Genomic DNA, 133237 nt, shown 5'->3' with positions numbered 1-133237 from the left:
ATGAAGATTCCCAGGCTAGGGGTCTAATCCAAGCTGTAGCCACTGGGCTACACCAGAGCCACAGCAATGCCAGATCCGAGCCACATCTGAGACCTACACCACAGCTCATGGCAACGCCAGATCCTTAACCCACTGAGCAGCACCAGGGATCGAACCCACAACCTCAAGGTTCCTAGTCGGATTCGTTAACCACTGAGCCACAACGGGAACTCCAAATCTCTTTTAAGGCCAATTGACCATCGCAGTCAATTCAAAACATTTGACCCAGGATACAAACATATTTGCACCAAATACAAAATACATATACACCCATGGAAGCTACTTACATGTTCATCAGTAGGAGCCTAGCTAAATAAATTATGGAATATCCACACAGTGGAATAGTACAGCTATTTTTAAAAGGGAGAGAGAGAATAAAAGAGGTCTATTGTGTACCACTCAGAACAGTACAAGAATGTATTGTAAAAAACGAGAGAGAAATGGGAAGAAAGAAAAGAAACAAGCAATTTGAAGAACATTATGTATAGTGTCATCCCATTCATGGGAAATATTTTTAAGGGCAAAATGCATATAAATGCTGGAAACTTCTAGAAGGATACAAAAGACCAAGAGCTTATGAGGAGCAGTTAAAAGAAGCATAGGGAAGAGTTAGTTTTTTACTTTTCACTTTATAACCTTGTATCTCTTTTAAAAATCATGAACCTGTGTTGTTTTGTAATTTAAAGAAGAGCTATTTTAATGATAAAAACAAAAATGCACTGATGCTGAAAGTAAAATTCCAGTTCAGAGATAATTAATTTCCAAGAAAACTGTCATTCTCCAACAACGTCAGAAAAATTAAGAGTAGCTATTCAACAGTGACGGCAGGTCAGGTTGTCATAACTCACTCTGATTTCACACATGGAAATAAAACTACCTCCCTCACTGGATTTGACATATTCGATAAAATCTATAAAAAGCACCCAACAGTTGCCAGCACTCAGTAAGTGTTCAATAAAAAACTGCTGTTATCACACAGCCCTCCCACGCCACCCAAACCTGACTTGTGTCAATAAGGTAAGAGGCAATGACCAACGTGGAATGGCTACTGCAAAACACAAGACTTCATCCCAGGTGAATTTCCTTCCAGACTGCAATCAGCCCTTGAGAAAGATGGGTGTGTCCTCCTCAGTCGTGGCGGCCTTTCCTTAGGATCTGCAGCTGGTCCACCTTCATGCAAGAACAACCCCATTGCCTGTTAAAGTTCCCACTTCAAAGGGACTCCTACTCGCCCATGTATTTCCCTCAAAGGTTTCCTACCCCCAACTCCAACAGTCCAGCTTGATTCAGAGTAGGAACTGGAGACACCTACACTCTTGCCTCTCCACTACCCTTTTCTGTTCACAGATCCCCTCCCTAATGTCCCCTGTATTCTTCCAAAAGAAATGGTGCTGTAGGAGTTCCCACTGTGGCTCAGCTGGTTAAGAACCTGCATTGTTTCTGTGAGGATGTGAATTCAATCCCTGGCCTTGCTCAGTGAGTTAAGGATCTGGCATCGCTGCAAGCTTCAGCATGGGTTGAAGATGTGGCTCGGAATTGGTCTTGCCGTGGCTGTGGCATAGGCCTTAGCTGCAGCCCTGACTCAACCCCTAGATCCCTAGCCCAGGAACTTCCATATGCCATAGGTGCAGCCATAAAAAAGAAAAGAAATGGTGCTAGAGGCCAAATAAAGACGTTGCCCAGACAGGGAGCAGCCATGTGATATTCCCAGGCCAGAATGCTCTTTCCCCAAAACCCTTTCCTCTTTGGAAAGCCCCCACCTCAGCCCCCGGACCTGGCTGCCCACTTCTTCACTCTGGAGGTGAAGAGATCAAATGGGCCATGACAGCCCGTCCCTTTGAACCAAAAGCTCTGAGAGGCTGGCTCCAGCCTCCTACATCCCCTCCCCCAGGCTTGCCCGTAGGTGGAGAGCGCTGGGAAGGGTTCCCACAGTGCATTAGCTCTGAACAGGGCAGGAGGAAGAGGAGCGTCATGCTATCCAGCCTCAGTTGTCAATAATTCATGAGGTTCAGACTGAGGGGCACCAGTCAGAGAGTCAGTTTTCCTCGGACATGGGGGAAATTAGACTCAAGCTCTCTTATCTCATAGGGATGTGCTGAGTACCGCAGCTGTAACGTCTCCGCAGAGGAATAAATGACAAAGCCAGCGCATGCTTGTTGTGTCATTCACTACGCAGACACCCCCTTCGAATGCTGAAATCCTTTTCAGCTCTTCAGCTGACCTACACATACACTAAATGAATCTTTCACAAGTATTACTTCTATTCAACAGTGATTCCCGGAACTGCATTTCACAGACCAGGATTGTTTCTCCTCTAATTGTAAGGACCGACATCGAGTTGTCAGACTGGTTTTTTCACCAACAATGCTTTTCTCAACTACCCATCTGCCTTCATCATCTTCTCTTAACCAAAAGACAAACTTCAAAAAAAAAAAGAGCAAAAGCCTTTCCCAGAAAAAAAGGACTATCGGTTAAGTTAAATGAGCTTAGCTTTATGAAACTCACTATATGTTCTTTATTTTTCCTTTTTTGCCTTGAATTAGTGAAAACACTGCCATGGATCAGCCCAACTTCTCAGCCTGGCATTTGGAGGCCATGGGGTTAAACCAATTCAGCTGCTGACACGGGGTCTGTCAGGGCCTTTCTACAATGTACCATAAGCCATCCAGATTTATTAATTCTCCCAGAAACCCAGGAGGGAGATCATTTCAGCTCAGTTGGCAGAAGTGGAGGCTGAAGTCTTGGACACAGAATTTATAGGCAGAGAGGACCTTATCCATCATCTACTCTAGCATCTTCAGCTTACAGACAAAGAGCCTGGCCTGTGGCGGCAATAATAATTACTCTATGGTGGCAATAATTACTATGTGTTTAGTAGTTTACAGTTTATGAAGTGCTTACACACTAAACAAATATTTATTGAGCTAGGATGGAGGCTAGGACCTGGGGACATAACGATTAAAGAGAACCTGAGTGCTCTCGACTTCCCTGGATTTCCACCACTGTTTAGGGGACCTTCTAGCCTCCTTGCTACTGCTTAGTCCTGAAAATGGAGAAGTCCTCTTACGGTGTAGGGTATAAGAGCTCCTATCCTGTCAGGATCTTTCATTGCACACACTGGTCACTACTGGTGATGAGAGTCCGCCCTCCAGGCCTATGGGGATGGAGGAAAACTTGAGCTAGGGTGAAGGGCAGTGCCTAGCTCAGCTGCTCCCCATCATGTGTCTCTCCTGGGCTCCTCCACCCTCACCTGGGACCCTCACGTGGTGCTCTGTGGGGACCTCAGGCCTCACTGCCATGGGCAATCTCAAAACATTTGTCCTCCCGTGGGCCATTGCAATTGCAGAAGTGGACTTCCTTGGAAAACGAAGTCCATCTTGGGGTTCTGGGAAGCAAAAGCAAGCGACTCATAGTCCCCTCTCCCCCAAGAAAAGACGTAGAAGGAGGGGTGAGAAGCAGAAGTAGAAGGAGGGGTGGGAAGACAGATGAGTCTTCTGGCTCCCGGAGGTGCGGGCTGCCCTACAGGAAACCAGAACCGACAGCACGGTCCACACCCACCCGCCACGTGGACTGGGAGACTGCAAGACATCACGGCCGTGGCCGGCAGGGGGCGGCCGAGGCCACAGCGGGCCCTCAGCGCAAAGCGGGCGGGGAGCGGGAAAAGCCGTCCAAATCTAGGGCTGGTGGGGACAGTGGAGGCGGGGATAGAGGGGCGGGGAGCAGGGGGAGGGGAGAGGACAACTGGGAGCGGAATGCGCAGCTGCGCGGGGACGCGGCTCGCCCCACCCCCGCCGCTGGTTCTATTTTGTCAACTTCCCTGGGCGGGACAGAACTCAGAACCTGGTCTGCAACATGCGGGCGGCGGGGCAGTTACTGAGGGCCTGTTCCCAGACGTGGAAGTCGGTGCGGATGGCCAGCACCGGGGTGGAGCGCCGAAAACCGCTCGAGAATAAGGTGGCACTAGTAACAGCCTCCACTGACGGGTGAGTGCCCGGGGGCCCAAGTCTCAAAGGCACCCCGCTGTCTGCAAACAGGTACTAATTCCTTGTCCTTTGCCTCCTGTGCCCCCGTCCTCAGGCCTCACACATAGCCAGAGTTCCTCCCAGGCAGGAAGGAACCACGTGGTTGGCCTGCGGCCCCTCGGAATGCCCAGGGCCTGATCACCACCCCACACTCATTGCCAGCCCTCTTGTCACTGTTGCCTCTGGCTCTACTGCTCCACCTTGGTGCTGACCCTACCTCACCCCCATCAGTCCAACCTCCCAGGGTCCTGGACTGAAATCCAAAACAGTCCAGATGCCAAAAATCCATCCAGTGCCTCCACCCACTGTGGAAATGTTCCAGGCACCCCATTTTGACACCCAGGAGTCTCACAGAGCTGCACCCCTTACCTAGAACAGACACAAGACCCATATGCTGTCCAGATTTAATTTTTTTTCTCTTTTTAGGTTCCCAGGCTAGGGGTCTAATGGTAGCTACAGCTGCTGGCCTACACCACAGCCACAGCAAAGCTGGATCCTCAACCCACTGAGCAAGACTGAACCTGTGTCCTCATAGATACCAGTCGGATTTGTTAACCGCTGAGCCATGAAAGGAACTCCCAGATGTGTGTTTAGTTCTGTACATTTTGGCCTCCCTCACCTAGCCTGTTTCTCACTAACCACTTTTGTCTACGCTGTTTCTTATCCCCACAGAATCTTGCTAGATGCCAGCTCTTCACAAATCTCAAATACAAATGGGAAATGCTAATGGCTAACAAGGGCAATATATGTAACCTTTTCTCCAGAGGGGGTATGTAAAAAATTTACGTTTGTGGAGTTCCCATTGTGGCTCAGCTGCAACCCAACTTCTATCCATGAGGACTCAGGTTCAATCCCTGGCCTCCCTCAGCGGTTTAAGGATCTGGCATTGCCGTGAGCTGTGGTATAGTTTGCAGACAAAGCTTGGATCTGGTGTTGCTGTGGCTGTGGTGTGGGCTAGCAGCTGCAGCTCCGATTTATTTGACAAAAGATAACTCTTAAAAGATAACTAAGGAGAGAATATTGAGATGATGTAGACTAGTAGATATTTGGGCGAAGGGGCTTTTCTGAGTGAGACTGTCCAATCAGAGTCTCACTGCTATACCCCTACCTCATTTCTCTCCCCTTAATCCCTGAGGGATGGGGGGCCTGTGACCATGGGAACCTCACCTCAGGGTCCTGAGAAAAATAAGTAAACCAATGCCGAACATATGCTAAGCTTGTCCATCTTTATGGTAATGGCTATGCCATCAACCTTGCCTAACACAGGAGGTCATACAGAGGGAGAGCTGGAATTCAGAACGGAGGCAGTCTGACTCAAGAGCCCATGCTCTTACTCGTTTCCTGTGCTAGGCTTGACTTATCCTTATCTCTCTCTGGCCCACAGGATCGGCCTCGCCATCGCCCGGCGTCTGGCCCAGGATGGGGCCCACGTGGTGGTCAGCAGCCGGAAGCAGGAGAATGTGGACCGGACAGTGGCAACACTGCAGGGGGAGGGGCTGAGCGTGACGGGCACCGTGTGCCACGTGGGGAAGGCCGAGGACCGGGAGCGACTGGTGGCCATGGTGAGCAATAGGATATGAGCACAGAGCCTGGACAACATGGGTGTGATCCATGCTGGCACTGTTAACTAAAAGATAACAGTGTGTTCCGCATACTCACACAAGTCCACCAGCACATTTTTATTGTGTAACTTTCAGTTCTGTCTCCAAAAATCATCCCATCTCAGTCAAAAAATCAAAAACCACTCTAAGGCTGCAACCCTGCACTGTCCCTTGGGGCACCCAAAAAAAGCCAGCTGGTCCTGGCTTTTCAGTAGCTTCCAATCTCATTGGGCAGATGAGAAGGGTAATTACAATCACAAAGTGGGTATTCCCACTATGAGCTAATAAACTGTTTATTCATCTTTTAAAGTTGAGTCCCTAGGAGCCTGCAGGAGGCAGCCCACCATGTTTCAACCACCTACTGTGTGCCATTCACTTTGTTCAGAGCCTTATGTGGGTTATCTTTTTGTTTGTTTGTTTGTTGTGTTTTGTTTTTTAGGGCCGCACCCACAGCCTATGGAGATTCCCTGGCTAGGGGTGGAATCAGAGCTATAGCTGCCAGTCTATACCACAGCCACAGCAACACCAGATCCAAGCTTTGTCTGCAACCTACACCGCAGCCCATGGCAATGCCAGATCCTTAACCCACTGAGCGAGGCCAGGAACCAAAGCCACGTCCTCATGGATACTAGACCGGTTTGTTACTGATGAGCCACAATAGGAACTCTGTGGATTATCTTTAAACAGCAACGCAAACAAAGCCAGGACTAGTCTCCCTGTTTAAAGGCTGGTTTAGAAAGCTAGAGCAACATCCCCAGTCCTACAGCTGATAAGAGAAGAGCTGTGAGCCAACCCAGACTTGCCAAGCTGCTTACAGACTACCAGGCATTTCCCCATCAGCTCAGGGCTTAGGTGCCCACTTTGACTTTAGTTTCAAAGACAGTGTCTAGGCCACCATCTGAGTTAGTACTTGGTACCAGCCTTCCAGCTGCACAAGAAAATATGACCATCTGGCAAAGGAGGCTGCTCTTTGCTAGGCTTGGGGCACATACTTTATCTTTTTTTTTTTTTTTTTTTGGTCTTTCTGCCTTTTCTAGGGCCGCTCCTGCACCATATGGAGGTTCCCAGGCTAGGGGTCCATTCGGAGCTGTAGCCACCGGCCTACGCCAGAGCCACAGCAACGCGGGATCTGAGCCACATCTGCAACCTACACCACAGCTCATGGCAACGCTGGATCCTTAACCCACTGAGCAAGGCCAGGGATCGAATCTGCAACCTCATGGTTCCTAGTCGGATTCATGAACCACTGCGCCACGACGGGAACACCCATACCTTTATCTTTTAGAACAGAAGGGAGGCTACCAAAGAATGGTAAGTAAAGGATATTGTGCTAACGGAATGGAAGGTGATGGTAATAATTTGGGTGATCATAGACAAGGAGGACATGAAATGATGGTAGTATAATAGACAGCATAAGGTTGTTCCATGTGTAAGGACTCATTTGGCAAATGCTCACATGTACATTGGAGAGGAGTTTCCTGGTTGCCTAGGGGTTTGGGACTCAGCATTGTCACCACTGTGGCTCAGGTCACTGCTGCGGTGCAGGTTTGATCCCTGGCCTAGGAACTTCCACGGGCCATGAGCATAGCACACACACACACACACACACACACACACACACACACACAAATGCATTAGAGAGAGCCACATGGGGGTCCAAGAATGTCACCTTGCCTGGTAAAGGCTGCTGGACAGAGCCTGAGATTGAGACCTTGCTCCTCAGAGTGAAGGGAGCCACCCCGGATTTGGGGCCCAACTAGTAATGACCTGGATGAAATGTACATAGCCACTTAATGTCAGATTCGTGCCAGGAAAAATGACCTCTGGCCCTTCACCAGGCCACTTTTCCCATCCTGCAGCTCTGGCCCAGAAGTGGGGTTTGAACTAGACCTTGAGGAGTGGCTGGATCTGGGCAGACGGTATAGGGCCTGGATTCCAGATGACCCTGCAAAATGAGCAGATAGCCAAGGAGGGACAGAAGGGGAGGGGGGAGCACTGTGAACCCATAGTGAAGAGCAGAGGCTCAGGTGTGCTGGTAGGAAATGGTCCAGGAGGGAAGGATGGGGGACAAGGGCCTTTGTGGGCTCCCAAATGCATCTAGACGTTCATGGAGAAAGTAAGCCACATGAGGTTTTGAGCAAGGTGGAAATGGTTGTTAAAGAAAGATAACCTGGGAGTTCCCGTCGTGGCTCAGTGATTAACGAATCCGACTAGGAACCATGAGGTTGCGGGTTCGATCCCTGGCCTCGCTCAGTGGGTTAAGGATCCAGCGTTGCCGTGAGCTGTGGTGTAGGTTGCAGACGTGGCTCAGATCCTGCGTTGCTGTGGCTTTGGTGTAGGCCGGTGGCTACAGCTCCGATTAGACTCCTAGCCTGGGAATCTCCATATGCTGCACGGGAGCGGCCCTAGAAAAAGACAAAAAAAAAAGAAAGATAACCTGGCACTGGAAGGAAGGATATATTGTAGAAAAGAAGACTCTGAGCCAAGGACATCAGTGAGGAAGCTAATGCTGTCATTTAGGTCCAGAGCAATGGTGGTGGGACCAAATGTGCCCAAGAGACATTTAGTGGGAAACAACCAAGATTTCCTTTTTTTTTTTTTTTTTTTTTAAGCCGCACTTGCAACATGTGCAAGTTCCCAGGCCAGAGATTGAACCGTTGCTGCAACAGCAACCAGAGCCACTGCAGTGACAACACTGGATCCTTAACCGTTGTGCCACAAGAGAACTCCAAGACTTTCTTTTTTCGTAACTGATGTCAAGAAATGGGAAATAGGAAGGATGAATCAAAAATGACCAACATGGAGTTGTTGTTGCCAGGTTGTGACTTAGCAAGTTAAGAACCCAATGTTGTCTTAGTGAGGATATAGGTTCAATCCCTAGCCTCTCTCAGTGGGTTAAGGATTCAGCATTGCTGCAAGCTGTGGTGCAGGTCACAGGTGCAGCTTGGATCAGGCGTGGCTGTGGCTGTGGCATAGGCTGGCAGCTGCAGTTCCCATTCGACCCCTGGCCTGGGCACTTCCATATGCCACAGGTATGGCCCTAAAAAGAAAACAAAAAACAAAAATGACCAATGTTGGGTGGAGAATGATAGGACATTTGTTAACAATTTGAGATGTGTCCTGCCTACTGGCCACCGTTACCCTGAGATGAGGAAAGCTGCTTCCTTGAGGATAGTTACTCCCTAGTGGCTTCCTAATCTGCACCTCGAAGCTTTTCAAAGACATCGTGAGCTGAAACCAGATTAGCTGCTTCTCCACTCCACTCTACGTTTTCTTGAAAATAGACCTGTCAGAACACAGAGCCAGCAACTCTTGACCACCTTAGTGTAGCAAGCACCCAATTTAGAACAAGACTTCCAAGATACCTGGGTGGTCATAGTAGACTTGCCATTAATCTTCCACGGTTCTTGGTCTCTGTTCAGTCAGAAGCCAGCTTCCTCTCCTCTCCATGCTCATAGGCCTAGAGAGAGAAGGGCACAGTGCCCAGCAGAGGTGGAAAAATGCTCCAAGTGATTTCGGCTGCAGTCCACTGTCTTCTCACCCCCAAACACACACTCCCAGAGCCCAGCACACACCACATTCTGACACATCCTGCACTTTCCGCATCGCTGGTCCATGAGACTTACACAGAGCCACGGCAGGTGAGAGGGACTTTGTGCTCGGACACCAAAATTGAGAGAGTGCCAGAGAGTATCGATACAGGTTTTCAAAGATTGTGTGATTTTAAATTTTGTTAAATTTATATGTTGATAGCCCAGGCATTCCCTCAGCAGTGTGGAAGCAACCGAGCTTAGCACCTAGTTAGCAAGAATAATTAGTTAAAAAATGGGAGCTAGCAGATGGTACATATTGTTAATAACACCCCTCTGTGTGCCAAATCATAAAGCACAAAGTTGATGGAGGGCCCATTTAGTGCGGCTTGCCCAAGGCATCAAAATTGCCAGTTCTGGGCAAACGCAAAGTCTGGTTTCAGGGTGCTGGGCTGTTGGCAGATTCTGTTTGGCTGCCCATTGCTCCAGCACATGCCTCACCACCGACTGACAATTTATTACGGAGGTGAGATGTCGCCTCTCTTGATTTTCCCAGTTTAAATCTCAGTTTCTGCCTTGAATCTTCCCTGCCTCCAGGCCCCCCACCCCCCCGAAAAAAAACTGAGGTGGGGGTGGGGTATGTGTAGCAAATGCCATCATAACTGACTGTGAAACTGTGGCTCTTAGTAGTGAGTTTCATACTGATCTCAGCTCACGTGTGGAGGACTCTAGGAGTTAGTTATGGGTTAAAAGTAAGTTCTGCCACCACTCACTAGCCTTGTGCTCTGAGCAATTCGCTTCACCTCTCTCAAAGACCGGGTGAGCCGGCCTCCTGTTCTTAGCCAGCACTACTGTTGTCATTACTGAGTTATATGACCTTAAAAAATTGACTTCCCTGGACCTCAGTTTCATCCCCTTCACCATGAGGACATGGGCGAGGTGATTTCAAAGACCCCTCCTGGTGACAGTTGTCTGTGTGTCCCTTTAAACCCATTTCTCCATTCAGTACATGTGGAAAGGCTGCGTTGGAGATCACGGTAACTCATTCAAGGAGGAATGGACAGTAAGCCCTTGGAAAAATGGGGCTGGGACGCAGTTTGACAAGAAGAAGGGTCTAGAAATGGGTCTTGAGGTGAGAGCCGACGCCAGGAGAATCAAGGAGCTCCCCAAAGGGAAAGTCTACAGAGCAAGGGGGAGCTCCTGTTGTGGCTCAGCAGTAATGAATCCAGCTAGTATCCATGAGGATGGGGATTCAATCACTGGCCCTGGCTCTGTGGGCTAAGGATCTGGCATTGCCGTGAGCTGTGGTGTGGGTCGCAGATGTGGCTTGGATCCTGCATTGCTGTGGCTGGGGCACAGGCCAGCAGCTGCAGCTCCATTTTGACCCCTAGCCTGGGAACCTCCATATGCCTCCGTGGGGCCCTAAAAAAAAAAAAAAATTTAAAGCATAAATAAATAAAGTGCAAAGGGTCAGTGACAGCCTGTGACGAAGGGGAAGAGGAAGAAAAGACTGCAAAAGAAATCCAATAAAATTAAATGTTTTAGCAGCAGAACCTGGGATACCTTTGGAGAAAAAAGGTTTCAAGGAAAAAAGGTCATTTTGACAACCGTTCCTAAGAAGGAATTCTTTCTCCACATTGATGAACGCACCCCCCTGACTGTCCTGCCGCCCTAATTCAGACCTTCCTCCTCGCTAGGCTGTGAACCTTCACGGGGGCGTGGACATCCTGGTCTCCAATGCAGCCGTCAACCCATTCTTTGGAAACATCATAGATGCCACTGAGGAGGTGTGGGACAAGGTGAGAGGGGATGCACGCATCAGGGGCCGGCCTCCGAAGACAGCACACACTCAGTCTGCTTTTAGAATGCATTTGTCAAGTACAGTATAAATGTGAGGAATCTTAGCAATTTGCCGCACACCTGGAGTGCACCTGGTAAAGGACGAATGGGGGGTGGCTTCCTCTGTCCCTGCCCTTCTCTTTCATTTCTGCTTCTCCCCAGTTTTATCTTCTTTATTTGCTCCTCGCTAGCCATCTCCTGCTCCCCGCCCCCAGCTCTCTCCCCACCGCAGCCTTAGCCGGGCTCCTCTCCCTGGTTCATTTCCAGCAGACCTGGCAGCTAATATGCCAATAACTAATACACTCAAACTTACACACCACCCCCTTCCTCTTTTCAGCTGCCAAAAAAGAATGATTTTTCATTAGTCGGAAAACTTTAATAGCTGCTGGTTAAGTAAAATATCAATTCCGGTGAAATGAACAAAGTTGCTGCTTTGTAACATACAGCCTTTGAAAAAGACCTGGGCTCTTTTTTTTTTAATTCAAATGTCAAGATAACCTGAGTTCCAGATGTCTGAATTCAAGGGCCAGAATGTTGGTTTTTATGTGCACATGTATAACTATATTATATTTATATTTCACATACCTATATCCTTTAATTATAAAGCCTTAACTAAAATATTTGTCTTTGTCTACTAAGGTTAATATTTCAATATGATTTGGAAATGCTAAATTTTTTATGATCTCCCATGGATTTTCTTTTTGCCCCAATGTCATCAATTTTTTCTCAACACTGAAGTTTAAGGGTACTAAAATATTCTAGTTTGTTTATCAGTGTTTCACAGACATAGAGTCCAAAGTGCCAAAACACTCTTCAGTGAGTCAGTTCTTGATTGATATTCTTTAAAGCAGAGAGACATCTTTCATGAGCAGTCTGAATAGAGACCACATGAAAATCAGTTATAAACCAAGTAATTTTTCTTTTAAGTTGGCTTTTTTTTTAATATCACAGTATCTCACATCTAAATGCAGTCCTTGATGGAACCCTGGACTTTTCAAACAAGGACATTTGGGCAACAATGGGGGAAGTTTTATTATGGACAGTCTACTAGGTAAAATCATGATTACCAACGTTAAATTTCTTGGATGTGATAATGGATGGTGGTGTGTAAGAACATCCTTATTCTTTTGTTTTTTGGGGTCTTTTTTTTTTTTTTTTTTTTTTTTTTTGCTATTTCTTGGGTCGCTCCTGCGGCATGTGGAGGTTCCCAGGCTAGGGGTCTAATCGGAGCTGTAGCTGCCGGCCTACACCAAAGCCACAGCAACGCAGGATCTGAGCCGCATCTGCGACCTACACCACAGCTCATGGCAATGCCGGATCCTTAACCCACTGAGCAAGGCCAGGGATCGAACCTGCAACCTCTTGGTTCCTAGTCAGATTCGTTAACCACTGCGCCACGATGGGAACTCCAGAACATCCTTATTCTTTTGGAAATAACGCTAAAGTTATTTTAAGGCTAGAGCATTGTGATGTCTGCACCTTACCTTCCAAGAGTAAGGGAAGAACTACATAGATGCACAGATAGGGTGAATGGTACAAAATGTGAACCACGGCAAATGTAGGTAAAGGATATCTAGATAGTCATTGTCCTCCTTCAACTTTCTGTAAGAGTGACATTTTTCAAACTAAGAAGTCACTTGGGGGGGAGGATGTTATGGGAGGGGACCATCCCAGCAGCACCTACGACAATGTAAACAAGGGTCATGCCTTTGTTCCAAATTAGGGATGTGGGGTTTTGATTGTAGACTATGTCCCAGCTCCCTCAAAAGTGCCTCCTCGTGATCCCACTTGCCAACAAATGTCCAGCCAGACAATTCATCCTGGGGGGCCGAGAGCATCTCACTCCCTAAGCTCAGAAGCCAGAAAAGTGCTGGAACAACCCCAAGTGTCTAAGGTGGGGCCACATTTCCCCTGAGAAGCACAGCCCATGCTGGGGCAGGTCCAGGAAGCCAGCATGGGCTCTGTCTAGTTGGAAGACACAGAAAATCCAGCTCAAATCCAAAGCAGCCCTGAGAGTTCAGGTTTGTTCTGGGCCAAATCACACTTAGCCGGTGAGGAAACAAGATAAACCAGGCTCTGTTCTTTCTTGCCTGAACCTAATGTGTCATTCATCTCTAGCTGAATAAGCCAGAGAAAGCTACTTCTGCCTGGGCCTCAGTTTCTCCACTTGTAAGGGCAGGATAAATCGTCTCTAAGATCTCCGCCAACCCTAACAGACAGATCTAGGGAACGCACCCTAACTCCCCATCACCCTGCCTTCTCCAGCCCTATTCCCTCATGCTGTTCCCCCTCTTCTCTCCACTGCAGATTCTGCACGTTAACGTGAAGGCCACAGTCCTGATGACAAAGGCAGTGGTGCCGGAGATGGAGAAACGAGGGTACAGAGAGTGAGAGGGAGCCTAGATGCAATAGACCCCACATGGACTGAGGGTGGGGGGTATCCACCGGGAAGCGGATCATTCTGTTCTTGTTTTTGTTTTAGGGCCACACACACAGCATATGGGGGTTCCCAGACTAGGGGTCAAATTGGAGCTGTAGCTGCTGGCCTACACCACAGCCGCAGCAACGCCAGATCCAAGCCATGTCTGCAATCTACCCCACAGCTCACAGCAACACCGGATCCTTAACCCACTGAGCGAGGGCAGGGATTGAACCTGCATCCTCACGGATGCTAGTCAGATTTGTTTCCACTGAGCCACGACGGGAACTCTGATCATTCTGTACTTTTTCCAGAGGCGGCTCAGTGTTGATCGTATCCTCCGTTGGAGCCTACCACCCATTTCCCGTAAGAACCCCCTTCTCTGCTACTTTCACCCCTTCCTCCGTCCTGTACCTCCCACCCCTCCAATCACCTGAAGAAGTTTGTGTCCCCTTTTGGAGTCACACCACCAAGTTCCTTTGCACAAAACAGAGGCCTTATGTCCACAAACCCTAAACACAAGACAGTTCTCTAACTGGCACCTTCCCTTAACAGAGATGCGCTGTTATCTATTGCCCTTTATATCTTATGTTAAGAACCAAGAATGAAGAGACTAACCCATTCTCTCCTCTTTCAAGAATCTGGGCCCTTACAATGTTAGTAAAACAGCCTTGCTGGGCCTCACCAAGAACCTGGCCGTAGAGCTGGCCCCAAGGAACATTAGGGTGAACTGCCTGGCGCCTGGACTCATCAAGACTAACTTCAGCCAGGTGGTAAGGAACGGGGGTCCTACATCCTGCTGGGACCCTAAGGGGCATTTGCTCAGATGGGGAAGCCAGTGCCTGGGTCTTGGGCCCCCAACCACGTCCCCCCTCTCCTGGGCTCTTCCACATCCTTCCTCCCTAGCAGCCGTGGATCCAGACCAGACCCCCACACGATTGTTTCCTGAGGTGCACTGTGAGGCTGAGGAATTCAGACTCCACTCAGGCCACTTCACTTCCCCTTACATGGGGGAGACCTGGGGCAACCCAGGAAAATCCCTCTCTAGAACCTGAAGAGAATGAAGCACAAGAGGATGGTGGGTGAAGATCGGGAACTGGGAAGGACTAGCAAGTGTAGGGGCTACCTCTCCACCCTTCCTCTCAGTTAATGTGAGGGTGGGCAGGTCCCCCCTCGCTGTCCCTCACAGGACAAGCATTCCCTTTTTCCTGCAGTTGTGGATGGATAAGGCAAGAAAGGAGTACATGAAAGAAAGCTTGCGAATCAGAAGGTAAGACTCTCCCCGGGGAGGGGTAGGAGGGATAAAGATGGCAAGGTCTGGTCCTCACAGCACACAGCTCACTGACTCCGTCCCAGAAACAGCACGGGCATGCTTTCCTTTTGGGGGTTTTATTTGTTTGTTTGAGGGGGGAGTTGCTTTTTTTGGCTGCATCTGCTGTATGTAAAAGTTCCGGGTCAAGGATCAAACCTGCACCACAGCAGTGTCAACACCAGATCCTTAACCTGCTGCTCCCCCAGAGAGCTCCCAGGCATGCTCTCCTTTGCTTCAAACACAGACTTCACAGGTTTGTGAACACTGCTTCACTACAGTGGCATGTGCAAGGAGTCTGCCACCACTGCAAAAACCAAACTCAGAGGTGTCCGAGTTTAGCAGAGCAGAACCCTGGGGGAGACCCTGACACTTCTCTCTCCACCTGGGGGTTTGCCTAACTCCCAGGCTTCCCTAACAATGAGAGGCCAAGCATGCTTTTTTAGTTCTCATTGAATAGAAAGAGTCATATTTGTCATATTTTTCTTTTTTTTTTTTTTTTTGCTTTTTAGGGCCACACCCTCAGCATATGGAAGTTCCTAGGCTAGGGGTCCAATCAGAGCCTACACCACAGCCAGATCCAAGCCGCATCTCACGGCAACACCAGATCCCAACCCACCGAGCGAGGCCAGGGATCGAACCCACATCCTCATGGATCCTAGTCGGGTTTGTTTACCACTGAGCCACAAAGGGAATTCCAAGAGTCGTCATTTCCCAAGTTCAGACTGATGATCGTACAATCCACATAAAAGGAATTGAAGAGCTTTCCTACGTCCCCAAACTCCCAAACTCCCGTTGCCTAAGAAAACTAGCCTCTTCCCCAAAGGATTAGCTGAATTTTGGGCACCTTTCTCTGGCTCCCTGACTCTCTCCAGCTTCTGGCTTCTGAGAACTCTCTTGTCTTTAGCTCCTCTACCTTGTCCCCTCAAGGACACATACCAGCAATGCCTACTTGAGGAGGGAGACCCCCTCAAGTGCCCCCAAAGCCGTTCTGCTGTGAGGCAGGAGCTCCAAGGCCTGGTTCACAACTCATTATTGTCATGCTCCAGCCGCAGTGAATGATCTGGCCCCAGGCTCCTCAGTCTTGGATGCAAATTCAAATCAGCTGAGGTGCCTGTAAAAACACAAATACTCAAGCCCCACTCCCAGAGATTCTTTTTTTAACTGGCCTAAGGTAGGACCTAGGCATCTTTAAGGGGCAAGGGCAGGTGGAGAGGGAGAAGGTAAACCTCCCAGATGACTACATTGTGCAGTCAGAGTGGAAACCCACTAGTCCAGGCCTTTTAGGTTTGAGGTACCCATTCTACCCACCTCTAGAGCATTCTATGGTAGTTAGAGTGTTCCCTAACTATGTAATCACTGATACAAACACTGAGAATTAGCGCAATCTCTCAAAATGACTTTAAGTGACAGAAACAGGTTCCTGAAAAAGTTGTCTGTGAATTGAAGCTGTACAAATGGAGTCATTTTTAAACAAATCATTTACTGTCTCACAGACTCCTTGGCACTTGAATAGTATGCACACATGTGAAACAAATTCTTTGAAGAATGAAATAGCTGCTCATCGGTTTATCTATGTAACTTTAGATTTTGGTGTCCTGAGTTCAGTAAAAAACAGTGTCTCAGGGTTCCCACTGTGGCTCAGCAGTAATGAAACCAACCATGAGGATGCAGGTTTGATCCCTGGTCTCACTCAGTGGGTCAAGAATCTGGCATTGCCATGAGCTGTGGTGTAGGTCACAGCCACAGCTCGGATCCTGCATTGCTGTGGCTGTGGCATAGGCCAGCAGCTATAGCTCTGATTCGACCCCTAGCCAGGAGACCTTCCATATGCTGCAGGTGCAGCCCTAAAAAGCAAAAAATAAAAAAGAACAAAAAAACAAAGTGTCTCTATTTTACATGAATGTAATGTGTGGTGGCTTTTGCAAAGTACAGTGTTAATGCTTATAGTTACCTTTTCTTCATGGTAACCCTATTTGATGGACAGTACACTGGTCCTGAAAAATCATCTGATGCTTTTTGATTAAGCAGATTTCTTTCCCTGTTTGATTTTTACTCCCTTTCTGTTTCTTCTCCTCCCCAGGTTAGGCAATCCAGAGGACTGTGCGGGCATCGTGTCTTTCCTATGCTCTGAAGATGCCAGCTACATCACTGGGGAGACAGTGGTAGTGGGTGGAGGGACCGCATCCCGCCTCTGAGGACCTGGAGAGCATCCACCAGGGCAGAGATTGGGCTCCAGCTCCTGTTCCAGCATTCATCAACTGGTTTCCCACCTCTGCCTAGCATTCTGCTCACAATACACCATAACCCCTACCCACCCCCCCCAAATCAGTTCTGCCCTGTGAAAAGAGCCAGCGTCCTTGTCCTCTGCTGTCAAGCTGTGGTCTAATGAGGATTTTCCCTGTTGCTGTAGCCTTCAATAAAGACCTCCCCTGAGAGCACAAGGTAGACCTGCTCAGAGGGCTGAGTCTACCTTAGCAAAGATCAACTAATTTTTTTTTTTTTTTTTTTTTTTCTGGGCATCAGGGTAATTTGAGGGATATGGGAGAAGGAAACCTGGATTGGAGGGAACAGGGTTAGAAATCAACGACGTGCAAATCTAGTGCAAAGAAAATGCAAATGATCACAGTGGTTTGAATCAATGTTCATTTTTCAGCGTAGGGTGCATAGGTGTGTTAGCCAAGCAGAGAGCCTAAATTTGAGTGGACGGGATGCCCTTAAGGTTCTCCTGGATCCCAAGTCTGCATCCCCTTAGCCTTCCTCCCTGTCTCCAGGACCTGAGCGTAAGGCTCCGGGATGGGGATGGAGGTGTTTGCAGAGCTGCCAGCAGGGAGGAGGTGGCGCGGGAATTCCCAGGTGCTACTCTCGGCCGCACACCCGCGGGGACGGTGCCAAGGACGCCGCAGGGATCCCCAAGGCTGGGCAAGCGGGAAAAGAAGGATAAACTGCTCTAGATCCGGCCAGGTCCTCTCCCAACATTGCCCTCAGCCGCGAGTTCCTTCCTTCGCGGTTCAGCAAGGACAACCTGGACGGGTCCCGAGCAAGAAATGAAAAGGGAGGAGCCTTGCAAGAATGACCCGGCAAGGGGTACACAGAGCTACAAACAAAAGAAATGGGTTCTGCTCACAGTGCCCGAGGAGTGGGGTGACACGAAAAGTGGGGACCCTGCCCCCCGCCTGGGAGATGACCCGGGCTCCAGGAGACAAGCACAGGGCGTCGCACGCGGGGGCCGGCGGGAGGGGTGGGCGCGAGCGCGCGCGGGGTCTCACGCGGCTCCGAGGCGCGGCGCGCATGCTCAGTCTGGCACCTCTCCGGGAGGGGCGGGAGACCCGGCGCTCCGAGGCGGGGGGAGGAGCGCTCGCGCAGCCGCCCCTGACAGGAGCGGGCTCCGCGGCTGCTGCAGCGCTCAGCGCCGGGGCCCTGCCGGAGCCGGGTCTAGCATGTGCCGCGGCTCCCCGGCGGCGGCAGCGGCGGCAGCGGCTCCTCTGCAGCAACACCGGCAGCAACGGCCGCCATGGCCAAGTCCAGCGCGGAGCTCACCCGCGAGCTGCAAGGTACGAGGCTGCGGTGGTCTCCGGGACGCCCCGTCCGGGAGCCTCCCAGACCCAGTGCGTTCCTCTCCGCGGTACACCCCGGTGCCTCCCGCCCCTCATGCATCCCCATTCCAAGGCACCCCCCTGCCCCTGCATCCCAGCTCGGGGTATCGCTGTCCCCAGAGCATCCTCCGCTGGCCCCCTCTTCTCACCCTGTCAGGACCTTCCTGTCCCAGAGCCTCCCGTCCCGATCTTCAGTGACAGATGCAGTCCCTTTACGCTCCCTGGGGCTGACTCTCAGCAATCCTGGCCCAACCCTCGGCGAAGCATCCAGTCTCTCCTCCAGAGAGTCCCCGTTTCCCCGCCGGGCGGGGCCAGGCCCGCCCCGCCGGGTGATGGGAGCTGCCCCAGGTCCTGACCGCCTCTGGGCTCAACACCCTTCCTCCTCTGGGCCCCGCCCCGGAACTGGCTCCGGAGAGCCCCATGGCAGCCCGTCTCTGCACCCCGGCCAGTGGGGCAAAGAAGGGAGTCAGGAAAGAGGGCCCGAATTGGAGCAAAAACCAAGAGGAGGGTCTCTGCAGCTCTCCTACCACGGCCCCGGTCCCAGCCTGCCCTCTTCTCTCTACCCCCCTCACCCAACACCTCAAGGCCTCTCCTGCCTTGCAGCAGTTCTTAGACTTGGTCCAAACCAAGGGCCGATCCCCTAGCTCTGCCACAACCCTGACCCCCAGAGGCGGGAGCACAGGCTAGCCCACGCAGAGACCAGGACGCTCAAGGATACTCAGAGGCATGCTCTGCACCGTTTCAATTTCCCACACCTCCACACACACACAAGCACAATCTTGAGATGTGTGTACACACATCTTTGCAGAAACAGCACACACACACACATGCACATACATACTGGGATATCTGGATGGTTTCGCCAGCAGATGGGTTTGGGACTCATTTAAACACTCCTTCCTACCTCCCTACCCCCTACTCAGAACTGGCTGGCTCTATGCCCCTTTCACAACTGCAAGCACAGCATACTCATTCACACTTAGCCATGCCCACCAATACCACACACGGGCTCCCTGGCATCTTCTTTACATGCATAGTAAAAGGCAGACACTCACACCCAGACCACCTAAAATATAGTCAAAGGGACACCCCCACACTCCCCACACTGACTCACTGTGGATGTGTCCACAGCTGCTGGACTACACGGGTCAGAAAAATCCTTCACATTCTCTCACAGTGTCACTCAGCTACTGTCCCCCCTCGGTTTTCTCCACACCCTCCAGCCTCTCTAATAAAAAAGAAAAGTCACCCAAGAAGGAAAGGTCTCAGTCCCGGTCCTTCTTTGCCTCTCTCTGATTCTCTCCCCTCCCCTCCCACCTGACCCCTGGAGCGCCTTGGGTAAGTGGGGGTTGCCAGGGTAAGGAGAGCTCTGAGCAGCCCACCTCACCCCCGCCTGCAGACAGCATCCGAAGATGCCTGAGCCAAGGGGCTGTGCTCCAACAACACCGTGTGAAGCTGGAGACGAAGCCCAAGAAGTTCGAGGACCGAGTGCTGGTGAGGGCACTGGGCTGGGGGAGGGGAGGTGGTATCAAGGGCACCCGGGCTGAGAAGGGCAAGGAGGCTGGGCGGCAGAGGAGACAGAGGTGGAAGAGAGCTGAAAAGACCTAGCGTGGGGCATGGGGAGGCTGGACTCCGTGGATGTCCAGGAGCCTAGGGTGGGGCATGATGGGGAGGAGCTTCCAGAGCAGAGGGTCACTGCCAACAGGGGTGCACATGGGCTGAAGGGGGCAGTGTGACTAGGGCCCAGGAAGCTCCTATGAGCTGCTGATGTTTCCTCTCTCTGAAGGCCCTGACCTCCTGGCGCCTCCACATCTTCCCCCTTAAAGTCCCAGCCAAGGTGAGTTGGGCTGACGAGCAGGAGAGCAGCTGGCATGCACCTCTCCCCTCCCCCCACCCCGAGCCTGGCAGCCAGGCTCTGACCATCAGCGGGGCATTCCCGTGCCCCCTCCCCACAGGTGGAAAGCTCCTTCAATGTCCTGGAGATCCGCGCCTTCAACACGCTCAGTCAGAACCAGGCGAGCATCAGGGCTTGGGCCTCACCCTTGGGCTGGCAGGAGGAGGGAGCCTGCATCTGAGGCCCCACTGCTTCCTCTCCCCTAGATCCTAGTGGAGACGGAGCGTGGAATGGTGAGCCTGCGGCTGCCATCAGCTGAGAGCGTGGACCAGGTGACCCGACATGTGAGCTCTGCCCTCTCCAAGGTCTGCCCTGGCCCTGGGTGAGTGGCAAAGGAGGAGTCTCTCGAGGTGTTCGACAGTGTGGAGACCTCCCTTCCTGCCTCCCTCCTTCCCCTGCACCTGGGCCCCTGGGACACCAAGGAGAAGAGCTCTCATGTCCCCGCTCCTGCTTTTCCTGGGGATCCAGAAGCTATAACAGAGAAAGAATTGAGAGGCTCTTTCCCCCTCTTGGGATGGATTTGTTCGTTTTCCAGGAGTCTAATCCGGCGTGGAAATGCGGACACCCCAGAAGGGCCCCGAGACACATCCCCCAACTCTGAGACTTCCACATCCACCACGCACAGTGTCTGTGGTGAGCAGGGCAGACGTGAGGAAAGTGGGGCCCACACCCTGCCCACCCTGCCCCCCGCTCTGAGTCCTCTGGGTGTAGGGCTCTGCCTCCCCTGAGACTCCACATTCCCGGACCTCAGAGGTTCACAATGTAGCAGGACCCCAGGACACGGGTACATACAATGACCTTGACCTTTCCTTAAACTTCAAGTCTGTTCCCCACCCCCTTACCCCTCAAGGAGCCAGCCCATCTCCTGCCCCACAGGTGGCTTCTCCGAGACCTACGCTGCCCTGTGTGACTACAACGGGCTGCACTGCCGTGAGGAGGTGCAATGGGTGCGTTGGGCAGGGACCTGGCAGGTGGGCAGGCGGGACCCAGAGGCAGGGGGCTGAGGAGGAGGAGGGGAGCAGGTGTGAGCCCGTTCCACCTCTCCAAGGACGTGGACACCATCTATCATGCCGAGGATAACCGGGAGTTCAATCTTTTGGATTTCAGCCACTTGGAGAGCCGGTAAGCAGATGGAGGTTACTCAACCCTCCCATTCCAACCCCTGTCCAGCCCCAGCCCTTTTAGGTTCTCTCTTCCATTCCCACCCACAACCTCAGCTCTGTCTCCCAGCCCGCACCCCCACTGCCTTCTACTCCTCTAGGCTTTCCCCAGGCCAGCCATCCCTTCCTTAGTCTTTTCTTTCTGCCCCAGCCACCTGTTCACCACTTTCCCGCCCCTTTCAATCTCCCCATAGAGACTTGGCCCTAATGGTGGCAGCCCTGGCCTACAACCAATGGTTCACCAAACTCTACTGCAAGGACCTGCGGCTGGTAGAGTCTAGGAGGGGCAGGGTGGGGAGGGGAGAGCCGTGCCCTCTCTGGCTCCTGATCACATGACCCACTCTCCTCAGGGCTCTGAAGTGCTCGAACAGGTGCTACACACCCTCAGCAAGTCGGGGAGCCTGGAAGAGCTGGTGCTGGACAACGCTGGGCTTAAGACGTGAGGCCAGCCTCCTCTTTGGGCAGTGGTGGCCCCTTGATGTATTCTTAGGGTCCCGGAACCTCAGTGCATGCTATGGGCCTCTGAACTATCTCACCCGGCTCCTCGCTTTACAGAAGAGGAGACTGAGGCCCCAAGAGGGCTCCAGGCAAGGCACACCTAAGCCTCCTGCCCCCCCAACTCCATGGCTTTCCCCAGTATCTCCATATGCCCTGCCCCTTTTCCGCCATCAACCACTGAGCAGAGTGCGCTGCTCTGGTCTGGAGGACCCAAAGCTAGGCTTTGTCTCTGCACAACTTCCTAGGTACTCCAGAGTGGTGACAAACTCCCTGGCAGGCCCCAAGCTGCTCCCCGCCGGTGGGGGCCTCTAAGCATTGCAGCCCCAGCCAGGCAGGCAGGTGGAGGAGGAGGGGAAGCCCGGGGCCTGGGACAAACACATCCTTCCTCCCCTCCCCTGAAGGGACTTTGTCCAGAAGCTGGCCGGGGTGTTTGGGGAGAACGGGAGCTGTGTGCTGCATGCCCTCACTCTGTCCCACAACCCCATCGAGGACAAGGGTGAGCCCCAGCCCTGAATCCTACCCCCACCACAATGCAGACCCCTTGTCCCAACCCAGAGTCCAACCCGGCTCTCCGACCTGATGCCAGCCCCTGTCCCAATTCTGCCATTCTTGACCCAGGCCAGCATCCGCTCAAGCCCCCAGTCTGACTCTGCACCACCTGCCCCTAAGCCCACCTCTCAGGGGGCCCATTTCTCTCTCCTCAGGTTTCCTCAGTCTGAGCCAGCAGCTCCTCTGCTTTCCCACTGGCCTCACCAAGCTGTGCCTGGCCAAGACTGCCATTTCCCCTCGAGGTACTTGCCCCAGGACCCCTGATCTCTGACTCGGACCCACCCTCTCCGGCCCTCACAGTGCTGCCTAGGTTTTGAGCCCCAGGGAGAGTACCCACGCAGTCACACAGCATTCCGGGGATCAAGGAAGGGAAAGGAGCCACATTTTGGGAGCCGGGAAGAGCTGTGTACAAGGGAACGAGGTGGGGGTGGGGGCCAACCCAGCCCAGTGCCCGCTGTGCGCAGGGCTCCAGGCACTGGGCCAGACCTTCGGGGCCAATCCGGCCTTTGCCAGCTCCCTTCGATACCTGGACCTGAGCAAGAACCCTGGGCTGCTCGCCACAGACGAGGCCAATGTGAGTGCATGAATGTAGCCTCAAGCCCCTGTAGAAGCACGTTCAGGCTTCAGAGCCTAGACTCTCTGCCCTTTTGCCCCTAGGAGGGGAGGGGCTCTGTCACCTCTTCCCCTGCAGCCCTTCTGTCCTTCCTTCCCAGGCCCTCTACAGTTTCCTGGCCCAGCCCAACGCCCTGGTACACCTGGACCTGGCGGGGACCGACTGTGCCATTGACTCGGTGAGGGCTTGGTGATGGGGGAACCCAGCCTGCAGGGATCTGGGGAGGCCAGAGTGGGTCTCTGCCTCACCCCCGCCTTGAGTATGGAGGTGGGCAGAGCTGGCCGGATGGTTTCAGGTTCAGCTGAATTACAAAGCAACGACAAAGCTCACACCTGTGCCACACTGTGTCTTGGTTGTTCTGGCTGTGCCTAAGAGCCAGCCCAGGTCCATTCCCCAGCTAGGCACTCCCACACAGAGCAGAAGGAGGAGGACAGGACCCCTTCCCTAACTTGCACCAGGCACCTTATGAGCCTGCCGTGGCCCTGGCTTTCCATGTCCACTGCCTGTGAGCCTCTCACACCCCTGGGGGCCAAGCATGTGGGATAGACCCACTTTCCACAGAGGGAAAACTGAGGCTCGAAGGGGCTGCGTGGGCAGGCACAGTGGGGCCCGCATAGACTGCCCACCGAGGGGGAAGCACCAGGACCTCGGTGGGGAGAGAGGAGGGAATCCTGGCCCCACGAGACACACCCTGTCTCCCCTGACAGCTTCTGGGTGCCCTGCTCCATGGCTGCTGCTCCCACCTCACCTACCTCAACCTGGCGCGCAACAGCTGCTCCCACAGGTGGGGGCACAGGGGTGCAGGGGGCAGGGCCAACCGTGGGCGCCCCCTCCCTTGCTGACCCCAGGTGTCTCCGCAGAAAGGGCCGGGAAGCCCCAGCAGCCTTCAAGCAGTTCTTCAGCAGCGCCTACACTCTGAGCCACGTCAACCTGTCGGCCACAAGGCTGCCCCTGGAGGCCCTCAGGTCGGGTGGGTGCAGGGTTGGGGGGCGTCCGAGGGGGAACCTCGGAAGAACGGGGAGAGGAGTAAAGGTGGGCCTGCTGACCTTCCTCCCACAGGGCGCTGCTCCAGGGCCTCTCCCTCAACAGTCACCTCAGCGATCTGCATCTGGACCTCAGCAGCTGCGAGGTGAGCCCTCAGTCCCCCATCCATCGCCCACCATTCGTTCCTCTGACCTAAGTCAAGCCCTGGCTCCATCGGGCCTCCGCGCTACTCCTCTGTGACCCCCCCCAGACCTGACTACATTCCCTCTGTCCCCTCTTGGACTGTGGTCTGCGTCCCTCTATCTAGAGGTCATTTTCAGTCTCCAGGAGCTCCTTCGTGACCTCTTTGGGGTGGGAGATACCACGCTCCCCCACCAGAGGGCAGGAGCAAGCTGTCTCCAGAGCAGCCGCCCCAGATTTTCCTGACGGAAGTGAGGGAAGAGAGCCCTAAGAAAGGATCTGGTGTAGAGAAAGGGTCCTGGAGTTCCCGTTGTGGCCCAGTGGAAACAAATCTGACTAGGAACCATGAGGTTGCGGGTCAGATCCCTGGCCTCGCTCAGTGGGTTAAGGATCTGGTATTGCCGTGACCTGCGGTGTAGGCTGCAGACACGGCTCAGATCTGGTGCTGCTGCTGCTATGGCTGTGGCTGTGGTGTAGGCCAGCAGCTATAGCTCTGAACCCCTACCCTGATTGAACCCCTAGCCTGGGAATCTCCATATACTGCTAATGAGGCCCTAAAAAGCAAAAAAAAAAAAAAGAGAGAGAGAGAGAGAGAGAGAGAGAAAGGGTCTCCTGATTTTACACCAAGAGACCTGGTTTGACCTTGAATCCTGGCTGACTACTCTTATTTCTCAGCATTAAAAGTGTCCTCTCCTCCACCCCTACCCTGCCTCCCTGCCCCACCCCCTACTGTGTCCCTGCAGCTGCGCTCAGCTGGAGCCCAGGCTTTGCAGGAGCAGCTGGGGGCTGTCACCTGTGTGGGCAGCCTAGATCTGTCAGACAATGGTGAGTGGGGGCACCTCCCTTCCTGGAGGCCAGGTAGGGACAGGGGCCTAGAGCATGGGGGAAAAGCCCTAAGGAGACCCTGGTGAGCCTTGGGCCTCAAGGCCAGGCCTCTCCCATCTGTTGGCCAGGGTTTGACTCGGACCTCCTGACGCTGGTGCCTGCACTTGGCAAGAACAAGTCTCTCAAGCACCTGTTCCTGGGCAAGAACTTCAACGTCAAAGCCAAGTGAGGCCCCCTCCCTCCACCCACAGACCCTCACGCCATCATCCGCCTATCCTTTGGGGCTCGCTGTATTGCCTCTGGCCACCTCTCTGCTGCTCCAATAGCATGACCCCAGCCCCCTCCCTCCTACTCTGAGCCCCCACTCCCCGCAGGACCCTGGAGGAGATCCTCCACAAGCTGGTGCAGCTGATCCAGGAAGAGGACTGCGTGAGTGCCTGGGCCTGGGAGGGGACCTGCGGTGACGGGATCTGTGGGGACGGGGCCCAACCCCGTACTTGCCCACACAGTCCCTGCAGTCACTGTCCGTGGCAGACTCCCGGCTGAAGCTTCGCACCAGCATCCTCATCAATGCCCTGGGCAGCAACACCTGCCTGGCTAAGGTGGATCTGAGCGGCAATGGCATGGAGGACATCGGGGCCAAGATGCTGTCTAAGGCCCTGCAGATAAACTCCTCCCTCAGGTGGGGCCCACACCTGGACCCTCTGATCTGAGCCCCAGCCCTCCACCCCGCCTTACACAGGCCCTCCCTGCTGCCTCGCTGCTCTGTCCGCCAGTTTCTGGGAACCAGAGTTGGTTCCCAGAATCATCTCTGAGTCAGCCTCATTGCCTAGGGGGGTGGGGGGTGTCCCTGCCCTCTAAGAGAGGGAGGGGTGGACTTCCCGTCGAGGCGCAGCAGAAACAAATCTGACTAGGAACGATGAGGTTGTAGGTTCGATCCCTGGTCTCATTCAGTGGGTTAAGAATCCAGCATTGCCGTGAGCTGTGGTATAGGTCGCAGATGGGGCTTGGTTCCCACATTGCTGTGGCTCTGATATAGGCCAGCAGCTGTAGCTCCGATTGGACCCCTAGCCTGGGAACCTCCATATGCTGTGGGTACAGCACCCCCCAAAAAAAGAGGTGGGGGAGGGGTAACAGCCTAGTGCTCATCCTTTCCCCAGGACTATCCTGTGGGATCGGAACAATACATCTGCCCTGGGCTTTCTGGACATTGCAAGGGCCCTAGAGAGGTGAGTAGACCAGGGCCCGGCCCTGACCCAGGCCCCCAGCCTCCCTGAACCTGGACCAGGCCGGGACTACTCCAGCCCAAACCCAGCCCACTTGACCTAATTGCGCAGAAAGGTTAGGAAGGGCCCCAGGAGAGGGGGCTGGTCAGCAAGAGGTGGGGGTTGGAGCGGGTGCCTCTCCTGACACCTCTGCCCCCCCAGCTGTGCTGCTCTGTCCCACAGCAACCACACGCTGCGCTTCATGTCCTTCCCTGTGAGCGACATCTCCCAAGCCTACCGCAGCGCCCCCGAGCGCACCGAGGACGTCTGGCAGAAGGTGGCAGCCTAAGCAGGGTGGAACCCGAGGGGCGGGGGCCAGCCCGCACCACTTGGCCCTCACCCCCTCTCCCTGCCGAACCCATCATCTCCAGATCCAGTGGTGCTTGGTGAGGAATAACCATTCCCAGACGTGTCCCCAGGAACAGGCCTTCAGGCTGCAGCAGGGCCTGGTGACCAGCAGCGCCGAGCAAGTAAACGTTTCCCTCTGGGCCACAGGGGGCACGCCCGGGGCATGCTGGGCATGGGTGTCATGTGATGGAGCGCAGGGCGGGGAGGCAGCACGACAGAGGCATTATGTGATGTCCACAACTGGATCGTGCACGTGGGAAAGCAAAAATAATAGACGTGCAGGATGTGGGTCCCCAAAGTGAGAGAAAATATGGTCAAACAGCAAGGGGTCAGCCGTCAAGGGGGCTGGCAAGAGGGCACAGGCCTGGGAGCTGCACCAAGCATGGAAGAGGGCAGCCCCAGAAGAGGGAACAGGCCCCCCCCATCACACTTACCCGTCAGTGCTAGCACCAGTAGCACTGCCTAACTGGGCCCAGAAATGGGGGGCCCAGGGGGCTCACCTGGGAAGGTGAAGATGCCCGGGGTCTCCCCCTGACACTCTTGCCACCTGTGCCACAGATGCTGCAGAGGCTGTGCGGACGGGTGCAGGAGGAGGTTCGGGCCCTGAGGCTGTGCCCCCTGGAGCCTGTGCAGGATGAGCTGCTCTACGCCCGGGACCTCATCAAGGACGCCAAGAACTCCCGGGCGGTGAGCTCTCTGCAGCCCCACCCGCCCCTGATGGTCTGGACGGCCCAAGAAGGCCAGGGAGTGTGCAGGCCCTGCTCCGGGCATCTGCCCTCCTAGCCCAGGGTCCCCAGGGACCTAGTGAGGCCTGATTCTGCCCTTCTGATCAGAGCCCCTTCCTTCCCCAGCTGTTTCCCAGCCTCTATGAGCTGGGCCACATGCTGGCCAACGACGGGCCTGTGCGGCAGAGGCTGGAGTCAGTAGCCAGTGAGGTATCCAAGGCTGTGGACAAGGAGCTGCAGGCAAGTCCCGGGGAGGGAGCCAGGGCTGCCCAAGGCCCTAAGCAGAAGGCTGAGGACAGCCTGGGGAGAGGACTGTGCGCAAGAAGGAAATGAAGAGAGGAGACCATACTCCCACTGGGAGAGGCATTGCTAGGAACCCGGGCTTGGATGTTTGCTGCTACCTTCAGCCTTAGCCCCTCATCTCTGACCTCTCCCTCTGGAGTCTGATCCTTGGACTGACTCCCCCCTGTCCATAGTCCATGTGTTAGGATGGCTAGGATGTGAGGAAGCCTGAGTGTGCAAGACTCTGCTGCTAACTAGCCCTGTGACCTTGGCAAGAGCTGGAATAAACAGGCTGGAGTCCCTTCCGCTGTGGTGCCAGCCCTGACCCTGCCCTCCCTGGGGCTCCGGCCTCCTTTCCCCTCCTACTAGGTGATCCTGGAGTCCATGGTCAGCCTAACGCAGGAGCTATGCCCCGTGGCCATGCGGGTGGCCGAAGGGCACAACAAGATGCTGAGCAATGTGGCCGAGCGTGTCACTGTGCCCCGGAACTTCATCCGAGGGGCGCTGCTGGAGCAGGCGGGCCAGGACATTCAGAACAAGCTGGAGTGAGAGGCGGGGGCGGGGCTGGGGCCGGCTGGACTTGGCCTCGAGCACTTAGGGACTTGGGGCCCAGCGATCAGCAATGAATAATGAATGACACACTCTCCATTATGAGGGAATGAATCTTTAACCAACTGCAACCTTGCTCTTTAGGGTCTGACTGGTCTTTGCCCTCGAAGTCTAAGTGCTGAGCTGGGGTTTTGGAGGCCAGGCAGTGCACACAGGTGTACACACACATAGCCACACACCTACCCCAGGAATTGCCCCCTAGACACAGAGGACAGCCTCCTCGGAGGCACAGGCAAAGAAGAGGGGTACATGGACGGCACAGCCTCTGCCCCCAAGTGTTCATGGCCCCTAGAGCTCTTCCATTCCAATCAGGGCGCAACCTGTCACCAAAGCAAAGGAAAATTATTACACCAACCTGCGTGGGAAACAGCCAGGTTCAAGATGCTGCCGATTTCTGCTCTCACAGCAGAGACCAGCAGGGTTCACTCGGCACCCCCAATTTACTCTCCCCTGTTCCACTGGAGCTCCGGGGACCTGACCCAGAGCCCCCCTCTTCCTCCTTCCCCTCACTTCCTCTTCATCCACCCTCCGCATCCACACACCCCAAGGCGGGAGGGGCTGTGGGTGGAACTGGATGGTAGACCTCAGATGTCTCCGTGGCCCTCTGGGGGAGGCTGGGGCGGAGGCTCGGGGGCAGGGAGGGGGAAGCTGAGCAGCCCCACCTGTGCCCACAGTGAAGTGAAGCTCTCAGTCGTCACCTACCTGACCAACTCCATAGTGGACGAGATCCTGCAGGAGCTATACCACTCCCACAAGAGCCTGGTAAGGCCCAGGCAGGCCCTCCACCCCACATCACCCCATCTTCCCCCGCCGCCCCTCCCCAACAAGGTCCTGGAAGGGGGGCAGCTTCCTCAGGATCCTGTTCACACCTGTCCCTCCCCAGGCCCGACACTTGGCCCAGCTAAGGACACTGTCAGATCCGCCAGGGGGGACGGGCCAAGGACAGGATCTGTCCTCCCGGGGCCGAGGCCGGAACCATGACCTTGAGGAGACCACGGATGATGAACTTGGGACCAACATCGTGAGCGCCCCCATGCCCACTCCCCTCCTTAACCTAGGTCCTGCCCCTGAACCTACAAAACGCTATCCCATTCCACTTTCCTGGACTCTACTCTCTGCCCCTCACTGGGTCTCCTCCCTCACCCCGATCCCACCCAGCCTCTTCCCTCGTCCCAGTGCCTCAGCCACCTGAGGACAGGGGAGGCAGGGTAGACTCTAAAGAGAAGGCTCAATGAGGAATGGGAGGCTCCAGGTGAGGCTGCTGGGACTTGCCACCTGCCCCCACCATTCGCCTCCATCTCTGCAGGACACCATGGCCATCAAGAAGCAGAAACGCTGCCGCAAGATCCGGCCAGTGTCTGCCTTCATTAGTGAGTCTTCCAGCCTCCAAGCTCATGGCCCTGTTTCCCTTTCTTTGTTCTCCATCTCACCCGCCTGCTTTCTCCCCAGACCTCCTGCTAGTCCCTCTAACAATGCTGTCCCCACAGGTGGGAGCCCTCAGGACATGGAAAGCCAGCTGGGGAGCCTGGGGATCCCCCCTGGCTGGTTCTCAGGACTCGGGAGCAGCCAGCCCACAGCTAGTGGCTCCTGGGAAGGCCTTTCTGAGCTGCCCACTCATGGCTATAAACTAAGGCATCAAACACAAGGGAGGCCTCGGCCCCCCAGGACCACCCCTCCGGGACCTGGACGGCCTAGCGTGAGTCCCTCAGGCCACACAAGAGGACTGACCTCACTTGGCAATGCCAGAGCCAGGGATTCTAGCTCTAGGACACCAATGCCAGAGGCACTAGCTTTGGGGGATGGGGCAGGGGCCCAGGCAGACTATGGAAGAGGAATTAGCCGGATCGGGTAGAGCTAGACCTTGGCGCAGATAGAAAATCTTTCTGCTACACAGTGGGGTTCTCGTTTTGGTGAGAGAGTCAAGAGCTGCCAAGCTTAGGAAATGCCTAGGTGGCTTGAGGTCTAAGCCTCCATGGGGCCAAGCAGAGGTAAGTCCAAGTGCGGAGGGGAAGGCCCTTTGCACTTGGACTCGGATGGAGGGAAGGCCTCCTCACCCAGATGATATATCCTACAGGACTTCCCTCCCAGCAGGTGCCAGTACCTGGGTCTCGTCAGGAGAACGGGATGGCCACCCGCCTGGATGAGGGGCTGGAGGACTTCTTCAGCCGAAGGGTCATGGATGAAAGCTCCAGGTGTGGCTCCCAGGCACACCCCCACCCCAATTTCAGGAGGCCCCGAGGTCCTCAAAGGGCTTCCGGGTCTGCCTAGCTCTCAGGGAGACCTCTCAATGGCAGTGCCCCCAAGCTGGTTTTTCTGGAATATTTCCCCCACATTCTCATTCTGCCCCACCTGGCCCTGAGCTCCCGTGTTCTCTGAATCCCCTCAGGACAGCTGGAAAGAATGGGGCCGGAGGGAACCACCACAGCAGGGTTGGAGGGGTGGGGACAGCAGGCCCTGGGATGGAGTGGTGGTTAGTGGTACCAGGCCTGGAGGGGGTGCTCTGCCACCGTCCCACACGGACTCCCCAGCATCTCTCCAGAAGGATCTGGGGCCCTTGGAGAGCCTGAGAGGAGGTGGGGGAGGCATGCCTGGGAAGAAAGAGGTTGCTAAGGGCCATGGTGGGGAAGGGGAGTGCACCATGGCCGGAGAATATGTGGATAGGGTAACGGAGTGCCAGGAAAGACTAGATGAGAAAGGGAAGCCGGGAGTTCCAGTCGTGGCGCAGAGGAAACCAATCTGACCAGCATCCATGAGGAAGGCAGGTTCGATCCCTGGTCTCGCTCAGTAGGTTAAGGATTCGGCGTTGCTGTGAGCTGCCGTGTAGGTCAAAGACGCAGCTTGGATCCCGAGTTGCTGTGGCTCTGGCTATGGTGTAGGCTGGCAGCTGCAGCTTTGATTTGACCGGTAGCCTGGGAACCTCCACATGCCGTGGATGTGACCCTAAAAAGAAGACGAAAAAAGAGAGAGAGAAATGGAATCAGGAGGTCCTAAGAGCCAGGACTGGCCTAGCACCGGCACCACCCTGGGCCCCCATGACCTTGGCACTAACTCATCCCCACCCTGCCCAGCTACCCCCGGACTCTGAGGACCCTGCGGCCAGGCCTCTCGGAGCCGCCACTGCCTCCACTCCAGAAGAAGAGGCGCCGGGGCCTGTTTCACTTTCGCCGGCCCCGGAGCTTCAAGGGGGACAGGGGGCCAGGGTCCCCCACCACTGGGCTCCTCCTCCCTCCTCCCCCACCCCCACCCCCCACTCAGGAGAGCCCCCCCAGCCCAGATCCCCCGAGTCTTGGCAATAACTCCTCCCCCTGCTGGAGCCCAGAGGAGGACAGCAGCCTTGTCCCCACATTTGGCGGGGGCCAGGGGCCTTCCTTCCGCAGGAAGATGGTAAGTGAGGCAGGGGGGCCAAATCCTCCTGGTTTGCTGTCCTACATGTAGCCCATCCACCCACCCCACCCCAGGCTATCAATGAGAGAACGCTAGGACTTGGGGTTCAGGGGAACTTTTTCACCCCAATGCCCCACTCCTTGGCTCCCTGGGCTAAGCTTGGTGCCCTCAGAGCATGCTGGGAGTCCCAGCGTGCATACGGGAGCAGTGGAAGGACTCCTCACAGGGTCTGGGTAGGGCGGCCCCCAGGCAGGGGAGTAGGGGTGGGGGGCTTCCCTGCTCCCTTGCTGTCCGTGGAGCCCCTTGTCCATCAGGAACTGCCTCTAAACCTGAAAACCTGTTCCAGGGCACTGAGGGGGCAGAGCCTGGGGAGGGGGGCCAGGCCCCTGCAACAGCACAGCAGCCAAGGGTCCATGGTGTCGCCCTTCCTGGGTTGGGAAGAGCCAAAGGTTGGAGCTTCGACGGGAAACGAGAGGTGAGGGGAGCCCTGGGCAACCAACCGAGGGTCCTGTGGGTCCCTGCCTACCACCCTGCCCTTTCTACGGCCCTGCAGCTGGTAGGGCCGTGGAAAGAGCAGTGCTTTAGTGCTAGAAGGTGTTAGTTGGAGTTCCCATCATGGCTCATCAGGTTAAGAACCTGGCTAGTATCCATGAGGATGCAGGTTTGATCTCGGGCCTCACTCAGTGAGTTAAGGATCCGCATCCATGACCTACACCTTTGCCATAAGCTGCGGTGTAGGTCATGGATGCGGCTCAGATCCAGCGTTCCTGTGGCTGTGGTGTAGGCCAGCAGCTCCGATTTAACCCCTAGCCCAGGAATTTCCACGGGCCGAAAGTGTGGCCCTAAAAAGAAAAACGAAAAAAAAAAAATGTGTTAGCTTCAGTTTTGCCCCTACATGTGCAGTTTTGCCCCTGTGTTGTCATTTTGTTAAGTGACCAGGATGCCACTTAACTTCCTGGAGCCTCTGCTCCCTTGTAAAGTGGATAGGCTGAAAAATATTTACTTCCAGCTCTGTTTCCCAAATTTTGGTGACTTGATTACCACCATTCTGACTGCTTTTTACCTTCGCCACACACTACGGCCCTATTTACATAATATTTTTATTTAAATCAACTGACTTTTTTGGAGTTCCCATTGTGGCACAGCAGAAACAAATCCAACTAGGAACCATGAGGTTGCCGGTTTGATCCCTGGCTTTGCTCAGTGGGTTAGGGATCCGGCATTGCCATGAGCTGTGGTGTAGATCACAGAGGTGGCTCGGATCTGGCATTGCTGTCTGTAGCTGTGGCTGTGGCTGTGACTGGCGGCTACGGCTCTGATTAGATCCCTAGCCTGGGAACCTCCAAGTGCCGCAAGTGCAGCCCTAAAAAGACAAAAGACAAAAAAAAAAAAAAAAAAAAAAAGTTACAAAACTAAATCAACTGACCTTTTTAAACTTAGTCTAGATCTAAGCCTTAGCATCCTTAAAATCACTAGCTTGTTGTACTAGTCTTGTTTTTTCCTCCTACACATAAAATAAACACATAACTATCAAAACAACAGTATGTTCACTTGTGTAAACCATTTCTTATGCCCCCAGAGGTGGTGTGGGTGCCAGTCTGTGAGGAAAATGGTCCAAGTGTCTAGGGACTAATGACATGAGAAGATAGAGCAGAAGCCACTTGCTAACTGCAGTCCCCCATAGAGGGGACTTTTCTTTTTTTTTTTTTTTTTTTTTTTTTTTTTTTTGCTTTTTTTAGGGCCACACCCACAGTATATGGAGGTTCCCAGGCTAGGGGTCTAATTGGAACTACAGCTGCCAACCTACATACACCACAGCCACAGCAACACGGGATCCGAGCCGCATCTGCAACCTACACCACAGCTCATGGCAACACCGGATCCTTAACCCACTGAGGGAGGCCAGGGATCGAACCTGCAACCTCATGGTTCCTAGTTGGATTCTTTCCACTGCACCATGACGGGAACTCCAACGGGCCTTTTTTTATGACCTGACTCAGCTGTCCTTTCAGGGCACAGGCCCAGACCTGGAGGGCAGCGTCCAGGCTTGGCAGAAACGGCGCTCTTCGGACGATGCAGGTGAGAACGGGGGCCCTCGCTTCCTTCCTTCCTTCACCCCACTCTCAGGGCCCCTCCTAACATGCCTTTTCCCCTTACCCCTTTCCCACCGCCTCCCTCCACTCCAGGGCCTGGAGCCTGGAAGCCCCCCCCACCGCCCCAAAGCACCAAGCCGAGCTTCAGTGCCATGCGCCGCGCGGAGGCCACGTGGCACATAGGTATGGAAAGCCCTGTCTTAGGCGGCAGCTCTGAAGGCCTGGGGTGTGTCCAAGGGACAGCAGCCAACCAGGGTGGGGCAGTGAGAAGTGACACAGTAAAACGGCTTCAGGATGTGTATAAAACTACACCCAAGAGAAACAAACAACCCAACCCAGAAAGGCCCCACAGAGCAGACGTGGCTTTGCCAGGTTTAGCAGACAGGAGCAACCCTGTATGGATGGCTCTGGGGAATTTTTAGGGCAGGGGCCAGCCACTGAATGTACCCTCTGTAAAGAAGGCCTTCCATAGCACCCTCGCTGGGGAGAGGGTGTGCAGTACTAGCCAGGCCAGGCCCCCTCAAGCATTCCGGTCTCCTCCAAAAACAGTTGACTGGGCCATCCTCTGTTCGCTCAGAAAAGTCCCAGTCAGAAGGGGCAAGAGCCCCACATTGGGGGTCAGACACCCCAGGTGTTAGGCCTAGCTCAGCCACCACCCTCCCCGACAGCATTCACGTCCAAGTTATTTAGCTTCCAGCATAAAGGGGAGGGGATCATAGTATGATACCTCCCTTCTGCTGGGTTCAGAGTACCTTTCCTAAGGAGTGGCAAAGAAAGGCCAGTCAACTTGGCGTCAGCCTCAGTTCCCACAGGTCTGGAAAGTGACCCTCCAACAAAATTGACGGGGAAAGGTAGACACTCCCCTCCGCCACTCCCACCCCAGGGCAGGGTATGAGGGCACGGTGCCCAGGCAGCCAGGCTGGCCTGAGGCTTGGCAAAGCCATGTCTGCTGCCCCATCCCCCAAGGCTGACCCAGCGTGGGGGCATCTTCACTGATTATCCCATCCCCCACACAGAGTGGTTAAGATACCTGCAATAGGTTACCATCCTTCATCTGGGGGAACCACAACAGTCAGGGGCTTCCCTCTGCCCACACATACCTACTGCCAGCCAGCACCCTCCAGGTCATCCTCACCCGCGCCGCACAGATACAGGCACAGGCACACAGACAACCCCATCCAGGTGGTGTATCCTCAGGCTCCGGTTACAGAAGGCCATGGGGTGGGGGGAGGGGCAGTGAGGGTGCCAGGCACCTCTCCTCCAGCCTCATCATCTAAATCAGACTGGCAGAGAGTCCTAAGAAATCCAGGCTGCAGCCTTGGCAGGGCCCTGGGGCACTGCAGCCCTGCATGGGCAACCAGGCCTGGGGACCCAGCCCTGGCTCTGTCCCTGCTCAAGGGGGTCAGCCTGGCCCAAGCCCCTCTGAGGTGACAGGCTAGGGAGGATCCAGGGGACCTAAGGCTAAGGAAATGTGAGAGCAGAAGGGGACATCCAAAGCAGAGACATAGGGAGTTCCCGTCGTGGCGCAGTGGTTAACGAATCCAACTAGGAACCATTTGCGGGTTCGATCCCTGCCCTTGCTCAGCTGGTTAACAATCCTGCGTTGCTGTGGCTCTGGCGTAGGCCGGTGGCTACAGCTCCAATTAGACCCCTAGCCTGGGAACCTCCCATATGCCACGAGAGCAGCCCAAGAAATGGCAAAAAGACAAAAAAAAAACAAAAAACAAAGCAGAGACATAAATGCAGATGTGCCTGCGGGGTGGGGGGTAAGTCCTAACCTCTGTGGCTGTGGCGTAGGCTGGCACCTGCAGCTAAGGTTTGACCCCTAGCCTGGGAACTTCCATATGCAGAGGGTGTGGCCCTAAAAAGACAAAAGACAAAAAAAAAAAAAAAAAAAAAGAACGTCTTTTCCTGCAGTTTCTCCTCTCTTCCCATCCCCCAGCTGAGGAGAGTGCCCCCAACCCCAGCTGCAAGAGCCCCAGCCCAGCCTCTCAAGATGGGGAGGAAGAGAGAGAGGGAGCCCTATTCGCTGAGAGGCCGGCTCCTGCTAGAAACACTAAGGTGAGGGCCAGCAAGGCGGCGGAGAAGACACTCTGATAAGGCGGAAGGACTAACTCGCTGACGCAGCATCTCCCTTCTTCTGCCAGCTGCAGGACCCCCCTCTAGCTCCACGACCCCCCAAGCCAGTGGCTGTGCCAAGGGGCCGCCGTCCCCCCCAGGAGCCAGGGAGCAGGGAGGAGGCTGAGGCTGGGGGTGCAGCCCCAGGAATGAACAAACCCCGGCTGAGGCTTGGCTCACAGCAGGACCAAGAGGAGCCCGAGGTCCAAGGTCTGCTCCCTGGCTGGAAGGGGTTGGGGGCACCTCTGGGGCCTTGCTGCCCACATCAGGTCCCTTTCTGGTCTTGGGATGAGTGACAAACAACTGGCAGTCACAGCCTGTACGAGCCCTCAGTGTGTGAGCCCCACTCATGTGCCAGGCCTGCCCTGACTGTCATTTCAGGGCCCCCAGATCCAGGCCGCCGGACCGCCCCCCTGAAGCCCAAGAGGACACGGCGGGCACAGTCCTGTGACAAGCTGGAGCCTGATAGAAGACGGCCCCCTGACTCCACAGGTGCCAGAGGGGTGGGTGAGAGGGTGGTGCCTCTTCCCACCCATCCATCTGACGCAGTGTCCCCACACGGGGTGGCTGGCTCTCCCTGCCCAGGAAACAGGGCTCCCTGGATTTGTCCCCACCAGGAACCAGTGAACCAGGAACCGACTGACAGCGGCTGCTGCACCCTCCCCTGCCCTCCTCTTGACATGTGCCTCACAAGGACTCAGACCACCCCCCCACCCGCCCCCACACCTCCAGGCCCCTCTGCCAGCCACTGTCCCACAGGCTCAGGATGGCAGGATGAGGCGTGGGGGGCAGGGGTGAGGGACAGGAAGGGAGGAAGCGACCTGGAGAGAGGGAAGCTCCCAATGCCTTGCTTGCTCTGCAGAGCTTAGGGGTGGGGGCCCTCTCCTCCCCTGGGAGGGCAGAGCTGTCCCTCTATCCCCAGGGGCTCTCTCTCCACTTGTATAGAATAAAAAACCAAAATCACCGCCTGCCTGAATCTTTGCTGTCTTCCCCATTCGCTGCTCCCATTCCGCACCAGCTGCTCCCCTTCCCTCAAGCCCTCACTGTGAGGAACATCCCCCAGTCCCCCAGGGATGGGGCTGGGGCTCTGCAGGGAGAAGCAGAAAAGACCGGAGAGCTACTGGATGAGAGGGGACTGGGAAGTCCAGAAGCAGGGGAGGTATTTCCTGCTGGGCTGAGCTGGCTGGACAAGGGACCAAAATGGCAGAAATCAATGCCAGTGTGTATCAGGCTTTGCAGGGTGCAGTGAGATTGGGACAATCCCAGTGAACCAGAGGGAGGTTGGGAAGCAGTGTGCTCTGTGTGTGTGTGCGTGTGTATACGCACAGGCAGGTTCACTAATGCTGAAGATAAATGGTGTTGTGTCATCCTCGAGGCACCATCAGAAATCTCGAGAGAAGAGCCGCCTACAGGTGATCAGAGTGCCTATGGCATGGGGAGATCAATGATTCAAATTAATTGTTTCCCTTGGTGTGCTAACAAATGTCCTAGCTTGGCATCAGGACTCTGCTGAGGAGCCTCTCCCTGTGAAGCCCTTCCTGATGTCTTCCCCCAACTCACCCTAATTGAGCCCTCTGTCTTTGTGGTCCCACTGCACCCTGAATAGGTCCACACTTTGCACCTGTCACACCTCATTGCATTTGTGCACTGGCTGGTCATCTCTGTCTCTGTGGGCTTTGTTCTATATACATGCACCTCTTCCAGGGGCAGGAGCTGTGTCTTAATTACCTGTGTAGCCCCACCCCTGGCACAGTGCCTGGCACCCAGAGATGCTCAGTAAACAGCAGCTAGGAGTTCCCACTGTGGCACAGCAGAAACGAATCCGACCAGTATCCAGGAGGATGCGGGTTTGATCCCTAGCCCTGCTCAGTGGGTTAACGATCTGGCGTTCCCGTGAGCTGTGGTGTAGGTCGCAGACGCAGCTCAGATCCTGCGTTGCTGTGGCTGTGGTGTAGGCTGTTCCCTAGCCTGGGAACTTCCATATGCCGCAGGCTTGGCCCTAAAAAAATAAAAATAAAAATAAACAGCCGTTACCCTAATACGGCTTTGGGGATAGAGGGGTAATGATATCCTGGTGACCCTTCTTGCATACACATCCCAGATATCCGTGTACCCAAATGTCTTCACATGTGGCATGCAGCTCCCTGGGCAATTGCTCACTTCCCCTGGTCTCATCAGAAAATGACTAACGTCTTCTTTGCTCAAGATCTGTGCCTGGCATGGCCCCTCCCACCAGGCTGTGGCCATATGGGCTGAATCTCAGGGTTGGGGGGTGAGTTGTGGCACCAGGAAGATGCCTCAGGAACCAGTCCTTCAGCATCTTGCTGCACTAGACAGCCCCTCTCTTCAGGGGTCTTTGCGATCAGAATGTGACCAGCAGTTGCGTCCATTTCCTTGTCTCCCTGTTAAAAGATGGCTGGGGCACTTTGAAGTCTCAGAGCTATGAGGTTCCGCATGGTGTGTGATGGTTTTTAAGGAGCATGTGAAGATCTCCGCTCTGTTCTCTGGCTGGCGAGAGTGAATGTGTGTGTGTGTGTGTGTGTGTGTGTGTGTGAGACAAGTACAGCCCAGTGTTCCTTTAGATGTGACTGTGAATGTCCTTAACGAATGTGATGTGGAGAGTGTGTGAGACTGGGTGTGTTTCCCTATGTGTATCTGTAGGGCTGTGACTGTCATGGTGTCACGGTGAGTTTATGTGCTGGCACCTGCGCGTGTCAAGATACGTGTGAGCCTGTGAGTCATGGGTGCATGTGTCTCCATCCTCTCCTGGAATGAATGCGTGTGTTCACACGTACCACCGCAACGTGTGCATCTCTGTGATGCTGGGTGTGGGTGTGGCATGAAGGAGAAGATGTGTGTCTCTGTGTCTGTGGGGGTCTTGCCTCTGAGCCACCCCCAGCCCGCCCTCCTTCTCGGCTCTGAGACTCCCTCCTAGGCAGTGGCCCTGCCCCTCCCCTCTTCTCCCTCCCAACCGGTCTGTGCTGGGGGGGAGCTGTGCTGCGGCCCCCCCACCCCTCCCCATCCAGGACCCATAAATAGCAGCAGAGCCGGAGCCGGAGCCGGCGCCAGCGGCTGGAGCAGCAAGGGAGTCAAGGCCAGGGCCAGAGAACCGGAGACAGGAGCCCCCGACTAGAGCCCAGGTGAGCCCCCGCTTCCTCCCCAGCCCAGCCCCAGCCCAGCCCAGCCCAGCCTGGCCCCGTCTCCATAACAACATCACCCCCAGCCTCCAGAGGGGTCTCCGGTCCTGCCCGATACCCTCACCATCTCATGCCCCTGCCCATCTCGGGGGACCTGTGAGAGCAGCGAGACTTGTGGCCAGAAGGCAAAGACCCCCCAACCCCCAACCCAGACCCTCCCTCATTTATCCAGAAAAGCACACGCTGTGGGGAGGGGGTACCCAGCCAGCAAAGGGTCTCAGTTCTGAGGGAGGTATGGGAACTGTCACACCCTCCTGGAGACAGACACCCCACTAGGGGACAGAAACACCGGGTGGGGGCATTCAGACACACCAACGCACACTCGCTGGAGAAGCACGACAGGAGATCAGACAGCCTCACCCTGAGATGTGGACAGACACAGATAGATGAATGGACCAGCCATGAACTCAGGCCAGCGGACCCCTGCCTGCTGCTGCCCGAGTCTTGGTACCACTGCTGGGGGAGGGTGGCGTGCGTGCATCCCACGGGCAACACGGAGGGGGCCAAGGCTCCCCCAAAAATCCTGTCGCTAAGAGACAGTGCCAGTGCTGGCAAGAAGTGTGAGAACAGGGGAGGTGGGGAGGAAGCTAGAGTTAGTTGTCATAGTGGCAGCCACTGCCAGGAACCTAGAGGAGATTTCAGCAGGGACTGGGCTCTGCTTCCAACTCCGCAAGCCCACCGCCCCTCCTCTTCCGTCAGCCAACCAGAAGGTGAGTCGGGGGAAGTGGATGGGGACAGCCCGGCAGGGCATCTTCCAACCTGCCTCCTCCTGCCCACCGCAGCCTCCATTCTTAGCTATCTTCTTCAGACTTGCCAGGGGCCCCTCCACCCCCTTCCCCACCCCCTTGTCCCAGTTCAGCTCCCTTGAGCCAAGACTGAGTGCAGCGCTGGCTCAAACATCAGTCGGGAAATAGCAGAAGGTGCTGAGGTAGCAGAAAGTGTGGATCAATCGATGGCCTAGGAGCCAAGGCTGCCAGGAACCCCCAGGTCCTCCAGCGCCCTCCAGCCCCATCCAGGCATCCTAGGCCAGCAGGGGTGACAGGATCACTGGGCTGTGCAGAAGTGGGAGGCACGGGTCCCCTACCCTCTCTTGCTCAGCACTCCGGGAAAGCCTAGGGGGGTCAGAGGAAAGCAGGGCCATGTGATGCCAGGGCCTCGGGAAGAAAGGCAAGGGGGTGGGGCTCAGGCTTCCAAAGATAGATGCCCACCCTGGCAGGTGTCCCCCTTCCAGCGTCCAGGCCGTGTCTGCTCTGTCCCCACAGTGACATGTCAGATCCGGAGATGGCATGGGTGCCTGAGCCCCCAGCCATGACGCTGGGAGCCTCGCGAGTAGAGCTGCGGGTGTCCTGCCACGGCCTTCTAGACCGAGACACACTCACCAAGCCTCATCCCTGCGTGCTCCTCAAGCTCCACTCTGATGAGCAGTGGGTGGAGGTGAGAGCTGGGCTCTCCTTTGCTAGCCTCTGGGCCTGAGAGGGAGGAGGCTGGGTGGGGGCAGTAAAAGCCTCCTGGGGACTGTGAGGACTCCAAGGGGCCTCTTGCAGGCTGTGTGGGTAACCCTGGAGACAGGGGTGCCATCGTTACACACACAAACCATTTCACAGCTTCTAAGTCCACAGAGTCCCACTGGGTCCTAAGATCGCCCCCAAAGGCAGTGGCATTGCTCCCAAATATGAGAGCCCCAGGAGTTCCCATTGTGGTTCAGTGGGTTAAGAACCTGACTAGTATCTGTGAGGATGCAGGTTCCATCCGTGGCCTCACTCAGCAGATTAAGGATCCACCTTCGCCACAAGCTGTGGCAGAGGTCGCAGATGCAGCTCAGATCCTGAGTCGCTGTGGCTGTGGCGCAGGCTGATGGCTATGGCTCTGATTCGACTCCTAGCCTGGGAACTTCCATATGCTCTGAAAAGGCCAAAATAAGGCGGGGGGGGGGGGAGAGAAAAAAAGAACATCCTCCATCTGATAAATGGCACCTATGGGGTGGGGGGGGCAACAAATATGAAAGCCCCTGAAGGATGATGGCCCATGGGACCAGCAGCACCCTGAGCTCAGGGTCTGGACCAGGGACGAAAGCTAGCCACTGAGAGTTCAGGAGCCTGAGGAAAACTGGCCAGACCCGGGTGGGCCAGGGCTGGGCCAAGCATCCTGGGTTCCCAGAGGGCGTGCTCCTCTCCTGCTACAGGTGGATCGCACGGAGGTGCTGCGCTCCTGCTCCAGCCCTGTCTTCTCCCGGGTGCTGGCCCTGGAGTATTTCTTTGAGGAGAAGCAGCCCCTGCAGTTCCACGTGTTCGACGCTGAGGACGGAGCCACCAGTCCCCGCAATGACACCTTCCTGGGCTCTACCGAGTGCACCTTGGGCCAGGTCTGCATTTCCACCCCCAGCCCAACTCCCACCCCCACCCCATGGGCTCTGCCTCTGGAAGCCAAAAGAAGAGCAGAGCTTGGACCCCGTCTCTGCCATTCATCAGCTGTGCAGCCTTGGCCTAGACATTTAACCTCTCTGAGTCTTATTTTCCTCATCTAAACGATGGGGGTCACAGCTCTTAACTCTGTTGTGGAAATTAAGTCCAATCCTAGCCCAAGTGCAGCCCCTCCCTGTGAGCACTGAGAGGGCACTTTAAATTAGACCATCTCTTGTACCCTTGCCAAAGCAGGTGGGGGGCATCACAGCTGGGTTTCCTTCCACCTCCATCCCCAGATTGTGTCACAAACCAAGGTCACAAAGCCGCTGATATTGAAGAATGGGAAGAATGCAGGAAAGTCCACCATCACGGTAGGCAAGGCCACCTGTACTCACCCTTGGGCCGGGCATTCAATGCCTCTGCATGGACATCCATGGTGACATCATGCCCAGGGCTGATCCCACCCAAGAGGAAAGGCCTTGTGGGGGTGGGGTGGGGGAGTCCTGCCACTTGTCTCCCCTTGCAGATCGTGGCCGAAGAGGTATCCGGCACCAATGACTACGTCCAACTCACGTTCAGAGCCCACAAGCTGGATAACAAGGTGGGAGCCCCAGAGCCCAGGCCCATCTCCCCCGTTAGGGGACCTAGGCACCCCCACCCAGGACAAATCCCAGGTCCCGGTGCTGCTCCCTTCTCACTGTTAGTGCCACCCACCCCCACCCCGCCCCCGCCACAGACCTCACCAGGTTCATGGGCCTTTTCCCGGGTGTCCCCAGGATCTGTTCAGCAAATCTGACCCTTTCATGGAGATCTATAAGACCAACGGAGACCAGAGCGACCAGCTGGTCTGGAGGACGGAGGTTGGTGCCTGGGGCCGTGGAGAAGGAGGGTGGAAGGGCAGAGTAGGGGAACCTACGTCAGAGGTGACCAGCTCTCTGGGTGCCTCTCCAAGGTGGTGAAGAACAATCTGAACCCCAGCTGGGAGCCATTCCGTCTCTCCCTGCACTCCCTGTGCAGCTGTGATGTGCACCGGCCTCTCAAGGTGAGGGCCCCGCAAGCAAGGGCAGCCTGTTAGAGCATCCTGCCTCTGCCCGAGACCATCCCCCTGAGCGTGGCGAGCCCCTCTGTCTCCCCCAGGTGATACCCCTTCCCACGGTGGGGTAAAGAACCAGTCACAGCTCAGTGTTCCTAGGAGTGTGCCTTCTATCAGAGGCCAAAGTCCCTGCCAGGTGGAGCCAAAGGATGAATCGGTGGCCTCTCTGGGCAGGCTGAGGACATCTGTTTGGGCCTAGCGACTGTGAAGACCCTAAGTCCTTCCTCCTGCCCCAGGAGCCACTGCAAAGCCTCCCTGACCCTCCACCCCCACCCTCCTCCGGCCTTTTCAGTTCCTGGTGTATGACTACGACTCCAGCGGGAAGCATGACTTCATCGGCGAGTTCACCAGCACCTTCCAGGAGATGCAGGAAGGAACAGCAAAGCCTGGGCAGGAGGTGCCACCAAGACCTCCCCCATCCCAGAATCCCACCCAGATCCCTGGGAGAATCCCAAGGGTGATGCTAAAGAGCCCCTCACACGTGATAAGAGATGGAGCGGATAGAAACCCTCCAGACTCAGCCTAGCCACTGAGCTGTGGGGGTCTTGCTGTGGGAGGCTCTGCGGGAAGGGAGCGGATGGGGTCACGTGATGTGACCCTGGGCTTATGGGATATGTGGGGTCTAGATGCAGTGGGACTGTATCAACCCCAAGTACCGGGACAAGAAGAAGAATTACAAGAGCTCGGGCACTGTAGTGCTGGCCCAGTGCACGGTAAATCCCAGGGCCCGCCTCAAGCCCTGCCCCACTCCAGCCCCACGGCATCCTCAGATTCGACCTGCCCTCATTTCCAAGACCAGATCCCTGCTCCTGTGAACGGAGACCCCCTTTGCCCTATCCACCGCCAACTTAAACCTCAGAACCTCTGGCCCCTCCATTTCCCCCACAGAGGCCCCACCCAGCTCCCCCCTCAAGGGGCCATCCTTCTACTTTATCTCCCCTCCTCCCACCAGGTGGAAAAGGTGCACACCTTCCTGGATTACATCATGGGCGGCTGTCAGATCAGCTTCACGGTAAAGGCCCAGGGGATGAGGACATAGGGAACAGAAGGAGCCCAGAATCCCCACAGCCACTGCTCGGACCTCTTATGCGCCTTAGCGGGGTCAGCTTATTTCCCTCCCCCGACCCCAAGATGGAGCGACCTGGGGGCTTGCTCAGATTCACTTTAGTCTTCCCTACAGACCCTTGCTCTGGCCTGGCCTCTCCGCTGGTTCTCAGGGATGAAGCCTGACCCTCTCACCATCCCCACCAGGTGGCCATTGACTTCACCGCCTCCAACGGGGACCCGAGGAGCAGCCAGTCCCTGCACTGCCTGAGCCCCCGCCAGCCCAACCACTACCTGCAGGCCCTGCGTGCGGTGGGAGGCATCTGCCAGGACTACGACAGGTAAGAGGAACTGGGGGAGGGGGACTGGCAGGGAGGCCTTGCCCGATGGGTCCCCACAGCCTTTTCTTCTCCCCAGCGACAAGCGATTCCCAGCATTTGGCTTTGGAGCTCGAATTCCCCCCAACTTTGAGGTAGGCCGGGTGCAAAGGGAGGGGAAGAGATGATGGGAGAGTCCAACAGGAAAGAAAGACATCTCCCAGCTGGCCACACCCTGTCCTCACAGGTGTCCCATGACTTTGCTATCAACTTTGACCCAGAAAATCCTGAATGTGAAGGTAAGAGAGATTCCCGCTAGCACTGCCTCCCCGAGTACAGCTTGCTGCCCAGGCCTTACACCCCAGGCGGGGCAGATTCCAATCCCATGGGCCCATCTCCCTACGCCTTCATTCATCCAACACCTGTCTCCCTTTGGTAAGACTTCCAGCCCGTGGCCAAGCATCTGCCAACACAATTCGGCCAGCACTTAGGTCATCCAGCTCTTAGTGAGGAACTTGGTGGCAGGGCTGTCCTGAGACAGCCTCCTTGTGTTAAGGGATGTCAGGAAGGGCTTCCAGCTAATCTCTGCCCTCCTCACCTCTTTGCCCTCAGAGATCTCGGGGGTCATCACCTCCTACCGCCGTTGCCTGCCCCAGATCCAGCTCTATGGCCCCACCAACGTGGCCCCCATCATCAACCGAGTGGCTGGCCCAGCCCAGCGGGAGCAGAGCACTGGCCAGGCCACGGTGAGGAACCCAGGCACCCCAGGTGTCCTTGGGAGAGGCCAGGACCCAGGCCGGGCTTGGGGTGAGTGCCAAGGCCGCAGAGCTGACCCACCCTTCCCCTCTGCCTGCCCTTAGAAGTACTCTGTGTTGCTGGTGCTCACAGACGGAGTGGTGAGTGACATGGCCGAGACCCGCGCCGCCATCGTGCGGGCCTCCCACCTGCCCATGTCCATCATCATCGTGGGCGTGGGCAATGCCGACTTCTCGGACATGCGGCTGCTGGACGGTGACGACGGTCCCTTGCGTTGCCCCCGAGGGGTGCCCGCGGCTCGCGACATCGTCCAGTTCGTGCCCTTCCGGGACTTCAAGGATGTGAGTGCCTGGAGTCCCCTCCCAGCAGGAGGACTCCTCAGCATCTCCTGCAACCCCCAAATCCAACCCATCTCTCCTACCCGAGTGACGTCCCAACCGAAGGACGCCAGGGCCCAGTAGGGGGCCCCCCCGAACCTCCGCCCCTCACCCAACCACCCCCATCCCACCCCCACCCTTTCCCACTTTCCCTGCTTAACCATGTCCCCGCCCTCGCCCCCGCCCCAGGCCCCACCCTCTGCGCTCGCTAAGTGTGTCCTGGCCGAGGTGCCACGGCAGGTGGTGGAGTACTACGCAAGCCAGGGCATCAGCCCCGGGGCTCCCAGGCCCTGCACGCCGGCCACGACCCCCAGCCCTAGCCCGTGACCACCACCCACCGGACCGCCACTCCCTCCAGCCTCTCAGTGAGTCCTGGGACACTAGGGGGTTCAGAGTGGGGCTTGGCAGAGGCCATCGCAGGCTGGGTGTGGTGTAGATGAGGAGGTTTATGAAGATCCCATTCTCTCCCAGGTGCCTGTCCTGACCCTTGTGACTCAAGTGACCAGTGCCTCTCCCTCTTGGACCAGTTGTGCCCCTGGGTCCTGGAAGTCAGTGGTGAGCCCTGCCCCATCTCTCCAGGTCCCATACTCCTCAGCCTCGGTGGTCCCTCAGTGACTTTCTTCAGTGATCCTGACTTTCTGGCCATTAATAAAGGGAACCATTCCTAGCACCTCAGTCTCTACCCATCATGCCTCAGATGCCCATTCGGCAGCCCGTGGCACCACACACACACACCATTAAGAAATGAGAAGCAGCATCCTTTGAATTCTATGCCAGAGGCCCCCAGGCAGACTGATATGTCTCTGCTATTTTCCCGCAACTATGTGCCAGTGACATCTGAGGAGTCCCTACCCTCACCTCCCAACCCCAGGGGGTCCAGGCTCCTTGGGGGTTAATTACCAGAGACGAAGGGGTAATAAGGGGCTGTCGAGGGGGCAAGCTGATGCCCTCTCAAGCTGTCTCCAGAGAAGCCCAGCTGAGCCTGCCAGGGGCTGAACTTCAGCCCCCACACAGCTGTGGGGTGGGCTGAGAAGAGGCGGGGGTGGGGGACTGAAGAAGGACTGCCGATCTGCTAGTGAATTATGAATACAGCAGTGGGGGGGGCTGTTGTGTGTGTGTGTGTGTGTGTGTGTGTGTGTGTGTGTGTGTGTGTGCCCGCATATCCCTGACTCTCCAGGGATATGCCTTTTGTGTAGCCTTAGTGGTTCAGGAAGTCCAGCTGTGTACTCTGAATAACATTAACAACAACAGCAAACATTACCCTTTAGCACGTGTGAAGCTTTGTGCTTAATGATTTAACTGCATCCATTCTCACCAGGTAGCTGTCATTATTTTCCCCATTTTTCTGACAAAACAAATGAGGCTTGATTGAAGCTCACCCACGGTCAAAGAATGGGTAGGCCTGGAACTTGAACCTGGGCCCATCTAGCTAAAGGGCCCACACTCTTATTTACTTATTTATTTATTTATTGCCTTTTTAGGGCCACATCCATGGCATATGGAGGTTCCCAGGCTAGGGGTTGTGTCAGAGCTGTAGCCACCAGCCTATACCACAGCCACAGCAATGCCAGAGTAAAGGCCCCATACATTTAATCACGAGCAACAACTTCTGTTTGAGCTGTATCCATGTGACCCTTATCTTATGATCCGATTGTCTAGAAACATGGCCTGATTGTGTGTACGGGTGTAGGTCCCTGTGGATGGGCGTCTCTCCCCATGTGTGTGCCATGAAAGGCCCCAGCCAGTTAAGAAAGCAGGTAACAGCAGTAATGGATCTGGATCACAGCTCCAGAGAGCAAGTGAAGAGCCAAGGGATAGCCCAAGTGCAGGAAGGAGAGCTGGGCTCCTAGAAGGATCTTCTCCATCCCAACCACTCCCTTCGGGGATCATGTGCAAGGGGATGGAGGAGGAGAGGCTAAAGGTGCTGCGAGCTACTCAGAGAGAGAAGCTGGAGTCAAAGAGGGTGGGCAGGGGCCACTGATGGGAGAGGGAGGGGAGAAGATCAAGAAATCCTGGCAGAGATGGAGGAGAGGACTCGGGTCGCAGGTTCCTGAGTGGAGGAGGGATGAGCTCAGCTAGAAGAGGGGGAGGAGGAAATAAGAATGGGGATGGGAAGAGACAGCTGGGGAGGGGGCGGGTAGAGAGAGCAGAAAGGAAGGGAGACATATGGGATCCCCTTCCCCCACACCCAACTGCTTCTCCCATTTATTTTGTCCCTTAGAGGACCTACGACAGTGGCTGCTGAGGTAACTGCTCCCAGCCCAATGCCTCTGCTCTGCCCAGAGCCCCTGCCCACTCTCTCCATAGGCTGCTGAACCCAAGGGCTGGGTTACCATGGCAACTGTGAGCCCTTAGGATAACCAGGGCCAGGCCTGACGGGTCCCTATGCTCCTGGGCTTCTGTGCAGTAGAGGTGGGAGGGGGAGGCTCCATCTGGCCCAGTCCCTGCTCCCCCCTCATTTTCACTGGGCCTTCAGAACAGAGATGCTCCACTCAGCCCAGGTGGAGGCTCTTCAGTCTCTCTCTCTCTCTCTCTCTCTCTCTCTCTCTCTCTCTCTCTCTCTCTCTCTCTCTCTCACACACACACACACACACACACACACACACACACACACACAGCACGCATGCCTGGAGCAAGGATAAAGAACAAACACTTCTTAAATTGCAAGAACATCTAGCCAATAGCATAGAGTTCTGCCTGGGCTTCAAGTTTAATTCACAAAAGCTGAATTCTCTCAGCTCCTTGTCAGGCTGGGGAAAGTCTCACCTCAGCCCTCACAGAGGCAGAAGGGATCAAGGGCACCCTACGCAGGTTTGGAGGCCAAGGCAGCATAGAGGGAGCAACAGAGGACCAGTGCATGGGCTCATCCACGGCCTAGGCTTCAGTCAGGAAGCTGGAGCAGGACAGGAAGTCCCTGTGGTGAGGCTGAACTGGGGGCTTCTCAGGAGACCACTGGGGCTTCCACACTAAGGAGATGCCAGAACTGGAAAGGTGTCAGAAGTCATCCAAACCAAAGGAGGATTAGATGAGGTCATTGAAACCCAGGTAGCAAGTGATTTCCTCAGGGTGACAGAGGTATCCCGTGGCAGAGCTGAGACTAGCACCCAGGTTTTCAGACTCCTGCCCAGGGTTCTCCTCCAGTCCACACCAACCACCCCCAGAGCTCCTCAGGCCTTTGCAGTTCTGGGCTGCGGAGGCCACTAGGTTGGATAGGAGAAAAGCCTCTCGAGTGGAGTTCGTGGTCTGGCTTGGTATTGGGAATTGCAATCCTGAAAATGCAGTAGTCCTAAAACGGGGAGGTTGTAAGCCTTGGAATGAAAACATAGCTTCATTGCTAATTAAAACCTTAATGCACTACAGGTTGAAAATCTTGAATTAAAATCTAAACCGAGCGGGGAGCTGCACCACACCCTCACCTCCCAGTTGCTGTGCATCATGCGCTCCCCCTACCCCAACCTACATACACACACACACACACACACACACAGTGCCTGATTGACTGGAGGGTCTGACTCCTGGAGATTCCGGTGTCCTGGCCAAGTGGAGTGGGATAGAAGGCGGAGGGTTTCCGTGCACCTCCTGAGTGTGGGAACGGGTCCCCTCTCTCAGAAAATGACCGGCATCTAACCTCAGAGCATGCCTGGAGGGTCCAGGAAGTTTGGGGATATTTGTGTTGCATCCAAAGAAGTGTCTGGCACCAGAAGGCGCTCAGTAACCGTCTAGTGAATGGCACAGCCACCTCCCGAGTGGTGCCCGCCGCCCGCCCACCGACTCCACCATTCCGCGGCCAGAGGCGCGGAGGAAGAAGTGGGCGTGGCCTCCGGCCCCGGGCCGCTCGGGGCCAGCCGGTCACAGCGAGCCTTGTAGAGGTCGCGCTCTCTGGCCAAGCGGGCCACTTCGGCCCGCAGCGCGTCCAGCTGGGCGGCCAGGCGGGCGCGCTCGGCCTCCAGCCCGCGCCGCTGCTGCAGCCGCTTGGAGCGACAGGCCTGCGCGTACCCGCGGTTCTTCAGCGTGCGGCGCCTCTGCTTCAGCCGCAGCGCCTCGTCGCGCCCGCAGCCCCGCAGCTGCCGGTTTAGCTCCCGCACAGACATCGACACCAGCGCCGCGTCCGAAAACCGCTCGGCCAGCTGCAGAGGACCGGGCAGGGCTGGGGTCAGCGGCAACTCCACGTTAGGGTGGCGGCGCAGCTGGCCCTGCCCCGCCCTCAGGAAGGCTCCATCCCCGGCTCCCACCTTTACATGAACGCTCGCATTCCCCACCCACCCCCACAATCTACTCCACACTCTAGAACCCGCCCCCTGTCCCAACACACCCTCCGCTGCCCCCAACCCCCGCCACGAGTCCTCGACCCCTTTGGGTGGGTCCCTAGTCTCCCACCCACGGTCAAGCGAGCCATTCGCGCGCCTGAACCCCGCGCCACCCCTGTGCGGTCCTCAGCCTCTGACTGCACCCGCGTGTGTGTCCAGTGGGCCCGCGGCCAGCCAGACCCTGCCCTTCCAACACACCTCGTTCCTGTCCTGAAGGCCTCAACCCTGTGACCCTCAAAGGATTTGGATTACATCTTAATGCCCTCAACTCCCCCATCTGTGTCTATAATTAATAGGATGAGTCCCAATCCTTCCTGAGAAGGTTGGGGCCTGGGGAGGCACGAAGTCTTGAAAAGGCCAGCTTCCTTGCGGTTCCCACAGTCTCAACTCCATTCCAGGCACTAACCTTTCCCTGGTTTCCTCAAAGGGACTATCTATTTACCTCCCCTTAATCAACTGCTTCTGACGCCCTTTAATTCTCAGTTCTCCCCTTTGGGTCCTGTTCTAACCTTAGGGTCACCCTCTTCCTCCCAGTTCAACCTACTCATTTCTCTCCATTTGGGAAAAAAGGAGGGGCCAGAACATGTTTTTCTCTGATTTCTTTCAAGGGCCCTTCTTCCCTTCTCCTGTCCTTTGTCCCTTTCCCAGTCCATCACCCTTTGGCAGTGACCATTCTTCCTCTCTCTCAGGTTGGCCTCCTCCCTCACGCTGCCCCCACCCCCTCAGCCCAGCTCACAGACCAGCTCACTGACAACTCACCTGGGCATGCTGGGCTCCTGTCTCCTCTGGACTTCCTGGGTAGTAGGCATGGGGCCCCTCAACAGGAACTGGGCCCTGACACTGCAGCAGCTCTGCCGCCTCCTCAGGACTTAGCCCCAGTGCCTCCCCAGCCCCCAGCTGCTGTTGCAGGGTGGCCAGCCAGTACAGCTCCTCCAGGCCTGGCCGGGGGCCCTCAGTAGCTCCCACCGTGCCTGGCTCACTGAAGGTGGGTGAAGGAGGCACTGAGCTGTAGGGTGTGGAGCCCAGTGAGGCTGTGGGGGGGCCAGATTGCCCCTCAGAGGGTTCCCGCTTTACCTCAAACTTCATCAAGTCAAAGTCATTGACATATTCCATGGCCAGGGGACTGGGAGGCAGTGCCATTCTGGGGTTGGATTGGGAGGGGGTGTACCTGCAAAAAAGAGGATAGGTTTGGAGCACCTGCAGGCTGCCTATCAGCCTCCTTCACCAAATCCCACTTCCCCCAAAGCCCATGTGCCCTGGAGACAGAGTTCTGCAAAGCTGAGGTGGCAACGCAGCCTGTTTCCTGCATAGTCACCTCCGGGCTGAGAGACAGCTTCTCAGGTGGCAGGGGCTCCTGCCAGAGGGCAAGCACCTGAATGAGGAAGAGGATAAGCCAGCCTCTGGCCCACTAGTGCCTCTGGGATCTATGAAAAAGAAGAATATGGCAGCACTCCCAGCTCTAGTACTGGGACATGCTGAGCGGCTCTGTCATCTCGAGAGGCATCATTCCATTTCCAAGCAATTAAAAAGTGTTGCTTAATTAACTGTGACAGAGTATGTGTGTATTTTAAAGCAATGGGAAGGCACATATGCTGTGGCCTTTGATATATAGTGATAACATGCTGTTATGACTCTTTTTCTCAGAACACCCAGGCTAATGCCTATGCATGCATAGAAGACCCTCCATGCCCATTCATTGTATGGATTAATCAATGAATCCCTTTTCTAGGAGCAAGAGACTTTCCATGGGAAAAGGAAAGGTCCCAGAATCAGTTCTAGAAAGATCAGGACAGAGCGTTGACCATCTTTCCTCAAAGTCAATCTCTCCAAGGGGAACCAACGAAGGCTTGTTTTCCTCCTTCTGTGGAGGACCTGCCACGTCAAGTGTGAACTTGAGAAGATCACCTTCCCCCTTCTGACCCCAGTTTCCCCTTCTGTTCAATGATGATAATTAGACTATAACATGTTCCAAAGAGTGTTCTGTGAAACATGGCGTCTGAAAAAGAGCCAAGAAGGGGGTCTGTGCTCAGATCATTTTGAGAAATGCTCCCGCGCCCCACCCTTGCAGGTTCACAAAGCACAGCAGCAGGGTAATCTGAGAAGTCCTTCAGTAAACCATCTATTCAGCTTCAGTAGTAGAGGGCCCCAAACTTATGTCACCCAGGAACTCTCCTCCCTGCTATCAACCCCAGAGCATGTGCCCACCTGAGACACCTCTGGCTAAGTGACCTCAGAGGTCCTTCCTAGCCTGGACGTCCCCAGCTCTAGCCCAACACCCAGTTCCAACAGCCCAGGACAGGACAGGTCAGGCAGGGAAGGCTTATCCTTGAGGCTTAGAATTTGGCTCCGTATTGATGCCCCAAACCTAGGTTGCCCACTTTGCAACCACATCTCAGGCCCCAGGCCCTGCCCAGAGGTGGGAGAAAGGACATGTCTTCTATCTCTTCCTGTCCCAGGGAAGGGGTGTTACCCTATCTATTGAGCCCCTTACCCTTGGGAAGACAGAGGGGATGGGAACAAAAACACAGATTGGGAGTTCCTGTCGTGGTGCAGCAGAAACAAATCCAACTAGGAACCATGAGGTTGTGGGTTCGATCCCTGGCCTCACTCAGTGGGTTAAGGATCCGACGTTGCCATGAGCTGCAGTGTAGATCATAGATGCGGCTCAGATCTGGCATTGCTGTGGTTGTGGCATAGGCCAGTGGCTACAGCTCCGATTCAGCCCCTAGTCTGGGAACATCCATATGCCATGGGTATGGCCCTAAAAAAGACCAAAAAAGACAAAAAGCATAAAACAAACACAGATTGAAGGAACTGATCTTTGACAAGGAGGAGAAGGTGAGACACAGAGAGAGGTGTCCAGAAAGAACTGGATGAAGAGATAAGTGAGAAGGGCTGCTTATCTTCCTGATGTGATAGCAGTGAAGCCAGTCAGGGTGGGAGCAGAGCAGGGGACAGAAGTGTGAAGATTCCTGAAAAGAGACAACAGAAAGCTGACAGCAGGTGTGGAAGGGTGGTGGTGGGGGCTCTAGGCGAGAGGCTGGGCATCCAGGTAGACTTCAGACATACTCACTTTAGGGGTGGCAGAGAGGACTGGTCAGTGTCAGAGCCAGGCAGGCACAGCTTCCCCAGAGACTGGAGGCCCCATTGAGCAGAGCCTGATGCCTCGGTGCTCAGAACAAGGGGCTGTGGGCACAGAGCCCACTAGGTACTCTTAAAGGGCCAGCTCTCTGAGGTCATCTGTGGTTCTCAGGCCTCCAGCCAATGAGGCGAAGGGATCATTTGCATATCTCATGGGCCTGGGGGTTGGGAAGGATAAGAGGAGAGGACAAATATGCCGTTCTCAAGGAAGGGAAGGGGGCATCTTGCCCACCAAAGTTCCTCACTGTTCTCAGTTCCCCAGGACTGACAGCAGCATCGGCCCCTACCTGCACCCTCATGAGGACACAACCTTCAGCCCTTGGCGACTGAAACCCTGGGGCTGGAAAAGAGGCCCAGACAAGCTCCTGGCACCCTTACCCTCCAAGGCTCTGCGGTGCATTGTGGGTGTTTGGGGGGGTGGCAGTACAAGCCCTCCCAGGCTCACTCTCACCGGGCCTGTTGGGTCTGTTTCCTGTTTTCAGGAACCCCAACATTCCCCCCCCCTATATCTGGCCTCAGGCATCTCTCAGGTATCCCATCAGAAAGACAAGCAAGCCTCCCCACTGTGAATCTCTGTGATTCAGCCACCCAATTCACAGCCACTCCTGCTGACCCAGCCCCAGGACAAGTGGGCCAGCGGGGGAGGGGGAGATAAGAACCCCTGGTCCTTCCTTCCAGGCCGCCTCAGGCCACTGAAATCCAGTCACTACCAATTCATCTGAGACACTTTTGTAATTGCCCTCATCTGCCCTCTGCTTCCCCTCACCTTTTCCTTGTGTGTGTGTGTCTCTCTCTTCCTCTCTCACTCGTCCTGCTTCCCAGATGGCTGGGGGGTGACCTACATTTTCAGCCTAATCCCCTAACACCTCTTAGAGCTATCATCCCCAAGTAGAAGTTGGAACAGGGATACTGGGAATTAGCCAAGGAGATGTTTAAACCTGTCTGAAGCTGTTTAAATAAGGTCTGTACTAGAATAGGGCTCCAGGAGTTAAAGGCTATTTCCTACCTTCTAAAGACACCCAAACACCCCCACGGGGTTGATAGCCCCTTTTTCCCAGCCCAGACAGAGACCTGGATATCATCAATTATAAAAATTGGAGTTCCCGTCGTGGCGCAGTGGTTAACGAATCCGACTAGGAACCATGAGGTTGCGGGTTCGATCCCTGCCTTTGCTCAGTGGGTTAACGATCCGGCGTTGCCATGAGCTGTGGTGTAGGTTGCAGACGCGGCTTGGATCCCGCGTTGCTGTGGCTCTGGCGTAGGCCGGTGGCTACAGCTCCGATTCAACCCCTCGCCTGAGAACCTCCATATGCCGCGGGAGCGGCCCAAGAAATAGCAACAATAACAACAACAACAACAACAAAAAAGACAAAAGACAAAAAAAAAAAAAATAAATAACCTGGTCCCAGCCTTAGGTGTTCAGTGAAGAGCTGGTAGATTCAGATGATCTAAGACAGTGGTTCTCAAACTGGAGTCCCCAGCAGCATCACCTGGGAACTTGCTAGAAATGCAAATTTTCTGGCTTCATCTCCAACCTACTGAGTAGTCACTTTGGGGATGGGAGCCAAGAAAATCTATGTTTTAATAAGCCCTCCAAACTTCTGGTGAACACTGAAGCTTGCTAACCCGTAGGCTACAGAGGGCCTACAGTCAACTCTGCTTCCTTAGGGGTGTGTGGGGGGGGCAGGGGTACGGAGAGCATACATATGGTTCTCTCCTATCATACTCTCTACACACATACAAGAAGACCTACACCAGAGGACATCTCTCTTCCCACACTTGGCCTCCAATTTTTTTTTTTTTTTTGGTCTTTTTGTCTTTTAGGGCCACACCAGCAGCATATGGAGGTTCCCAGGCTAGGGGTCTAATCGAAGCTGTAGCCACTGGCCTACACCAGAGCCACAGCAACACAGGATCTGAGGAAACTACACCACAGTTCATGCCAATGCTGGATCCTTAACCCACTGAGCAAGGCCAGGGATCGAACCCACAACCTCAGGGTTCCTAGTCGGATTCGTTTCTGCTGAGCCACGACGGGAACTCCTTGGCCTCCATTTTGTAGGGCAGAGTCCATTGTCATCATTCAAATGGAAGGGCTTCTGGGTGTGATTGCCTGAACCTAGTGCTGTTTTCATAGAAAATCCAAAAACCCAAGGCCTGGGAACAAGGCCACAAAATGGGAATGGGGACCAGAAACGGAGACCAGAAATCCCACGCATGTGCCCATGGAATGTGGTTCTAAGGTAAATACCCAGGAAAGAGACCCCAGAATTTCCCTGGCGAAGAAGGAATAGCGAGGGTTGACCACGGCCCCTTTTGCAGGCCTGGTTGGGTCCAGCCAGACACTTGCCCCCAGCAGCTGTCAGATCTGCGCTGATCCTCTTGTTTACTGGAGCGCTCAGAGGAGAGGTGGGCGGCCTAAGCTGCTAACGGGCTAAAGGAGTCAGACTAAACAAGCTCAGGCGACTTGGGCCGCTCGGGGCTCAGACCAGGCACCACTGACCAGGGAAAGGAGTCTTGGGCCTGAGGGGTGGGCCAGGGGAAAGGACCCCAAGGACACAGAGAAGAGAGGCTGCAGTGTCAGCAGAGCCCCAGCAGGTGCTTCACGGGTTCTCTTGGCAGGAGGGGAGATGCATGCTGAGACTGACTGGCTCAAGGACATCTGGGGACAGGGAGATGGGGATGAAAAAGATGAAGCCACATGGACTTTGGGAAGGACAGAACAAAGGAAGGCAAGAAGGCAAGAAGTCAAGAAGACTTAGTTAAGGAGGCAGGAGATGTAGGCCTGGGAGAAAGGGCAGAACTAGTCAGGGGCTCCCCAGGGACCATGGAGACCAGAAATCCCACGCATATGCCCATGGAATGTGGTTCTAAGGTGACAGAAGGATGCAGGTGAATGAAAGGGATGGGCAAAGGCCCATGGGGAACAAAAAGAGAGAGGAAGCCTTCTGGAGAGGGACCAAGAAGGGAGTAAGAGGAGTTCCCATCGTGGCTCAGTGGTTAACGAATCCGACTAGGAACCATGGGGTTGCGGGTTCAATCCCTGGCCTTGCTCAGTAGGTTAAGGATCCAGTGTTGCCGTGAGCTGTGGTGTAAGTCGCAGACGCGCAGACGCGGCTCAGATCCTGCGTTGCTGTGGCTCTGGCGTAGGCCGGCGGCTACAGCTCCGATTCAACTCCTAGCCTGGGAACTTCCATATGCCAGGGGTCCAGCCCTAAAAGGACAAAAAAAAAAAAAAAAAAAAAAAAGAAGGGAGTAAGAGGTTGATGGGAAGAGGGCGCTAGAAAAGAAAAGTGGTAGAGGAAGGGTCAGAGGAAAGTAAGACCGGGGGCCAAGAACTAGAAAAAGGAACAGACAGATGGATGGTCAGGCTATAGAGAAAGAACAGTGAACAAAAAACAAAAAGATAAAAGGATATGGACAGAGGGATGCAGGACCATAGGGAGAGAGGGCCAGGCAAGCAAAGGACCTGGAGAAATAGGATAGAGAACAAAGAGGAAAGAGGGAAGACCGAGTCAGTCATCCAGGATTCTTTCCCCATCCGCTCTGTCCTGCAGGTAGGGACAGCCCTGTAAGACCTGTTCTCATTCCTAGTGCTGGCTTCTGAAATCTCGATCTTCAGTAATGGATCCAAATCCTCAAACCTCTTCTTGGTCTACCGCATATATTCATTCACTTGACAACTACTTCTTAAGTACCTACTCTGCACCAGACACTGTGCTGGGTGCTAGGGACACCTCAGTAAATCAGACTGACTCCAGTCTTCATGGAGCTTATAGACTGATAAAACAGAGAAGGGTCAATTTATTGCCCTTAAGCCCAGGCAAGAGTGGCCCCTGTCCTGGCTCAGCGTTTTGGAAGGCTCCACTCTGTGTCCCTTGGAGCAAGGAGTCCTGGCCTCCTCTGCCCAATCCCAAACTCCTTCTGAACCACACTCCAGATACCTAGGAATTTCCTGTCCAAAGTGTCCCAAGCCCACTTCTAGGGCCCACATGGATCTCCTTCCTGGGTTTTCCCTCCCAAGGGGAGATCTCACTCATACACACATCCCTAGACCCAACAGGTGGCCAAGGGGTGGCTGTTTGCAGGAAGTTGTGGACAGAATTGGGGTGTGCAGGTAGGAGGGTCTACATGTATGCACATGAGAGCCCTTGCAGTAGAAGATGGTGTCAGCAGTGGGGGGAAAATGTGGACCCAAAGGCCAGTGGCTGAAAGCCGACTCTCCCCATACCACCACATTCTATTGTGGAATCCTCAAGAACAAAAAATAAAATCCAAATTTGGAGTTCCCGTTGTGGCCCAGTGAGTTTAGAACCCAAAAGAGTGTCCATTAAGATGCAGGTTCCATCCCTGGCCTCACTCATTGGATCAGGCGATGCCTCAAGCTGAGGCAGAGGTTGCAGATGTGGCTCAGATCCAATGTTACCACGGCTGTGGTGCAGGCCAGCAGCTGCAGCTCCAATTCAACCCCTAGCCCAGGAACTTCCATATGCCACTAGCGTGGCCTTTGAAAAAATAAATTAGAGAGTTCCCTTTGTGACTCAGCAGTTAACGAACCTGACTAGGATCCATGAGGACGCGGGTTTGATTCCTGGCCTCGCTCAGTGAGTTAAGGATCCAGTGTTGCCATGACCTGTGGTGTAGGTCACAGACACAGCTCAGATCCTGTGTGGCTGTGGCTGCAGCTGTGGCATAGGCCGACAGCTTCAGATCCAATTCGACCCCTAGCCTGGGAATTTCCATATGCCACAGGTGCAGCCCTAAAAATAATAATCATAATTAAATAATCAATTTAATTAAAGCCAAATTTGAACTGAAATTTGAACCAAATTCCAGACCATTATGTATATATTTGTCAAGGTAGAATAGAACATTTTATTTAAAGTTTGTTAGCTTGAGTCATACATTTAAAATATTTAAGCACAAGGTTTGTGAGCCTCTATTTGTACTCTTGACCCAGGGCCTTCATATGTTAGGAATGGGACTACATAAAAACAAACCATTATAATGTAATGGATGCTAACGCAGGAGAAGTGCATGGGCCATGAGACTTTATTTCATGAGACCTAATCTAATGTGAGGGCAGAGGAGAAGGTGGTGATAGGGCTGAGTAGGCACAGGTGGTCGTGGAAGTCCCAATAGGGGATCATAGATAAAGAGGGAAACCTGGGGGATGTTGGGAGACCACTGTAAGTTCAGGAAAACTATCAAAATAAGGCAGGCTTGCTTGACAAGTGGAGATGTGAGAATTGCCTCCAGTCATTGGGTGGGGGATGGGATGAGGCCTGCTTTCAAATTCAGACCAAGGGCAGAGTTTGAAGAGCGCCCTTCAGCTGATTTGAATACACACCTTACTCAATACTAAGGAGGAGCTACTACTCCCAGAAAGGAAGAGGCGGGCCTTTCCAAATCCCCATGTCCCTTGGATGATAAAACTGTGGTCCACCAGGTCCTGGGCAGAGCTTCCTTTTCTTCCCCGCTTGCATCTCTTACAAGCATCCTATCCTAATAAATCTGTTTCTCACGTATCACTTTGTCTCTCACCAAATTCCTCTGCACGGAGGCATAAAGGACCTGAGCCTTGGTGAGTCCAGACACAGGGTGAGTAACTCAAATTTAAAACCATGGGTTTTGAGTTCCTGTTGTGGCTCAGTGGTTAACGAATCCGAATAGGAACAATGAGGTTACGGGTTTGATCCCTGGCCTTGCTCAGTCGGTTAATGATCCGGCGTTGCCGTGAGCTGTGGTATAGGTTGCAGACGCGGCTCAGATCCCTCATTGCTGTGGCTGTGGCATAAGCTGGTGGCTACAGCTCCAATTAGACCCCTAGCCTGGGAACCTCCATATGCCATGGGAGCGGCCCTAGAAAAGGCAAAAAGACAAAAAATTAAAAAAAAAAAAAAAACGTGGGTTTAAATCCCCATCTGGTTTTAGGTTGGGTTCAAGTTCCAGCAGGCAGGTTCAAGTCCCAATCTGGGCTTTGGCTGGGTTCAAGTCCCAGTTTGGGTTCTGGCTAGGTTCAGGCCACTAGTGCTGTCAGTTTCAGTGCCACTGTGGGGACAGCTTGCCTAAGGAAGTCACATTAAACTGAGACTGGTCGGGGGAATAAGAAGCAACGGTGCCTGGAAGTGTGGAGAACATGGAGATTCCAAGCTGCGGGAATAATACATGCAAAGGCTCTGAGCAGGGAAGAGGTAGACACATTAATGAAACTGAAAACACTAATGTAGCCAGAGAGCAGCGACTAAGGAAAGGGGGAAGAATGACGGCAGGTGAGGGCTAGGGTGGAGAAGTCAAGCAGGGGCCAGATCCTACAGAGCCTTGTAGGCCAAGTTTAGTGTGTGGGCTCTACCCCAAGAGCTGTGAGAAGCTACTAAATATTTTTCAGCAGGGATGTGGAATGATCAGATTGAGTTAGAAAAGATCACTTTGGGAGTTCCCGTTGTTGCTCAGCACTAATGAACCTGACTAGTATCCATGAGGATGAGAGTTCAATCCCTGGCCTCTCTCAGCAGGTTAAGGAACTGGCATTGCTGTGAGCTGTGGTGTAGGTCACAGACACTGCTCAGATCTGGCATGGCTGTGGCTGTGGCTGGCAGATGCCACTCTGATTTGACCCCTAGCCTGGGAACTTCCATATGCCATGGGTGTGGCCCTAAAAAGACAAAAGAAAGAAAGGATGAAAGGAAGGAGACGAAAGGATGGAAGGAAGAAGGAGAAGGAAAGAAGGAGGGAGGGAGAAGGAAGGAAGGAAGGAGAGGGGAGGGAGGAAGAAGAAGGGAGGGAGGAAGGAGAGGAAGGAAGGTCACTTTGGATCTAGTGTGGAAGAAGGTCAAAATGGAATCAGAGTCAAATTAGGGGGTTAATGCAGTATACAAGTTGAGAAGGGGGAATATCTTTAGTCGGAAACAAACTCCGAGATGGAAACTTGCATATAGGTGGTTTGTTGGGGGGCAAGGGGGAGAGTTAAAGTCAGTGAGAGAATCAGGACTGGATAAAGAGAAGAGTTGAGCACTACAACTAAACAGAGGCTCCTCCGGCTGACCCCACAGGAGCTCCAGAGCTGGGATGGACCTTCAGAGTGCCCCAAATTGAGGCCAGGGGGCCAGGCCTTTGGACCTCTGCATCAACCAGACATTGAATCCAAGATGCCCCAGGAAAGAGGGACTGCATTTGGCAAGACAGCTCCCTTCAGCCAAAGGGAGTGCTCAGGGAAATGCTCAGCCGTGAGCCAAGAGCAGCCAACACTCAGCAGCTGGGACGAGCATCTGATCCTGAAGGTGGATCTGGGCAGCACTCCACAGCATCCACAGCATCCACAGCATCCACAGCAGAGGGTCTGCGAGCAGGCCAAGGCCAAGGCCCAGAGGGCCCTGGGGAAGAGAAAATGCAGACCAAGGCAAGACTGGTCACACCCTGCCCCCTGGTGGTGTGCTGCAGGATCACAGACGAGATGATGACCTTCAGTAGAATGACAATGATGCCACCAATATGCACATTTTTAGGCCCAGAGGGTGACTAAAGAGGCAGCCGTTTGCAGTGGAGGAGGTACAGACAGAGTTTGGATATAGGGACTGAAGGGAAGTGTCCCAAATACTTACACATGAGGTCGAGTGCCTGGGTGGAAAAGATGAAGACCAGCAGCAAGCCCAAGGCTGGCAGCCAGCTCTTCTCGTCCCATTATGTTCCAGCAGAGAACTCTAAAAAGTCTGAGAATCAGGATTGTTTCTGCTGTAAATGGCAAAAAGCCACTTAAAATTAGCTTGAGGAAGAGAAATTTATGGAGTTCCCTGGTAGCCTAGGGGTTAAGGATTAGGCATTATCACTGCTGTGGCATTGGGTTCAATCCCTTGCCCTGGAACTTCTGCATGCTGCAGGCACAGCCAAAAAAAAAAAAAAAAAAAAAAAAAAAAGGTGAGGGCGGGGAGAGGGAGGGAGAGAGAAGAAAAAATTTATTGGCTCCTAAACCTGGAATCAGGAATTTCATGATCTCCATCCCTTTGCCTGCTTCCTCTAGGCTTCCTTCCTTCTCAGGCAGGTTTCTGCTTTGCAGGGCCAAGCTGACATCCAGCAGCATCAGGCTTTGGTTCCACCAGCCCAGCAACCCCAGCAGAAAGAGAGCTCATTTTGAAAGCGGACAGAAGAAGCCCCAGAGAGGGACCTAATGCCCATCCGTGAACATTCCCAATGGCTGTGGCCAGAGCTCAGAACACATGAATTGGCCAAGCTGAGAGCTCACCCCCAAGAGACCCCCATGACCACACAGGCCCAGGAGGTGGTCCCCCAAAGGAACATCAAGATGTTATTATCAGAAAGGGAGAGTGGATGCTGGGCAGATGCTTACCATTGCCACGTTGAATTTGAGGTGCTATGGCATTTAGGGTCTCAAGTTGAAGAGAGATGTCTGGATGGAGACATAACTTGAGAAATCACCAGAGGGAGTTCTGGTCGTGTCGCAGTGGAAACAAATCTGACTAGGAACGATGAGGTTGCAGGTTCGATCCCTGGCCTCTCTCAGTGAGTCAAAGATTCAGCGTTGTCATGAGCTGTGGTGTAGGTCAAAGACGCGGCTCAGATCTGGTGTTGCTGTGGCTGTGTTGTAGGCCGGCAGCTGTAGCTCCAGTTAGACCCCTAGCCTGGGAACTTCCATGTGCTGCAGGTGCAGCTCTAAAAAGACAAAAAGACAAAAAAAAAAAAAAAAAGACGAAAGAAGGAAAAAAGAAATCACCAGAGGACTTCATTGTGGTGGCTGGGTGGGACAGATGCATTATCCAGGGGAATGTGGAGAGAATGACCAGGGCAGAAGCCAATGAAGAGATTCCAAGGTGGAGAGATACCACCACTTCATGGTTGGGCAGAAAGGAGCCCTAATCATGGGGAGAAGGAACAAAGATGTGGGAGTTGGGGACTGAGGAAACCTTAACGTTAGGGCCCTGGGCAACAGAAGAATCTGGGCTCCCAGTGCCCAGGCCCGAGGAAGAAGGGGGAATGGTAATGCCCAGCCCCCAGCTTTTAGACTTCCAACCCCCCATGGGTTCTGGCCTCTGGTATCGCCCCTTGTTCCTAGTTTACTCGCCACCCAATGTCTCCCTGTCGCTATCTCTCGGGAGCAAGAGTCCTCAAAGTTACATCATGTGCAGGGGGCGGGACTTCGGGGGAGAGGACCCAATTCTCCAATGGGAGACAAGGGTTTGGGGGCTAGGATGCAGGAGGTGGGGCTGTGGCTGGGAGGACCTGGGGCTAGAGCCCCGGGCGGAGAAAGGGTCGCGTTGGCCTGGGCAGGGTCCCGCCCCTGCGCCCGCCCCGCTCGTTTTTAAGCACCTCCCGCCCAGTCTGTGCTCCTGCTCACTGCGCCCGCGCTCGCCTCCTTCCCCGCCTTCCACATTTCCCCGGCTCTTCGGTTTTCGCGGCCACCCCGCAGCCGTCGCCCAGGTGCCATGGCCGCTATGTACCGCCCCGGCCTGCGGTGAGTGACCCCCCGGCCCCCCAGTCCGGGGCCGACCCGCACCTTCCGCTGCGCTCGCCCCCTCGGGGCTGCCAGTTGTGCTCATCTGCTCACCCGCCGCGTCTGGTTTCCCGTCCCCGGAGGAGGCGGGCAGGGGGCAAGTGTGTCTGGATTCCCGGCCTCTCGGGGTCGTGTGTCTCGCTGGAGATCGCGGCAACCTGAACCGCTCTGGGTCGCTCCTCGGTTTCCGTCGCCTCCTCCCTCTAGTCCCTGGCCACACCGTCTCTATCTGCCCCTCTCAGAACTTCCTTTCCCCTCCTCACTGGGCCGTCTCCGTGTCTCCTCCTTTGCTTTACAGATGTAACTCTTGTGCCCCGGGTTGGGCGAGGAGCACTAGGGCACTGGGGACAAGGGTGCATGAGCCCCTGGGGATTGAGCTCCCTGAGAAAGGTAGAAGGTAAACAGCCACTCCCCCCCCCCCACCCCCGTACTGGATCCTGGCCGACTGGAACCTGGCGGAAAGCCCAGCAGCCAGAGGGACCTGGGGGGCGCCAGGGCCCCTGGGTGGAGGAGGGGGCCAAGTTGCTTTCATTCTTACAGGGCTGGCTTCCTGCCCTGCCCAGGATGAGCCCCTAGGCCCCACTTGCCTGCCCTCTCCCCCTTTTCACAGCTTCCTGTCTTTCCCTCCCTTCTCAGTTTAGTCCCAGGGTCTGAGCAGACCCCCTCTCCCTCCCACAGCTGGTTCCACTTGGCCAACCCTTGTGGGTGGTCTCTGGAGCAGAGGAAGAGGAGAAGGTCCCCCTCAGGGGACTGGAGGAGAGTGGGGGAGCCAGCCTCCCCCTGGAGGGAGGTTTTCCCCAACACTGTGCCTTTAGAATTAAGGCTCTGGGAGAACTTCTCTCTGAGGTGGAGGAGACTCAGGTCCCAGGAGCCTTGCTCGTCTGGCCCTGGGGCCACATTGAGATTCCACGCTGCCCTGCTCAATGGAGGCCACCCCAGCTCCCACATCCATGGTCTGAGGCTCACTCCCTCTGAATTGGAGCATCCTGCAGTCTGATGTTCTACCCCGTCACCACCATCCAAAGCTCTCTAGGCATGTGTTCTCCAGCAGAGAGCCAAGGGAGCAACAAGGTCATGTGATCCTGGGCGTGTGGGGCACAGTGTCTGGTGGGCGAGGCCCTGGCATCAGAGGAGGGCAACTTCCCTCTCTTGGCCTTTGCTCTCTGGGTCACTCGTCCCTGGGTCCAGGCCAATCAGAGCACACATTACTTTTCCCTCTCCTAGGGGGTGTGAAGGAATAGACTACAGGGACCCTGGAAATTGGGGCATGGACCCCAGCTAGTGACATTCCCCAACAGTCAGTCTTCCACACAGTTCAAATGGCAACATTGTATGCAATCTTTGTTGGCCCAGATGGGCACCTGCAGATCTAATGCTTGGAACCCCAACATGGGGTCATCCACACTCTAGGAAACCTGGGACTCCACTGTGTCAAAGTCCAGGTCCTCTGCTTGAGGCTTTCACAGTCTTACAGCAGGCACATTGGAAGAAAAGAATAAAAACAGCTGACTTTTGGAGTTCTCTTGTAGTGCAGCAGGTTAAGGATCTGGCGTTGTCACTGCAGCAGCTTGGGTCACTGCTGTGGCACGAGTTCGATCCCTGGCCTGGGAACTTCCACATGCCATGGGCATGGCCAAAAAAAAAAAAAAAAAAAAAAAGACAGCTGCCTTTTTAACTTATAAAAACTATACTTGAAAATGAAAAGAACAGACTTGAAAGCTTCAAACACCAGACACATGAAGCTGTCACCTGGGCACAATTTATTGACGTTTGAGCCATAGAAACCTGCTCATTTCCAAGCACTGGCCAGACATAGTAAAACCTGGGCATGGGCTAAGCCTACAGTATCTTCAGCTTGTCTATACATGCACTTCCACACAGCCAGCCATGTGCCTTTATGCTCATTTTGTGACACCTGTCCCTTGCTAAGCAGGAGACACCCTCACTCAACCTCATAAAGGCCATCCCCCCCACCTATTCTGACCTCTTAATGGTGCCAGCACCCAGGCCTTTAGCACACCCCCAGCAGCCCAGCTGTCTGTCCCCTTGACTTGCCCATCTTCCATGAGAACACCTGGCCCATTACCTCTCTGTTTCTTCTACAGGCTTAGCTGGCATGGGCTGAGCTCCTGGGGATGGTCATCACGGCGCAGCATCCAGGCCCTGCGAGTACTCAATGGAGATCTGGGCCAGCTGCCTGCTGGGGTTCGAGACTTTGTGGAGCGCAGCGCCCGCCTCTGCCAACCAGAGGGCATCCACATCTGTGATGGGACTGAGGCAGAGAACACTGCCACCCTGGCTCTGCTGGAACAGCAGGGCCTCATCCGAAAGCTCCCCAAGTACAACAACTGGTAAGCTCGGAGCCCAGCTACCTGCGAGATTGGGGCGGCTGCGTGGACTGACGCCACTTTGGGTTTACTAAGACAAAATCAAGTTTAAATAGATTATCCCAATGGAATGAGAAAGAAGTGGAGCTTTAGGGGAGACAATCAGGAACTACTGGATTGGTCTGCATTTTTTTGCTAAATGAAAACCATAGAAATAAAAGCTTTTGCCTTTTTTTTTTTTTTTTTTTTTTTTTTTAACTCACAAGTTCAGGAGTTCCCGTCGTAGCTTAGTGGTTAATGAATCCGACTAGGAACCATGACGTTGCAGGTTTGATCCCTGGCCTCGCTCATTGGGTTTAGGGTCCAGCATTGCCATGAGCTGTGGCATAGATCGCAGATGTGGCTCAGATCCTGAGTTGCTATGGCTGTGGTGTAGGCCGGCGGCTACAGCTCCAATTAGACCCCTAGCCTGGGAACCTCCATATGCCGTGGGTGTGGCCCTAGAAAAGACAAAATTTAAATAAATAAATAAATAAATAAATAAACTAACTCACAAGTTCAGGGAGTTTTTGCCAGGGCAGAGGATTCTAGAGGGCCAAAACAAAACCCTTAGATGGGACAAAATCTGCAAGATGCAACTGAGATGCAAATGGATGGGGGAAAAATAAGGCCAACAGAAGACCTAGAGTCAAGGTTGGACTTGAAAGAGTGGGTCTGGGAATGAAGGGGATCTGCTGGCCACTGTCTTCTTCATATCTGCTCTCCCCCAGCTGGCTGGCCCGCACAGACCCCAAGGATGTGGCACGAGTAGAAAGCAAGACGGTGATTGTAACTCCTTCTCAACGGGACACGGTGCCCCTCCCAGCTGGTGGGGCCCGTGGGCAGCTGGGCAACTGGATGTCCCCAGCTGAGTTCCAGCAAGCTGTGGATGAGAGGTTTCCAGGCTGCATGCAGGGTAACCAGGGCAGGGACCCAGAGGCAGGGGCACCGAAAGTGTGAACAGGTTGGAGCCCTTCATCCACGTGCCGTTTTCCTCCACAGGCCGAACCATGTATGTGCTTCCATTCAGCATGGGTCCTGTGGGCTCCCCACTGTCCCGCATCGGAGTGCAGCTCACGGACTCAGCCTATGTGGTGGCTAGTATGCGGATTATGACCCGACTGGGGAAACCTGTGCTTCAGGCCCTGGGAGATGGCGACTTCGTCAAGTGTCTACACTCCGTGGGCCAACCTCTGACTGGGCAAGGTAAGCACTTGCTCTGCCCAGGGGAAGACACAGGCCTGTGTGCCCTCAGAGGGGACCCCTAATCCTACCCATATTATTGGTGAGACACCTAATCCCCAAGATCTAGGGCAGCAGCCTGGGCTGGGGGTGAGGCTGCGTTGGCAGAGCAGCTTATGCAAGATTGAGAAGAACTGGAATTCCTGTCGTGGCTCAGTGGTAAGGAACCTGACTAGAATCCATGAGGACGTGAGTTCGATCCCCGACCTCGCTCATTGGGTTAAGGATCTGGCGTTGCTGTCTCTATGGTATTGGCCGGCAGCTATAGCTCCGATTTGACCCCTAGCCTGGAAACATCTTTATGCTGCATGTGAGGCCCTAAAAAAAAAAAAAAAGTTGAGAAGAATCACCTATACACTTCCAAGAATAGGGGTGTGGGAGCTAATGGATATCATGAGGTGGGAGCTTCAGCCACCTACTGGCATTGCCACTGCTCCCAAGTGTCTCTCCTGCCAACTCCTGATCCCTCCGGCCCCCTGACACCCCAGTACCTGATGCCCCTGCCAGCAGCCCCCATCAACCCATTGTCCCCAGGGGAGCCGGTGAGCCAGTGGCCATGCAACCCAGAGAAAACCCTGATTGGCCACGTGCCCGACCAGCGGGAGATCGTCTCTTTCGGCAGCGGCTATGGTGGCAACTCCCTGCTGGGCAAGAAGTGCTTTGCCCTTCGCATCGCCTCTCGGCTGGCCCGGGATGAGGGCTGGCTGGCGGAGCACATGCTGGTGAGGGCCTGGTGAGGATCTGGGCAGCTTCTGGGGGCAGGGCAGGGGCAGGGCCTGGCCAGTCAGCCTCAGCCTCGTCTCTCCACTGTGAGGTGCCAGACTGGTGGCCAGGGACTCTGCCCAAATGCCTGAAGCTTTGGCCTGAGGCTGTGAATATCGGGGGGCTTCCCCTTGCCACCACCCAGGCCATATGGCAAAGCAGTGCACCTGTTCAGTGAATAAACATTGGCCCTCCCTGTTGACCCCTAGTTGTCCTTCCCATGTAGACCATGCCTGACCTCTGGTGACCTCCTTGTTCCCTCTCTCCCCATCTCACAGATCCTGGGTATCACCAACCCCGCGGGGAAGAAGCGCTATGTGGCAGCTGCCTTCCCCAGTGCCTGTGGCAAGACGAACCTGGCCATGATGCGGCCAGCACTGCCAGGCTGGAAAGTGGAGTGTGTGGGGGATGACATCGCCTGGATGAGGTTTGACAGTGATGGTGAGAGGCCTGGAATCACACTCTGGGTCCTGGTTTTTACCAGAGCATAGGGGTCCCCTTCCTTCATGGCTTAAGCTAAACTTTCTCAGTAAGAACCTGTTCCAGAACAATCACCCCAACCCATACCTCCTGGAAGCCTAGCCACCCTGAAGTCACAAAGCCTTTCCCCCTGAGATCTAGGGGTTAGCTTAAGGCAGGAAGGGCAGAGCAGGACCTTTCACAGCCAAAGCTCTCAACTCTGCCTCATTATTCCTTCCCTTCTTTCACTTCTCCTGACAGGTCAACTCCGGGCCATCAACCCTGAGAATGGCTTCTTTGGGGTGGCCCCTGGCACCTCTGCCACCACCAATCCCAATGCCATGGCCACAATCCAGAGTAACACTCTTTTCACCAATGTGGCTGAGACGAGCGATGGCGGCGTGTACTGGGAAGGCATTGATCAGCCTCTTCCCCCTGGCGTCACCGTGACCTCCTGGCTGGGCAAACCCTGGAAACCCGGTATGTGAGGTGGGGAGGTCATGACACAGCCGCCAGGGCTCAGTACCTTGGTGATATGAAAGCCTTCTCCACAACTGCAGCCATCTTCCAGGACCTCCGGGAGGCACAGGGAGCTATGACTGTTCACAGTTTCTAAGCCTAGGCAAGATCTCTGTTCAAGTCCTAGCACCACCAAGGTATTGGCTTTGTGACCTGGCTGAGTTGCTTAAACCTTCTGAGCTTCAGTTGCCCCATCAGTCCAGTGGGGATAGTTATTATAGTACCTGTCTCATAAGGTGGTGGAGGATTAAATTAAATAATGCAAGCAGAGGCTTCAGCACACTGCCGAATACATGGTAAATTCTTAATAAATATCAGCTGGAATCGAAGGGCTATCTTGGAAACTATTGCAGAAGGAATTGGGCTCAAAGCACAAACCATAAGTTTGACCCATTAGGCAGAAGGAAGCCTGCCCCTGCCCCTGCCACTCCCTGCCCCTGCCCCCGACATTCCCCAGTATGATAATCATTGTCTAAATGTCAGTATTGGAGTTCTCGTCGTAGCTCAGCATAACCCGACTAGTATCCATAAGGAATGCGGGTTCAATCCCTGGCCTCACTCAGTGGGTTGGGAATCCAGAGTTGCTGTGAACTGTGGTGTAGGTCGCAGATGAGGCTCTGATCCCACCTTACTGTGGCTGTGATGCAGGCCGGCAGCTGTCACTCCAGTTCAACCCCTAGCCCCTGGGAATCTCCATATGCCGAGGGTGCGGCCCTAAAAAAAGACCAGAAAAAAAAAAAAAAAAAAAAAAGACCAAAATAAAATTAAAAATAAAGGTCAGTATTGGAGTTTCCTAGTGGCTCAGCAGGTTAAAGATCTAGCATTGTCACTGCTGTGGCTCTGGTTACTGCTATGGCACCAGTGCAGTCCCTGGCCCAGGAACTTCCACATGCCATGGACATGGCCAAAAAAGAAAGTCAATATTATTACCCTTGGAGTTCCCGTCGTGGCGCAGTGCTTAACGAATCCGACTAGGAACCATGAGGTGGCGGGTTCGGTCCCTGCCCTTGCTCAGTGGGTTGACAATCCGGCGTTGCCATGAGCTGTGGTGCAGGTTGCAGACGCGGCTCGGATCCCGTGTTGCTGTGGCTCTGGTGTAGGCTGGTGGCTACGGCTCCGATTAGACCCCTAGCCTGGGAATCTCCATATGCCGCAGGAGCGGCCCAAGAAATAGCAAAAAGACCAAAAAAAAAAAAAAAAATTATTACCCTTCCCCTGCCTGTCCAACACTTATACCCTGATTTTTCTTCCAAAAGACATCAGACCAGCTCTTTAGCCTCTCCCAGAAACTAGTGTCTCAACCCTGTCATTACCCCCTAGTGCCTTGGGGCTCTGCCCCCTCCACCTGCCCTGTACTGTGGACCTTCAGCTTTCAGTGGCCTTTGGCATTCAGGGCTCCCAGACCTAGGAGCGGGAGCAAGGAAAAGCCTGGCAGGGGAGGGTGGCCTGTGGTCACTGAAGCCTACATTCAAGTTTTCCAGGCTGGCCTAACAGTCACCTTCCTCATCTAATCACCCTTCATTTTCTATAACACCACCATTAAGCCCTCCTAGGCCTCCCCACCCAACTGAGAAATCCAAGAAATTTTCACATTTCCCCACAGGCTAGTTCCCCAACCCTTTCATCATCTCTAGATTCAGGGGTGTAACTAGGGTGTGTTGTGCCCAGCTTCAATTCCCAGAATAATACCTTGTGCTGGGTCCTGAATTGGGGGCTGATGAAAGTGCAAGAGAGAAGAATAAAGGATGGTGGGTTTTTTTTTCCCCCTCTAGGGCTGCTCCCGCGGCATATGGAGATTCCCAGGCTAGGAGTCTAATCAGAGCTGTAGCTGCCAGCCTACACCACAGCCACAGCAATATGGGATCCGAGCCACATCTGCAGCCTACACCACAGTTCACAGCAACACCAGATCCTTAACCCACTGAGTGAGGCCAAGGATTGAACCCTCAACCTTAAGGTTCCTAGTTGGATTCATTAACCACTGAGCCACGACAGGAATTCCAACGATGGCTCTTATATGAGTAGAGGCAGGAGCAGGGGCCAGAAGGGGGCAGGGAGCACTGATTGTATGACTCCTTTGCCTGCCAGGTCCAACCAGCAATCTCTGGCAGAGAAAGCACTGTCCATTCAAGGGCCCGCATGATGGTGCTTTTTTTTTTTTGCCTTTTTTTTAGGGCTGCACCTGCGGCATATGGAGGTTCCCAGGCTAGGGCTGAAATGGAGCTACAACTGCTGGTCACAGCCACAGCAATGGGGGATCCAAGCCGCCTCTGCAACCTATACCACAGCTCACAGCATGCTGGATCTCCAACCCACTGAGTGAGACCAGGAATGAATACCAGTCAGATTCGTTTCCACTGCGCCACAATGGGAACTCCTGATGGTGCTTTATACATATGCCACTGACTCAGTCCCAGCTGCTCTCCAGGGTACCTGAAGGGGCCACATGACCTGGGCTCCTTGAGTTACGCCTGCCCAGCTGATGTCCTCCTCTGAGTTCTTCAAGCCCTGTCACTCCATCAGAGTCTGAGCAGACTCAGGGAAATCACCTAAATCTGCCAGCTTTAAAATCAATCCCTGTTTGCATTTTGATAGCTCAGGAGATTTTTTCTTCCCCCATTTGCTGATGGAAAGTCAATTGTCTGAAATACTGACCTGACAGTCTCAGTTTTTGCTTTAGGTGTATTTATTTAAATAATAATCCCATAGGAGTTCCCGTCGTGGGGCAGTGGTTAACGAATCTGACTAGGAACCATGAGGTTGCAGGTTCGATCCCTGGCCTTGCTCAGTGGGTTAAGGATCCGGCTTTGCCATGAGCTGCGGTGTAGGTCACAGATGCAGCTCAGATCCCGCATTGCTGTGGCTGTGGTGTAGGCCAGCAGCTACAGCTCCAATTAGACCCCTAGAAGTGGCCCTAGAAAAGGCAAAAGGACAAAATAATAATAATAATAATAATAATCCCATAAATTACAGAAATTGAAGAAACACTGTAAATCAACTATACTTTAATTAAAAAATTAACAGTCATCCCATATATTAAAAGAGATTCTGGAAGAGAATTCTATTAACCCTATACCAATATGTAATGCCATTCCCTTGAGCACTGGTCAGTGCCAAGTGGCTGTAGCTTGGCATCAACATTAGTGTCCTGCTAGATCCCAGCCCCTCTCCCACTCTTCCCACTGTTCAGTTAACAGCACCATTAAAAACAACCCGATCTTTGGGGGAGATGTCCTGGCTCCCTTCTCCCTGCTCCCTACCAACCTCCAGCCTGAGGTTGCAGGGAGCTAATGAGGCAAAAAGAAATTGTGCAAGAGTGCCTGCAAATGTTTGTGTGTGTTGGGCTGGATGTGCCCTTGAACCTGATATTTGTATTTCCTCTACCAGGTGACAAGGAGCCCTGTGCACATCCTAACTCTCGCTTCTGTGCCCCGGCTCGCCAGTGCCCCATCATGGACCCAGCCTGGGAGGCCCCTGAGGGTGTCCCCATTGATGCCATCATCTTTGGAGGCCGCAGACCCAAAGGTAAACATGCCTTCTGGGTTAAGGCTTAAGCTCTCTATCAGGACGCACATCCCTCTTGTACTTGAAGCTCAGAAAACCTCAGCCTGGATGGCCAACTACACCTGTCTGCCTCTAGAGCACCCCTCCACCCCACCCCCGTGCAAAATGGGGTGGGCGGGGTGGGGGTGGGGAGAGGCACGCGGTTTGAAAGTGAGCAGCTGAGGTCCTAGGGGAGAGAGTAGGAGTCAAGATCACCAGAAGGGGTGGAGTGACGATGCAAAGATGAGGGCTGCCTTTGACTGTGTGCACTCATGTCCCAGGAGTCCCCCTGGTATATGAGGCCTTCAGCTGGCGCCATGGGGTGTTTGTGGGCAGTGCCATGCGCTCAGAGTCTACTGCTGCAGCCGAACACAAAGGTGAGTGCCCTCCCTGCCCCTCCTGTGTGCCTTCGTTGCCTCTTCTCTCCCTTCCTAACCCAGCCCTTCCGCCCACTCTTTCCCTCCTGTATCTTTTGCCATTCCCTTCCCCTCACCCTGCCTCGAGAATAATCCGGAATTGCCAACATTTCACAACTTCCTCTGGCTGGAGGCAGGGTGACCTTCCTTCTCTCCAGTGAGGAGGAAAGTGCCTTACCCTCCTGCTTCCCTCCCCAGGGAAGGTCATCATGCATGACCCATTTGCCATGCGGCCCTTCTTCGGCTACAACTTTGGGCGCTACCTGGAACACTGGCTGAGCATGGAGGGGCGCAAGGGGGCCCGGCTGCCCCGCATCTTCCATGTCAACTGGTTCCGTCGCGACGAGGCGGGCCACTTCCTGTGGCCAGGCTTTGGAGAGAACGCGCGGGTGCTAGACTGGATCTGTCGGCGGCTCGAGCAGGAGGACAGTGCCCGAGAGACGCCCATTGGGCTGGTGCCGAAGGAAGGTGCCTTGGATCTCAGGGGCCTGGGAGCCATAGACACCACCCAGCTGTTCTCGATCCCCAAGGACTTCTGGGAACAGGAGGTTCGTGACATTCGGAGCTACCTGACAGAGCAGGTCAACCAGGATCTGCCCAAGGAGGTGTTGGCTGAGCTGGAGGCCCTGGAGGGACGCGTGCGCAGAATGTGACCTGAGGCTCCAGGGTAGCAAGTGAGCACAGCACCACCACCCCTCCAGCCCCTCCTCTCCCCCCGCCCCCCCGCCCCCAGGAATAAGCAAGCCACCAGGCTTGCAGAAAATATGAGCATTATGACATAACCATTATATTCTAGGTGCCATGAGACCAGGCCACAGACCTTCCCCCATATGGTATCCAATAATAAGAAATGCTCATTTATTTTATACAACATTTGTGCTGTTTTCATTTCCTGTCTGTCTTCATAGGCTTCCTTCTAACACCGATTTCACAATCTTCTTCCAACCCTTCCAAGCAGTGCAGTCCAGCCTGGCACAGTCTGGTGGTATAAGGATGTCTCTCACGGGCAGCTCCACCACTGGCCCATACAAGTACGAATTGCTGGGAGAAGGTAGTATCTACTTGTGTCCTGAGGTCTTAAAAACTTGGGGCCTCTGTGATGCTCCGTATAGCCTCCTAAAATTCCTAATCTCCCATCAGAGATGCAGAAGTCTCTATTTTATTTATTTATTTATTTATTTTTGTCTTTTTGCCTTTTCTAGGGCTGCTCCCACAGCATACAGAGGTTCCCAGGCTAGGGGTCTAATCAGAGCTGTAGCCACCAGCCTATGCCATAGCCACAGCAACGTGGATCCGAGCTGGGTCTATGATCTACACCACATACACACACACACACAGCTCAGGGCATCGCTGGATCCTTAACCCACTGAGCCAGGCCAGGGATTGAACCCACAACCTCATGGTTCCTAGTCAGATTCATGAACCACGGGAACTCCAGAAGCCTCTATTTTAAAATAAAACACTGTGGTGTAGGTTGCAGATGCGGCTTGGATCCCACGTTGCTGTGGCTCTGGCGTAGGTCGGCGGCTACAGCTCCGATTCAACCCCTAGCCTGGGAACCTCCATATGCGGCCCTAGAAAAGGCAAAAAGACAAAAAATAAATAAAATAAAATAATAAAATAAAGTAAAATAAAATAAAATGAAATGAAATGAAACACACAGTTACAGAAAACCATACAAAAAAAGAATAGCTTAATCAACTAAGACAAAGCGAACACCTTTGAAAACATTACCCAGAGAGAGAAACAGAACTTTGACGGACACCAAAAGCCACCCCCACCCCTTGGCCGTGTTTTTCATCTTCATAGCCTCCTTCCTGGTATAAATGGACACTATGGTTCATGATAATCACATCCTTGGCTGGTTGTTTGTTTGTTTGTTTGTTTTTAAGGGCCCACACTTGCAGCATATGGAAGTTCCCAGGCTAGGGGTCTAATCAAGTTGCAGCTGAGGCCTATGCCACATGAGGTCCAAGCAGCATCTGTGACCTATGCCACACCTTCAGCAACAACACCAGATCCTTAACCCTGAGTGAGGCCAGGGATCAAACCTGCATCCTCATGGATATTAGTCAGATTCTTAACCCACTGAGCCACAATGGGAAATCCATATCCTTGGTTTTCTTTCCTTTTTTCTTTTTTGGAGTTGTATTACCCAAATCCAGAATTCCTAAACATTATAGTTTGGCCTTGCCCATTTAAAAAAATTTTGTATGCCATTTAAGTCTTTCAATCTACAGGTTCCCTCTCCTTCCTTTCTTTTCCTTCAGTTGAATCATTGAAGAATCCAGGCCTACACTCACAATGCCTAGATTCATTAATTTATTAGGGATTTCAAAACAGCTTTATTCAAACTCTGTCATAGTAGTTAGAATAGTTCCCACTGTGGTGCAGTGAGTTAAGAATCCAACTGCAGGGGCCAGGTCCTTCTGTGGAGGCACAGGTTTGATCCCCCACCTCAAGCAGAGGGTTAAAGGATCCAGTGTTGCTACTGCTGGGTCCTAGATTGCAGCTGTGGCTTGGATTCAATCCCTGGCCCTGACACTTCCATATGCTGTGGGTGCAGCCATTAAAAAAAAAAAAAAAGTTGGAATACTTTTATAAAGGTATACTCTTTTTATCTATCTCACTACCCTGAAGGACGGTTTATATAAGAACAGCAAGATAACTGTTTGATTCTTCTTTATTTACCATCTTCAGAATAATAATTTGGTTTTGTATCATCCTTCAAAATGGTGACAAATTAATTAGTTATACACATACTCTATTATGAACTTATGGATCTAAACATCCTTAATATTTATTAAATTATCTTCATTAATGCTCAAATTATCCCATCTTTGGTCATGAGAGCTTGGCTCCTGACTCCTTTTGTCATTACCCTGATAGCACTTGCTGGTTTCTTTGCAATCTGGCATGGTGAATTGTTGTTCCATGCTCATAGTGTAAATTTCCTACCCAGGCCTGGAATCAGCCATTTCTCCAAGCTCCGTTTTCTTTCCAGGGGAAATGGTATTTTAAGATCTAGGTGGTAGGAGCGTTTGTTGCTACTAGATTGTTTCTAGATCTTATAGGGATAGGGAGTTTTATCTTTCTGTGAACTCACCTCATGAGTTCATACTGATAATAACTCCTATTCCAACTCAGGACTAAAGGATTTTTAACTTCTATATCAAATCTCTACCTCCTATCTGCCACTCAAAAAGTTCTGTCTGGTTCCCTGGAGTTCCCGTCATGGCTCAGCAGTTAACGAACCCAACTACTACCCATGAGGACTTGGGTTCAATCCCTGGCCTCACTCAGTGGGTTAAGGATCCAGCGTTACCCTGAGCTGTGTGTGTGTGGTGTAGGTTGTAGACCCAGCTCAGATCCATGTTGCTGTGGCTGTGGTGTAGGCTGGTGGCTACAGCTCTGATTCGACCCTTAGCCTGGGAACCTCCATATGCTGCGGGTGCAGCCCTAAAAAGACAAAAAAAAAATCTGGTTCCCAAGGATACAAGACACAAGAGTATTAGAAATTCTGTAATTACTCAATTGCTTTATAGTCAACACATTTTAAGTCCTGGGAAAATCAGTGTACTTCCCCCTCTCCTTCTACACTCAGCATGCTACACAGTGATAAACATATGTCATCAGTTCATCAATCACTTTAGAACACAGAATTTTCCCTTGTATTGCCTGGAGCTGTACACGTGTCCCAGGAGCTCTGTGCAGTCACCTCTCTGGGAGCTGGGACCCCGGAGAAGGAGGACATGGTTAGCCAGAGAAAGAAAAATTTCCTTCCCTTCCCTCCTCTCAAGCCGAGCCCGCCCCCTGGTGGAGTTGCTAATGAGCAGGAAACAGCCAAAGGCAGGTCAGACAGGAAGTCAACTAGCTGACATTTACAAAGCAATTACTAGAACCAGGCCTAAAATGGGGGCTAAAAGTAGAAAAATGGCTTTAAGTGTTGCTGGGGAGAGTGGAGGCTGCCCAGATGAAAAGCACTTACAAATTGTCAACAAGCAACATGCCAAATTCCAGAATCATGACAGAGAAGGCCAAAAAAGTTTATCAAAATGACTTAATTAAAATTATTTTTAAAGATATGCCATTTTGGAGTTTCTTGGTGGCCTAGCAGTGAAGGATTTGGCATTGTCACTGCTGTGACTCTGGTTTGGTCCACCAAAAAAAAAAGTTTTTTTCTTCCAGTGGAACACATATCCTAACATAAATACTCATATATATTTTCAAAATATTGTAAGTCACAAGCGATATAATCAAGTTCACAGGCTTAAAAATCTTTTACATGCAAAAATCAACCAATGAATCCAGATGAAACCTTCTATTCTTTAGCATTTGACGTTAAGACTCGTTTTGGGAGTTCCCTTCGTGGCATAGAGGAAACGAATCTGAGTGGGAACCATGAGGTTGCGGGTTTGATCCCTGGCCTCACTCACTGGGTTAGGGATCTGGCGTTGCTGTGAGCTGTGGTGTAGGTCGCTGATATGGCTCAAATCTGGCTTTGCTGTGGCTCTGGCATAGACTGGCAGTTGTAGCTCTGATTGGACCTCTAGCCTGGGTACCTCCAATGTGCTCAAAAGACAAAAAAAAAAAAAAAGACTCAAGTTTTGGCCACAAAAACCTCAGATTTTTAAAACCTTTTAACATTTACCATGACTTTTAAATGTTTTACTCAATAAAGTACAAGCTACATATTTCAAAGGCTTGATTTAGATTTTATTGAGTTTTAAGCTGGATTTGTACATTAAAAGGATCTGTAAGCTAGGGAGGAGAAGAGGAAAGAGGCTCAGCGGAAATGAATCCGACTAGGAACCATAAGGTTTTGGGTTCATTCCCTGTCCTCGCTCAGTGGGTTAAGGATACAGCCTTGTTGTGAGCTGTGGGGTAGGTCGCAGACGCAGCTCAGATCCAGCATTGCTCTGGCTTGGTGTAGGCTGGTAGCTATATCTCCGATTCTACTGCTAGCCTGGAAACCTCCATATGCCATGGGTGGGGCCCCAACAATATAAATAAAAATAAAATCCATTATTGAGATTTTAACAAAAGTCTTTGTTTTCTATGTACCTCTGGTGGTCAAACTGTGTTAACCATAATTCTTTGTTCATGCTGTATCTTTTTTTTTTTCTTTTGTCTTTTTAGGGCTGCACCCGTGGCATATGGAGGTTCCCAGGCTAGGGGTCAAATCAGAGCTGTAGCTACCAGCCTACACCACAGCCACAGCAACAAGGATCCCAGCCACCTCTGTGACCTACACCACAGCTCATGGCAATGCCAGGGATCGAACCTGCTTCCTCATACTAGTCAGTTTCTTTTCTGCTGGGCCAGGATGGGAACTCCCACGCTGTATTTTTGTAATTAGTTCATGAAAGGCCTTCTCCATTTTATTATTTGTTTAATGATATGAGCCTATTTTTATATTTTTAAATGCAAAACTGAAACCATATTGTTTTTGCATCCACCACATATCAGCAGATCTACCACCTTTTTTAAGCCTAAAAAATGTAATTTGCACAATTTCCCAAGGCATGAAAATAGAAGACTACGTCATTTTTAATGGCTACCTGGTATTTCTGTGTCTACCATATGAACCATAATTTATTTAACCTGTAGCAGTGCGTTTGGATCTTTTGTTTCCAGTGTCTTACTACGGTCAATAATTGCTCTGTGGGGAGTTCCCTGTCATGGCGCAGCGGAAACTAATCCAACTAGAATCCAGGAGGACGCCTGTTAGATCCCTGGCCTCACTCAGTGGGGTAAAGGATCCGGCGTTGCTGTGACTGTGGTGTAGGCCGGCAGCTGTAGCTCCAATTTAACCCCTGGCCTGGGAACCTTCATATGTCGGGGGGGGGGGGGGCGGCCCAAAGAGCAGAAGAAAAAAAAAAAAAGAATTTCAAAGTGTGATAACAGAACATTAAACCAAGCGTGGGTTCTGTACAGGTCGCACACCCATGAAGCTGGCCCTGGTGACCAGAGATAATAAGCTAGCTCTGATCTAGCGATCTAGAAACCAAGGGGTATCACCAGAAGGATAACCACACCCTCGCCTACCCAGGGAGAGTGAGCCCCAGGAGAGCCCAAATTAAAGCCCGCCTCCCTCATCCCTCCTGCCCTCAGGAGGCTCTGGGCAGCACTTTTAATTAAGCGTCCCGGCTGGGGGCACTGAGAGGCAGCTTGGACCCCGGGCCTAGGCGCCCAGCACGGTCAATCGACCCACAACCCCCCAGCCTGGGCGAGGATCCCTAGGTACACAAGTCTCGTCCTTGAACTCTGCCGAGTTACTCATAAACCCGGAGGAAGGGGTAGGAGGGGGTAGGAGGCGCCGCGCGTGCACACCCTGGTCCTGCGCAGAGGCGCCCCAAGGACAGAGGGTCTAAGGAAAGTCTTCGAATCCTCCCAGGGTTAGGGTTAGGGTTAGAATCAGAGGCGAACTGACCATAATGAAAGGTCAGTGAGGACCCGCGGATGCACTAGGGAGCGTCTACAAAGACTGCGAAGCCAGGGGTCATCTAAAAAGTTGCCTGAGTGACTAACGGAAGGTCTAGAAAGGGCGGTCCCCAAGAGAACAAGGCTTCCGGAAGCTACGCCCGGAAGGGAGGGTGTGAAGGCCTAGGTGCATCTGTGACGCGAACGCATTCCCAAAAGAGCCGCGCACCGCTTAGGACCGGACCGGCTGAAGCTGCAGCCTGAGAAAAAAAGCAGTGCTAGAGAGCGAAGTGGGGGCGGGGGAGGGGGTCGTGCCTAGGGGAGGAAAGAGAGGCCCCTTAGAGATCCTCTGAAAAGTGCGAAGCTAAATGTTGTTAAGGGACTGACAGCAAATTATTTCCCTTGTTAAGACACCTCTGGGCAGCGAATCACAAACTTCTTTTGTAAGCCCCGCCCCTCGCCCATGAGGTCTAGTTCCGTTGTTTCTGATTCAAGAAGCAGCCAGTTCCGCACTTAACGCCTCCCAACCAGAAGCGACCGCTCCTCCTGGATCGCGCGCTTTCCCCTCCCCTAGCACTCATCACACACTTTCTCCCGCCCATCTGTCAATCACCGCTCTCAGCTGTCCAGTGAGCGGGCCAAGGGGGCGGGGCCGTCAGGGGCGTCGCGTGACGTTGCAGTCCGCCGGCGGCAGAGCCTGGAGATGCGTGACGAAGGAAGCGCGTGACGAAGGAGCTGTTGGCCGACGCCGGAGGGCAGTCGGTGTAAACAAGGCCTTGCGCCGCTGCGGGTCCTGAGACCTCTCCTGGCTGGTGGGTGGTCTCTCGCAGGCCTACCCCCCTTAGCTTACACATCCCTGGCACACCACGTGGGCGTGAGGCGAGGAAGGAGGGGGTTAAGTGGAGTTTTAACTTCATTGGTTGTCGCTGCCGCCGGCTTTTGGGAGGGAGTGTGCTGATTGGCCGGTAAGGGGGGCGTCGGGGGGTCCTAAGGCTTCTGATTGGTTAGATGGGATAAGCTAATGAGGCGCTTTCTTCTGCGAGGGTTTTTGATTGGTCGGCCTGAGAGGTTACCTGGGAATCCACCCCACCCTCAGGGACTTTGATAGGTGAGTTTGAGGTAGAAAACTGAGAAATTCCTCTTCAAAGGATTCTTACTGGTGAGCTAAGGTCACGCCCTAGACTTCACTCTGTTTTTTTTTGCTTCACAGGATTGGGAAAGGTTTGTGTTCCCGAAGCTTTGGGAGTTGTTACAGGCCAAGGAGAAGGGTTCTCAGTCCCTAAGAAGTGTAGCCTTCCTAGTTATAGCTACCGCCGTACCTCAGGAGACCCTGGTATTTCTAGAGCAGGGTTTGCTTTCATCAAACCCAAGGAGGTGACAGGAGGAGTCCCTGCACAGGACTTAAGGATGCTGTGACCAGAAGATGGGATCACGGAACAGCAGCAGTGCAGGAACTGGGTCCGGAGACCCCTCCGAGGGCTTGCCCCGAAGAGGGGCTGGCCTGCGTCGGAGTGAGGAAGAGGAAGAGGAGGATGAAGATGTGGATCTGGCCCAGGTACTGGCCTATCTCCTACGCAGGTAACTTACCCTCTGGTGTGTCCCCACCAGGCGCCACCACAGTCCCTTGATCCCAGCTCCAATCAGGGAAGTTACAGATAATAGGAAGTGGGATTATCCCAGGACTACCTTTCTGTTTGAGCAGAACATCCCTCCCTGCTGGACACTCAGGGCACTCAGCTTCATACCCAGTAAGAGTGGGTTTTGCCTAGGGAGGGTCAGCTAGATGACTTGCTCTTATGTTTGAGGGAACTGTTCAGGGGAGTCTTTTTAGTTATGACTACACAAATGTAGATTATTTTTCACGTAAATAAGAAATGGGGGGGGCGGTTGCCTGGTGGAAAAGGAATGATGTGAGGGTTGAAAAGTGCTGGGAAGGTGGGTATTGAACTTTAGTGAAGTTATTGACACATGATATGAGGCCATGTGGATTTACTGGAAAAACAAGTTTAAATTAACTCTAATCCTGTTTTTGAGGAAAGATTGCTTTGAGGGAAGTGACCACCAGGAATTGACTGGAAAGGGGTGCAACTGGCTTTGGTTCTTAGCTATGGCTTCTTGGGGAGAAAAAAACCTTGGGAGTCCCTTCAGAACACCATGTTCTATGCTGAACTCCTTGGGCAGAGGCTTGGAAGGAAATGCTCTCAATTTTTAGCTCTCTGAGGAGTCAGCTAACCCCGTGTGATGTCGGGGTTTTTCTACTCCTGCTATAAGATGGAGAACTTATTGCCTAGTGTGTCTTATAGGAGACTGAAAATAACAGCCAAGGTCTTGTCAGCCCCCACCCTCAAAATGGCTACAGAATGAGAGTTTGAGGACTAGGTAGTCTAAGAACTAACATCACCACTGACTCTGAATTTGGTTGATTTGGGGATGGGATACTCCCCTTTATCATGGGGGCTCTCTCCACAGAGGCCAAGTGAGGTTGGTGCAGGGAGGAGGTGCGGCAAATTTACAACTCATCCAGGCCCTCTCAGACTCAGAGGAAGAGCATGACAATGCCTGGGATGGTCGTCTCGGAGACCGATACAACCCACCTGGTAAGAGGAAAGACATAAATCAACTATACTTTAATTTAAAAAAATTAAAAAAGAGGAAGGGCAGACTGAAACTCCAACATCAGAAGACTTTCATCAGAGGAGTTTTCTTATGGCACAGTGAATTAAGGATCTGGCTTTGTCACTGCAACAGCTTGAGTAGCTGCTGTGGTGCAAGTTCGATCCCTTGCCTGGGAACTTCCACATGCCACAGGCACTGCCAAAAAAAAAAAAAAAAAAAAGACCCTCATCAGAAAACCTTTTATAAAAATTTTTATGGCCATTCCCATCGTGGCTCAGTGGTTAAAGAACCTGACTAGCATCCATGAGGATGCAGGTTCAGTCCCTGGCCTCACTCAATGGGTTAAGGATCTGGTGTTGCCGTGAGCTGTGGTGTAGGTTGCAGACGCAGCTCGGATCCCACGTTGCTGTGTCTGTGTCGTAGGCCATCAGCTACAGCTCCAATCAGACCCCTAGCCTGGGAACCTCCATATGCCGCAGGTGTGGCCCTAAAAAGACACACACACACACAAAAATTATGGCAAAAATTGAAAGAAAGATGTGATAATTCAGGGGATGAGGGAATCTTCACAGCCCCGGAATATTCAGCCATGTTGAGTGGGTTGAGCACAGCTCTGTAACTGTCCTCTGGGGCTGGAAGACCTAGAACAAAACTTCTCTTTGGTATTTGCAGTGGATGCCACCCCTGACACCCGGGACCTGGAATGCAGTGAGATCAAGACACAGGTGGAATTGGCCACAGGGCGGCTAGGACATAGACGGGCAGCCCGGGAGCACAGCTTTCCTCAAATGCTGCTCCAGGTAGGCCTCTGCACTTCTAGCCCGCCTGACAGCAGCCCTATCAATGTAGCCAGAAGCTACAAGGGCTGGAACTGGAACACTCTTAGCCAACCTGCATTGGGCTTTGGTGGGATGAACTACTGGGTATGGGTATTTTGTCTGTAGCAAGAACAGTATCTTTGGAGGAGGGGGCTTGGTGTGCCTGAAGTGGCCCTCTGTTTCTGCTAGCAATATTCCCCAATCCCTTCCTTTAGAGAGAACGGGGCCTCTGCCACCGGGGAAGCTTCTCCCTTGGAGAACAGTCTCGAGTGATGTCTCAGTGAGTATGGGGCTTGGTGAAGAGATCCCAAGGGCCAGATAGGTCTTATCTCCTAAACTTTGAAGAGACCAATGTTAAAGGATCCTTAGGGATATTCAGGTAAGGTTACATGGGGTTGAGGCTTTGAGAATAAACAAAATGGCAAAGTATAGCAATTGAGGGGATGATAGATGAATGAAAGAAAGAGACTGTGGAGTTCCCACCATGGCACAAAGGGATCATTGGCGTCTTGGGGGCGCTGGGGCACAGGATTGATCGCCAGCCATCCGGGCACAGTGGGTTAAGGATCCAGCATTGCCGCAGCTTCAGCTTAGGTTGCAGCTACATCTTGGATCTGATCCCTGGCCCAGGAACTCCATATGCCATGGGGCAGCCAAAAAGCAAAAGAAAAGAAAGAGGCTTGTACCCAAGCTAAAAGGAAATATCCTCTGTACACACATCCAGCTCTGTTAGGATTCTACTAACCGGGACACTGCCTGTGCTGAGCTCCCCTTACACTCATTTCCTCTGTTCCCCAGCTTCTTGCCCAATGATCTGGGCTTCATTGATACCTACTCCCAGAAGGCTTTCTGTGGCATCTACAGCAAAGATGGTCAGATCTTCATGTCTGCCTGCCAAGGTATCAGACCCTAGTCCTACAAACTGCCCTAGAACAAGAGGTGGTCCCCCTGCCTAGGGCTAGAAAGCCCCAGGCCCCAGGGGCTCAGATCCTGGCTTAGGGATGCCTGGCCAGAACACATTGCCCATGATCAAGGGCAGATTCCACAGCTGCACTGAGTGAGAGAGGTCTGATCTAGGGAGGATTCTGGGAGAGTGTCCCCTAATTCTGCCTGATCCCCACTTACACAGACCAGGTAATCCGAATGTATGACTGCCGGTATGGCCGCTTTCATAAGTTCAAGAGCATCAAGGCCCGGGATGTCGGCTGGAGCGTCTTGGATGTGGCCTTCACCCCTGATGGGAATCATTTCCTTTACTCCAGCTGGTCTGATTACAGTGAGTAGGCCCCAGACCACCACGGTGGCTCCAGCCTGGGACCTGAGCTCTCCAAAGGCCCATCTCCTGGGAGCCAGGACTCTGCGCCTTCTCCTGGGCAGATCGCCCCCCAGGGTGGACATCCTTGCCCTTTGTTCCATCACCTCCCAGCCTCACTTCCACCCTCCGTACCCCAGCCCTGAAAGAGTCTTGTTTCTCTTGCTTCTCTTAGTTCATATCTGCAACATCTACGGGGAGGGAGACACACACACAGCCCTGGATCTAAGGTACTGGCTTCCCTTCCTGGTCAGACTCATCAGAAACCTCTCAAGGTGTAGCTCCAATTCAACCCCTAGCCTGGGAGCTCCTATATGCTGCAGGTGCGGCCCTGAAAAGCCAAAAACCCGAAAAACAAAACATCTCTCAAGGAAGGCTCTCTAGGAGCAAACGTCTTTAACTGGAACTCCTGCTTAGAGGGAAAAGTACACTGGTTGCAAGTTTCTCTGTGTGGATTCCCAGGAGGGAAGCATCTAGCCTGTCATGCAGAGGACCAGGGTGCAGTGGGCGGCTGTAGGCTTCTTCCCAGTGTCTCACTGAGGTGCTGCCCATTCTAGCACATGCTGGCAGGGGTCCTTTCCCCCACAGCGGTGTGCCTCACGGCCCTCGTCAGATTCTCTGTAGATGAGCTGGGGTGGAGGGACTTCACGCAGCCACTCCTTTGCTCTTTTCAGGCCTGTTGAGCGTCGCTTTGCCGTCTTCTCCATCGCCGTGTCTTCAGATGGACGAGAAGTGCTTGGAGGGTGAGTGTGTGTGGGGATGTGTCCCTTGCTTAATGAGACAGGAGTTCTTCCAGAAGCCATCTCTGCCATTACAGAGATGGCACTGGACCCCTGTACCCAGGCAGCTGTGGAGAACAACCAGGCCTTCCCCAGGGTCAAGGTTTCTGAGTTACTTCACCCCTCGCTCACCGTTTCCCCAGCATGAGATGGGAGAGCTCATACCTCCTTGTAAACACAGCTAACTCTTCTCCCATCTCCTGCATAACTCTTCTCCCATCGTGGCTCAGTGGTAGTGAACCTGATTAGTATCCATGAGGACGCAGTTTGATCCCTGGCCTCGCTTAGTAGGTTGAGGTTCTGGTGTTGCCGTGAGCTGTGGTGTAGATCGCAGACGCCAGAACCTGTGGCTGTGGCTGTGGCATAGGTGGGCAGCTACAGCTCCAATTGGTCATCTGCCCTGAGAACTTCCATATGCCGAGGGTATGGCCCTAAAAAGACAAAAAAAAAAAAAAAAGAGACAAGCACTTGCTCCTCCATAGGACTTTGAGACACAGTCTCTCCAGAGCACATGGAGCATTGGTCTGGCTCCATTGTGGTCCTGGCTCCATACCCTCTTTATCTCCTTCCTTTCAGGGCCAACGATGGCTGCCTGTATGTCTTTGATCGAGAACAGAATCGGCGTACCCTTCAGGTATTGCTCCCAAGACGGAGCCTCTGCCTCCTGGTCCTTGGCCTATGGGAAGACCTAGAAAGAGGTCGTAGGCACCCTGGCCTCCTTTTCCCCTAGATTGAATCCCATGAGGATGATGTGAATGCAGTGGCCTTTGCTGACATGAGCTCCCAGATCCTGTTCTCCGGGGGTGATGATGCCATCTGCAAAGTGTGGGATCGACGCACCATGCGGGAGGATGACCCCAAGCCTGTGGGTGCGCTGGCTGGACACCAAGATGGCATCACTTTCATTGACAGCAAGGTGGGCACAGAGGCAGGACCTGCCTGCACAGCCAGGCTGCTGAGGTTCCTGTTGTCCAGGAGGGCGTCAGAGTGGACGGGCATGGGAACTCACCAAGCTCCTCCTTAGCCAAGGTTTGCAAGAGCTGGAGGTTAAGGAAGAGGCTTAAGCCACGAGACATGAGATCCGTTAGTACCACCACTCCTCAAGGAGCAGCTTTCTATACAAGGAAAGTAGAAGACAGTCTGATCCAGGATAGAATAGGAGCCCAGCCAGCGCCCTGGGCAAAGAAGGGGAAACCTAACCAGTGGGTGGGGTCTGTGGCTCGGTCTGCCTGGATGAAGAAAAGAGGCGACCAAAGTGAAAAGACCAGCGCTCTTACTCCTTCACGGGGGAGGAGGAGCCAGCCTGACAGCCACTGACATTTGCAAGTTCTGACACTTCATCATCCATCTTGGGATTCACAGGGTGACGCCCGATATCTCATCTCCAACTCCAAAGACCAGACCATCAAGCTCTGGGATATCCGCCGCTTTTCTAGCCGGGAAGGTATGGAAGCCTCACGCCAGGCTGCCACACAGCAAGACTGGGACTACCGCTGGCAACAAGTGCCCAAAAAAGGTGAGAGTGGAAGTAGAACCCAAGATCTGAAGAGTGAACAATTGGGGGTGGTAGTTAAAATATTTGACCCCTGGTAAGGCCTGGCCAGAGCACGGTAGGTGGGTGTAGGAGGAGGGCTGTAGCCTGGAGCGAGAGTCCTAGAGGCCCTTCCTGATTCACCTTTGCCAGGCATTAACGCTTTTTGCTGAACCATGGGAGAGCCAGGGGTTCCCAGTGGGGCTAGGCATACTCAGAACCAGTGGATAGAAGAGTATTTCAGCATCTTAACAATCAGCAGAGGGAGTTCCTGTCATGGCTCTGTGGAAATGAATCCAACTAGTATCCATGAGGATGTGGGTTAGATCCCTGGTCTCACTCAGTGGGTTAAGGATCAGGCGATGCTGTGGCTGTGGCATAGGCTGGCAGCTACAGCTCTGATTCGACCCCTAGCTTGAGAACCTCCCATATGCTGCAGGTGTGGCCCTAAACAAGAAAAAAAGAATCAGAGCTATGTGAGGGTATATCAGCTGACATTAGGTGGCAAAGAGCCACTCGTGAGAACTGGAAAGGGGGCTGTCTGTGAGCCTCAGTCTGTGCCGAGGACAAGTGATACAGGAGAATCCAGGTTCCCTAACCTAGGGCTCACCCTGCCTCTCCCCCCAGCCTGGCGGAAGCTGAAGCTCCCGGGGGACAGCTCCTTGATGACCTACCGGGGCCACGGGGTGCTGCACACCCTCATCCGCTGCCGGTTCTCTCCCACCTACAGCACCGGCCAACAGTACATCTACAGTGGCTGCTCCACCGGCAAAGTGGTTGGTAAGGATTGTGTCGGAACAGGGGGCCTCGGGGAGGATAGGAAGGTTTCTCTGCATTCCATCTGTAACCACCAGTGACCACCTTAAAAAACCCAGTGACAACTGCAAGCAAAATTTAATTTGCCCTGGAGCAGGGGAGGCTTAAACAGAGAAAGGAGAAAATATTCTATTCATTAGCATTTTAAATTAAGGAAAGGAACAGAGAATTCTAGTCAATAAATATAATCGGTGACCAGAAATACACCCAGTTCTGTTTTTTAGCCAGTCAAGGGAAAAGATTACAGACGAAAGGTAGGAGGGAACAGAGATGCAAAGAATGACACAAAAAGACAGCCACAAATAGTAAAAGATGTACAGCCACTGAACCAAGAGGAGCATGAGCAAAGAAACACAAACAGAGTCACAGACAGAAGTTCCTGTCATGGCTCAGTGGTTAACGAACCCAACTAGCATCCATGAGGATTCGGGTTCGATCCCTGGCCTCGCTCAGTGGGTTAATGATCCAGCATTGCCGTGAGATGGGGTGTAGGTCGCAGATGCGGCTCAGATCCCATATGACTCTGGTATAGGCTGGCAGCTATAGCTCTGATTCAACCCTTAGCCTGGGAACCTCCATATGCCACAGGTGCGGCCCTAAAAAGACAAAAAAAATGAAAAACCCAGATTCACAGAAGGGGCCCAAGACAGCGCCATACCAAGGAAGGCCCCAAGATGGAGGCCCTTCCAGGGAGAGAGAAAAATATACCCAAGTCCAGAGAAGGGATGGCAGGTTCATACGTCTGTGGAGACACCCCATTGTTCATTTCTGCAATGCCTTCCATATCGTAGGGACTTTTAGGAAAATTGGTGCTTTGAAGCCACATTGCATTTTCTTTTTGTTTTTTTGTTTTGTTTTGTTTTTTTTATCTATATATTTATTTATTTATTTATTTTTGCAAGCAAGCAGTCTCTATTAAAAGAAAGCAAAGAACAACCAGGGCTCCTGGGAGTGGGGAGAAGAGCCCTTTTTTTTTTTTTTTTTTCTTCTATTTTTATTTTTTTTAGGGCCGCACCTGCGGCATATGGAGGTTCCCAGGCTAGGGGTCAAATCGGAGCTACAACTGCTGGCCTACACCACAGCCACAGCAAGCCGCGTCTGTGACCTACACCCCATCTCACGGCAACACTGGATCCTTAACCCACTGAGCGAGGCCAGGGGTCGAACCTGCATCCTCATGGGTGCTAGTCGGGTTCATTAACCACTGAGACAGGATGGGAGCTCCACATTTTCTTAACTGTAGACCAACTGTAGACCCACTGTAGACCCTGTGAGATTTAGCTAAGGGTCAGAGGTTGCCTAGCTCTGCTCAAAGATGCCCTCAACCCAAGGTAGGGAAAAGACACTGAGAAGTAACACTATCCTCAGGTGTGGGCTTTGCTCCCCTGGGAACGCAGCAAGTTGTCTGAAAGGTAGGTAAGTGGTGTTGCTCAGGGAGGGATGTGTGGCTAGAAGTTCTCCCGGCAGCCCCTCTCCACTCTGGCCTTTCCTGGACAGTGTACGACCTCCTCAGTGGCCACATCGTAAAGAAGCTGACCAGCCACAAGGCCTGTGTGCGTGATGTCAGCTGGCACCCCTTTGAGGAGAAGATTGTCAGCAGTTCGGTGAGGATCCTGGGGCTGGGGGACGGGGGGCAATGTGTGTCTGGGACTTAGATCTGGGAGGCGGCGGCACCCTCTGAGTACTTGCCACTTTCTGCCCTGCAGTGGGACGGGAACCTGCGTCTGTGGCAGTACCGCCAGGCCGAGTACTTCCAGGACGACATGCCAGAGTCCGAGGAACACCCCAGCTCCCCTGCCTCAGTGTCCCACCCCTCTACAGCCTTTTCCTCGCCCCAGTAGATCCGACCTCCAGCCCTACTCATGGGTGAGCCTCTTGACAAGCTCTCCACCTCCGCCTCCTCCCTTTCTCCCTTCTGGGGGATTTTTGAGGAATCACTGGCATTGGATGGGGAGAACCAGAAGCCCAGGCTTCGGACCCCTACCTGAGCCCTGGGAGATCATCCGCTTGGAGGAGAATGGTCTCCTTACAGGCTCACACCCAGTTGGCTTGGGTCTCTGTCTCTGGCCAGGGTCTGGCAGGACCACCACTGTCTCGGGTGTGGCTTTGTCAGAGGGAGAACCGTCCTGAGGGTCTTTAATCATGTTTGGATGTTATGTGTTAGCTCCGAGAGTAGATGCCGGCAGCTGTCAGCCAGGCCCATTGCTCAGGCCTTCACTCTGAGGATTAGACTGGCCGATCAGAGGGCCATGTTTCTGGGCCACTCCTCCCGAGGGAGGTCGAAGGGCTTTAACCCCAGCCGAGGGGGAGGTCCGAGGTGTCCTCAGCACCCTCCTGGGCAGGAATTCTGTCTTTTCTCTCACACATCTGGGTTTGTGGGGTGGGTAGGCAGGCTGGGCACGAGAAGCTCCGTATGGCCCCCACACAGGGCAGGCCCTCCCCTCCCAGAGTATTCCATTGGCCGGAGGCCAGCAGCTTCAAGGAGGGATATTGAAGTAGGACTCCTTCGTCCTCTCACTGGCTTTGGGTCCCTCAATAAACTGTGGGAACCTGGTTCAGCATCTGCCTGTCTCTCTCTTTTTCCTGCCTGAGATCTTTTATCTTCTCACTTCAGGGAAATAGTTTCAGCAGAGCCTTCAGGTATCTCCTCTGTGGGAGAAAACACCTCTTTGATGCCCCAAGATGAAGGGAAATACCAAAATCATTTTTTAACTGAGCTTTGCAACAGGGAGTCCCTCACCGACCTCAGAAACTTTCCAGCTGGTAAAAATTGAGATAACAAGAAAATAAGCACTTTTTTTTTTTTAAAGCTTTTTAGGGCCACACCCGCAGCATATGGAGGTTCCCAGGCTAGGGGTCAAATCAGAGCTACAGGTGCCAGCCTATGCCACAGCCACAGCAACGCGGGATCTGAGCCACATCTGCCACCTACATCATGGTTCATGGTAAGGTCAGATCCTCAACCCACTGAGCAAGGCCAGGGATCGAACTCACGTCTTCATAGATACTAGTTCGTTACCACTGAGCCACAACAGGAACTCCTAAGCACATTTTAGTTTAGAGCACAGAACACCACATCAGCTCTGCCCTGGAGCTGGTCCAGTCCACGGACAGAAGTGGCCCAGAGCCAGAGAGAACCTGGTGGGCACTGATGCCAGGCCCCCTCTGGCCACTTCATGCATAAGACATCATCCGCTGAAAATGAAGGTTTGCAGAGGACAGGCCCCAGAGCAGACCCACGATGTGGTCAATTAGGGAGCTGGGGTTCACATGATCTTCCCCTTACTTCTAAGGCAGTTTTCAGACTGGGATACTCACCTCCAGGGAGTCTTAAAGACACAGCAAGGGATAAAAGATGTACTTATTTAACAGTGAAACGGGTAGCTTTAAAAGAATAAATTGTCCAGATGCTCTGCCTCCATGTGCTTCTCTCCTCCAGTTTATCTCCCTGCATGAAACTGTCGTGCCAGATCTCCTTTCGCACTGGTCCTTTTCATTCCCTCTCTGCCTCTTCACCCCAGAGATGCCACCATCTCACCCAGAACTGTTTTTCCTCCAGGGTGCCAAAGGGAGAGGTCAATTAAAATTACTAGTGTCGTTCCTGCTGTATAGCACTGGGAATTATAACTAGTCACTTATGATGGAGGATAATATGAGAAAAAGAGTGTACATATGTATGTGTGATTGGGTCACTCTGCTGTACAGTAGAAAATTGACAGAACACTGTAAACCAGCTATAATGGAAAAAATAAAAATTAAAAAATGTAAATCAGTCATCCTAAGGTAAAAATAAAATAAATAAAATTACTAGAGTTGGGAGTTGCCATTGTGGTCCAGCAGAAACATCTGACTAGCATCCATGAGGACACAGGTTTGATCCCTGGCCTGGCTCAGTGGGTTAAGGATCTGGCATTGCCATGAGCTGTGGTGTAGGTCACAGATATGGCTTGGATCTGGCATTGCTGTTGCTGTGGCATAGGCCAGCAGCTGCACCTCCAGTTCAACACCTAGCCTGGGAACCTCCATATGCCATGGTTGCAGCCCTAAAAAGACAAAAATAAAAATAAAATAAAATTACTAGTGTCCCCGAAGCCTCATTTAATCAAGGCCCCAAGGGAGCTGTTCATTTTTCTCATCAAGAAGTGGATTTCCGGAGTTCCTGTCGTGGCTCAGTGGGTAACGAATCTGACTAGGAACCTTGAGGTTGTGGGCTCAACCCCTGGCCTCACTCCGTGGGTTAAGGATCTGGCGTTGCTGTAAGTCACAGACACGACTCCAATCTTGGGTTGCTGTGGCATAGGCTGGCGGCTACAGCTCCAATTCAGCACATAGCCTGGGAACCTCCGTATGTCTCATACTGAGTGAAATAAATCAGAAAGAGAAAGACAAATGCCATATGATATCACTTGTATCTGGAATCTAATGTATGGCACAAACTAACCTTTCCACAGAAAAGAAAATCATGGACTTGAAGAATAGACTTGTGGCTGCCGAGGGGGAGGGAGTGGGATGGATGTGGTGCTTGGGGTTAGTAGATGCAAACTATTGCCTTTGGAATGGATTAGCAATGAGATCCTGCTATATAGCACTGGGAACTATGTCTGGTCACTTACGATGGAGCATGATAATGTGAGAAAAAAGAATGTATACATGTAGGTATAACTGGGTCACCATGCTGTACAGTAGAAAATCGACAGAACACTGTAAACCAGCTATAATGGAAAAAAATAATAATCATTATATTAAAAAAGTTAATTTAATAATAAAAAAAGAAATGGATTTCCAATATAATCTTAGTTCATTGTTAATTACCAAATTGTGTGAATTGTTTGTTGTACTAATAGTACATTTTATACTAACAATTTTGAAATTTGTACTACTAACAATATATGGAAATTCAACCTAGAAGAAAAAAATTGTTAACTTTTAGCACCTTATGATCACAGGAAATGTGTAAAAATTGTTTCGGCATTCTCACCACTGAGACTCAGGTTCAATCCCTGGTGCAGGAACCTCTGTGTGTCACGGTTCTACAACCTAAGTTTTCGTGGACTCCAAGCTGGGGATTTTCCTTCTAGGGTCTCCACCCCCCCATCACCTAGGAGTGAACCTGACCTTTGGGGCTCTGAGAGTCCAGCCTGGGTGAGGTGGGGATGACTTTGACCAAACAGGGACAGGCAGACCCAAGCAGGCTGAGGACAAAAACAGCCCTGAACAGCAGGCATGGCCCTGAAATGTGAACTAGAACATAGTCTGAGCTGAAGACACAGACCTAGAGGGTCAAGGGGACACAGGACTGAGGGAAGGATACAGGCCGCTGTCAGGACACACACCCATGGCAGGAACCCTGCTGACGTGGCAGCCCTCTGCCCTGGCCCCTTATTGCCCCCCGCCCCTCTCCCCCGCCTGCCAGCTGCCAACACAGCTCTGCTCTATGTCTGCCACACCTGTCACTGCCTGTCCTTGTCCAGGGGGGGCCCCATCAGCCCCTCCTCAGCTGCCCAGCAGAGCGAGCTGTTAGTGGGGAGGGGAGGGAACATGGAGCGGGGGCCGGTGGTGGGGGCAGGGCTGGGGGCCGGGGCCCGGATCCGGACACTGCTGGGCTGCCTAGTCAAGGTGCTGCTGTGGGTGGCCTCTGCTTTGCTATACTTTGGAAGTGAACAGGCTGCCCGCCTCCTGGGTAGCCCCTGCTTGCGGCGCCTCTACCACGCCTGGCTGGCAGCCGTGGTCATCTTCGGGCCCCTTCTGCAGTTCCATGTCAACCCTCGGACCATCTTCGCCAGCCACGGCAACTTCTTCAACATGTGAGTCCACTCGAGGCCGTGGGCGCTGGCTCCCTGGGCTCTGGGATCCCAGCTCCCTCCAGGTTTCTGTCCTCCTGCCAGTCCAGGATACTAAAAATAGGCTGGGAGGTTGAAGAGAAGGTCAAGGGGGGAGGGGAACAGAGTCATGGGGGTACAGGAGCAGGGCCGAAGAGGAAACACAGGCCCCAGAAGGCTGAGTGGGCCGCTGAGGAGTTGGCCAAGTTTAAATGCATGCAGTTGGTGGCTGGAGAGCACAGGAGACAGAGACCCAGGGATGATGGGTGGGACTGGAGACAAAGCTGTAATGGAAACAGAGCAGGGTGGGGAGATGGGGCTCAGGGACCTCAGGAGCTCTCCCTCTTCTCTGCCCACAGAAAGTTTGTGAATTCGGCATGGGGCTGGACGTGCACCTTCCTGGGGGGCTTCGTGTTGCTGGTGGTGTTCCTGGCTACACGGCGCGTGGCAGTGACAGCGAGGCACCTGAGCCGGCTGGTGGTGGGGGCCGCCGTGTGGCGAGGGGCCGGACGGGCCTTCCTGCTCATTGAGGACCTGACCGGCTCCTGCTTCGAGCCTCTGCCCCAGGGCCTGCTGCTCCACGAGCTGCCAGACCGCCGCAGCTGCCTGGCGGCCGGCCACCAGTGGCGAGGCTACACCGTCTCCTCCCACACCTTCCTGCTCACCTTCTGCTGCCTGCTCATGGCCGAGGAAGCAGCCGTGTTCGCCAAGTACCTGGCCCATGGGCTGCCCGCCGGTGCGCCCCTGCGCCTCGTCTTTCTGCTCAACGTGCTGTTGCTGGGCCTCTGGAACTTCTTGCTGCTCTGTACGGTCATCTATTTCCACCAGTATACCCACAAGGTGGTGGGTGCCGCAGTGGGCACCTTTGCCTGGTACCTAACCTACGGCAGCTGGTATCATCAGCCCTGGTCTCCGGGGAGCCCGGGCCATGGGCTCTTCACTCACCCCAGCCGCAAGCATAACTGAAAGAAATAAAGGCACGTTGGGCCTGGCTCTGGCTCCACTCATCATTTGCTTGGTGGGACCTGCAAAGGATGGGAAGGGTAAGGAAAGGGTAATTGTCACCAGGGTTCCTCAGCCATTGCTTGCTGTCACTGACCTTGAATATCCTTATGCTGCTTGCTATCCCTCCTGTTGTCCCTTCAGTCTCCTAGTGCCTGCAAATGTCAAGCTATCTGGGGCTCTGATGTCAAGGACTGGCACTGCTAGGCCAGGTGACAGTGCCCTTAGGTATGGGTGGCATTCCTGCTGAGCAGTGCTCCATCTCCAGCCTGGTGGATTCGTTTTTCCTGCCTCCACCACCAAATCCCCCTTCTGCCCTCCTCAGGGGCCTTCCTACCTTGTCTTCCTGTAGGAGGTCTAGGTGTGCTCATCTATTTAGCATATGATTCTTCATTGAGCCAGGTGAATGAGAAGGACAAGGTTTCTGCCATTTGCGGGTCCACGTGTTACTGCCTGATGATAAACTCACAAATAATAATAGCAAACTTTTATTGTGCTTACTCTGTGTCAGGCACCATTCTAAGTTCCTCTAAATTCTTTCTATAAATTTACATATTTAGCTCTCACAACAACACTATGAGCTAGGTTTGGTAGTGTTCCCATTGTAGAGTTGTGAAAATGGAGGCACAGAGGTTAAGTAACTTTTCACAGCTAGTAAATATCAGAGCCAGAATTACTAACCCAGGCGGTATGGGTCTGTTGTCTGTGCTCTAAATCATGGATAAGCAAATGAAAGCCCTCTTGTGGCCACTGTTTGTATGGCCTGAGAACTAAGAAATGGTTTTACACTTTTTGTTTGTTTTTTGTTTGGAGGGGGGTTGGCTGTGCCCACAGCATGTGGGAGTTCCTGGGCCAGGGAATGAACCCACTGAACCCATGCCACACCAGCAACCTGAGCTGCTTCAGTGACAATGCCAGATCTTTAATCCATTGAGCCATAAGGGAACTCTGGTTTTACTTTTTTTGTTTGTTTTTTTGTTTTTTTGCCTTTTCTAGGGCTGCTCCCGCAGCACATGGAGGTTCCCAGGCTAGGGATCTAATCAAACCTGTAGCCGCCAGCCTACACCAGAGCCACAGCAATGCCAGATCTGAGCCGTGTCTGTGATCTACACCACAGCTCACGGCAACGCCAGATCCTTACCCCACTGAGCAAGGCCAGGGATCGAACCCGCAACCTCATGGTTCCTAGTCGGATTCTTTCACCACTGAACCATGACGGGAACTCCCTGGTTTTACATTTTTTAATGGTTGAAAAAAAAATCAAAGAATATTTCATAACATGAAAAGTCAATGAAATTCCAATGCCAGTGGTCATAAATAAAATTTTATGGGAACTAGCCATGTTAATTCATTTAGGTATAGCTATTTACCTGCTACAGTGGCAGAGTTGGGTGGTTTCTAGAAGCACTACAAAGCCTAAAATATTTACTATCTATCCTTTTATAGGAAAGTTTGCCAACCCCTGGTCTGAACCACACTATCCTCAAAAAATAAACCGGCTACTATCAGAGAAATAGTGCTATGAAGGTCCATAAAACAGGCTGCTTTCTAACAGACTTGCAGGGAGTTAGGAGCATTCTCTGAAGAGGTGACATTTAAACTGAGAATAGGAATGACATCCTGGGCAGGGGAAGGGTGTGTCTGGCAAAAGGATTATCCAGGGCAAAGGACCCGAGGCAAGAATGATCCTGACACTGACAGGTCTGAAAACAAAAGTAAAGCCTGGGTAAATTAAATGAAAGAAGGACAAAGCAGTGGAAAGTGAAGTTGAAGGGCAATTAAGTGCCAGGCACACCTCCTGGGCCAGGAAAATCGTTTGGACTTCTTTCTAAGGTCAGAAGGAAGCTGAGAAAGTTTTAAGCAAGAGCAGCGAGGTGGAGTCCCACTGCCCTGTGGAAAGTGGGTTACAGAGGACTGGAGTCCACAAGGGTCAGAAGAGAGCTGACTGCGGCCTGCAATGGGCTGATGCTAAAGTCTGAATGTCACTGCATGAGCCAGACGATGCCCGTGGAGCCAGGGTCCACACTGGCAGGGCAAAGGAAAGGAGGCCAGGTTGCTCCACCACCAAGTAAAGAAGGAAGAGAGCCAGATAAGGTTTATCACGGTCCCAGGCCGAGTTGGGAAAGAAGAGAGGCAGAGGGCAGTCAAGAGGAAAGGAGACGGGGACGCGGAGGTGGGAGGCGGGGAATGCAGAGGCGGGCACCGGCCTGGGGGCGGGGGGGGGCGGAGTCGGTAGGCGGGGAGTCGAAAGAGTGGCGGAGATGGGGAGGCGGGGCGGGGCGGTGTCGGGACGGTGGAAGCGCTCCTCTCCGGCTCTAGGGGGAGCCGCGACTGGGCCGCTTCCCCGAGCCCCTCCTCCCCCGCGTCTCTCCTGTCCCCGCCTCCTCCAGTACCTCCACTCCCACTACCCAGGAAGGCGGTGCGGGGAGCGAGCGCTGCTTTCGCTTTCCCTTCCCTGTGCCCACTCCTCGCTCCGCGTGCGGCGCTAGGCCCCCTCCCCGGCCATGGCCACGCTCAGGGTCCAGCCCGAAGCCCAAGCCAAGGTGAGCGCTGCGGGTTCGAGGAAGATGCCCATCAGGGAGGCGTGGCTCCGAAAGGCTGAAGGTGTCCGTGACCCGCCCCCCAGCCCCCCAGCCCCCCGACTCGAGTCGGGGTCAGTCATCCGAGCCCTCGTGAACCCTGCTGCCCCGAGCACCTGAGCCTGGGGAACCTGGCCAGGTCTGCTTGTCGGGAGAGGGAGAGGCGAGGCGAGGCGAGGCGGTCGAGGTTCAGCGGGGTGAGGTGAAGCAGAGCGCCGGCGTGGAGGGGAAGCCCGCTGGCCCCGGGGGCCCGGGCCCACACACAGACGGGGTGCCGGCCCTGCTCTGCCCCCACGGGAGGCCCGGGGCCCCACTCCACAGAGCGCTTGGACCCCGCCGCAGTCGCAGTGTCTTGCTTCCATCACTCCTCACGCAGCCCAGGAGACCCGAGGGATCAGTTCCCACTTGAACCCCTCAGCCTTCACCGCCAGGAACGTTCTCGTTCCCAAAACTTCTCCCCACCCGGGATCCTCTCCACCCTTCCCTAGGTCAGGCCCTACACAATCCTTAGGGTCCTCGAATGAACTGGCCATAACGCCAGGTGTCTGAGGGCTGCCTATGTCCTGCAGGTCGATGTGTTCCGTGAAGACCTGTGTACCAAGGTAAGACCTGCCTGGCCCGACCCACCCTTACCCAATCCCGCTGCTCAGCCCTTCCTCGCTGGACAGTGGCAGCCCTGCTTCACTGCCTAGAAAGGGCATTTGATTCTGAACCCCCCATCCCTCCCCACCCACACCACACAGACAGAGAACCTACTCGGGAGCTATTTCCCCAAGAAGATTTCTGAGTTGGATGCATTTTTAAAGGTACTGGGGCTGGGCAGGGAGTAGAGTGTAAGGGCCCCAAGGGAGAGCCTGGGGGGCTATGAGAGGGAGGAGGTGAGAGCTCGCCCTGCCCCCATTCCTTCTTCCACTCTGCACCAGGAGCCAGCTCTCAATGAAGCCAACCTGAGCAATCTGAAGGCCCCATTGGACATTCCAGTGCCTGATCCGGTCAAGGAGAAAGAGAAGGAGGAAAGGAAGAAACAGCAGGAGGCAAGTTGGGAAGAGCCAGAAGGAGGGACCCAACCCTCGGGAAAATCAGGCTGAGGCCTGACTCCCAAGTGCCCCCCTCTCCCTGCAGAAGGAAGACAAAGATGAAAAGAAGAAGGGGGAAGATGAGGATAAAGGTATCATTGTGGTGGAAGGGATTTGCATCTTACCTCCCAGGAGTTCCTTCCTAAGGATGCCTCTTCCCTGCCCCTCACAGCCCCAGCCATGTGACTGACCCAGTGTCCACCTCTTAGGTCCTCCCTGTGGCCCAGTGAACTGCAATGAGAAGATCGTGGTCCTCCTGCAGCGCCTGAAGCCTGAGATCAAGGATGTCATTGAGCAGCTCAACCTGGTGAGCCCTCCTCGTTCTACTCCCAGATTTCAGATCAAACCCTTTGTCCTCCTTTGTCCATGCCAGTTAGGGCATGGCACCTGCCAGCTCTTTACAGGCGAGGGCACAACAAGTGAAGCCAGAATACCCTGGGGCTCCGAACAGACCTGACATACTTCTCCCCACTGTGGTCAGAGAAACAAAGAAGGACAGGAACCTGGGATTTGGGGCGGGGACTAATGGGGCTTTGATGCCATTCCTTCCTCCCAGGTTACCACCTGGTTGCAGCTGCAGATACCTCGGATTGAAGACGGTAATAATTTTGGAGTGGCTGTCCAGGTGAGAGTGCTACCCCACTCTCCTGCCTTCCTTCTCTCTCCAGTCCATGCTGTCTTCCACTTCCCCCCTTGCTTTCTTTCCCCAGGAGAAGGTTTTCGAGCTGATGACCGCCCTTCACACCAAACTGGAAGGCTTCCACACTCAAATCTCCAAGTGAGTGACTTGCACCCGCATGCTCTGCCTTTGGCCGGGATTGAGGCCTGGGCTCCCTCCTCCTCCCACTCCACACCCTTCTCCTTCCCACAGGTATTTCTCTGAGCGGGGCGATGCTGTGGCCAAAGCAGCTAAGCAGCCTCACGTGGTAGGTGAGGCCTAGGTCAGGGTGCATGGGAGGAGGGACACCTTTGAAGTCAGGCCTGACCCGTGTCTCCCACAGGGTGATTATCGGCAGCTAGTGCACGAGCTGGATGAGGCAGAGTACCGGGATATCCGGCTGATGGTCATGGAGATCCGCAATGCTTACGTGAGCAGGGAAGGGCAGGGGTGGGCAGGGACCGCTTTCCCAGGCCACCCACTCCCTGATGCACGCCAGGGGGGTGAAGGGTAGCAGAGCTCACAAGGCTAGAAACGGGGAACATCCACTGGGGGCCTGTGGCTGACCGCCACTCCTCCCCGGCCCTGTAGGCTGTGTTATATGACATCATCCTGAAGAACTTTGAGAAACTCAAGAAGCCTAGGGGAGAAACAAAAGGCATGATCTATTGAGAGCCTCCCCTCCTTCTGTGATGGGTCCAGCAGACCTTCCTGACTTTTACTGGGGACTCCAGGCTTTCCCCACCTTCTGCCTGTTGAGGTTTCTCCCTCACCTTGCCTCCCAGGCACAATAAATATAGTCGTACCGTTGCCCAACAGCCCAAGTCTCTTTATTGAATCCTGGGCCTCCCCTCTGGCCCTGGCTCAGGTCTTTCCACTGGTGGAACCAACCCACTGGGTGATCTGGACGTTGAGCTGCTGGTTGGTCCAGTCCTCCCGGATGTCATCAAGATGGCAGTCAAAGTCCACAAGGTGCTGGTGGGCCCGGCCCTCTAGTAAGGCTCCCACCATCTGCCGTGACTCTTCCCAGTCCCTCCACATCACTCTGAAATAATAACCCCCATGGAGGTCAAACTCAGCAGGCATTGGGGCCAGACACTTGGCAGAGGTTGGGGTCTAGAGAAGGACCCTTGGGCAGAACCAATGACAGAGGAGGCCCAGGAGCTGTGGGCTTCTAAGAAGAGGTGGAGGGAGTGGGGCACTCACAAGTTCTTGTCCTTGGGGACCCAGCGGAGACCATGGTTCTCCAGGACGATAACTGGGGGCACATGAGGCTGGGGCACCAGTTTCTGATTATCCAACTGTGTGGACAAGGAAGGGCAGGTAAGGGTTTCAAGGATCCCTCTTCCTACTACTTTCTTTCCAACTCCCCACTCTGAAACCCAAGCCTCACCATAATGAGTACTGCGTCAGGAAAGAATTCTGCAATCCGCCCAGCGATTTTCAAGGCCAGGGGCCCAGGGCTGTGTAGAGGGAAGATCAGAGTCGTGAGGAGCCTACTGTGGATAGACCCCATCCGTCAGAGCTGGGCCTCCCAGGTCCCATAGATGTGGTTGCAGCAATGGCGTTTCCCTGTAGCTGGCCTGGGGGGTATCAGGCTTACTTGATGCTTCACGCTTAACTGCCCAAAGCTTGAGTGCTGTGGAAAATAGGTGCTCGGATACTGCTGGTGAGAGTGGAAATCTAAGATAGTCTTTTCTGGAGAGTAAGTTGGTATAACCAACCAAATTTATACTGTATACTATATATATGCTGACCCAGAAATTCTACTTATTAAAGAATTTACTGTAATAATAGGACAGTGTCTATAATAACGAAAAACTGGAAACAACCTCAATGTTTAATGTAAGGCATTAAATAAATTATGGTACATCGGAGTTCCCGTCGTGGCGCAGTGGTTAACGAATCCGACTAGGAGCCATGAGGCTGTGGGTTCGATTCCTGCCCTTGCTCAGTGGGTAAAAGGATCTGGCGTTGCCGTGAGCTGTGGTGTAGGTTGCAGATGCGGCTCGGATCTCGCGTTGCTGTTGTTCTGGTGTGTAGACTGGTGACTACAGCTCCAATTCGACCCCTAGCCTGGGAACCTCCATATGCCGAGGGAGCGGCTCAAGAAAAACACAAAAAGACAAAAAAAAAAAAAAAAAAAAGTTATGGTACATCCATACTGATGCTGTATAGCTGTTACGGTAAGGTAGATAATAGTGTAATGATGGAAAGGTGTCAGATATTTATTAAGGAGGAAAAAGCAAATTACAAAACAGTATCAGTTGATCCAGATACATGAGTACTATGTAAGTAGATAACTTTTTCTACATACAGCTGACTGGTGAACAACGAAGGGGTTAGGAGCAGAGACCCTCCTGCAGTTGAAAATCTGCAGGTAACTTTATAGTGGTCCCTCCATTACAGATTCTGCATGGGTATTCAACCAACTGTTTCACCTATTAAGGTCCGCAGGCAGCTCAAACCCATCTTGTTCAATGATCAACTGTATATATAAAAAAACTTTCTTTTTTAAAAAGTTGCTGCTTGGGTTTCCTTTGTGTTTTTTCAGCACTTGTGGGGGGGGGTGCATCTCAGTTAAAGCAGGTGTCAGCCTGTTCTTACTGAAACGTAGTTGTCCTCCCCACCCCCAGGGAAACATGTTTCCTTACATTTCCTCACTGCAGTACCAGCCTAGTGCCTGATGTACAGTGCCTACTCCTAAGCTTTTGATGAAGGAAAAATGGAGAGAATGACTAAGAAGGGTTCTCTTGACTCCCCCACCCCATAACCCTTAGCCTTCTGCCTCTGGCACTCACCTCTGGTCGTCCAAAGCTGCATTGGCATGGTAGTACCCTGCCACTACCAGCCCGGCCTGCGCGCCCCACACATCCACCTGCCATGGGAAAGGGACCATCAGTAACTAAATCGTACCGCCCGCCCCGTGGGTGCGCACTATTGCCAAGAGGCCAGGGATGGGCTTAGGGCTGTTAGGGGCTGGTTAGGGTGGTAGGTGGGCGTCCAGCGGCGGCACCTGGTTGAGGGCGACCTCCAGCATGACAGACAAGGCCAGGTGGCTGTGGAACAGGGGGACACAGTCGGTGAGGCACAGGCATTCTCCCGACCGCGGCGCGGGCGCCAGCAATAGCCCGTTGACAGCGGCATGCGGGTAGCGGGCGGCGTGCAGACACATCTTCACGTAGGCCCGGGCGGAGATCTCCACCTCCCCCATGGCGAGCGGGGCCCCCAGCTCTCGTCCGCGAAGCCCCCTCCAACGCCCGAGGGCCCTCTTGGGCCCTTCCCCGTGCCTCCTCACTTAGGTTCGACAGTGGCGCTGACCCAGCTCAAAGACAGCCCACCGGCTCCCGCCGATCTCAGCCTGGCGACCGGCCCCCACCTGGCCCGGAAGGCGGGCGGCCTGGATTGCATGCTGCAGCACCGAGCTCCGCCTCCCCCCGCCCCCAAGTGGCGGCCACAGAGAAGAGCTTGCCTCGGGGACACGGAACCTGCGCCTCCAAGCCTGACCAGCTTCTGGAGTCCCGCCCACGTAATGATCTTTGATAGGTTTAGAGTGTCTCGTTTTGCCCAATCACCAACCGCATCCAATCTTGCCCCGCCTTTGTCTCCGGCGGCTGAAAAAGAACCCACAACGGTAGAGAGCTTCCCTCAAGCTGATTGGCTAGGCTACCCCACTTCGGCTCCGGATTGCAGGATGACTGCGTCTGTTATCTCTGCCGCCCGCCCCTACAGGCCCAGCTGGGTGGAGCCCGCGTCCCGCGTCGGGTGTCTTTGGAACCGTGGAACTTCGAACCAATGTGAGTACACAGGGGACGCCTGACTCCTACTATAGAATGAATGGGTTTGTGCTCTAGGGCGGCTCTGCCACTAACTAATGAGCCATGTTACTTTTGCAATCACAGGTTATCGGGCCGTTGGTTTCCTCAGTGTAATATCTACAGAAATAAAAACGGCTTTGACTGCAAGCGGGGGTAAAGGTCAAAAAGATTTTTATAGACCCATCCTTCCGATAATGTCCTGTGGTATAATTTCCTTAAGCCAAAATGTTTTGGGAGCGTTTTTTTCCCCTCCCAGCTCTTGAGAAGGAACCCAAGCATAATTTTCCCCGGGGAAGCCTCATTCTCTCTTCAGGCTTGCTCTGAGCTGATGGCAAGGGTGGTTTCTTTCTTCATTCCCTGATCTCAGCCGCAGAGCTTTCCCTCTATCTGTCCAAAGTCTGATTATTCCTATAAGGTTCTGCCCAAATGCCGCCTCTTTCAGGAAGAACTCATGAGACCTTCCACATGGAAAAAATCTTGTGAAATCCCCAAATACAGATTATCTTCATGGCTGTCAGGCCATGTAACTGTTATTTAGGATAACTTCTTAAGAACAGGATGGACCTCTTAACTCATCTCTGTCTTCCTGGCACCCCTCCCTTTCCCATCATCGCATTCACATTTAGTAGCTGGACAGAGGTGACACTTTGCTTTCTTTTTTTATTCGTCTTTTTGTTCTTTTAGGACCGCACCCACGGCACATGGAGGTTCCCAGGCTAGGGGTCCAATTGGCATTGTAGCCGTCGGCCTACACCAGAGCCACTGCAATGCGGGATCTGAGCCATGTCTGCAACCTACACCACAGCTCACAGGCAACCCCGGATCCTTAACCCACTGAGCGAGGCCAGCGATTGAACTCACAACCTCATGGTTCTTAGTTGGATTCGTTAACCACTGAGCCATGACGGGAACTCCCACTTTGCTTTCTGAATAAATGACACACACCAGAGGTGATCCACACAAAGTACAGGTCATTTATTTCCCTTACAACCCTGGGCTCAGTACATTGATGGCTTTTCTTCACCCTTTGGGTTGACAATTTTCTCCAGGTTGCTGCTGATAATATGGTAAAGCTCAGCCTGGAAGAAAGCCAGAGGGCAACAGTCAGGTTCCTGGCCTTTCCTTTGCCCCCTCATCCACCTCCCTTAGGGGCTTACTCCAGACTCACATAGAAGGCCCTCAGGTCCAGCACCATGGCCCTGAGCTCCCCATGGGCTGCCTCATCTCGTTCGTGCACCAGGGCCCGGTAATCCATCTGGGATGTGGGAGGCAAAGCTGAGTCAGCCCCATGGGAGGTTGGGACATTCATCTGGTTTCCTCATATAGGGAATAGGTAACTTGAGGAATGAGCCCCTTCTCAGCACCAGGAAATGGGATCCCACAAGATCCAGCAGAGAAAGGAGGTAAAGTTTTTGAAGCCCAAGTTTGGGGCAATGGTTTTGGCTTAATATTCTCCACATTGGGAAGGTCACAGACAAAACAAGGAGGACCATTGTGCCCTCTTCCTCATCCCACCCCCAGCCAGTCTCCAATAACAGGCTGGTGGACTATCCACTCACTACATGGGTCTCCTTGGAGGCCTTGGCCACAGCATCCCCACGTTCTGAGAAGTACCTGCCGAAAGCAAGGGGAGTAACCATAGGAGTGGGTGTTCAGAGAGAGATAGTCCCTCAGACCCTTCCCAAGGCCCCCCATTATCCCGATGGGCATGTCCCGCTTTGGGAGTCCCCACAGAATGTCCTTGCAGACCCCTGTGCTGGCCCTCCAGCTGCCCTCACTTGGAAATGGTGGTCTGGAAGGCTTCTACTTTGGTCTTGACTGCATTTACCCTCTCCAGCACCTTTTCCTGTGGTGACAAAAGAGATGGGAGGCAAAGAAAACACTTCATCTTGTCCCTTTTTCACTCACTGTCTACCTCCTCCTCGCAGTTCATATCTAGTCTCTATCCCTTACTCCCCAAGACTCTTCCTGCTCTCAGCATCCTCACAGACCCTTTCTCACCTGGACTGCCACCCCAAAGTCATTTCCATCCTCAATTTTGGGGATCAGGTGCTGGATCCATGTGATCACCTACAATAAGAGCTATCATGTAAGAATCATTCAACAAAATTCTGTTCTTAGTACGGTTACTTCCTAAAAATAGCTACATTTAACTGAGTACTTATTATTTGACAGGCACTGTGCTATGTATTATATATCTCATTTAATCTTCACGGCAACCTTTCAGGCTTGTACCCATTTAAACAGATGAAAATGCTGAGTCACAGAATGTCTAAGTGACTTACTTAAGGTAACCAATTAGGTAAGTGATAGAGTCAGGATTCGAATGAAGGCAGTCTCCCTCTAGGGTCCAAGCTCTTAAACCAACTCACTGTATCAGAGCACCTGCACTGTGTACCTGCTACAGCAGTAGGTTCTGAGGTTATGGAGGGGGATGCAACACAGTTTGATTTAGAGGGTACCACTGTAATATCAGAGGTCTAGCAGAACAAGGAGAGCAAAAGTTATCTAAACACAAGGCACAGAAGGAAGCTCCCTATTTTGAGAATAGGTTCCTAAAGGAAGGACTTGGAACTCTGAAGGAGATCAAGGCATGGCCTTGCTTGTCTTCTCTTTCTATGTCCCCCAGTTTCCCAAGCTTACCAGAATGCATTTTTCTTTGAGAGTCCAGACTTCTGGCTTAACCAGGCCAAGCAAGGCCAGGATCTTCTCGTTCCCAGGGAGAAAGCCACACTTAGGGACTGTGAGAAAGAGGAGATTTAGATCCCTTCACATCCAGCAATCAGTGTGCCATTTCTCTTTCCCTAACCTCCCCCCTTCCCCTCTTACCTTCTTTCTTCTCCTGCTTATCTGTTTCCATCTAAGGAGAAAAGGGGGGAAGAAACTTTAGAAAAGTCATGGAGGTTGGCAGACCATTATGTACAGTGGATTTATAGCCCAAGCCCTATGCCCTAAGTGCCTCACCTCATCATCCTTGGGTGGGGGGTCTGGGATGGGGATGTCCAGCGGGGCCCGGAGAGAAGTGAGGTCGGTCACGTTGAGGGAGTCCTCCTGCACAGAGCTCACTGTCAGGGACTGCCCAGCCTCTTCCCGTCCTCCTGAGTCACAGCCTTCCCCCACACACATCGTACCCACCCTCCTCCTCCCAACCTAGGCTGAGGCTTGGCACTATCCTAATGTTCCCAGTCCACTACTCGCAACTCTTCTCTGCAGTTGGAGCCCAGCTGTTAGCTAGAGAGAGTGGATGGAGAGGAGAGGGGCCATGGGTTGGGACAGAAGAGGTTCACTCTACTCACTTGCAAGAGCTGACTCAGGTATATGATTTTCTGAGGCAAAAATCTGTAGAGGAATTCCTCAGCCTGCGGGTTATGTTTCAAGGGTAAGAATCACAGAAGACACTCAGTGAGAAGTCTGAGGAGTGGGACTGGAAGGGCCCTTGGAAATCTTTGAATCCAATACTTACAAATGAGGAAACTGAATCCCTGAAAAGTGAAGGGAGCAAGCTGGGAAGTGGTAGAACCAAGGTTAGAACTGTGGTATTCCCGCTTTGGGGCTACAGCTTTTCCCTTCACACCGAAAGATGGGAGAGGAAGTGGCATAAGTGGGGAAGGTATTAAGAGGGGTCAAAGTAAAAGAAGAGATTAGTAACTAGGAGCTTATCTTGGGTGAAGGTTGATAAGGGAAGTAGGGCCTGGGTCGAGGGTGGGTTTAGGGGTCTGGGAAGTTGCAATGCTCAGGAATTGGTCTGAGATTCTGCGTCAAATCACTTGAATCCAGAAGACTTACCTCCTGGAAAAGATTTTGCCTGAAGACATCCACCTGCAGAGAGAGCAGTACCCGGATGTTGGTTAAGGGTCTCACTTGCCCACAGTAAGACCCCACCCCCAACAGGATGCCCTCCAACTTGGCTCAGGCCTTTCCCACTACAAGCCACATTTCCCTGGAAGCCCCTGCCCAAGGTAGAGACTGCTCAGAGGGCAGGAATCTGGGACTCTCGGGACAGAAGTGAAAGCACTTAGGGAGGTTGGGGGATTTCTCTGGCACGGCCTTGGTCCCCTGGAGCACCCAGTTTGGCTTCCATTCGGGAGGGCTTTTGGACCCTTCCTGGCCTCCCGGTTCCCCATACCTGTTTGCGGGCTTCCCCGCTCAGGCGCACCCCACAAGGCTTGGCCATGCTGCTCCAGTTGCTGCTAGATCTCCGGTCTCCCCGCTCGCAGCCTGGGCTTTCGCTTTCACTCCCCACGTCCAGGCCCGCCCCCCTCAACCCCGCCCCCTTCCTTCTTTTCCCCCTCCCCCTGGAAGGCAGCAAACTGTTGGGAGCCCCTCTGCCATTCTCGGCCTGTGCGACTAGGAGAGGCGGTGCTGACTTGGTCACAAGCCCAGGGGCTGTCCAGGGGAGGGGCTAGGACAAGTTGGACCGCGGAGACTGAACAGGGGCTGTCCCTTGGAGAAGGGGCGGGGCTTATGGGGGGGAAGAACATCAAGGGGATGTCCAGGTTTGGGGTGAGAGGGTGGAAGAGTGGGAAAGGGGGTGTTTAGTGGTGGGGCTCCCCTAGGAAGGCTCGACTGAGGGGAGGGGCCTGAGAGAGATCAGAGTCGGGTAGGAGAAGTAGTAGGCGGGAGAAGGGATAGCAGGATATGGAAGGGAACAGGCGGGTCTTCCTCCCGGAGGACGCCCTGTCTTCAAGACCGACTGGAAAAGGGACTTGTGTAGGGTTCAGGCTGGCAGAGTTGAGTTCCTGAGTGGGATTTCCCCTGTGGGGTTCGGGTAGAGAGAAGGGCTTTGAGGGAAATAAAATAACACCGAACCTGGGGCTATACACAGGGGTTGGCACCGGACTGGACCAAGGTAGGGAAGAGCGCTAGAACAAGGTTTAAAGCCTAGAAGCTCTGAGGGAGGAGCCAGTGACTATTTACCATTCTCATTGGCTGAGGCTTGTTGGCCACGCCCCGGTCTCCTGGGCCCCGCCCCTCCTTAAGTTTAAACCCCTCCCCTTCCCCTGAAACTGGGTCGCAATCCCGCCCTCTTCCCTAGTACTTCCTGTTCCCGCTAATCCTGGCGTGGGGCCCGAGGCCCAAGAGTGACCGTGGCCTGAGTGACTTAGGGTTCCCGTGCCGACCGTGTCGCTCCGCGAAGCCAGACCCCAGGTGCTCGGGGCGGCTCTCGGGCCGCGCCCAACCTGCTCTGGGTTCCGGCGGGCAGCGGACTGGGGCAGACTCCTGTCTTAGGATGCCTAGGGAGGAGGAGGAGCGAGCCTTCCTGGAGGCCCGCGAGGAGCTGGCGAACGCCCTGAGGAGGGATTCCGGGCAGGCGTTTTCGGTGGAGCAGCTTCGGCCACTACTGGTCACCTCTCTGCCGCCAGCAGCCCGCTACTTGCAGCTGAACGCTGCACGCCTGGTCCGCTGCAACGCTCATGGGGAGGTGAGGCCCAGCCCCGCCTAGGAGGGGGACAGGGGAGCAGAGGTCCGGTCGGGGCTCACAGCTCTCTGCTCTCTGACTGCTCTCAGCCCCGAAACTACCTCAGCACCCTCTCCACGGCCCTGAACATCCTGGAGAAATATGGCCGCAACCTTCTCAGTCCTCAGCGGCCCCGGTACTGGCGCGGGGTCAAGTTTAATAACCCTGTCTTTCGCAGTACGGTGGATGCTGTGCAGGTGAAGCCTCTGGGCCCCTTATGGGGGAAGGGGACTTAACCTGGGCTGGGGGTTGGCTAGAAAGGCCCTGAGGCTGTGCTGAATGGGGAGAGGTCCAGCCCTATTGGGAAGGGGGCCTGCTGGCCCTGACTAGTTTGAATGTGTGGCAGGGGGGCCGGGATGTTCTGCGATTATATGGCTACACAGAGGAGCAGCCAGATGGATTAAGCTTCCCTGAGGGGCAGGAGGAACCAGATGAGCACCAAGTTGCCACAGTCACACTGGAAGTACTGCTGCTCCGGACAGAGCTCAGTCTTCTGTTACAGGTGAGGTATCTTTAGTCCCGAGTACTTAAATTAAGCACCAGGGCTGGTGAGCCCAGCCTAACAACAAAGATAGTCTGGGGACCCCCATGCTGCTGAACCATGGGCATAGTCCCCATAGTGACTTGGGAACTCCTTGTACTTTTCACCTTGTAAATGTTGGGGGGTCAAGGCTTTGAGGGAGGGCCTTGCTCTGGGGCTGTAGGTGGAAACTCTTCTTATCTCGTCTGCAGAATACTCATCCAAAACCTCAAGCACTGGAGCAGCTGCTGAAAGACAAGGTTGAAGATGATGTAAGGAAGGCAGGAATGGGGCCCTGGGTGAACAAAGGGGACCTCCTGTGGGCCTGTATCCCCAAGCCCTTGCTCATTCCCTGCCATTTTTCCTCAGATATTGCAGCTCTCAGAGTTTGCCCCCTTACTGAGACAGATTGCTCCTGGCCCCCTCACCACACCCTCTGCCCCAGGTATTACTGTCCTCAACTGGGGGGAGGGAGTGCTAGTAGATCATACTGATGGAAGTTTCCTCTATTTTCTTGGTTCTCTATCTTCTTCCTTTCTTTTTAGAAAGAGATTATAGTTTCCTTGGGTTGAAAAGATATGCTGAAAAGTAGTCTGTGATTTGTCCCCCCGTAGAGTCAGGTGTAACCTGGTCTTTTTCAGAAGGGTGTTCCATTCCCTTTTTTTTCTTTTTTTTTCTTTCTTTCTTTTTTTTTTTTTTTAAATGGCTGCACCTGCAACCTATGGACATCCCCAGGCCAGGGATTGAATCTGAGCTACAGCTGTGAGCCATGGCACAGATGCAGCCACACCAGATCTAACCTGCTGCCCCAGGCCAGGGATTGAACTTGCACCTCCACAGCAACCTGAGCCACTGCAGTCATGTTCTTAACCCACTGTGCCACAGCGAGAACTCCGAGTTGTTTTCTTTCTTTCTTGACCTCCAGGCTCCACACCTGGTCCCTGCTTCCTCTGCGGTTCTGCTCCAGGCACACTGCACTGCTCATCCTGTAAACAGGCCTTGTGCCCAACTTGCGATTGTCTCTTCCATGGACACCCAGACCGAGCACATCACCTCCGCCAGACCTTGCCAGGGGTCCCCCAGGCTACCCACCTGACCCCCAGGTGAGAGGCTTTCTCTTCTGTGTGGGAGCAAAATTGAGGAAACTTAAAATTACTTGACTATTGGAGTTCCCATCATGGCTCAGCAGAAATGAATCTGGCTAGTATCTATGAGGACACAGGTTCGATCTCTGGCCTCGCTCAGTGGGTTAAGGATCCCGAGTTGCCATCAGCTGTGGTGTAGGTCGCAAACACAACTCGGATCTGGCATTGCTGTGGCGTAGGCTGGCAGCTGCAGCTCTGATTAAACCCCTAGCCTAGGAACCTCCATTTGCCATGGGTGCAGCCCTAAAAGAAAAAAAATTATTTGACTGTGTGCTGGATCCTATGCTAAAGACTGTTTCATAGAGGGCAAACAGCCAGTTACTGCCCTCCAGAAGATCGTAGACATACATAACAAGCAAGTAGCAGTCACAGCAAGATAGATTATTATGGTATGCAAGTAGATTATTATGGAGAATGCAGCCCAGTCAGAAGGATCACCTCAGTCAGTGGGCAGTGTTTTAAGCACTTAGGAGGGATCAGACCCTATGTTAGGAATATTTGCAGCCAGATATGAACTTTAAGGTGTCTTTTAAATGTTAAACAGGCTGTGGGTAGGGGAGTGTTCCAGACAGTGAGAACACGTGCAAAGGCCAGAGCCATGTGTTGTACTGCAGGGAATGAGGGATGCCCATGGGTAAGGGGCCCAGGCCACAGGTGGGCCCCCCTCAGCAGGCCACGTCTGCTTTTCCATTACAGCTTACCTGCCTCGGCTCCACCACGGCCTCAGTCAGCCTCCCTGCTGGCCCTGGGGGACAGCTCTCTTTCTTCCCCTGATCCTGCAAGTGCCTGTCTGCCCTGGCACTGTTCTGCCTGTGCCATGCTAAATGAACCTTGGGCAGTACTATGTGTGGCCTGTGATCGGCCCCGCGGCTGTAAGGGGTTGGGGCTGGGGGTTGACGGCCCCCAAGGAGCTGGGGGCCTAGAACCTGAGCTTGCACGGGGTCACTGGGCCTGCCAGAGCTGCACCTTTGAAAACGAGGCAGCAGCTGTGCTATGTGCCATATGTGAGCGACCTCGGCTGGCTCAGCCTCCTAGCTTGGTGGTGGATTCTCAGGATTCCGGCATTTGCCTGCAGCCCCTTCAGGTAACCTGTTCCTGGCTTTCCCAGCTATTTATTTACACCCGTTACCACAGGCCATTGTCTACTTTTTCATCCCCTGTTTTCCTTTAGTTACCCGGTATCTTCCCCCCAGCTTCCTGTATTTCTGTCTTGAGCCTTAGCCAGACTTCAATGGAATAATTCTTTCTGCCTTCCCAGCAGGGGCAGACTTTGCTCTCCTCTGCCCAGACTCCCGTGTGGTACTGTATTCACTGTACCTTCTGCAACTCGGGCCCTGGCTGGGTGTGTGCCATGTGCAACCGGACCAGCAGCCCCATCCCAGTAAAGCACAGCCCTCGGCCCCATGCCAGCTCTTTGGAAGAGCGACTCCCTGAAGCAGGGCCTGTACGCCGCCTCAGTGGCCCCCTCCCCAGTTCCTGTGGGGACCTTGAGAAGCAGCGCCAAGACAAGATGCGAGAGGAAGGTCTCCAGCTGGTGATCAAGATCCGGGTGAGGATTTGGGCCTGGGCTGAGCTAGTGAGGGAGGGGAGGGGCTGCAGTTGATTGATGCAAGTTCTCATAAAACCTGTCATTATGAGCAGCAGCTGTCTCTTATTGAACACCTCTCCCATGATGGCTATCATGCTGTGCACTGCTCCTGCTCTAGAGTCTGAACTCAAGTACCGTCAGCATTTTGGTTCCAGCTGAGGGTGGGCAGGCGCCCCTCCTGATGGCTCCTCTGTCTGTGCCTTAGGAAGGAGAAGCTGGAGGAGCTAGTCCAGAAGAGGTCTTCTCAGCTCTGCAGTACTCGGGCACCGAGGTGCCCCTGCAGTGGCTGCACTCAGAGCTACCCTACGTGCTGGAGATGGTGGCCGAGCTGGCTGGACAGCAAGACCCGGGGCTGGGTGTCTTTTCCTGTCAGGAGGCCCGGAAAGCCTGGCTGGATCGTCACGGCAATCTGGATGAGGCTGTGGAAGAGTGTGTGAGGGCCCGGCGGAGGAAGGTAGTAGCAGCTGGGCTGGAGATCAGGCGGGGCTGAGAGGCTGTGGATCTCAGAGCCTCTCACACTCTCCTTTACCGGCTTTTTCCCTCTTCACTCCTCCTGACTACTCCCAACTCATAGGTGCAGGAGCTCCGGTCCCTGGGCTTTGGGCCCGAGGAGGGGTCTCTTCAAGCCTTGTTTCAACACGGGGGTGATGTGGCACGGGCCCTAACTGAGCTACAGCGCCAGCGCCTAGAGCCCTTCCATCAGCGCCTCTGGGACAGTGGCCCTGAGCCCACCCCTTCCTGGGATGGGCCTGATAAGCAGGTGCTGGAAGGAGGTGAAGAGCCCACTTAGTAGGGGAGAGGGCAGGCTGAGTGGTAGGCTCCCTGGGGTCTGACAGCTGCTCTTCCCTCTCCCCGCAAACCACATTGCAGAGCCTGGTCAGACGGCTTTTGGCAGTCCATGCACTCCCCAGCTGGGGCCGGGCAGAGCTGGCACTGTCATTGCTGCAGGAGACACCCAGGAACTATGAGTTGGGGGACGTGGTGGAGGCTGTGAGGCAGAGCCAGGACCGGGCCTTCCTGCGCCGCTTGCTTGCCCAGGAGTGTGCCGTGTGCGGCTGGGCCTTGCCCCGAAACCGGGTGAGCTGCCCCCCACCCCTACCCTGTCCCTGGCCTTAGAACTACTCTATTCCCGTTGGACCCCCACTCTACCCCAGCCCCTGTCTCTGGTCTTGTCTTTTGCTCTGCAGTTGCCCAAGAGCCCTGAAGGATGCTGAGAAGGGCAGGGCAGGAATAGAAATAGGCCTTTTTCTTAGTGTTCTATTGTAGGAAATTTCAAATACACTATAATAGAGAAAACTCCCCCCACCACGCAATCATCACCAAGCTTCAGCCATTATTATTGTATGGGCAGTCTTTACTTCATCTGCACATACATAGGATTATTTTTTTTTTCTTTTTTTTTTTTTAGGGTCATACCCGCAGCATATGGAGGTTCTCAGGCTAGGGGTCAAATCAGAGGTACCACTGCCGGCCTACACCACAGCCTCAGCAACACAGGATCCGAGCCGCGTCTGCCACTTAGACCACGCTCAAGGCAATGCCAGATCCTTAACCCACTGAGAGAGGCCAGGGATCAACCCGCAACCTTGTGGTTCCTAGTCGGATTCATTTCTGCTGTGCCACGATGGGAACTCCTACATAGGATTATTTCGAAGCAAATCTCAGATATCAAGATAGTTTATCTGTAATAATTCGTTTGATGTCTCTAAAATATAAAACTCTTTGAAAATTAACAGTTACCACTGTCATGCCAAAAAAAATTAACAGTAATTCTTTTTTTTACAGCTACATCTGCAGCACATGGAAGTTCCCAGACTAGGGGTGGAATCCAGCCACAGCTACAGCCACAGCATTGCAGGGTCCAAGCCACATATGTGATCTACACTGCAACTTTCGGCAATGCCAGATGCTTAAAACCCACTGAGCAAGGCCAAGATTTAACCTGCATCCTCATGGATACTAGTTAGGTTCCTTTTTTTTTTTTTTTTTTTGTCTTTTCTAGGGCCAAACCCTCAGCATATGGAGGTTCCCAGGCTGGGGGTCCAATCAGAGCTGTAGCTACCGGCCTACACCAGCGCCACAGCAACGCGGGATCTGAGCCGCATCTGCGACCTACACCACAGCTCACGGCAACAGCGGATCCTTAACCCACTGAGCAAGGCCAGGGATTGAACCGTCAACCTCATGGTTCCTAGTTGGATTCGTTAACCACTGCGCCACAATGGAAACTCCGACAGTAATTCTTTAATGTCATCATCAAATACCCAATTGGTGGGAATAGGCCCCTCTTATATCCTGAGCCACCCCTTAACCTTAGGTCAGAAGTGGCAGTTTTTTTGCCAAATAGAGCCCAGTTTAGTTGGGCTGGCTCTGTATGTTTTTTGTTTTTTACTCTTCATTTTAAAATAATTATAGGAGTTCCTGTTGTGTCTGAGTGGGTTAAGAACCTAACATAGTGTCAGTGAGGATGCAGGTTCAATCCCTGGCCTAGCCCAGTGGGTTAAGCATCTGGTGTTGCCTCAAGCTGTAGTGTAGGTCGCAGGTACTGCTCAGATCCATTGTTGCCGTGGCTGTGGTATAGGCATGCAGTTGCAGTTGTGATTTGACCCCTAGCCCAAGAACTTGCATATGCTGCAGGTGCGGCTTTAAAAAGAAAAAGAAAAATACATTTAAAAAAATAATCATAGAGAAGTTCCCATCATGGCACAGTGGAAACGAATCTGACTGGGAACCATGAGGTTGCAGGTTTGATCCCTGGCCTCGCTCAGTGGGTTAAGGATTCGGCATTGCCATGAGCTGAGGTATAGATTGCAGATGCTGCTCAGATCTGGCGTTGCTGTGGCTCTGGCGTAGGCCAGCGGCTATAGCTCAGCTCCGTTTAGACCTCTAGCCTGGGAACCTCCATGTGCCATGGGTGCGGCCCTAGAAAAGACAAAAAAAAAAGTCATAGATTCACAGGAAGTTGTAAAAATTGTACAGAGTCTTGTGTACTCTTCACCTACCTTCTCTCAATAGTGAAGTTTTATATAATTGTTTTGAAATATCGAGGCCAAGAAAAAGACATTGACACAGTGCTAGCTAGACAGCAGACCTTGTTCATTTATGCACAGATGTGTATGTGTGTAGTTCTGTGCACTTTCATCCCATGTATAGATTCATGTAACCACCACAATCAAGTTGCCAGTTATTCCATCACCATAAAGGAACCCCTTGTGCTGCTGCTTTAGAGTTGTAACCTTCCCCCCTCCTGTCATATGGCAACTCCTGGTCAGTTCTTCATCTCTATACTTTTATCATTTCAAGTATGTTGTATGCAGAGTTCCCGTCGTGGCTCAGTGGTTAACAAACCCAGCTAGGATTCATGAGGACATGGGTTTGATCCCTGGCCTCGCTCAGTGGGTTAAGGATGGTGCATAGCCCTCAACTGTTGTGTACGTCAAAAGTGCAGCTCAGAGCCCTTGATGCTGTGGCTGTGGTGTAGGCCAGCAGCTTTAGCTCCGATTTGACCCCTAGCCTGGGAACCTAAAAAGCCCAAAAAAAAAAAAAAAAAAAAATGTGTTATTTGCATGTTTCTTTTCTTTTCTTTTTTTTTTTTTTGCCTTTTAGGGCCAAGCCCATGGCATATGAAAGTTCCCAGGCTAGGGACCGAATCAGAGCTTCAGCTGCCGGTCTACACCACAGCCACAGCAACACTGGATCCTTAACCCACTGAGCGAGGCCATGGATCGAACTCTCATCCTCATGGATACTAGTCGGGTTTGTTACTGCTGAGCCACAATGGAAACTCCATCTGAAGGTGTTTAGACATTTAGGTTGCCGCCCAGTTGTTAATTAGAGCCCGGTTTCCTAGGAGACACCTGGCTACTGCCCCTTCCCCCGCCAGCAGCTGTAGCTCCTGAGCCCCTCCATCCTCCCCTCCACCAGATGCAGGCCCTGACCTCCTGTGAGTGCACCATCTGTCCCGACTGCTTCCGCCAGCACTTCACCATCGCCTTGAAGGAGAAGCACATCACAGACATGGTGTGCCCTGCCTGTGGCCGCCCCGACCTCACAGATGACACACAGTTGCTCAGCTACTTCTCCACCCTCGATATCCAGGTACTGCAATCCTTAGGCCTTGGGGTGCCCTGGGCTTTGAACAGGAACCTTGCCCACCCACCACCTCTGCCTCCTGTCCCCAGCTTCGAGAGAGCCTAGAGCCAGATGCCTATGCGCTGTTCCACAAGAAGCTGACTGAGGGCGTGCTCATGCGGGACCCCAAGTTCCTGTGGTGTGCCCAGGTCAGTGGTCTGCCTAGAGGAGCTGCCCAGAGGGAGGAGCAGGGATGGTGCCTGGTCAGGCCTCGGTCAGCTTTATGCTCTCGTACCCGCAGTGCTCCTTCGGCTTCATATATGAGCGTGAGCAGCTGGAGGCAACATGTCCCCAGTGTCACCAGACCTTCTGTGTGCGCTGTAAGCGTCAGGTGAGGTACCTCCATCCTTTTGGAAATACTTGTGGGTATCCTGTTAGAGTCGAGTGCTGGAGAGCAGAACAGACATGAACTCTGGGCTCAAAGAGCTTACAGACTAGCCACGGAGGGACGGAGCACAGAATTATACATGCCATAATTTCTATGAAGAAAACAAATAGAGGAATTCACTGGTGGCTCAGCATGTTAAGGATCTGGTGTTGTTACTGCTATGGCTCTGGTTACTACTGTGGCGCACGTTCTATCCCTGGTCCAGGAACTTCTGCATGCTGTGGACATAACCAAAAAAAAAGAAAACAAATAGGAGTCTGAGGCTAGGAATAACGGAGTGGACCTACATATAAAAGGAGGTCAGACAAGTCATCTCTAAAATGGTTTGAGGAGTTCCCGTCGTGGCGCAGTGGTTAACGAATCCGACTAGGAACCATGAGGTTGCGGGTTCGGTCCCTGCCCTTGCTCAGTGGGTTAACGATCCGGCGTTGCCGTGAGCTGTGGTGTAGGTCGCAGACGAGGCTCGGATCCCGTGTTGCTGTGGCTCTGGCGTAGGCCGGTGGCTACAGCTCCGATTCGACCCCTAGCCTGGGAACCTCCATATGCCGCAGGAGCGGCCCAAGAAATAGCAACAACAACAACAACAACAAAAAGACAAAAGACAAAAAAAAAAAAACAAAAAACAAAAAAAAAAAAAAAAAAAAAATAAAATGGTTTGAAGGGAGTTCCCGCTGTAGCACAATAGATTAATGATCAGGCTGGTCTCTGTGGAGGTGCCAGTTTGATCCCTGGTTCAGGTACAATTGGTCGAGGATCCAGTGTTACTGCAACTGTGGTGTAGGTTGCAGCTCTGGCTTGGTTTCGATCCCCAGCCTAGGAACTTCCATATGCCATGAGGGCTGCTGAAAAATAAAATAACTTTCAGGCCTGAAAGAGCAAGGGTGAGGAGTTCCCATTGTGCCTCAGTGGTAACGAACCCAACTAGTATCCATGAGGATGCAAATTCGATCTCTGGCCTCACTCAGTGGGTTAAGGATCCAGCGTTGCTCTGAGCTCTGGTGAAAGTCGAAGACACAGCCCGGATCCCGTGGTGTAGGCTGATAGCTACAGCTCTGATTGGACCCCTAGCCTGGGAACCTCCATATGCCACGGGTGTGGCCCTAGAAAGAGAATGAGCGAGCAAAGGTGAGGAGGCAGGTGGTTAGAGAGGAGCCAGCTGCTAGATTAGGAGCAGCCCTGAGGCCTAACAGGACGGGATTGGTCTTTCATTCTCAGACTAAGCAAGGAGTAATGCTCTCTCATTTTTTTAAAAAGTTTAGTATTTGAGGAGTATCTGTTGTAGCTCAGAGGCTTAAGAATCCGGCTAGTATCCATGAGGATGCAGGTTCAATCCCTGGTCTCACTCAGTGGGTTGAGGATCCCGCATTGCCACAAGCTGTGGTGTAGGTTGCAGATGCAGCTTAGATCCCACATTGCTGTGGCTCTGGTGTAGGCCAGCAGCTGCAGCTCCAATTCAGCCCCTAGCCTGGGAACTTCCACATGCCACAGGTTCAGCTCTAAAAAGGAAAAAAAAAAAGTTTAATGTTTGATACCAGAAAGTTGTATCTATTTTATGAAACACAATAATTAACTGAACACTTGCAACCCTACCACCAAATCTCCAAGTTAGAACTCTCCCAGTGCTGTTGAAGTTGCCTGATTTACATGTTCAAAGGCACCCTGGCCACAAGGGGGAGGCTGAACCATAGGGGAGCAGGACTGGAGCAGAGAGACTAGTAATCGAGGCAAGTAACTGAGGTGAGACCTGACCTGGCTCAGAGTAAGGTGGTCATAGTCCGAATGAAGAAAAGAGGACAGGGCTGAGCTAGGCTTGGGTGGCAACCAGACTTAATAGTGAATGGGTGGGGAGTTGAGATGAGAGCCAGGGCTGGTCCCTTGGTTTGGGATTTGAGCAAATGGTGGAAGGCAGTGCCATGAACTAAGCCAGGGAGCACTGGATCTGAGTGGAGGGACCAGCAAGACGGGCCTGGGATGGCGCTTTTATGGGAAGCATCCTTCCTTCCGGCAGTGGGAGGAGCAGCACCGAGGCCGGAACTGTGAAGATTTCCAGAACTGGAAACGCACCAATGACCCGGAGTACCAGGCCCAGGGCTTGGCGATGTACCTTCAGGAAAATGGCATAGGTGAGGCTGCCTGTTTGCCCGGTAAATCTCTCCTTGCCAGCAGCTCTCTTCCTGAGGGCCTGAAGTACAGTGGCAGTCCCAGCCCTGACCCGCTGTCCCTTGCAGACTGCCCCAAGTGCAAGTTCTCGTACGCACTGGCCCGAGGAGGCTGCATGCACTTTCACTGCACCCAGTGCCGCCACCAGTTCTGCAGTGGCTGCTACAATGCCTTTTATGCCAAGAATGTAAGCCCAGAGGATGGGGACGGAAGGGACAGCAGGATGGGGGCAGAGGCTGTTGAGGAAGAGCCCGGGGGAGGGGGAGAATGGTGGGGGTAAAGCACCTTTCTCTGTCCTCTCTCCCCTTCTGCTTGCTCCAGACCCTCCAATGTCTCCATCTCCCCTGGCCCCCACACCCCTCACGCAGGGGTTCCTGAGAGACCAGGCCCCCAACAGTCTCCAACTGCCCCTCTCCCATCTGGGTTTCTGCCAGAAATGTCCAGACCCTAACTGCAGGGTGAAGAAGTCCCTGCATGGCCACCACCCTCGAGACTGCCTCTTCTACCTGCGGGACTGGACTGCTCGCCGGCTCCAGAAGCTGCTGCAGGTCAGGGGTGGCCAGCCTGGCTGGGCTGGCCAGTTGCCTGGGGAAGGAGGCAGGGTGCAGGGTGGCAAGAAGGGAAAGATGAGATGCCCAGAAATCCAGCCAGCTGGCATCACAGGAACCTGACGCCCGCCCTTCTGCCCTCCTCAGGACAATAACGTCATGTTCAACACAGAACCCCCAGTAGGGGCCCGGGCAGTGCCTGGAGGTGAGTGTTAGGACAGGCCTCGGAGAGGACAAGAGGAGGGGCTGGACTCCTGCTGTGTGACAGGTGAAGGGGAGGCTTGGGGCAGCTTGGACCAAGGCCTAGAGCCTGTCCTGGGCTTGCTTGTTGTGCTCTCTGGCCATTCAGCCTCCTCAGCTTCCCCCCCTAGGTCAGGGATCAGATCTGAGCCGTAGTTGTGACCTAAGCCACAGCTATGGCGACACCAGATCCTTAACCCACTGTGCCTGCCCGGGGATCAAACCTCCATCCCAGTGCTCCCAAGATGCTGCCGATCCCATTGCACCACAGTGGGAACTCCTGTTTTGTTTTAATTTTTTTTTTTTTTGGACTTTTTTTTTTTTTTTCAAGGCAGCACCCCCTGCATATGGAGTTTCCCAGGTGAGGGGTCCAATCAGAACTGTAGCTGCCAGCCTATGCCAGAGCCACAGCAACTTGGGATCCGAGCTGCATTTTTGACCTACACCACAGCTCATGGCAACACCAGATCCTTAATCCACTGAGCGAGGCAAGGCATTGAACTCATATCCTCAAGGATGCTAATCCGGTTTGCGAACCACTGAGCCACGATGGGAACTCCTTTAATTTTTTTGTTTCTTTGTTTTTTGTCTTCCGAGGGCCGCACCCACAGCATATGGAGGTTCCCAGGCTAGGGGTCGAATCAGAGCTACAGCTGCGAGCCTAAACCATAGCCACAGCAACGCCAGATCCAAGCCGTGTCTGCGACCTTCACCACATTTCACAGCAATGCCAGATCCTTAACCCACTCAGCGAGGCCAGGGATCGAACCTGCAACCTCAGGGTTTCTAGTCAGATTTGTTTCCGCTGTGCCACAACAAGAACTCCTAATTTATTTTTTGACTGCACCCTCAGCATGCGAAAGTTCCTGGGCCAGGAATCAAACTGAGCCATGGCAGTGACAATGCCAGATTCTTACCCACTAGACCACTAGGGAACTCCCTTAGATAAGGCCATATTATAGTGCCCAGCACCTTGACGCAAATTTTATTCTCCCATTCCCAAAAGATAACGATTCATTAGGTAACTCAATGACTATTTAATGAAACTTGCTAGTTGTACTGTTTTAGGTTCCAAGAGGGCAAAAGAAAAATGTTCTGATTCTAATCTCCACTTCTTACCATCTCATAGACTAAGACCTTCAGAGAATAAGTTAACCTTGCAGAGGCTAAATCACAACCAGAAGAGCTGCCTCAAGCAAGTATATGATTACAGACCAAAAATCAGCTTGGATAAAAGCAAGAACAGCAGGGTCCCTGCCTCTACATCAGAAGTGGTTTGGGACTTCCCTTTGTGGCTCAGCGGTTAATGAACCTAACTAGGATCCATGAGGATTCGGGTTCAATCCCTGGCCCTGCTCAGTGGGCTAAGGATCCGGCATTGTCCTGAGCTGTGGTGTAGATCACAGATGTGGCTCAGATCCCAAGTGGCTGTGGCTGTGGCATAGGCCAGCAGCTGCAGCTCTGATTTGACTCCTAGCCTGGGAACCTCCATATGCAGCAGATGCAGCCCTAAAAAGCATAAAAAAAAAAAAAAAAAAAAAAAAAAAGGTGGTCTGCATGATGGCATCTCTGTGTTCCCTCCCTGGAGGCTGCCTCCCATGCCTCTGTCATATCCCAGCTCTCTTGGGGCTTTGTGGTCCATGGCCTTCCTCCCCCTGACAGAGTCCCTTCCTTCCCTTACCCCTAGGTGGCTGCCGAGTGATGGAGCAGAAGGAGGTGCCCAATGGCTTCCGGGACGAAGCCTGTGGCAAGGAGACTCCTGCTGGCTATGCTGGCCTCTGCCAGTGAGTGGCAGGCAGGGCATGAAGCATGGCAGTGGGGGGGAGACAGAGGGACTGGGTCTCTGGGATCAGTAGGTCCTGCAAGGAGTGGGAGATGGGGCCCTTCCAGGCAAGAGGCAAAGAGAGGTAGTAGCAGGCAGTGGGCGCAGGTTGGCAAGCGCCTACCGAGCCACGGGTGAGGGGTGTCGGTCTTGTTCATCCGAGGATCAGCCAAACAGAAGAACAAATATTTCGCTCTATCATCTCCCCAGGGCACACTACAAAGAATATCTTGTGAGCCTCATCAATGCCCACTCTCTGGACCCAGCCACCCTGTATGAGGTGGAGGAGCTGGAGACAGCTGCCGAGCGCTACCTGCACATGCACCCCCAGCCGCTGCCTGGGGAGGATCCCCCAACCTATCACGCACGCTTATTGCAGGTAAAGCCTTCCCCCGGCCTGGCCCCTGAGCCCACTCCCTAGAAATCCCCTGTCCTGCCTGTGTCTGAGCCCTGTGCTTCGTTTCATCATCTTCTCTCTCCTTCTGCAGAAGCTGATAGAAGAGGTGCCCTTGGGACAGAGTATCCCCCGCAGGAGGAAGTAGCTGAGGGCGAGGGTCCCTTGGTCCGACTTCCTCAGGAGCAGCTCCAGCACTAATAAAGAGGCATTTCCTTGCCCAGGCTTCTTGGTGGTCCTTCTTCCTGACCCCACCATCTGGGGGCACCAGGGAAGGGGGGGTGGTGAACAGAGCTTTGCCAAAAGGGCTCCCTCAGCCCGCTGACCAGCCCACTCTGGACTCAGGCCAAGAAGGAACTGGCCTCGCGGCTGGCCAGGGGAGGCCCTCCGCATCCAGCCCCCTGGCCTGAGCTTCTCTTTCCCTGCCTCCTTGCTTTCACCAAATCCAGCTGATGTGTGGGCTCACCTAGTAGGTAGCAAGCAGGCACTGTAGGGGAAGGCAGATGCCCAAGTAGTACAGAGCTAACCAGCGGCCCCAGGCCAGACTCCAGGATACTGCAGCCTCCCTGGGGAAGCAGCTGTGTCACAGAGATGGTGGGATCCGAGCAAGAAGTGTCCTGAGGGAGGAAAGGGAATGAGGCCCAGCGGGCCAACCATAAGCATCTCAGCTGCTGCTTCCCCCTAGTGGCAACCAGTTGCCCTGCAACTCGGAGACCACGTGATTTCGGGGAAACGGACCTCCCTGAAGGAGAACTGAAACTTAGGGTGGGGACTGTAGAAAGGGGCGGAGAAATCCAGAAGCTGCCTAGCCGGGAGCTGAGCTGTGGTCGGCTGAGCCCTGGGACAGCCTGCACAGCAGCTCAGGTAAGATTAACCAAAAACGGCTGTCAGCCTGGGTCAAGGTCGGGGAAGCCCTGCGGGAGGTGGTGGGTGGGGGCTCCTAGGGACCCCCCTGCTAGACAGAGGAATACCAGAAGGCTTGTGAACCAGGGAGCTGGAAGTTTGGCTTGAGTGAAAGACTGGTCAGGGGCCGGTGTCCCACACCTTATCTGTTGGCAAAGGACAGGAGGACCTACTACCGGGTTCTTGAGGGAAGAAGGCATTGCCCCATCCCCGATTGTTTTGCTGCCTTCTGGCCCTGCCCACTTCCGCCCCAGCTCTGCCCCCTCTCTCTGCCCCACCTACCCCTGGGACAAGCAGGGGGGAGGGTTAGGGGGCATCAAAGGATAAGTTGTGGGGATGGTGGGTGAAGAGGGTTGATGAGGCATCTCAAGCAGCTGCTGTATCTGCAAATGCTTGGGGGTGTCAAGCTCTCTCACTGGGAGCAGGACACCAGGGCATTTTCCTTCCAAACAATAGATTCCTAAAAAGTCTTAAGACCAATTCCTGTTGCCTTCCAGATGCTACATCTTGGTAGTTTGCCTGTTTGTTTGTCTTTTTGCCTTTTCTAAGGCCGTTTCCGAGGCTCATGGAGGTTCCCAGGCTAGGGGTCTAATCAGAGCTGTATCCACCGGCCACAGCCAGAGCCACAGCAGCGTGGGATCCGAGCTGCGTCTGCGACCTACACCACAGCTCACGGCAACGCTGGATCCTTAACTCACTGAGCAAGGCCAGGGATCGAACCTGCAACCTCATGGTTCCTAGTCGGATTTGTTAACCACTGCGCCACAACAGGAACTCCAGATGCTACATCTTGGGATGTTAAAGTATTTCCGGTGATTGCTAGTGATGACAGAAACAAAACAATTCAGCCTCAGAATTCTGAGATATGTCCAGAGACAAAAGACAGAGGGGGTCTCTGGCAGCCCTTTGCCAGAATCCAGTCCCTCTGGCGAGGATCTCACTCTTCCCAAAATGTCCAGTGACAGCTTCCCACTGATCTTATCCCCAGGATGGCTTCAGGCAGGGCTCGCTGCACCCGAAAGCTCCGGAACTGGGTGGTGGAGCAAGTGGAGAGCGGGCAGTTCCCAGGAGTGTGCTGGGACGACGACGCCAAGACCATGTTCCGGATTCCCTGGAAGCATGCGGGCAAGCAGGATTTCCGGGAGGATCAGGATGCAGCCTTCTTCAAGGTGAAGGGCCTGGAAACCGGCCCCTCAGAGGGAGGGACGGAGTATATACACTGGCGCTCTCCCCCTCGAGGCGTTGTGTCCGCCTGGGTTTCAGATAAAGGGGAGATGAAGCGTAGGATCGGCTACGTAATTATCAGAGGCCAGTGCAAAATGAAAATGCAAAACTCAGCCAGCGTCTCAAGACAGCAACAACGGAGCATAAGCCTAGTACGGGCCGTTGTGTGCGCGCGCTCTCAGGCCACACGTCCATCCATGAAGCCAGCCTGGTAGAGGGTCAGCAGGGGTCTGTAACAGGCTGCCTTCTCTTTACTTCTGCTGTTTCCTAGGCCTGGGCGATATTTAAGGGAAAGTACAAGGAAGGGGACTCCGAAGGCCCTGCCATCTGGAAGACTCGTCTGCGCTGTGCCCTCAACAAGAGTACTGAGTTTGAGGAGGTTCCTGAGAATGGCCACAGGGATGGGGCCGAGCCCTACAAGGTGTACCGGCTGCTGCCACCAGGCACCCTCCCCGGTGGGTGGCCCCGGCCCCGCCATGCCTAGGATCGGCAGATGGGGGGAGCAGAGATGAAGCTCTGCGCCTCCTGGGACGGGGGAGCGCCGGGTCAGAGTTCTGCCCTGTCCCTGGGGAGCTGTAACTCAGGCACTTGCCCCTTCCTGCCCATCCTTTCACTGCCTTCTGTCTCCCCTCCCCTCTGCCCACTTAAGGTTCTGACCTTTCTCTCCCCATCAATGTTCTACAGCTCAGCCAGGAAGCCAGAAATTACCATCAAAGCGACGCCACAGTTCTGTGACCTGTGAGAAGGAGGAGGACGAGGTTACCACAAAGAACTGCACACTCAGCCCCTCCATCCTCCAGGACCCCTTCAAAAATGTGAGAGTTCAGGAGGGAACTGGGGGTGGGGACACTAAGGGTAGGACAGTAACTAGGGGAGAGGTGCACCAGTGATAGAAACTGTACCGACTGTATCTACAGGAGTTGGCAGAGACCAATGGGGGAGCAGGCCATTCAGACTTGGGGAGCAGCAGCAGCAGCAACAGCCCTGAGTCTCCGGAAGGTACCACCTGCCCTGCCTCTTTTGTCATCCTCCATGCCACATCCCCTGGACCTTGGACTCGACTCCTCCAGTCCGCTCAGTTTGTTTGCTTTTTTTTTTTTAAGAGCCACACCCGCAGCATATGGAGGTTCCCAGACTAGGGGTCAAATCGGAGCGGTAGCCACTGGCCTGCACTACAGGCACAGCAACACAGGATCCAGGCCGCATCTACAACCTTCACCACCACTCACGGCAACACCGGATCTTTAACCCACTGAGTGAGGCCAGGGATCGAACCCAAATCCTCACGGATACTAGCCGGATTTGCTTCCACTGCGCCACAACAGGAACTCCCTCCCACTCCGCTCTGAATCACCAGTGCCTCTTCTTCCCTTCTAGGTAGGGTTACCACTGAGGCCCCTTTCCAAGGAGATCAAGTGTCCCTGGAGCATCTACTCCCTCCAAATTCAGGTACTTGGTATTTCTGACTCGCCCCTGCTCTCTGTCCCCTGACGTCCTCTTCCTGTGGCCGTGCGCGCATTGTCTAATCTGTCGGGGCTTGCGGCACTGGTGTCTCAGCCCTGCCCCTGACCAGACTCCAGACAACTAATTTCTCAAAAATTATGCACTCTGTTTCCTGGAATCTACTTTGAGATTCTGTGGACTAAGTAGAGACCCAATTTTTGGGACCTTCTTATAAACTCTTAAGAGCCTGGGCATTCAGCCCCGAGGCCTCAGTGGGAATCTGTGGATTAGTTATTCTCCTGAGTGACAGGAAAGTCTGACAGGAAGCCCCTGGCTGCAGAGGGCTGGGCTGTGTAGATAATGAGAGAGGGCACCTTCTCTAATCTCGGAAGGTGCCGCCGCTGCCCCCACCCCGCTGCCCACCTGGTCCTCACCAGCCCTCATTTGGTTTCCCTCTCTGAGGCTCACATTCCTGTTGGCACACGAGGGTGTTGTATTATTATTATTTTTTTTTTTTTTTTTTTTTTTGGTGTTTTTAGGGCCACAGCCATGGCATATGGAGGTTTCCAGGCTTGGGGTCAAATTGGAGCTGTAGCTGCCGGCCTATGACACAACCACAGCAACACAGTATCCGAGCTGCATCTTTGACCTGCACCACAGCTCTTTGCTGGATCGTTAACCTGCTGAGCGAGGCCAGGGATCGAACCTGTGTCCTCATGGATATGAGTCAGATTAGTTTCTTCTGAGCCACGACGGGAACTCTCAAGGGTGTTGGATTTACAAGGAGCCCCTATTCGTTTCCTCAGAGGCTCCTGCTGGCCACTGACCAGTGGGCCCCCAGGATGGGGCACCTGTGCAGCGGCCTTTCCTCTGTCCTCAGACTACTCGCTGCTGCTCACCTTCATCTACGACGGGCATGTGGTGGGCGAGGCCCAGGTGCAGAGCCTGGACTGTCGCCTTGTGGCCGAGCCGTCTGGCTCCCAGTGCAGCATAGAGCAGGTGATCTTTCCCAAACCCGGCCCACGAGAGCCCACCCAGCGCCTACTGAGCCAGCTCAAGAGAGGTGTCCTGGTGGCCAGCAACTCCCGAGGCCTGTTCGTGCAGCGCCTTTGCCCCGTCCCCATCTCCTGGAACGCGCCCCAGGCTCCCCCTGGTCCAGGCCCGCATCTGCTGCCCAGCAACGAGTGCGTGGAGCTCTTCAGAACCACCTACTTCTGCAGAGGTGAGGCTGCTCCAGCCAAGGCGCTTGAGCCCCTTCCCCCGCCCCTCCTCCCCCCGTCGGCTGGGCCCCCACCCTGCACTCTCTCTAGCAGATCCTCTGTCACAGCCGAGGCATGGCACCCCTGTGCTTGCACTGGGCACGTCCCTGTGCTTAGCCCTGTTAGTCCTCCTTCCCCAGCCAAGGTGGTGGAAGGTGAGGCCCAGGTGGAGCCCAGCAGCAGCGTGTCACATCTCAGGAGCACCACCACATAGACGCGTGCAGTAATGGGAAGGTGCACCTCGTGAAAGTGTACCTCGTGGACCCCCACCCCTGCCCAACACACTTGCACACACAACTGTCCACACAGTCATGAGAGCAGGTGCAGATTACATGTCCTGGCTGCCACCCCAGCATTACTCAGGTTCCCCCTCCCAGCAATGTTTAGAATTCTACTTCCCAAAGTTCCTGTCATGGCTGAGTGGTTAACAAATCCGACTAGGAACCATGAGGTTGTGGGTTCGATCCCTGGCCTCGCTCAGTGGGTTAAGGATCCAGCGTTGCTGTGGCGTAGGCTGGCAGCCACAGCGCCGATTTGACCCCTAGCCTGGGAACCTCCATACGCCAAGGGTGCAGCCCTAGAAAGACAAAAACACCAAAAAAAGAAGTTCCCGTTGTGGAGCAGCGGAAACAATCCGACGAGGAACCGTGATGTTTCGGGTTCAATCCCTGGCCTTTCTCAGTGGGTCAAGGATCCGGCATTGCTGTGAGCTGTGGTGTAGGTTGCAGATGCAGCTCGGATCCTGCATTGCTGTGGCTCTGGTGTAGGCCGGCAGCTGTAGCTCCGATTAGACTCCTAGCCTGGGAACTTCCACATGCCACAGGTGCGGCTCTAAAAAGCAAAAAAAAAAAAAAAAAAAAAAAAAAAAGAATTCACTTCCTGCCTCTGTTCAACTCTCACTCGGACCTTGGAAGGGAAGCCAGGACACAGAGCGTGAGTGTCCCCAGGGCTACGTGCAGGAAGGGTCTGAGCAGTGTTAGTGCCAGAGGACCCCAAGCTCCCCCAGCAGAGAGGGATTCAGGTTGAGGGATGCTCAGCCACCTCTAAAAAGGGGGCGCCTCTTCCTATTTGGCCACAAGTGAGTGGCATCTTTGTTCCTGGCATTTCTCCTGGCGCAAGGCAACAGTCTGGCCACTTGCAGCCCCTGCTCCAGCCTTGGTCTCTGGGTGGCCTCTTTCCCACCTCTCTCTCTCTATCATGGGTCCTTCCCTAACCCCTCCCTGCCTTGGGCCCTTTCCCTTTTCCCTTTCTTCCAACTCTTGACCATTTTCTCTTTCAGACCTGGCCAGGTACTTCCAGGGCCTGGGCCCCCCACCCAAGTTCCAGGTGACACTGAATTTCTGGGAGGAGAACACCAGCCCCAGCCACACCCCACAGAGTCCTATCACAGTGCAGGTGAGTGTGGGCAGGGTTTATGAACAGCCTGCCTGTGCCGGGGGCAGGGGGCGGGTGTTGAAGAAGGAGCCCCTGGGCACAGTGTCTGCCCCCGCCGTGCTCACGGACCCCCCCCCCACCTTTTTGTGCAGATGGAGCAGGCCTTCGCCCGGCGCTTACTAGAGGAGGCTCCAGAGGCGCAGGCAGCCACCATGTCCCTGGTGCAGAGCCTGGGAGACCCAACCTCCTGCTCCCCTCTCTGCTCCTCCTATCTGCTTTGAAAGAACCTCATTCTCCACACTGTCGACCTCCTTACCACGTGATGATTTTGTCCTTGAACTCCTCATGGACCCTGATTGGTGGGGAACTCAAGATGACTCTTTTATTTTATTTTTTGCCTTTTCAGTCCTCTTTCATCTTGCCTAAACTAGGCACGTAAAATGGCCTTTCACGCTGCCCCCAACCCCAAAGCCCAGCACTTTATATTTTCTTCCTAGATCCTCGTTAAGGGTTTAAAATAAAATTTTATTGAAAGGAATCAGCATCGGCTTTGTTGAGAGAAGACGATAGCAGGGTCCCAGCCAGGGGATGGACCTGGAACCTGTGAGCAGGGGCTCAGGTTCTCTTCCTGCTGACCTCTTGCTCTCCTCCACCCTCAGGGCCTGGCAACTGTCTGGGCTCTTTGGGTCCTGGGCCTGGCTCTCTGTACCCCTAGGCAATTAGGATTAGGGCCAGCCACACTGAGCCTACAGAACCGAGTTGGGGTCAGCCACCAAGAGGGCACTTGAGCCTACAGCCGCAGGAGTCACCTTCACAAGAGAAAATCTGGGCTCCACAGCCCTTGGCTAGAGGCCTTTGATTCAGCCTCGGCCTGGAGGTCTCAGTGAACAGACCTAAAACTATGAGCTCGAGCCCTGGGGCCTGGCACGGGAGGAAACCAGGACCGCTCCCAAACTGGTCCCCTCCTTCTGCCTGAGCCCCCCAGCAGACAACCCGGCCTGGGCTGCCGTGTCACCAACATCTGCCTGCTGGGATCTGAGGGGTCCAAACCCACCGACACCTCTCTCCCTCACCCCGTGTTTATCTTGCCGCCAACCTGGACATTCTTCACAAGCCACCTGCCCTCCCACTGCTCTGTACCCTCACCTCCACCAGACCAGTTCACCGAGTACCCAACTGCCATGGCCGCCAACTTCCCCTTCCTGGATGTTACAACACATCAATGGAGCAAGGGCCTCCCAGACCTCCTTCCTGTCATGTCACTTTTAGAAGCTGTGAGTGGCTCACCTCCGTGCTCAAATCTAGATGTCTAGGTTCTCGAGGAATTTCTTACTGTCTCCCTTGACAAACTTCAGCGCTGCTTTGGAGACTTTCTGCCTCCTTGGACCTTCCTTGTCCTCAGTCTTGTCCATCGTCCTCCATAGAAGGCAAGAGCCCAGGCAGGCGTCTGCACCGGCCATGAGGAAATCAGGTACTGAGTGCACAGGAAGCCCCACCGTGCCTGAGATCCCTCCTGGACCTTCTCCAGGCCACCCTTCCTTCCGTTTTCTCTCATACCCCATCTCTAGCCCATCAGCAAATCCGAAATCAAAATCTATCCGGAATCTGACCTCTGCTTCCCTCGCCAGCACTGGTTCAACCACCATCATCTCTCACGCCTCTTCTTTCTGCTTCCTTCCACATCTTGTCCACTTTCAGCCTATTGTCAACCTAGAAAAGATCCTCTTAACAACTAAATCTCATCACGTCATTCCTCTGCTCAAAACCCTCCTTTGGCTTTCTCCTTTTTTGGCTGAGGCAGGCCGGACTTGATGTCCTTTTTTTTTTTTTTTTTTTTTTTTTTTTTTTTTTGCCTTTTCTAGGGATGCTCTCGCGGCATATGGAGGTTCCCAGGCTAGGGGTTGAATTGGAGCTGTAGCCACCGGCCTCCTCCAGAGCCGCAGCCACGTGGGATCCGGGCCATGTCTGCGACCTACACCACAGCTCGCGGCAACACCGGATCATTAACCCACTGAGCGAGGCCAGAGATCGAACCTGCAACCTCATGGTTCCTAGTCAGATTTGTTAACCACTGCGCCACGATGGGAATTCCATGGACTTGATGTGAGATCTCAGTTCCCAGATAAAGGGTTGAACTCAGGCCACAAGTGGAGAAAATGCTGAATCCTAAACTATTAGGCCACCAGGGAACTCCCTCCATTGGCTTTCAGTTTGCTCAGGATAAAAGCCCACATCCTTACAATGGCCTCCAAGGTGCTCTAGCCCCTATCCTCCTCTCTCTCTCTTTCTCTTTTTTTTTTTTTTCTTTTTAGGGCCTCACCTGAAGCATATGGAGGCTCCTAGGCTAGAGTTTGAATTGGACCTGTAGACACTGGCCTACACCACAGCCACAGCAACGCCAGATCTTTAACCCACTGAGAGAGGCCAGGGATTGAACCTGCAACCTCATGGTTCCTAGTCAGGTTGGTTTCTGCTGCACCACGATGGGAGCTCTCCTATCCTCCTTTCTAACCTCACCCTTTCCCATTCTTCTCAGTCACTCTGCTCTAGACTCCCTGAATCCACCAAACACATTTCTGCCTCAGGACCTTTGCACTTGCTAATTCTTTTGTCTAGAACCCTCTTCCTCAGGTAAGCACGTGGCTTGCCCCCTCTCTTCCAAGAGGGCTTCCTTGCGTAACCTAAATAGTATCCGTTGCTTTACTCTCTATACGCTGCCTCGTTTTTCTTCAAGGCACTGATTACCATTTTGCACATTTCTATTTGTCTACTTGTTCATCATCACTCCTTCTCTACTCCTTGAGAACGGGGACTCGTTTTGTTCATGGCTATATTCTCAGTGCCTAGAGAAATGCCTGGCACATAGTAAGCAGGTAATAAATACTTGTTGAATGAATGAATAGATGAATGAACCAATTCCTATGTCCTTTATCTCTTAAACTAGGTTCTAAGCACCTTAAGGGCAAGTCCCCCGAGCTTATCATATGTGTGCCCATTGTGAACACTGACAGTATATGTATAGTGATGGAAACTTTTTTTTTTTTTTTTTTTGTCTTTTTAGGGCTGTACCCACGGCATGTGGAGGTTCTCATGCTAGCGGTCGAATTGGACCTGTAGGCCTATGCCACAACCACAGCAACGTGGGACCTGAGCCGCATCTGTGACATAGACCACAGCTCGTGGCAACACCAGATCCCTAACTCACTGAGCGAGGCCAGAGATTGAACCTGCGTCCTCATGGATGTTAGTCAGATTCATTTCTGCTGAGCCACGACAGGAACTCCATGATGGAAACAATTTTTAAGTGTCATGTAGAAGCCAATTTAGCCAAGCACCCTGGAATACAGATTGGGAACACTGGAATTCTAAAGAGCAGAGTTTCCACAGGCTGCCACTAAGGAACGATGTAGTCTGGGAGAAACAGTCTATGCGGGCCTCTGTTCTCTCATCTGTAAAGGCAAGGCTTGGACTAGATTTTGAAATCCCGTTAAAGGGCAATAGTGCATTCATCTGCCAAATATTTGCTGAGCTAAGTTCAGGTACATATGGTAAAAAACAAGACCCCAGGAGTTCCCATTGTGGCTCAGTGGTTAGCGAATCCGACTAGAAACCATGAGGTTGAGGGTTTGATCCCTGGCCTTGCTCAGTGGGTTAAGGATTGATCCAGCGTTGCCGTGAGCTGCGGTGTAGGTTGCAGATGCGGCTCGGATCCCACGTTGCTGTGGCTCTGGTGTAGGCCGACGGCTACAGCTCTGATTCGACCCTTAGCCTGGGAACCTTGATATGCCACAGAAGCGGCCCTAGAAATAGCAAAAAAGACAAAAAAAAAAAAAAAAAAAGACTCCAATCCCAAGAGTTCCCCAAATGAAGGAACAAAATAGAGGCAGTTCAGGAAGTTCCTGCCATGGCACTATAGGATTAAGGATCCAGCATTGTTAGAGCTGTGGTGTAGGTCACAGCTGTGGCTCAGAGTTGATCCCTGGCCTGGGAACGTCCATATGCTGTGGGGTACAGCCAAAAAAAAAAAAAAAGAAAAGTCAGCTGCAGTAAGAGCCAAGTCTTTATTTTATTTTATTTTATTTTAATTAATTTATTTATTTTTGTCTTTTGTCCTTTTAGGAGGTTCCCAGGCTAGGGGGCTAATCATAGCTGTAGCTGCCAGCCTACGCCAGAGCCACAGAAATGCTAGATCCGAGCCACCTGTGCAACCTACATCACAGCTCATAGCAACACTGGATCCTTAACCCACTGAACGAGGCCAAGGATCAATCTTGAAAACCTCATGGTTCCTAGTCGGATTCATTTCTGCTGCCCCACAACGGGAACTCCCCAAGTCTTTTTTTTTTTAATTGATCTATAAATCAATTAAATTTTTTAAATTGCTCTATTTTTTAAATTGATATATTGGTTTATAATGTGTGAATTTCGGGTTTACAGTAAAGTGATTCAGTTACATATACATATTTTTTCAGATTCTCTCTTTTTTTTTTTTTTAGAGCTGCATTCACAGCATGTGGAAGTTCTCAGGCTAGGGGTCTAATCGGAGCTACAGCTGCCAACCTATGCCACAGCCACAGCAACACTAGATCCAAGCTGCATCTGTGACTGTGTAGCTCACGGCAACGCCAGATCCCTAACCCACTGAGCAAGGCCAGGGATTGAACCTACAACCTCCTGGTTCCTAGTCGGATTTGTTTCCACTGCACCATGATAGGAACTCCCATACTTTTTCAGATTCTTTTCCACTATAGGCAGATATATATAAGATAGAGAATATGGTTCCCTTTGCCATACAGTATATCTTAATTTTCCCTCCCTCCTCTTTCTGCTTTTGTAACCATAAGTTTGTTTTGTTTTGGTTTGGTTTTGGTTTTTTTTGTTTGTTTGCTGGTTTTGCTTTTTAGGGTTGCACCCTCGGCATCTGGAAGATCCTGGACTAGGGGTCAAGTTGGAGCTACAGCTGCTGGCCTATACCACAGCTCACAGCAATGCCGGATCCCCAACCCACTGAGCGAGGCCAGGGATCGAACCCACATCCTCATGGATACTAGTCAGATTCGTTTCCATTGCACCACAAAGGGAACTCCCGTAAGTTTGTTTCCTATATCTGTGGTCTGTGAGTCTTTTTTACTCATGCATCTCTCTTTTTTTTTTTTTTTAATTTTAAATGTATTTTTCACAGTGGCACCTGCAGCATATGGACGTTCCTGGACCAGGGATTGGATTTGAGCTACAGCTTCATGGTGCAGCAGTTCTGGCTCCTTTAACCCACTGCACCAGGCCAGGGATTGAACCTACACCTCTGCAGAAACCCAAGCCACTGCAGTCAGATTCCTATTTTTTTTTTTTTTCAAGGCCATACCTCAGCATATAGAGGTTCCCAGGCTAGGGTTCAAATCAGAGCTGTAGCAGCCAGCCTACACTATAGCCACAGCAATGCCGCTAGATCCGAGCCTCATCTGCAGCCTACACTGCAGCGCAAAGCAATGCTGGATCCTTAACCTGCTGAGTGAGGCCAGGGATCAAACCTGCGTCCTCACGGATGCTAGTCAGATTCTTTTCTGGCTGAGCCACATTGGGAACGCCTGCAGTTGGATTCTTAATGCACTTAAGCCATGGTAGTAACTCCTACTCATGAATTTCTTGATGGATACTTAGGTTGCGTCCATGTTTTGGCTGTTGCAAGTAATGCTATGAAAATTTAAGTGAATGTGTCTTTTAGAATGAGTATTCATTTCTTCCAGATATATATACCCAGGAATAGGATTGCTGGATCATATGGTAGCTCTATATTTAGTTTTTTAAGGCACCTCCATACTATTCCCCATAGTGGCTGTACAAATTTTCATACTCACCAACAGTGTAGGAGAGTTCTCTTCTCTCCATACCTTCTCCAGCATTTATGATTTGTAGACTGTTTTATTTTTTTTTTTTTTTTGTCTTTTTGCCTTTTCTAGGGCCGCTCCCTAGGCTAGAGGTCCAATCGGAGCTGTAGCCGCCAGCCTATGCCAAAGCCACAGCAACTTGGGATCTGAGCCGCATCTGCAACCTACACCACAGTTCACGGCAACACTGGATCCTTAACCCACTGAACAAGACCAGGGATCGAACCCTCAACCTCATGGTTCCTAGTGGGATTTATTTATTTATTTATTTATTTTTGTCTTTTGTCTTTTTGTCTTTTGTTGTTGTTGTTGTTGTTGTTGCTATTTCTTGGGCTGCTCCCGCGGCATATGGAAGTTCCCAGGCTAGGGGTTGAATCGGAGCTGTAGCCACCGGCCTACGCCAGAGGCACAGCAACGTAGGATCCGAGCCGAGTCTGCAACCTACACCACAGCTCACGGCAACGCCGGATCGTTAACCCACTGAGCAAGGGCAGGGACCGAACCCGCAACCTCATGGTTCCTAGTCGGATTCGTTAACCACTGCACCTAGTGGGATTTATTAACCACTGAGCCACAATGGGAATTCCTAGACTGTTTGATGATGGCCATTCTGACTGGTATGATACGATATGACATTGTAATTTTTATTTGCATATTTTCGTTTCTCTAACAATTAGCAGTGTTAAACATACTCTCATGTGCCTATTGGCCATCAGTATGTCTTATTTGGAGAAATGTCTTTTTTTTTCTCTCTTTTTGGCCACCCTCTGGTGTATGGAGTTGCCAGGTCAGGCATCAAATCCAAGCCACTGCTGTGACCTCCACCACAGCTGTGGCAACTCTGGATCTTTTAAGGCACTGTGCCAGGCTGGGGATTGAACCTATGTCCTAGAGCTGCAGAGACACTGCAAATCCCACTGTGCTACAGTAGGAACTCTGAGTGGCTCTTTAGGTCTTTAGGTCTTCTGCCCCCACCCCCCCAACTTTGCCACACCTGCAATGTGTGGGTGTTCCTCTGTCAGGGATTGGATTGACCTGAGCCACAGCAGTGACAATGCCTTATCTTAAACAGCTAGGCCACCGGGGAACTCCTGCCCATTTTTTGATTGGGTGATTGTTTTTTTGATATTGAACTGTATGAACTGTTTTTGTATTTTGGAAATTAAGGCCTTGTCATTTGCATCATTAGCAAATATTGCCCCTCAGTCTACAGGTTGTCTTTTCCTTTTGTTTATGGTTTACTTTGCTGAGCAAGAATATATATACACATTCTTTTTTTCACACTATCCTCCACCATGTGCCATCACAAGTGATTAGATACAGTTCCCTGTGCAATACACCAGGTGTCTCATTGCTTATTCACCCCAACGATAGTTTGCATCTACTATTTGTGTTTCGTTAGGTCCCATTTATTTATTTGTGTTTTATTTCTTTTGCTTTGGGAGACTGCCTTAAGAAAATATTGCCGTGGAGTTCCCGTCGTAGCTCAGTGGTTAACAAATCCAACTAGGAACCATGAGGTTGCAGGATCGACCCCTGGCCTCTCTCAGTGGGTTAAGGATCCGGCGTTGCCATGAGCTGTGGTGTAGGTCACAGACGTGCGTTTCTGTGGCTGTGGCGTAGACCAGCAGCGGTAGCTCCAATTGGAAACTTTCCTAGCCTGGGAACTTCCATATGCTATAGGTGTGGCCCTAAAAAGACAAAAGACCACCCCCCCCAAAAAAAAAACAAAAGAAAATATTGCTGTGATTAATGTCAGAGAATGTTTTGCCTGTATTCTCTTCTAGGAGTTTTATGGCATTATGTCTTATATTTAAGTCTTTAAGCCATTTTATTTTTGTGTTAAGAAGTGCTGAGTATTAAAGAAGCAGAAGCGTGCCCTGGAGTCAAGCCTGGGGAGGGCATTCTAGCTAAAGAAATGACTGTGTAAAGGCAGGAGGTGTGGGAAAAGGGATATTCGTAACTACAACCATATAGCTTATATTACACAAAGAACTGTCTGAAACAAATGATTTTTGTATGCTGAGAAGTATGCCCTGCCTCCAACAAAACTTTAAAAGTCTCAACCAGGAGAACGTTCACACTGCAAAACAACCAGGTGAAGAATGTCCACAACCTAAACTGTTCAAGCTTAGGAAACGACGGGCCAGTCCTCTCACTGCTTCCTGCGGGATCTGATT

At 53.2% G+C, this 133237-nt stretch overlaps 12 protein-coding genes across 104 annotated transcripts; 9 read left to right on the top strand and 3 right to left on the bottom strand.

Annotated features, from left to right (window-relative positions):
- Positions 1-3780: 3780 nt before the first annotated feature.
- DHRS4 (dehydrogenase/reductase (SDR family) member 4) lies at positions 3781-17251 on the top strand. The gene is made up of 8 exons (NM_214019.2): positions 3781-4022; positions 5446-5623; positions 10890-10991; positions 13339-13409; positions 13765-13816; positions 14089-14223; positions 14665-14720; positions 16843-17251. Exons 1-8 carry the CDS (start codon positions 3892-3894, stop codon positions 16955-16957), a joined length of 840 nt encoding a protein of 279 aa, NP_999184.2. The 5' UTR covers positions 3781-3891; the 3' UTR covers positions 16958-17251.
- Positions 17252-18083: 832 nt separating this feature from the next.
- On the top strand, positions 18084-36846 carry CARMIL3 (capping protein regulator and myosin 1 linker 3). 50 transcript variants are annotated; one of them, XR_014810803.1, is made up of 40 exons: positions 18084-18313; positions 19755-19849; positions 20142-20192; positions 20311-20370; positions 20456-20571; positions 20785-20882; positions 21126-21196; positions 21298-21371; positions 21604-21679; positions 21760-21848; positions 22309-22403; positions 22612-22698; positions 22921-23030; positions 23170-23247; positions 23777-23853; positions 23930-24034; positions 24129-24198; positions 24977-25058; positions 25187-25283; positions 25433-25487; positions 25568-25740; positions 26219-26287; positions 26507-26600; positions 26695-26789; positions 27230-27358; positions 27523-27636; positions 28048-28223; positions 28962-29049; positions 29171-29308; positions 29594-29657; positions 29775-29983; positions 30379-30479; positions 31356-31671; positions 32018-32146; positions 33684-33750; positions 33858-33947; positions 35707-35825; positions 35918-36092; positions 36264-36374; positions 36500-36846. XR_014810803.1 is itself a non-coding variant. In XM_084969141.1 (40 exons), exons 1-40 carry the CDS (start codon positions 18274-18276, stop codon positions 36523-36525), a joined length of 4113 nt encoding a protein of 1370 aa, XP_084825267.1. In that variant the 5' UTR covers positions 18084-18273; the 3' UTR covers positions 36526-36846. The 50 variants fall into 50 exon arrangements, 37 of the variants coding, with proteins under 37 accessions (XP_084825267.1, XP_084825261.1, XP_084825265.1 ...); XR_014810801.1 differs by having other exon boundaries at positions 35912-36092; XR_014810806.1 differs by having other exon boundaries at positions 35912-36092; positions 36468-36846.
- Positions 36847-38943: 2097 nt separating this feature from the next.
- On the top strand, positions 38944-45738 carry CPNE6 (copine 6). Of its 2 annotated transcripts, none has more exons than XM_021099221.2 (17): positions 38944-39022; positions 40342-40513; positions 41262-41441; positions 41778-41852; positions 42008-42082; positions 42258-42341; positions 42434-42523; positions 42867-42971; positions 43201-43287; positions 43527-43586; positions 43826-43959; positions 44036-44090; positions 44183-44234; positions 44548-44681; positions 44796-45032; positions 45258-45433; positions 45540-45738. In XM_021099221.2, exons 2-16 carry the CDS (start codon positions 40346-40348, stop codon positions 45393-45395), a joined length of 1674 nt encoding a protein of 557 aa, XP_020954880.2. In that variant the 5' UTR covers positions 38944-39022; positions 40342-40345; the 3' UTR covers positions 45396-45433; positions 45540-45738. The 2 variants fall into 2 exon arrangements, with proteins under 2 accessions (XP_020954880.2, XP_084825257.1); XM_084969131.1 differs by having other exon boundaries at positions 38944-39789.
- Positions 45739-47724: 1986 nt separating this feature from the next.
- Positions 47725-62413, bottom strand: NRL (neural retina leucine zipper). Of its 11 annotated transcripts, XM_084969124.1 has the most exons (6): positions 62076-62201; positions 60861-61062; positions 53916-54065; positions 52449-52674; positions 50135-50543; positions 47725-49195 (listed from the first exon to the last, which is right to left on the bottom strand). In XM_084969124.1, the coding sequence occupies exons 5-6, from the start codon at positions 50513-50515 to the stop codon at positions 48788-48790; spliced, it is 789 nt and encodes a 262-aa protein (XP_084825250.1). In that variant the 5' UTR covers positions 50516-50543; positions 52449-52674; positions 53916-54065; positions 60861-61062; positions 62076-62201; the 3' UTR covers positions 47725-48787. The 11 variants fall into 11 exon arrangements, with proteins under 11 accessions (XP_084825250.1, XP_084825245.1, XP_084825249.1 ...); XM_084969119.1 differs by lacking the exons at positions 52449-52674; positions 53916-54065 and adding an exon at positions 60118-60247 and having other exon boundaries at positions 60861-61183; positions 62076-62413; XM_084969123.1 differs by lacking the exons at positions 52449-52674; positions 60861-61062 and adding an exon at positions 60118-60247 and having other exon boundaries at positions 53916-54017; positions 62025-62395.
- Positions 61779-72199, top strand: PCK2 (phosphoenolpyruvate carboxykinase 2, mitochondrial). The gene is made up of 10 exons (NM_001161753.1): positions 61779-61982; positions 64127-64372; positions 65119-65303; positions 65390-65593; positions 66164-66351; positions 66670-66832; positions 67112-67330; positions 70757-70894; positions 71194-71289; positions 71527-72199. The coding sequence occupies exons 1-10, from the start codon at positions 61954-61956 to the stop codon at positions 71979-71981; spliced, it is 1923 nt and encodes a 640-aa protein (NP_001155225.1). The 5' UTR covers positions 61779-61953; the 3' UTR covers positions 71982-72199.
- Positions 72200-78440: 6241 nt separating this feature from the next.
- DCAF11 (DDB1 and CUL4 associated factor 11) lies at positions 78441-89435 on the top strand. 15 transcript variants are annotated; one of them, XR_014810784.1, is made up of 15 exons: positions 78441-78563; positions 78962-79329; positions 80221-80348; positions 81040-81167; positions 81401-81465; positions 81984-82084; positions 82315-82461; positions 82673-82727; positions 83172-83240; positions 83853-83910; positions 84007-84192; positions 84639-84792; positions 85435-85966; positions 86773-87227; positions 87330-88184. XR_014810784.1 is itself a non-coding variant. In XM_084969109.1 (15 exons), the coding sequence occupies exons 2-15, from the start codon at positions 79284-79286 to the stop codon at positions 87462-87464; spliced, it is 1509 nt and encodes a 502-aa protein (XP_084825235.1). In that variant the 5' UTR covers positions 78441-78563; positions 79150-79283; the 3' UTR covers positions 87465-89435. The 15 variants fall into 15 exon arrangements, 14 of the variants coding, with proteins under 14 accessions (XP_084825235.1, XP_084825231.1, XP_005666303.1 ...); XM_084969109.1 differs by having other exon boundaries at positions 79150-79306; positions 85435-85587; positions 87121-87227; positions 87330-89435; XM_084969105.1 differs by having other exon boundaries at positions 79150-79329; positions 85435-85587; positions 87121-87227; positions 87330-89435.
- Positions 89436-91156: 1721 nt separating this feature from the next.
- Positions 91157-92411, top strand: FITM1 (fat storage inducing transmembrane protein 1). The gene is given in 2 exon segments (NM_001128470.1): positions 91157-91427; positions 91802-92411. Coding segments are annotated over 2 exon segments (873 nt in total). The 5' UTR covers positions 91157-91161; the 3' UTR covers positions 92409-92411.
- A 2454-nt stretch (positions 92412-94865) lies between these two features.
- Positions 94866-97567, top strand: PSME1 (proteasome activator subunit 1). Its single transcript, NM_214304.1, is given in 11 exon segments — positions 94866-94987; positions 95593-95625; positions 95767-95829; positions 95947-96057; positions 96146-96191; positions 96309-96406; positions 96656-96724; positions 96810-96877; positions 96971-97025; positions 97101-97187; positions 97349-97567. Coding segments are annotated over 11 exon segments (750 nt in total). The 5' UTR covers positions 94866-94948; the 3' UTR covers positions 97430-97567.
- On the bottom strand, positions 97566-100232 carry EMC9 (ER membrane protein complex subunit 9). 4 transcript variants are annotated; one of them, XM_084969127.1, is made up of 6 exons: positions 100056-100232; positions 99774-99816; positions 99559-99635; positions 98151-98220; positions 97964-98058; positions 97566-97802 (listed from the first exon to the last, which is right to left on the bottom strand). In XM_084969127.1, exons 1-6 carry the CDS (start codon positions 100166-100168, stop codon positions 97622-97624), a joined length of 579 nt encoding a protein of 192 aa, XP_084825253.1. In that variant the 5' UTR covers positions 100169-100232; the 3' UTR covers positions 97566-97621. The 4 variants fall into 4 exon arrangements, with proteins under 4 accessions (XP_084825253.1, XP_084825255.1, XP_084825254.1 ...); XM_084969129.1 differs by having other exon boundaries at positions 100079-100164; XM_084969128.1 differs by lacking the exon at positions 99774-99816 and having other exon boundaries at positions 100079-100232.
- Positions 100233-100493: 261 nt separating this feature from the next.
- RNF31 (ring finger protein 31) lies at positions 100494-119195 on the top strand. 14 transcript variants are annotated; one of them, XM_084966455.1, is made up of 24 exons: positions 100494-100554; positions 101902-101978; positions 102803-102877; positions 105805-105997; positions 106084-106230; positions 106380-106535; positions 106766-106825; positions 106923-106998; positions 107479-107656; positions 108395-108782; positions 108960-109247; positions 109492-109740; positions 109861-110046; positions 110157-110363; positions 113211-113384; positions 113468-113566; positions 113659-113748; positions 115814-115928; positions 116034-116152; positions 116400-116513; positions 116661-116718; positions 118441-118537; positions 118786-118954; positions 119064-119195. In XM_084966455.1, the coding sequence occupies exons 4-24, from the start codon at positions 105806-105808 to the stop codon at positions 119115-119117; spliced, it is 3216 nt and encodes a 1071-aa protein (XP_084822581.1). In that variant the 5' UTR covers positions 100494-100554; positions 101902-101978; positions 102803-102877; position 105805; the 3' UTR covers positions 119118-119195. The 14 variants fall into 14 exon arrangements, 10 of the variants coding, with proteins under 10 accessions (XP_084822581.1, XP_084822577.1, XP_084822579.1 ...); XM_084966451.1 differs by having other exon boundaries at positions 108957-109247; XR_014809035.1 differs by lacking the exon at positions 102803-102877 and having other exon boundaries at positions 108957-109247; positions 116287-116513.
- Positions 101530-104814, bottom strand: PSME2 (proteasome activator subunit 2). Of its 2 annotated transcripts, NM_214279.1 has the most exon segments (11): positions 101532-101654; positions 101744-101830; positions 102135-102189; positions 102354-102421; positions 102577-102645; positions 103219-103316; positions 103405-103435; positions 103540-103626; positions 103872-103934; positions 104362-104394; positions 104702-104803. In NM_214279.1, coding segments are annotated over 11 exon segments (720 nt in total). In that variant the 5' UTR covers positions 104750-104803; the 3' UTR covers positions 101532-101573.
- A 559-nt stretch (positions 119196-119754) lies between the features above and the next one.
- On the top strand, positions 119755-125710 carry IRF9 (interferon regulatory factor 9). 2 transcript variants are annotated; one of them, NM_001078670.1, is given in 9 exon segments: positions 119755-119833; positions 120861-121041; positions 121368-121551; positions 121781-121911; positions 122014-122095; positions 122474-122545; positions 123420-123761; positions 125078-125193; positions 125325-125595. In NM_001078670.1, coding segments are annotated over 8 exon segments (1236 nt in total). In that variant the 5' UTR covers positions 119755-119833; position 120861; the 3' UTR covers positions 125454-125595.
- The last annotated feature ends 7527 nt before the right edge of the window (positions 125711-133237 follow it).

The sequence above is a fragment of the Sus scrofa genome, chromosome 7 (assembly GCF_054392235.1).
Source record: "Sus scrofa isolate SSC_HxYL_T2T_F1_AM1 chromosome 7, Sscrofa_HxYL_maternal_Yorkshire_Landrace_v2.0, whole genome shotgun sequence".
In the NCBI taxonomy this organism is placed as follows: domain Eukaryota; kingdom Metazoa; phylum Chordata; class Mammalia; order Artiodactyla; family Suidae; genus Sus; species Sus scrofa.
Note: the sequence above shows the minus strand (reverse complement) of the source record. Positions and strands in the feature narration are given on the sequence as shown.

Excerpts from the sequence above, each read along its gene's own strand:
- DHRS4 (NM_214019.2), top strand. The coding sequence starts at position 3,892 with ATGCGGGCGGCGGGGCAGTTACTGAGGGCCTGTTCCCAGACGTGGAAG. Across the intron at positions 13,410-13,764 it reads CCGGAGATGGAGAAACGAGG|AGGCGGCTCAGTGTTGATCG; the intron begins GTACAGAGAGTG and ends TACTTTTTCCAG. Across the intron at positions 14,224-14,664 it reads AGACTAACTTCAGCCAGGTG|TTGTGGATGGATAAGGCAAG; the intron begins GTAAGGAACGGG and ends TTTTTCCTGCAG.
- CARMIL3 (XM_084969132.1), top strand. The coding sequence starts at position 18,274 with ATGGCCAAGTCCAGCGCGGAGCTCACCCGCGAGCTGCAAG. Across the intron at positions 24,035-24,128 it reads CTGCCCCTGGAGGCCCTCAG|GGCGCTGCTCCAGGGCCTCT; the intron begins GTCGGGTGGGTG and ends TTCCTCCCACAG. Across the intron at positions 29,658-29,774 it reads GCCAGTGTCTGCCTTCATTA|GTGGGAGCCCTCAGGACATG; the intron begins GTGAGTCTTCCA and ends CTGTCCCCACAG.
- CPNE6 (XM_021099221.2), top strand. The coding sequence starts at position 40,346 with ATGTCAGATCCGGAGATGGCATGGGTGCCTGAGCCCCCAGCCATGACG. Across the intron at positions 43,288-43,526 it reads TAGTGCTGGCCCAGTGCACG|GTGGAAAAGGTGCACACCTT; the intron begins GTAAATCCCAGG and ends TCCTCCCACCAG. Across the intron at positions 43,960-44,035 it reads ATCTGCCAGGACTACGACAG|CGACAAGCGATTCCCAGCAT; the intron begins GTAAGAGGAACT and ends TCTTCTCCCCAG.
- NRL (XM_084969119.1), bottom strand. The coding sequence starts at position 60,197 with ATGGGACGAGAAGAGCTGGCTGCCAGCCTTGGGCTTGCTGCTGGTCTT. Across the intron at positions 50,544-60,117 it reads CCAGGCACTCGACCTCATGT|GTACACCCCCTCCCAATCCA; the intron begins GTAAGTATTTGG and ends TCTTTTTTGCAG. Across the intron at positions 49,196-50,134 it reads CAGGAGCCCAGCATGCCCAG|CTGGCCGAGCGGTTTTCGGA; the intron begins GTGAGTTGTCAG and ends GGTCCTCTGCAG.
- PCK2 (NM_001161753.1), top strand. The coding sequence starts at position 61,954 with ATGGCCGCTATGTACCGCCCCGGCCTGCG. Across the intron at positions 66,352-66,669 it reads GGCTGGCGGAGCACATGCTG|ATCCTGGGTATCACCAACCC; the intron begins GTGAGGGCCTGG and ends CCCATCTCACAG. Across the intron at positions 70,895-71,193 it reads TGGAGGCCGCAGACCCAAAG|GAGTCCCCCTGGTATATGAG; the intron begins GTAAACATGCCT and ends CTCATGTCCCAG.
- DCAF11 (XM_084969105.1), top strand. The coding sequence starts at position 79,175 with ATGGGATCACGGAACAGCAGCAGTGCAGGAACTGGGTCCGGAGACCCC. Across the intron at positions 83,241-83,852 it reads GGACGAGAAGTGCTTGGAGG|GGCCAACGATGGCTGCCTGT; the intron begins GTGAGTGTGTGT and ends CCTTCCTTTCAG. Across the intron at positions 87,228-87,329 it reads AGAAGATTGTCAGCAGTTCG|TGGGACGGGAACCTGCGTCT; the intron begins GTGAGGATCCTG and ends TCTGCCCTGCAG.
- EMC9 (XM_001928271.5), bottom strand. The coding sequence starts at position 99,971 with ATGGGGGAGGTGGAGATCTCCGCCCGGGCCTACGTGAAGATGTGTCTG. Across the intron at positions 99,636-99,773 it reads TGGAGGTCGCCCTCAACCAG|GTGGATGTGTGGGGCGCGCA; the intron begins GTGCCGCCGCTG and ends TTCCCATGGCAG. Across the intron at positions 97,803-97,963 it reads GTCCCCAAGGACAAGAACTT|AGTGATGTGGAGGGACTGGG; the intron begins GTGAGTGCCCCA and ends TTATTATTTCAG.
- RNF31 (XM_084966448.1), top strand. Across the intron at positions 108,783-108,956 it reads TTTGCCTGCAGCCCCTTCAG|CAGGGGCAGACTTTGCTCTC; the intron begins GTAACCTGTTCC and ends CTGCCTTCCCAG. Across the intron at positions 109,741-109,860 it reads TGAGGGCCCGGCGGAGGAAG|GTGCAGGAGCTCCGGTCCCT; the intron begins GTAGTAGCAGCT and ends CCCAACTCATAG.
- PSME2 (XM_013978159.3), bottom strand. The coding sequence starts at position 104,749 with ATGGCCAAGCCTTGTGGGGTGCGCCTGAGCGGGGAAGCCCGCAAACAG. Across the intron at positions 103,627-104,361 it reads GGCAAAATCTTTTCCAGGAG|GAGGACTCCCTCAACGTGAC; the intron begins GTAAGTCTTCTG and ends AGCTCTGTGCAG. Across the intron at positions 102,190-102,353 it reads TTCCAGACCACCATTTCCAA|GTACTTCTCAGAACGTGGGG; the intron begins GTGAGGGCAGCT and ends TGCTTTCGGCAG.
- IRF9 (XM_084966833.1), top strand. The coding sequence starts at position 120,862 with ATGGCTTCAGGCAGGGCTCGCTGCACCCGAAAGCTCCGGAACTGGGTG. Across the intron at positions 121,042-121,367 it reads AGGATGCAGCCTTCTTCAAG|GCCTGGGCGATATTTAAGGG; the intron begins GTGAAGGGCCTG and ends GCTGTTTCCTAG. Across the intron at positions 122,096-122,473 it reads CAGCCCTGAGTCTCCGGAAG|GTAGGGTTACCACTGAGGCC; the intron begins GTACCACCTGCC and ends CTTCCCTTCTAG.